Genomic DNA, 123,478 nt, shown 5'->3' with positions numbered 1-123,478 from the left:
GCGGCTTTTTAAAAGGTGAAAGTTTATTAAAAAGTAGGGGGGGGGGGAAAGCCAAAAAAAGCAGCTCACTGTTGTGTGAGTTATCAGCTGCAAACAGGCATCAAGGCACATGGCATTAACGTTGGCTTGCCCTAGCAGAACGGGTGGTGGAGCTGCAGAATGTGCAGTTTCTTCAGTGGGAATACATTCCAACCTTCAACAATTTGCCGTTTGAAAAACCTCAAGCCACACGTGAAAAAGACTGAAAGAGGTGCATTCTGAAGCCGCACACACCTTGGCACCGCAGCTTAGTGTACTGGGGACAAACGTCCATTTCCGCTACCAAAATGTCCTCCTAAGGCCAAAGCTCCACCACGTCTGGTGCAGCCTGGGGCAGACAATCAGCTCGTCCTCAGCAGGGACCAGACCCACCAAGCCAGGGGACTACGAGAAGCTCTTCAGCCACACATTTCACACCTGGCAGCTGGGCTCAGGCAGCACTTTTATTGAGATCACAGCTTTACCTGCAGGATCCCTCAAAAGAGCCTCCAGCTCACGGCTGGTCTTCATGCAGGAAAGCCACGGTTCCGGGCAAATACTGCAGGGGCCAAACTGTGCTCACAGGAAAGATAAACCTCCTTCGTCCTCACTGCTACAAACAGCAGAGGCTGATGTGCCCTAAACAGAGACTAAATCTAGTAAAAGGGTGATTAACCGTCTGTAATATTGCCATATAAAAAAGTGAATAAAGGTAACGGAACAGGAGTTTGCTGTGATTACAGTATTTCCCTCCGGGTGGCTCGGGATGGAAAATGACCAGCTCTGTTCCCACGTCCTGTTCCAGTCTGCGCGGCTGGAGACAACACGTAGTGCTGCAAACCACCCTCAAAGGTGGGACGGGGGGCGAGGGGGTCCGCTCTCCTGCTGGCACAACCCAGAGCTGGAAGGCAGTCACGCACTGTTGGCCGTTCTGGTATTTAGGGGGTGCAAGGGGCTTCTCTCATGGCTGCTTTCCGCAGACCTCCAAGGGTCCCTCGCAGCACCTCACACCATCTCTCTCTCTCTGTACCACTCCTCTGAAGATCAACCAAAACCTCCAGGGGACGGCACAGCGCTGGTGGCACGCCAGAAATAGAAATGGAAATTCAATGTGATAGGAAAGGACTCTCAAAAGTTCAAAATCCAAGATCCTCCAGGCTCCCACAGAGAACATGTATTTCCGATGTATTCTGCAGAAAAAAGTTTCAACACACTCACCTCAAAAACTGAAATGCTCATTTAAATATAGACTCTGGCTATAAATAACAATACATGTAACAGTTTTTCATTGACCTTCTAAGTCATTTTGGCCTCCTCTGTCTCCAGTTTTGTCAAGTTTCAAAATCAACATCGCGTGTCGGTACTGCTGCTAACTGTGGAAATATTTTTTTGTAAATCATCTCATTTGTTGGGTTTTTCTTAGAATCAAACTCTTCTTCTCAAAGTTAACTGAGACTTTCAGCTGAAAGGGAAAGCTAGGAGCCCTCCTACCCATAGAAGGAACACAGAGAAACTCCAGAGAAGTTCCTTTTATCTATTTGAATAGGACACTTAGAAGTATCCTATTCAAGATTTTTGAGTTCCAACTTGTATTTTTTAAGGTACTAGGTTTGGCAGTATCGCATAGGGCCAGGAAATTTGCTTGAGAAGTATATACTACAGACATTTAGTAAAACTGAAGTACTTATAAATCTGAAGACCTCTTCTTTTTAGCCAGTGGAGATTTTCTAGTCATAGCACACTTAAAGGTCAGTTACCTTAAATAAAAGGTTTAATAGTAATGAAAAGAACTAAATTCTAAGAAAAGATTATTGAGGCAGTTCCCCAAAAACTCTTTGGCGTTTGGAAAACAACATAATTCCTATTCCAGAATTCTAAAGTTTGGTTTAAATTCCCAAGAAAAGCTATTGCTCCAGTCAAAGTCACACAGAACTTAGATGAGTAATGCTAACGCCATGAATTATTTCCACTTTCAAATCCTTACTCAGTTTGACTGGCTGGATGATGGATGATTGCTTCTTCATTGTTGCTGTGCCAATGCGAACTCAAGAAAGCAAACAAAACTGCTGATGGATCAGAGTTTTTGCCAGTTACCTCACAAGCTGCAGATTTGCTACTGCACAAAAGAAATCACTGAAATGTAAGGGTAATCAGAAAAGTTTATTTTGAGAGAGAAAATCAGTACAATGTAAAATATTTCTAAATAGCTCAGTAATCATAAAGCACTGATGTCAGGGAAAATGGTTTCTCATTCCTCCTTTCACAAAAATCCACAGTAATTTGGACCTAAATATGGTGCAGGAACATGGCGTTTGCAGGAAGTTGGATGAAAAAAAGTTATCTTCTTTTAGATCATCCCTTTCAACACACACAAGACATAGATTAGCTTTGCAAGAACAGGACAAACCCAGCTCTCTGCTAGCTAGGAAAAGCGTTCAGCACTTCTGAAGGTCAGCCCTCCTTTTAGGTCTTCTCTCTGGCCTTCGCTGGTCAGAAAGCTCACTGTAAGTCCTCCAAGTATCTGGAAAGTCCTCACATCAACATTACTCGTCACATCCGAGAGTTTCCTTTGATAACACATAGGGCCTTCATGCTCTCTCTCCCCACTCAACCTGGTCCAGGCTGGATCTCAAATCATGTTATATTACTGAAAATAAAGCAGTATATTCTGCAAAGGTTCCTTATCAAGACTGAAAGTCTCATCTCACCAAATTTGTAAAATGTGCAAAATATATCAAAAGGTAGCAGCTGCCATCTCCAGTTCTGATTTCTCACCAGAGGCATGGCCAACAACCTTTGGAGACGTTTACACTGACGGATAGGGCAGGAGGGTGGGCTAGAGGGAGCTCCACATCCGTCATCTGCCTCCGGTTCTGTTTTGGGCTGCTCCAAACAGTTCTTTCCAAGACTCAGCCCAGGCCCAGCACTGGGAATTATTCATTTCAGTTTATATAAAGGGTGAGTGGATGAGATGGAACCAGGTTGTGTCTCTGTCACCCTCTGTCACCTCCACTCATCCAGCTGAGCACACGTGCCCCCAGCCCTCCCCGTGCCCCTTCCCCAGGGCACCCCACAGCTCCTTCAGGTCCACAGAAAGTCCCTAGAGCGGCCTGCACAGAGATCTCCCGTCACCTCAAAGGCTGTAGTGGCCTTTTCCTCCCCCGTTGTGCCAGAGATGGAGATTCCAGCTTGAAGAGCGAGCAAACACAATGTTGTTTTGCCACTAACAGCTCAGTGCCAATAACACACAGTCTTTCCCCAACTCACTGACGACCGACTATTAATTTCTCTGAAGGATACCTGGGACAACAAATGCTATATAAATACTTTCTTCAAATTTGAAGATGAGGAAACTGTCAAAGAGAATTAAGTGAAGACCATAAAGCTGACAGCTCCAGTTCCATCAGTGCAAATTTCTAGTATAAATGTATATAAAAACATGAAGGAAGCAAGAAGCAGCACATTTATACTGTGTTACTGCACTGAATTCCACTGAAGAAAGACATCAGAGGTGCCACAGACAGCAAGAGGAAGGTTTTATATTCTGGGTGCAACCCAGCAATTGCATAACCTGAATTCTAACCGCTCCACCATTAAGGAGAAGATGCCATTTTATTTAAAATTATAATCGCCAAATTCAGTGATGTCTGATGAGCTGTGTGATTGTGATTTGCAATATTGATTCCACCATATTCAAGTGAGAAAATAAATGGTGAAAGAAACAAGGCTTAAGATAAATACTTTATATTAGAAAGTATTTTTCGTAAGGGGTATTCGTAAGAGGATTTTTTCTGCTTTTTACTGATTAATATCTTTGATGTTTTACATGCAAATGTTGAAGACTGGAGACAAGCCAAGCAAAGGTAAAACACAAAGGAGCAGAATGCTTCTCAGAAAAATGCTTACCAACATCTTTATAGTCAATAGTTACTGCCAGGTTGAACTACAGGATTACTAACCAGAGATTTACTTACTAACCAATATTTGCCATGGAAGTTGTTATCCACAGTTCAAAACAGCCATCAGGAGAACTGGAAAATTTTTGTGGCTACTGCGATTCAGACACCACAAGTTGTCTTTTCAGTCTCGGGCTTCATCCAGGCTCACTGGATATTCAACAGCAGTAGGACTCAGAATACACTAAAGGATCAAACATAAGAAATACAGACATCACTGAGTATTATGAAGTAAATAAAGATTAACCAAGGAGTTTCACCTAAAGCTTATTGAAAATTTTGAACTACAACCTTTAATTTCAATGAATTCCATAATAGCACAAAGGTGATAAAATAAAGTATTAATGGCTATCAGGTGTAAAAAAATGTTACATCTACCTGAATGTAAAGAAGCTGAGGGGGTTTAGTATCTTTTTGGAGGAGGTTCTCCTGAATAAAAGACGAGATTATAACTATCAAGAAACTGAGGGCAGAGACAATTTTAACAGATGTGTGGACATCTCCGTGAGCAGATGCTTGTCCCTTTTACAAATATGCCTGAGAGCTGGCAATTTCTGGTGTTATAACCTGCAGGAATCCATTGTTTGGAAGTACCCAACTTACTGTACTTTCCTAATCCTTGTTTTCCCTCCTGACAGTCAGAGGCGGCACCGGGCGCGAGCCCTGCGGTGGCTTGAGAGCGGATGGTCCTCGGGCAGCTCAGAGCTGAGGTGGGGAAAGCCAGGTACATCTCTGCTGCCACACTCCCAGTCCACAAGAACCCACCTTCTGTCCCTTCCCTTCAGCGTTACAGCTGGCTCAGGCCACAGGCAATAAACACTCTCCTCCGTGTGCCTCCACAAACCTATTGCTTTTAAAAGCTAACATTCTGAAACAGAAGCGTCGTTCCCTGGTAATGCCCAATCTTAGCAAATGCACCTTAGAATCCACCCCCCCCCCCCCCCGAGCCCCCCCGGCCCTCGTTACTTAGCGGAAACATTTTTTCTAACTAGGATATAGAGGGCCTTCCACGCCTGGGGGAGCTAATTTTAGTCACTTAATGCGATATCAAGAGGATCATTCCATGTTCAAGGATAAAAAAATAGCTAAGAATAGAGCCAAATGGATTTTCAAAAAACTTTCATCCTGAAGTTAATGATAAATTTAAGAATAGCTAATGTTAAGAGCTCTTTATGAAGTGATTAATGAAGTCTGTCAAGTAGTAAGTCCCGACTTCTCTGGAACTTTTTGCAGGTACATGCATCTGCAATTTTATATATACTGGGGGAGAGAGAAAAAAACTAGGAAGAAGCTGTCTGCTGTAATTACAGATTCTACTCAATGACGAAAATCACAATTTGAATTAATGTGGAAGCAAATGGTTAAAAACTAAACAACAACAACAAAAAAACAAGAAAAAAAAAAGAGTGAAATGTGAACACTGTAAGAAAACTTTTAAAATTTCACACAGAAAAAAACCCCAAGACCTTTTTAAATGACATCCAAAGAAAGTGCTCCATTTCGACGTACCTGAGGGCTTTTGTTTAGCCCGATGTGGATTTTCTTTTTCCATTTTTCCTTCTGGCCATGGGAAAGGCCACTTGCCGCCTCCTCCTGCCCGTCAATTTTCCACACACACGTACTGGTCCTTCTGTCCTTCCCAGGCTTTAAACAGCCTTGCATGGAGACCATTGGTGCATCAGGAATGTAGATGTGTAATACTGGAGCTAATTACTCCGATACCTGTTCCTGACTGGAAGAGCATACAACAGGCACGTGAAAAATGGGACATCACTTACCAAGACAAAGAGTCGCTACAATTTGAACGCCTCGGCAATAGGTAGGGATTTGGAAGTTTCTAATAAAATCTTCAAGCTCATGTTCTCAAGATATCACACCTGAGCTAAATGCCTTCCACCCTTTGGGAAGCCACCAGAGCAGTTCGCATTAGTGCTATTAAGCCTAATTGATATGTTTCAAGCTTTTCAAGACCATTTGGCATCCACGGGTGAGACACATGAGAGTATCAGCCTCTATACACAGGAGTTGGTATCATGGCATCTCAGGCTCTTTCACAGTGAAACGCCTCTTTTCAGATGACGTTTATGTATAAGAACAAGTTAAATTGTCATCTTTTCTCTCTTTCAGGTCTCATACGATGGCATCCTGCGAGCAGAGAACTTCCTTGCCAAGACAGCAGTCCCCATCTGTCACTCACTCGTCATGTTTCTCAGTGGAGTTAAAAAGCCTGACAGTTTCCATGAATAACAATGACACATGCTCTTATATCTTGTGAAGAGGCACAAATTTTATTGCTGAAAAAGCGGGGAAAAAAGCCCACCAGTGTTTAAAGAGTTTTCCGAGCGCTGCTTATGTCTGGATGTGAGTGCAGATGGAACTGCCATTGTGCCTGAGGCCACCACCCCTTTTATATGTCATCCTGCAATTGCTGACTGAGGTCACTGCAGCAAAGGACCTGCCTTCACCGGGATCACAAATCTGGTTTGCAACCAACACCCCCTGCCTGCACCAGAAAGGTTCTTCTGTATTTTGCAATAGCCCTTGCTCAGCTGGGGTTCCAACAGCTCTTAATGCACAGCTGCTGACCACGTTAATGCACCTGCACTTAAAAAGCTTAAGAAGGTCGAAAATTATCTTAAAATCATAGGAGGGAAGTGTGTTTTGGAGGAGATACTCATGGGCAGCATGTAGAAAATGTGCTTTTATTGCTATGAGTGGTTTCAATGTAGGTTTAGCAAATGAAATTGCATTAATACAGTTACAGAGGCATACCTATAATACTTAATTTTCAAGAATGTGGCTCTCTATTTGGTAATGGGTTTATTTTGTCAGTGCAGAAGAAAACGGGAACAAATTCTCAAAAAGGGAAAGGGCCTCAGCCAAGCTTACCTGGTTTTTGTGATTAATAACACAGCACTAGCCCATCTTTGGTCAGCCTCCTGTCAGTCAAAACATTATTCCTCACACCAGCTCATTCACATTTCAGTCTGAAGAATTTCCTCTGGTCTCTCGAGGTCCTTCACAGGGAAAAAAAATTAACCCATACCCCCTACTAAATGTTATTATGAAAGAACAGGGAAGCCATCTGCAGACAGACCTGCATTGGGAAGCACTTCTCGTTATTGTGTGGGTTGCTTGGTGCTTTATTTTTCCCTCAGCTCCGTTCTTGAACTCCTGACTGTACTCAATCAAGTTGACAGAGAAATACACCTATGTCTTTACGGGGTATGCACTACTTCAGATTATAATTTAGATATGTGTTTCTTTTATTTTTTTAAATAAATCTATCTTCACTGTGTAAAGTTCGGTTCTTGTAGAGGCTGCTCAAGCATCGGCGTTGGGGAAAAATGCTGTTGAATATTATGTTAGTGATCTTGGCACGAAAGCAGGTATATGCTAATGACATTTTGGGAGTCATCAGCAATACAGGAGAAGATTAGAATGTTATACAGGAAGAGACAGATGACCTTGAGGGCTAGAATAATAAAAGCAAGACTGAGTTTGGTATGGTGTGGGACAAGATCGTATATAAAATGTCCAGGGGAAAAAAAAAAAAAAAAAAGTCATGAACGAAATTTTAGCTAGTAGACTACAATTCCATCAAATATTAGGAGAAAGCAACTTAATTTGTTTTAAAAGGATCTTGCTAACATTATGATTAGGAAAACACATTGTGGCTACATGCAGTAGCGGAGATTTTGCTTAATAGATCCAGGGGTCCCTTCCAGCACGAGGGGCTCAGCCGGCTCCTTTAATCTGTCTGACTAATGATGCTCCTCCCTCCTTTCTTAATGAACGTTACGAAGAAGCCCGGCATTCTCACAATTGCGTATGGCCCCTCAGCTCCCCTCTGTCTTGCCTCGTTTTCCAATTGTCTGCTTCTTCCAAGAATTAGTATTTCCAAAGCGGATCCTTTTGCAAATGCTCAGAGTTCCAGGTGCTGATGGCTTAGTCACTGACAAGTCAGCTGCTAGCGGCAGGGAAGAGAAGACGAAGCAGGCAAAGTTCAGAAAGAGAAATATTGTTTCTGCCCAACTGAAACCTCATTGAAACCAAGCTGGAATGGGGTCAGAGAGCCTTTTAATGGAAGCAATAAAGCTGCTCCTACCTACTGGGTCACCCACTATGTACTGAGTCACACCAGCCTACTATTTCTTCTCCAGCTGATTCACAGCAAAGGTCCAAAAATGGAAGACAAAATTGATCTTAAGATTTATCTTTTTTTGTTTGCTTATTTTGGAAGGGAGAAAGCTGTGTGCACAGTTTTGGTCCCTGTGACTGTGTAAGGACATTGACAATAAGCTGAAAAATGTCAAAGTTCCTCAATATGAACCACGATAAACTCAAACATATGAAAATGTTACTTTTAAGGGGAATCCATCCCATAAAGTTCCTGGCTTAACAAGGTCTCAAATGCTGTTTATTCCCAGCTAGAATGACAGGCATTTTGTATGGCCGAAGCTCCACAGAAGTTCAGCAGAATTTTACATTTCAGTAAGTTTCAGAATATTACACATCAGAGAACCTACTTGATAAAGAGGTGCCTGAAGTAAGGTGGAATTAGACTTTGCACACATTTATTAATATGGCATAGTCACACAATGCTTAAAATTCTGAAAAATGAAAATTCATAAAGTGACTCATGAATAAGATGCCAATATTTGGGAACAGAAGAATCTATTTAAAAACGCAGTGACCCTGGGCAGGCTTGGTTAGTCATCCTCCCTGATTAGTCCACGCACAGCAAGCTGTATCACACAGAAGGACTGGTGAAACTTTCCAATACACACAAAGCATGTCCTAAAACTAAATAACTGCTGTTTCAACTCCCTGTGTCTAAACCACAGTAAACCTAACAGTGTGACCTGTGCCAGGTCCTTATTTGAGGGAGTACTAGGAGATGAGTCTTAGGTGGCATGTCAGTATGCGTGATCATTTTGTTACACTTCAAACTGCATTTGGCTTGTTTTTTAAAGATTTAAAACAGCTTATTCACTGAGAATTTAAAATAATTTTTGTCACGTTTGTATTTCTAAATAAAGCATCAAAAATGAATTCACTTGCAAACTATAATTATTACTTTTGAGAGCTCAGCAATCTTTCTACTCGTCCTGTTTCTCGATAAAGCGCTTTGGCTTTCACAACATCTTATGACTGTCTGCAGTTCCCCACGAATGGGTGGGGTAGAGGCAGTGATGAGAAGACATTGAAGACTGAGGTGGTACGAGGAGTGCCACCGGTGCAGCTGCAGTTCCAGTGGGTAGCTCCACGGTGGAGCCAAAAGCATGAGCTTGTGCCGGCGGAGTCAGAGGGACTCAGGAACGCAACGGAGTGAGAGCATCCCGCTTCCTGCGGGAACAGCATCCCGCCTCCTGCGGGAACAGCATCCTGTTTCTGCGGGACCAGCATCCCGCTTCTGCGGGAACGCCTCCTCCCTACCGGACACTGACTTCTTCCCCTCCCTGCACCGGGAGAGGCGTCCCGGGAAGCCCAGGGCACTGGGTGAAACAGCGGGTTGTTTGTGTGGGGTGCCAGCCACCCCTCAGTGCTGCTGAACTGGGCTGTATCACAGGTACACCACAGCAAGGGAGGAGTCCCCATTTCAGAAAGGGAATCCCACAAACAAAGCCCTTCCACACAGGTTTCAGGCGACAATCAAGTGTCCTGGGGACAGTCGGCATCTTTGATTTTAGACAAATACTTGTATGTGCCAATGAAAAGTATCACGCAGTGTCGAGCCTCTTAACTGAGACGAAGTGCAGAAATCACTCCTTTGTTAAAATCCAAAATTAGCTTCATAAAGCAAAGGTGACTCTTCCCTAGTCACAAACATATTTTAAAATAGAAAGTACCCTACACATCAGTTTTTAATGAAGCCTTAATTTCATTCCCAAAACTGAAAGCCGTTTTGTGCTATAAAATTATTATTTTTTAAGCATTATAAATTTTAATGTGTAGATAGACATTAAAATAATGGGAGCACAAAATAAGCATGTAGAATAAGAGCAGTTCTACGTTATTTTGTACTAGCTGTGTACTGCTCTTTCATTTTATGAAACAAAAAGCATCAAAACCTGAAGTAAGGAGTGCAGCTCAGTGCTACTCCCCGTGCCCCCTCAGGCTGCATTACCCCTGGCAGGAGGAGGGCTTCCTAATGCACCTCCTCTTGTCACACTGAGGGTACCCAAAAGGGAAAAAACTACCAGTTTTCTACTCTGCTGGTGAATTTGTGGAAGCAGAGCTCAAATGCCAAGTTTTGACTCTGGCTGGAGCACTGAGTGTCACAGACAGTCCAGCCTCCATGACCAGCCCTAGGATGACCATCCCCAAAGGCACTTCAGAGCTACACGTTTGAGAGGGGGCTGCTTCTCTGGGGGGCTGTTAATCCTTACCAAGAGGATGGGGGGCTGCCAGTACAATTGTATGGGCTTGTGAACCTTCACTTTGAAACCTGAAAACCACGTCATCAGGAGAACTCACTTATGTCCCATTACAGTGGGTTTCTGGTCCCAAAGCAAGCTGAGAGCACTCTGAGAGGAGGTGCCCAGGTCTCCGTCCCCGGTTCCGGCTGGAGAAGATTCCTTGGATGTTGCCCAAGTTTTGATGTAAAGGATTAACGGTGTCCCCCCCTAGGTTTCTGCAGGGTCTCCACTGATAACTAAGGCACTAGGAATGACATTTCTTCCTCATTTAAGAGCAGTAACAGGATGTCACTGCTGCAAATTTCTGGAGATATAATTTTCAGGGATGTGCCCTTTAAAAATACTTATAAAGGCAAATGAGCTGCAAAAATGTGTTAAGTGTTCATTTGTATGTATGACAGTCATTCAGTATATTAGCAATTAGGGGGACCATCAGATTTTAGGTTGCATGTGCAACTGGCACATGCATCCTGTACTCATTTTGGACGGGGTACCTCCTATTCTGAGGTAGATACAGAATACTAACAGGGTGCATTTCCATACGTAGCTGCTGGCCTGTCACACTCAATCCACCTCCACTCCTTTAAACCATTCATTTAAACATGAGGGAAACTGGCTATTGAAATATATATTGCGAGTTAGGAGTGAATTTCCATTTGTCTCAGTGTTAGAGGTTAAGTAAGCTCTGAAGTAAGAATCAATCCTGAGAAGTACTGTTTGAACTAAAATATACTTTTCTAATTTGTAAGCTCTTCAGTTAAGAGATGGATCTACTTACACGGTGTTTCAGGGGCGGGAGAAGAGGAGCTGGAAGCGTTACTGCAGCTCAGGTGAGAGCCAAGCCGCTCGGTGCCGAGCACGAGACATTGTGCCAGTTGCCTGGAGCAAAAATAAAAATGCAACTGTAAATGGCACGGAATTGTAAAATTATAATCTGCCTCTAATGGCACGCTTTGCTGTCAGAGACCTACTTCAATAACAGAAGATTTTGGGCTATTAGCAGCGTTCTAGAGCTACTCCAGCAGCACAGTGTGAGTGCTGCAGAGATGCTACTACCCGCCGAGCTGGTGCCAAGTGGGAGATCTGGTTTGGCAAAGTAGGGTAGAACGTGCCCCTGAGGGAGCAGGGTGGGCAAGGAGAAGAGGCTGCATTTCCAACGCGGATGGCAACGAGCTCACGCTCCCCCCCGGGCCAGCTGGCCATCGGGGGGCTGCTGCGCCCGCCAGCGGGAGAGGGGGGTGCCCAGATGGCAGCTGCCACCCCCACTCCCACTCGGACAAGCCCTGCTGAGCTGGCAGGGGGTGTGGAACCGCTTGTACCTCCCATGCCAGAGGAACTGCTGGGACTCACGGGAAGAGCAAAGGAATCTCCTCAAACCTGGCAGAACAAGTCAGGCTACTGCAGTGCTAAAAAGTCATCGATAAGCTGCTTACCGAGATAAAGAAGGTCAACCCCCCCCAAACAAACAAACAGAAAAAAGATGGAGGGAATCACTCTGTACTAAAAAAATCTGTAACTAAAAGCACTGATCATGCAGAACCTTAATGTATGTGAATCACTCCAATAAAAACATTTAAAAAAAACATATTTAGGAAACAGTGGTAATCAAAAAAGATCATAGTAATATTTGAAAACAGTTATTTAAAAAAGACCAAAAACATTACCAGTCTTAAGCATTTTTCTAACATGCATAAAGAAAACCTAGATTTTGGGCAACACAGTTTGACTAAAGCATATAGGATACCAAACAGCAGAATAACAGCAATGCTAAATAAAGAAAATAACTTCCAAACTCAAATGACACTGCTTTCAACTGCAATTCTAATTGAATTTGGACACCATTATGGTGAATAGAGATGAATCAGTAACAGAACTGGACATTGTTTCGGAACCCCCAGACCAATAGCGACGATGCAGCTGCCCACCCATTTCTCCATGAGGGAAAAGAACAGTCTCCCAGCCCCTGAGAGTTGTGTTAGCCCATAAACCTCCAAAGGAGTCGTCTTCCTCAAAATGAAGGCCATCAGAAGCAAAACAGGTTGGAAAACAATGTTTAAAGAGAAAAATGTCAAAAGAAATTTGGAAATTCTGTAAATATAAGATGGCTGCTAGAGAGCAAGAAGCATCCATTGCCAAGAAGAGAATTCCATCCCGAAGTGCATCCTGGTTTGAGGCAATGTGAGGACAGTACTTAACAGTGTAAGAAAACAGCAAGAAGGAAATAGAGAATAAATCAATACAAACTTTAAACTTGCAGCATGCAGAAATCTGATAAAGGAAGTTTAAAGCATTGTAGAAAATGCATGGTAGAAAGAGCCTACAGAGTTAGAAGATTTAAGCGTTACCAGGTCAGACATGTTGGTGGGTAATTAATCTGCTTTTTTTTCCTCTGCCACACCAGCAGCAGCAGTGGTGACTCCAGCAGTGCCTAAGGACCTTCACAGGAGAAAACAGTTACAAAAACAAGATTAAGTAACAGGCACTGAAAGTCTAAAATCCCCCACACTCAAATGAGGAAATGCAGGCATTCCTCACAACGAGGGGGTTAACTGCTGCAAGGCCTTATTGACAGGACGGCTGGCCCACCTGAGGCTTTTCTGGAAGACATGCTTTATCCAGCAATATTTCTGGACTGAGCACGGGGCACCCTGGCAAAAGACCAGGGCTGGCAATGCCCGGGGTCAGGCTGAATGCTCCAGTGACACCTGTGCCCAGTGAAACTTTGAGTAATACCATTGCAAAAACCCCTTCTCGTGTTTCGCCCACCCAAGGAGACCAGTCCCTGGCTGGGTGCCCTGGTCTGCTCCATGCTGTTCATCACACCGTAACTTCCCTTAGAGAATACAGCGACTGAACAGCCTCCATCTCGGAGTGTTCCTTTTTGCCTCTCTGAAGCATCTACAGCATTTTAACTTTACTTCTTTTAACATTTCAATGAAGAGTGTCTCTTGGTTTTCTCAAACCTGAAGTAGCAGACGGAAACTCCAACTTTGTAGAAGGCATTTAAAATCCTTCCTCCGTAGTAACTGGGAAGGTTCTCCCCAGAAATTTTTAGTTCCTTGCAATTCTTTTTCTTTCTTCAGTTCTAATCACACTTTGGAAAAAGTTATCTCTATGAAAAATAAATTAATTGAAAGATGAGGCGTTCTTTTCCTCACGTACCTTTCTGCACTAAGTGCCTCAGCAGCCCTTCCAGTTTGATCAGCCGGAATGAAAAAAAAAAAGATTAAAAGATATTTTCATACAGTTTTATCTATGCTGTTGAATATAGAAAAAGGCAGGAAACCAAATAGTGTTTAAAAAAATCACAGTCTGTGTCTAAAACATGACATTTCTGTCTGGAAAAATACCATGTCGTGAGCTGATAACGTTGAAATTAAATTAAAAGATAATTCTTGGTAAAAAAAAGCCTAAGGCAGCAATGAAACACTTTGCTGATAATCTGGTGTGAAACTGGGACACCCAGTCCCAATTTAAGAAGGCCACACTGATGGGGGAATCTAATGGGTCAGCAGCATTAATGTATTTTGAACTTCAGAGCACACGCTGTGATGCTCTTTCCTGCACCAAGCTGTACTAAGAATTCATACACAATGAATCAAGGCAGGAAAGAAATTAAAGTGGAAATTACAACCGTAGTACAAGTAATAATAACTATTCCTTATTATACATTTTCTATTATAAATATAAGTGTTAAGACACATGTGTTGAGTACCCAGACCTGACCGGGACTCTTCGGAACTGTGACCACCCTGGGTACTCCCAGGAAAGCCCCCATCCCATCCCATGCCATCCCATCCCAGTGCCTCTTTCTACTACCAGAGCTGTAAAAAACTCTACAGTGTCAGGTTTACTGGCATTCCCTTTGTCAATGTGCCGGCCGCTCCGTACAGACGAGCTGCTTTCTTAAAAACACCCCCGCGGGCCTCGCAGCAGAATATGGACGGGTGATTGATCAGACGCAGCCGCTGATGGCAAAAAAATACTGATTTTCTGCAGATAACAACGCATCTAAACATTTAGGGTATATTACCAGTTTATGTATTACCTTAGGAAATAAGGTGCTACGGCTTTAGTGCTTCAGCAAAGAAATCTAGTCCCTGGCTGTTAAGGTATTTCTCTCAAAGCATTTTGTTTTCTGTCCTTTCCCAGAGTGCTCCACAGACAGGTAATGACATTTCTCTGTGAAGGAGACAGATAAACCAGATACAGTAAAATTTATCCATGTTTTACACACATGGAACTTTATATAGATAGCAATATTTTCTAAGGGCCATTCCTGTTCCCCCCATATATATGCAGTCCACTGCAAGTGTGAAGCAAAAATTTCTCTTAAATTACCTTAAACATGTTTATATTTTCTCTCAGTGGGAAAGCAAGCTAAACCAAACATTCCCAGCAACATCCTTATTCTTAACTTGTTCATTTACATATATCTGGCAAAACAATCCAAAGCATGACCGGGATAAATAGTTGGAATTTAAAAACTACAGACTTGACCTGAATTGCTGTGTAATTTGCTGTTAAAAAGTGTTGATTTGGGTAATATCTGGCATGGATGTGAACAGCTTAATGTATGATGATAACTCTATCTAATTTTCAGGATTGACAGGATTATTCTTATGAGTGAGGTTTAATTATAAATTAGTATAATAAAATTTATCTAGAACCTGGATGGATTCTTTCAGAGCACTGGGAAACACAGAAAAACAAAAAGAAGGTACCACACCAGTAAAATAGGAGTTATTCCAATCTGAAAGATTCAACCACTTTTACACTTTTTTCCTAAGTGCTAATCTAGCACTTAGAAAATATTTAGTATTCAGAAGTCACTTGCTCAATAAATTTTGAACAAGTTTGAGCTTTTTACTTACTTTACTTATAGGGCTACTTGTAGTGGTAGAATTTACATTTAGAACTTACAAATAGAATTTAATTCCATAACTGAATGTGCCAGCGCAGAGAGGTGCCTAAGGGAGCACCTGGAATGTAAAACCGGGAAAGAGCAGATAGGCTGCAGAGGCAAGCTTAGTCCATCTTACTGACAGAGGTCATTTCCATTAATATCATATCTTAATAACTGTGCCCTCGGACTGACACCGAGCCTTGTGCATTAGCTTTTCTCATGAACTCTAGGATTGAAAGTTGTTTATAAAAAGGATAAAAGCATGACACATGGTTATAAAAAGACATACTGCATGTATTAAGATTGATCTTTTACTTCAGTACAGATACTTCTGAAACATCCCTATTGCTTCAGGCTGAAGGTAAGGAATAAATACATCTTGCAGACAAAATTCACAGTAAAAATGTATTTTAGCATTTCTAGAGCAGCTCCCTCTGGTGGAAAATGATCATCAAGAAGAGTGTATGAAGTATTAGACACCATCAGTTCTTACTGCTCTGCTCTTGTACTCCAATGACTGGCGTAAATGGGATTATGCATGTCTGAAAATCCCTCTGCCCCTGACCCCGCAGCTATTCAGCCCTGGAGTGATGCCCACCAGCTCACAGCTTCATGCCCGTGACCACCTCCCACCTCTATGGCCCACACACTTTACAAATAACTAATGTCGTTTTGCTTGCACATAAACATGTCGTTTCCCCTTCAGATTGAGACTAACACAGGAAATGATCAAAGTCCAGATTTCTTACGAACTGAAGCATGGTATGTGCAAGCAGCATTTCCCAGGGGAGGAGGTGAAGGAGCCTCCACTGTCAGTCACTGAGTGATACCTGGCCAGGCCCTGGTGATTTACTGCCTTTGATTCTCTGCTCTCACCCTATGATCCTCACTGCGGATTCTACTGTTCCAACACTCTATAGTGCACAAAGCTCCTAAATGGTGAGAGCTACCTTCTGTTCCTTTTCCCTGCTTAGGAAAGGCAGAAATGGCTGAGGATAGGAAATATATTTCCCCTTTGTCCCTCACATAGCTCCTTCCCATGGGCAGGTCCTTCACAGGCTGAGGATTTTCCTGTTGTGAATTCCCAAGCTTGATAATTTTAATTTCTTTTTGTGCCCATTACTCTGCAAAAATAGTACAGACCGTGAGCTGTTTGACCTTTCCAGACCTCTAAATTATTTCTACAGCAGGAATGAAAAACCGTTCTGCTTAACTACGTTTACAAGTACAAGTTTCAGAAGAAAGCAAAGAAGAGAGTTCCAATTTACATGAGAAATCTGGATGTTACTGCAAGCAGATATAAACAGCGTTATAATAAAAGCTTTTTCGGCCTGTTGTTAACTGCTGCTGAGCAAATGTCAGATGCGTTCCCCTGTCTTCCAGGGCAGCACTTAAAAGAGCAGAAACCAAGTGGGAAAAGGTGGCTGAGACATATTGCTGACTCAGCAGTGCGAAACCCACACCCTTCACGAGGGGTGTTTTCCTTCACCAAACTGTGAGCGCCTGTGCTGGGGACGTGAGAAACTGTCACCAACAGGCTGAGCCGGGGGGAGCGGAGGAGCACGGGGACAGAAAAGGACACACAGGCTGCAGGAGGGGTGGCTGCGCTGTCACCGGTCACAGAGCTGACCCTTTCCTTTGCCACGCTCCCGTAATTCTGGTTTAACAGCCAAGCCATTACTCTCACTTGTTCAACTCCCTTTCCAGGGTATTTAAGGATGCATTAATCACCACGGGCTCAGAGATCCCGGTGGGACTCCAGCCTTGATCTCCCTCCACAGAAAACCCACTATTTATTTCTAGCTAGTAAACAGATATTTGAAAATTAAGAACATAGAAGTAGTTTAAGGGTTTCAGGCAGCTAAGCACCCTCTACGACAAGAGAATATCAGCGTATTTCTCCAGATCTTCACACAAGTATCAGTGAGTTACACCTCTCAGGGTTATTCATAGCGTGCATCTCTGCAGGCTGCACCTGATCTTTAGTTTGTTTCTTCTATAGTTCGATAAAAAACAATCCTAAACAGCCTCCAAGGAGGGAACTTGTGTTTTCCTTCCATGGTTGTTAGAAATTACATAATAATCACAATTCACTTTCGTTCTCTCTGCTGACTGTGAGGAACAGTTAAGGACAATCGAGTATTAGTCCAGAAAATACTGAATTGTTTGTCCTTAATGTCCAGAAAATACTTAGGTGTTTAACTTTGCACTAACAATCCCACTGACCTCATGTGGTTCCTGCTGCAGGACTAAACACCAGGTGGGCTCATCAGGCATGTGATTAAAGACACATATTTGGCTTTCACTCCCGCAACAGGAATCAAATGAAGTCATTATTAATGTGAATGAAGCATTACACTATGGTGGCACTGCTAAGGTGAGTTACACAAACTGTTCGTAAAATCAGGAGAGGAATAATTCTACAACTTAAGCTTTAACATAAAGGAGGCTATTGAAAAGAAAAGGAAATAAAACCACGGATGATGGTGAGCACCAAAAGCAGAGATTTTTATGTGAAAATTGACACATCTCTCTTATTTTGCTTACGGAAGAGTGACAGAAATCGTGGAGAAAACCAGTAAGATAGTGGAGAATGAATGATGGAGAATGCATAAGAGCACAGCATGCCAGCGCAAAGAGAAATGTTTCATTCTAGCTGGCACTATAGTTGGGAGTCCCAATTTCTTCTGTATTTTTATATTTGCAGAGAATGTTGCTATTTTGAGAATTATTGAGAATCTTTGTTCTGATCCTGCAAAATAGGTCAAGACATTTTGGATTCTCAAATCCTTCTGTATGACAAAACCGAGAATAGACGCATCTGCTCCAGTTTCCACCTGTTTAATTTCTTCTACTGCAGTTTACTCTTTTCAACAATGTTTTGTGAAACTTGTGATGGGAAAATAATGGCAAAATACACTTTGAGCATGCCCAGCTTGTTTGATCTGGACCCTTGGTGTTTGGGCAATTATTTCACTAGACTACGAGGCATACATGTGAGACATATTTCTCATTCCTTCTAATTGTGTGGTAACGATGCTAAGCACAAAAATCTTCCTACTGTTTTCCAAATACATTTCTCTTATCGGCTCTGAAGGCATGTTTGAGTAAGGCGATGGTGGCTTGGTTGTCCCCTGACATCTATAATAGTGCTTAAATGGCAACTTTTGAATCACAGACTGACGTAATCAAGTCTTGTCTGCAAACCATCTTTGCTCAATGCTTCCAATAGTGGGTATTTTCAACAAGACAACTTATAAACCAGGAAAAAAAAATTCTACTTTTGCTGTTATGTGAAATTAATGGAATGTGATTTAAAGCAGTTAATCATTTATTCTGCTTTGCAGCAAATCACTGAGGAGTGTTTGCTGCTTTTAATTTGCCAGGGGTTTGCTCTTCTACAAATCAAATTAGTAACCAAGCCTCTTGTTAGGCAGAATTCTGGGGAAAGTGGAGTTCATGGGCAGTTAGGCAGAGATGCCCTGAGCTTTTGTTTCTGCTGGGGTCTGCTGCTTGCTAACAAGATGCCATCACAGGACAAGAGCGCCTGAGGCTTCTGATGTGACACAAATGAGAGTTATTGGGGCTACAGAGCTCACTGAGCATCCAAACACTGTGCTTTATGAGCATATTTGAATCTCAGCCATGCAGTTTCATTCTTCTGACTGTTTGCTGTTATGCAGCTGTACTAAAATATCAGCAACACCGAAGCCTTTCTTTGATACGGCTCATAAAGCACCCATACTGGTCTTTCTATATTAAGAGGCTGTCAGCGTTTCTGAAGACAAAACTTGTTTTTATTTTATTCTCTGACAATGATCCTGTAAATTCTTTGTCATTGACTGTAAACACTCGAGTACTGCTCAGCGAGGGAGCTGACTCGTGCACAGAGGAGCTGTAAGACCTGACACCCACTTTACAAGAGACACTTCTCCGGAGGGACCTGCACTCTTGGGAGGGGTGGCATTAGGGTGTGCGCATCTCACCTAGTGACATTACCTTTAGTGCTGCATCAGGAGTGTTCTGAGGCAGGAGCACATCAACATGAAAGAAACCCCTCACAGCAACCACTCCACTTCTGCCGAGGTCTCACAGAAAGGTCATTACCTTTTTCCCCTCCAACACACCTTTGTGCCGCGCAGTAAATCAGAACGACGCCGTAGCATTTCCACTTCTTCCCTGTTCAGCCACGCCGTGCTGTTCCCCAGGCTTCAGCTGTTCCCTCTAGGCTTGTGGGCCAGAGAGGGAGACTATATTATCTGAACAGCCTCAGGAACAGCTTCTTCTTGCATAATTGCAGATCTGGGCTACAAGGATTAGATGCTGAAGACGTCTCTCCACCTGAGGCATTAGATTTTCCCAGGGTGAGTGGGTGCAGCTGCAGAGCTCAGCTGACTCCTGCAGAGCTGCACTCACTGGCAAAAACCTTTAACATCACACAGTCTGCTTCCTTTTCCTTCTGAAGTAATTTACAGCCCATGTGGTGTGGGGGCTTGAGGCAGGCTGGATGCCACGTGCCCACCCAGTGCTCTACCGTTCCCCTGCTCGGCAGGACAGGGGGAGAAAGCCGGATGGAAAAAACCTCGTGGGTCAAGATAAAGGTGGTTAAATTAAGTGAAAGCAAAGGCTGCTCATGGAAGCAAAAGAAAAGAAAAGGCTTACTCTTTCCTTCCCATCAGCAGGCAGTGTCCAGACACTTCCCAGAAAGCAGGGCTTATAGTCGTAAATTACCAATGCCCCCTCCCCTCCTCCTTTCTCTTCATTTTCATTGCTGAGCAGACGTCCCTTGGCGTGGAAGATCCCCTTGGTCAGCTGGGGTCACTGTCCTGGCTGTGTCCCACCCCCAGCCTGCAGGTGAGGGGGGATGCTGGGGACACAGCCCTGATGCTGTGAGCACTTCCATTTATCTCGAAACCTTGTCACATCAAATTACAAAATCCTCCTGAACCAAGTGCCAAAAGTCCAAATTACATCAGTTTCTTCTTTCTCCACATAAAAGCAATTTGCTATCCTGCAGTTTTAGGGGGTAAGGCGGGCTTTTGAAAGTTATTGTTTGGGCCTTGTATAACCTAGTTATCATTAAGTTTCACAATATTCTCCGTAGGCAGCTTTATTTCACTCTTGTAGAACTCCACAGTTCCTCTGTGGGCTATCTCCATATCCACTCCTTGGATAAAATTGTTTTGATCTTTAAACATCTCTTGGTATCAGCATCTTCAGCTTATGGAAGGCCTTTCTTCCTCTCCTGTTTAAAAGCTGCTTTCTTTCTATTCCTTATCTGTGTCTAGATTTCCCATGGCCTTTTTGAAATTAAGGTTCTCAAAGTAAATCTGGGGTCCATTTTAATAGTAAATACAGTTCACTGGATATGAGTAAATAAGATCAGAAGTTTGATTGATCTATTTTTAGGTCCAAAGAAAGGCTCAATTAAACTGATTAAAGGATATCTTGTTCCAACAGTGGTCAATAAAACCATAAATGAGAACATAATCCACAGTGGATAAATGTCAGATGGTATATAATGCAAAGTATAGATTTTTGATATCCAATAAGACTGCGACTCAAAGCAACTCATTGCAGAACCCACAAAAAGATTAAAAAAAATACTGATTTAGTTCTGAACAAGGACAGGATTTGGTTCATAATACTTCAATCAAACATTGAGCTATATTCTTATAGAAGACAAGAGATACAGTATTAACTATTCATAATACTGTTGCTTACCTTCAGTTGGCGGCAGTATATAAAAATGCAAAGCTTGTAAAAAAAGGAAATCAAAAAAGAGCGGCTGAAAGTCTAAAATACAGTATGTAAAACAGCTGAAAACACTGCACTAACCAACCAGAATAAAAATAACGTCACAAGAAAAGCCCATCTAAGAGGACTCCTCTGAAAAAATGGCCATCTTATTTGTAAGACGTACCATAATTTAATGAAACAGGCGTCTCGTACAGCAAAAATACATTAGAGATGTAGAAGTCAGGAGTAAATCAGACCAGGAGAAGCATTACCTTTTGTAACATAAATGTGTTAATGATGCAAGACAAAGAAAAGATTTGAGGAACGCAAATACCACAAAGCAATGACTAATTTTACAGTTACTGTAAGCACAGAATCTGGCAAACAGCTGTATGGCCTTGCAAGCCTCGGCCAAAGATCCATAATTTTGGGGTCAATAGATCCTGTAGGCACAAAAAGGGTGCTATGGGAGGTCGGACTAGATGACCTTTGGAGGTCCCTTCCGGCCTGGGCAATTCTATGATTCTATGATTCTATGAAAAAGCCATCACAGGAAATTTGAGCATCCCAATGCCTTGATGTTGGTAGCAGAGAACCCCAAGGAAAGCTGGTGCCACAGCTTGCCCTTATAGGAGATAAGTCTGAGGAATCGGTTCACTTAGACATGCTAATAGATCATTTTCAAAACCAGATCAATAAATTGAATATTAATAAATCACACAGATCATGTGATATTTGCTCAATAATTCAGTGTGAGGCTGCCAACACGTTAAGTATATTAGTTATCCTTTAAATCAGCTTCACTGCCAGGGGAAAGGCAGATCGCTGGTGGAATTTCAGCTTCCTAGAGAAATCTAGGTTATTCTGCAACAATGCACAAAGGAAATTGATAAATTCCGTAATACAGACTTGAAATAGTATTAAAAAAACCAACCCTAGAGATAGAAAAAAAAGGGTGACAAGGATAACCATTGAGTGGCTTCTATACCAGAACTTATGCGTATCTATATATTATCCAGCTTGAAAAAGGGATGGCTCATAGAGAATCTGATAGAGAGCTACAGGCTTATGAAGGTTCAGAATTAAATGGAACAAAAAAGCAAAAATCTATTCACTTTTTCCTACCAAAGCACCTAAACTAGCTGACACAGGCTTAAACTATCAAGCAACAGATTTAAAACAAGCAAGAGAAAATAGCAATTGTAAATGTACATAACTTTGCCATTGCATTTAGCTGTAGCCAAAACGGGTTAAGAAATAATTAAATAAGTAATAGAAGAAAACTCATGAAGAGCTACAGTATATGATGTGGGAGAAAATAATATAATAAAACATAAACTAATGTTCTTTTAAAAAACATGGAGGAAATACTAAAGGATCCTGCATCTAGTCTACCTCTATTTTCAATGTGCTTTCCCTACGCCCCTGTGACTGGCCACTGTCAGGGATGGGACACAGCAGTGATGGATCGCTGCTCTGATCCGTAGGATTACCCCAATCCCAAAATTCCTGCATCTTTAATGCTACAGCACTTCGGCAGAGGAGGATGCTAAGGCTATCAAATCATGTTCAGACAAACCAGGACAGTTAAATGTTCATATCATGTACTTGTAGCTAAATTTTGAAGTTGTGAAAGTTGTTGTTTGTCAATAATTGGAATAATTCAGTTAGCATTTTTAATAAATCTAGTTATGGTTATGATTTTTAAAAGGTGGGAGGGAGGGTTTTTCGGGAGGGAGGGTGTTGTGGTTTTTTAAACAAGACAACTAATATGCACGTCATTTAAATTTAGATATTTGCATTTTATCATATTACATTTTAAAATGTAGAGTACTGCAAACAAATTGGGCAGAATCTGAGGGAGAGATTATACAAAATTCAGACAAAGTACAGGGTTCATGATATAGTTACTCTATAATATCATTCAGATATGAATTTGCACATGATAATAATTATTGGTTTTGACATTTGCTAGTGCCATGCCTGACTGTTACTTACTTAGAAGGCTAGTTTTATGTAATTTTCATTCTCATCATGTATTTCTTCTGACATTCCTTTGCCTTCAGACAGTCTGGATGTTATATATTTCAGTATTATACAGCATTCAAACTGTCTTTAAAACACACTGCAATACTATATGAAAGGTCCCTTCCAACCCAGGCAACTCTACGATCCTACGATTCTAAAAAGCACAAAGGGAGACAATCAGGTACTAGATGTTTGCTATGAGATACACTCTTTACCTGCTTAAATCCTTGCTCAAGTAGGACTTGAGCATGGTGAGGTCAGAGGAAACTTATCAAAGGCCTGACTGTGCCACCAGAAATCACAGTGTTGTAATGAAAAGCATTGGTCTTGTGTCTTTCTTTAGAAATATTGCTCCTGACCTTCACATGTAAGAGCTTAAACTCTCCCTTCAGAAATACATTTTGCAGGAGAAACAAAAGAGGGACTGAAAAGAAATACTTTCTGTACTGTGCTGTTAGCACATCTGCTGTATAGGACATCTACAGTTAAAATTGCAACCAATGCCTCTAATACTTATCTTTGTCCTTTCCTTTGAACGGAAAAGAAAGATTTTTTTTTTACTTAGGTGAGGAAGCTGCAGAACGTTTTTTTTCTTTAAACTGATTAAGTTCTTCATAGCGGCAGACTCACATTCAGGAAGTTTTTAAGAACATACAATAGATTATAAAAATTCCTTTTGTGTGTGGCATTTTGTCTGAATGCCATGATACACCAGCGAAAAATCGGGTACCTTTCGAAAGCGTCACAATGCAAATGCATTACCTCTGCAGTGGAGCCTGCTGCCCTTTAAGAAAACAGATTTCTTGCTTTGATAGTATTTTGAGCCGTGTCCTGCTGCTGTTTCTTTCAGAGTGGTTTTTATCCTGCTTTCTGGGTGACCTCCCGCGGTGGTGTCCTGCCTGCCCGGTGACTCACGCACGCTGGGCTCCGCAGAGGTTCTGCAATGTTTGGCTGAAGGTCAGCCCTGCCTTCCAGGAGAGAGCAAACAGGTAACTGTATGCTGTGCTATGCTTGCAGAAACGTGGTATGAGGAAGAAGAAAAAAAAGAAAAAAGAAAAAAAAAAAAAAAAAAGAAGAAAGAAACGAACCAACCGCCTTCCCAGTTTGCTGGTGTTAATTTACAGCCCCGGGATGCCGTAACCTGTGCTGCTGGAGGCCTGCCAGCAGCAACAGCTGGATGCTCAGGACCACATATTTCACCTATTTTACACACCAGCAGAAAGCAAAGATGCAGGCAAGTCATATCTGAAGAAAAGGCTGGGTTTTTCCTGCTGCTGACACCGTATAATTAAATTAGGGGCAGTGGTTTGGTGTGAAGCCTTGATCCCACCGAGCAATGGCAAAATCCCCGTCGTTATTGCTTCATCCGGGGAAAGTCACACGGCGCTTTTTGGAATAAATCGTGGAGACCCAGAGCCCCAGAACGCAAAGCCTCTCGTGCCCTTCGGTTCTCTTCCTCCACATACCAAATGCCTGCACGTGGGTGAAAAACACTGCTTTAGGCAAATTATTTGGAGATCCAGAAAAAGCCACGGCAAGGCTTCAGTGCCAGGATTTACCTAGAGCAAACATTTATCCATGTGCACGCAACAGACTCGTCGTTTGCTTAGAAACATGCACTAGAAAGTTTTCTAGGAAAACTAAAAAAATTTGTCACAGCTCTGGTATAACCCCTGGATAGCTTCAAACCACTACAGTGTTTAGAAGAAAAGGAGGTGCTTTGCTTTCACATGTGGAGTTTTCCCTCCAAGATTCATTCCTAAATGAGCAACGTTTAACTTTGCACCAGAGAAATATTTGGCACATGATGCTTCACTGAGCCTCTGGTAACAGGAATCCAAGAACTGTAACTTCCCAAAAGCATTAAGACCTCTATTTTACAAACTGTAAAGAGATAGTGAGGCTTTGCATTATGACAGAAAGACTGAAGCTTGTTTTAGATAATTTCATAGATTCCTAAAATATGCTAGTTCTATATTTTGCCCACATACTGAGTAAGCAGTTTTCATACACAAGTATTGGCATTAATGATCCCAGAAAGTGGTACTAAAAATAATTATGAATAACATCTTTTCTAAATATTTTTTTTCTGCAAAACATGTAACAACCATAGAAAACGCATTGCCAAAGCTTGGCAACTGGTTTCTTGACCACAAGGGGAAGGCTCTCTCTAAATTCCCATTTTTAAAGTGATTCTGGAAGTCACTCATGTGGGTTACGTAACCCTTCATCGTGTGCGCCACTTGTGTTCTTTGTTTTGTGCAAATCATTCTTCCAGGCTTTACTACCTTCCTCTGATTTTCTTAGGCTCTATGAGCAGATACATTTTTATTTTATTCAAAGGACAAAGTGTTTTTAGTGTTTTCTCAGGTCCCTGTCTCTAGGACGTTAGTTGCTGGATAGGGTGATTGCACTTATTTAATTAGTTGTTTATGCCACAGCTTATGAGCCACTGTTACCATAGCACCTGAGACCTTGCTTTATCATCCTGCAATACATGAAGATCAACACAGCAATATGGTAGGGAAAAGTTCTTATTGTTGTTTTCTGCATGGAAACAGAGTAACCTGTTACAGCAGGAAAGGAAAAAGCAGTTTTCAAAGCTCCCTTCCTGTGATGAGTGTTCCAGTGGCTCATTTCCATTTCTCCATCAGGGTGCACAGACTGAGCTCCTGGTGGTGTGTCTAAGCAAGCAGCCATATAATTAGAAACATATTATGCATAAAAAATAGATTTTGATTCAGTTTAGATTAGTTTCTACCTTAATCTCAATTATATATGCAACAAATACATTTATTAACTTAATAAGTATTCTTTGGCTGTAATTTAAATGTTAACAAAAGACAACTTAATTGCTTTAAGAAATTTACTGTTACTCTATTTTCTGTCACTTATCAGGCGAATATTATGTATATCAATCACTGCTTTAGTGTTGAAAAAAATTGCAATTACAAGAATAACTCATATTTTAATAATGCTAAATGCTGTTTCACTATGTAAGAGTCCATTGTCAAGATGCATAATATTCAGATTTCCTTTCATTTAATAGCAGAGCCAATGAAGAGAAAAAAAAGAGATTTAACTTTAGTACCATCATATTTTCATTTCTGTTAAATATCACACTGAGTATGGTTCACATTTATCAATTTGAGTATGCAGCGGTTATGGCTTATGCTTTTGTGTATGTAATTTCTTTTATTAATTTTCCCACAAATCAAATTATATGAGAAGAAAAAGGGGAAATAAAGATAATAGTTTCATAAATATCTTAAGGGCACATCATAAATTGCATCAGGAATCATCGCTACATTGTCCTTTTTCTCTGTCTTTCAGCTGAAGGGAGAGGAATCAGAAATTCTCATATAACTTTACTTTTTCTCTCATAATAAATCATACCGTGGTTGAAATGGTTTCCAGCCTCCTTTCCGTCTGCTTCCTTGCTGTTTTACATAGGTACGAAAAAATAAGGGTGGGGTTTTTTTGTGAAAGCAGGTGCATGTATTTCAAAAGCACATGCAATCATGAGACCAAACTCCTGTCTTTAAGGAGCAGGTGTCCTCCCTTGGACAATTTAAATATTCATCTGGATTTTCAAATGCTTCTCTTTTTTTGTTTTCAGTTTCCCAAGCTGCCTCTGACCTGGTTGCCCTTTTCCTTTCAAATACCAGGAGCAGGTCATTTTGCAGAGGAGCCAGTGGCTCCTGCAGAAGGACGTGCAGTGTCCCCAGGCGAGAAGAGACCAGCCACCACAGGGTCCGGGTGGGCAGCTGGGGGAAAGCTGCACCGTGCGGTGCCAGTGTGTGGCTCTGGAGCTCAGGGACTGTGTGGTCAGGAGCAGATGACCTTTTCAGCCCAGAAGCTGCATAGCCAAATTTTAGTCTGACTGAGAGGTACATCACAGCCTTAGAGAGCACAAGAGGGGCAGTTGTGTGAGTCAGAGACTCATAGAACCATGAAATGGTTTGGGTTGGAAGGGACCTTAAAGACCATCGAGTTCCAACCCCCTGCCCTGGGCAGGGACACCTCCCACCAGACCAGGTTGCTCCAAGCCCCCTCCAACCTGGCCTTGAACCCCTCCAGGGATGGGGCAGCCACAGCTTCTCTGGGCAACCTGGGCCAGGCTCTCACCACCCTCACACCAAAGAAGTTCTTCCTAACATCCAGTCTAAATCTCCTCTCTTTCAGTTTGAAGCCAGGAAGAGGTGAACATCTTCACAGGGGTTTCCTCAGCTGTTCCCCTCTCCCCTCACTGCTGAGGGAAGCCAGCCTGCACAGTTCCTCCTAGTCTCTGGGGATCTGGATGAGCTTCGCACAGGCCAGCCCCACCTGGCAGTGGTGACCTGGCCCCAAGGAGACCTGTACGGTGACTTGCTCAAGTGCTGAACATCTGCATCTCCCCTAGCTGCATGCCTACATATCACCTCTGCACCCTGGGACCAAAGGCTGCACCAGCAGCTGTGCTTTGGGCATCTTCAGAGAGGGAATACCCAGTGAGACCTTATGCCAGAGTATAAAGAGGTTGAGAAGAATGAGCTTGCAGATGTCATGTTTTGTAGCACTTGAAGTGTAGGTAGCTGTGATCTAACACCAGAAAGGAGCGCTGCCCCGTGTCTTCCCACTTCAGACCCTGCTGGACAAGATAAATGCATTTCATCTTGACTGCTCCATCAATCAGCGTAAGAAGGCATTAAATCACAATGGAAAAGACATTGTACTCCAGTGATTGTCCTCCTGGGATATCCTAAAGCACCAAGAGCAGCCAAGAGTTTCATATAGTGCAGGACAGTAATTACCTCATGACAAGTGTGTTCCCTGGAGATCTCTTTACAGCTATTTTAAAGATATTACGGAGGGAAACATGTATATATGTTGTGGCGGAAGACGACAAAGATGGCACTTGGCAGTCACAAAAAGGAGCTTTAGCTGAGTGTGAGGCACACACTAATTGGAAGTGTTAAGAGCCAGCTGAACACCTCTTCAGCTGAAGCGCATGTACGAGTGTAACAGCCCGTTAACCACACTCTGAGGCAGTAGCACAGAAGTCGGAAAACAACACTCTTCTTTTTTCAGTTATTTAGCTCGATATAAAGCACTGCCTTTGTGGTTTTCCCTCGTAAAGGTACTTTAAAAAATGCAAGACCGTTCTTCAATCTTTTTAAAACCCACCGCATTTGACACAAACGCAGAGTATTGCTCAGGATGGATTGCTGAAGCCATGGTTTGAGTTCTGGGGAATGTCAGCGACTGACCCACACCGAAACCCCTTCACAGCTCCTCCAGTGAGACATTCAACCACCTGCCATACGCTCATTCCCGGCCTGCAGGACACCTTTCTGCACACAGTTCTGACACTTGACTATTTAAATATCATGGAAAATTACATATGGTTAGTGGCTTTCCTCTTCCCTTCACTCAAGGACAACTAAAGCATTTTTCTTTAGCCTAAAAATTTCCCTTAGACCCAATACACTGGATTTGTATTTCTATCATAACAAACCATGTCATAAGAATAATGTGTGTGCTTGAGTGTGTGTAGGAATTTTTTTTCCTGAACTGCCTATGCTTTCCTTCAAAGTGTCACCTTCATGAAGCATACAGAAAATTGAACTGCTGTATGCATAAATATTTGCTTATAAACTGTTTGCATAAAAAAAAATCTTTAAAAATTACCACAATAGTTGAAAAACCAGCAAATTAATTCAGTTATAAAACACAAGTGTTGATAGGTCAGTGCTAAACAGGCTTTAAAAGTAAATTCTGTAACTTGATTTTTAGAAAAACATTACTACAGAATACATCCACGTCTGCACATTTAAGACAGGATATTATCCTTATTTTTATCAAGAATCATGCGAAGACAAGGCGAGTCACAAATACTTGTGGATGCAATGTGCACTCCTTGTGTAATAGTCAGGGGGATGAAAAAACTACAGTGCTGCAATATTGATTACTCTTTTGCATAGCATGGAAATGAAAAAATGGTAATAAGATATTTACATTTTTTGTAATGTTCCCCTAGGGCATATGCTGATATTGAAACAGGACAGGGAAAAAAAAAAAAAGAACATGATTTTGGAGATATTATTTACAAATAGGTATTATGAAGTGCCAGTGTATTTGTATTGCCCTCTTTTTCTCTAACCAATCTCACTCAGATATAAGAATGGAAAGGCATTACTTCATTGTCAGTATTCTTGTCACATTCTTCAGTATAAAGGACTCAAATATATATTCACTTTTAAAGAGCTCAAGGACTCTTCAACAGAAATAGACGACCTCTCACAAAGGAAGAAGAGTCATCAGAAAGTCGTGCAGAAAAAGGTGAAATTCATCCTCAGAAAGGGGCCAGCACGTCGTCCATGTCCCACTTAGGTTTTCATTTGACACCCTCCTTGACTCTCATGGACTCCTGCGCCCAGTGTCTGCTCCCAGGATGAACCTCACACGGGATAATGGAGTGTACAACAGAGGCCAAAGAAAGCACTAGGAGCTGTAGAGTTTTCAGACATAGACAAAGGATATTCTGCCTAGACATCAGCAAATTTTGAAGAGCATCAGTAGATGCAGCTACAGGGTAAGGATCCAAATGAACCAGCAGTGTTTTTTTTAATTTCCAAAACTTAACTGAAGAGGAGGGACTTGCTGTGCCCTGTGCTCTTCTCTTAATACTTATTATTCCCTCTTTAGCATTCTCTTCCTCAGCTCTCCCCTACAACACACCAGGCATCGGACCCGACCTCCCCCCGACACATCCCCCGAGTCTCTGCAGAACAACACTCTGCTGACAAAAGGCTAAAGATCCCCTCCAGCCGACGACTCGGGAGCACCAGGGCTTCCACTGCTCTACGGTTTAACCTTTACTTAAAGACCAATCCATGAGAAGAAGCATTACATTTATTTTTTTCAAATCCCCTGGGTAGTTTCTGGAGACAAATTCTACCATTCTTGTGTAAGCAGAAAGCAAGAACCAGAAAATGTTACTTTTAAGAAACAGTATTTTCTAACGGAATTGAAGCTATTTAGCAAGCAGTGCCAAATGGGGTTTGTGTTAATGCAACTGGTATGTTCATAATCCACATATTTTAGTTTATATTAATTTTTCTTTAACTGAGTGGGATGAATCTTTTAACAGCCTCTTAGCTTTACCAGTGGTGGTGGTTCATTTTACCACTGTTTGTAATTATCTATTTACACTAACATAACAAATGTAGCTCCTCCAGCAGAAAGCTAAAGGTTGATGAGAAACAGAATGAAAAAGCATCTAAATGTTAGACTAGTCAGCAAGATTTTCAAGTATGTTAAAATTAATACAAGCTATCATTAGAGTACTTTACAGTTCAGTGCTTCATAAATAGGAAAAATCAAAGCAGCAACGCTTTTTGTACCCTTCAGCTTGATTTTTGTATTGTTGTATCTTCCCTTAACAAATCAGGATAGAGAAGGGCTCATAAAGCTTCCGGTATAGACCAGCAATATAATAATTCACCACTTAAAACTTGCATGCATCCAGAATGATTGAAAAATACATTCTAATTGCAGAAAAAACAACGACCGAGAACAAAGAATTACCTCTCTCAGTGCTCTAGGGTGAAGAAGGTGCCTCTCCAACACTTCACCTGCCTCATTCACTGACTCAGTTGTTTTGTCAGAGGAAAATGAAGTTCTCCCACCTCTGTCGGCTGAGTCCTACACATCCCGAAGAGCAGTAGGGTTCCTCCACTGATGGTCGTGGTTTTCTAAAATGAAATAAAATATCAAAGTACATCTTTATAATTTATGTACCCAAAAGCACGAAAAAGTGCTTCACACTGAGTACTGAGGCTGCTTCAGAAAATGACACAGTGGGAGATTCAGTACCAATTAATTCTGAATTTTGCAATGTTCATTCAAAACGAATGAGTGCATCACTCACCATTTCATTGTATCAGAACAGAAGATGTTCATTCCCACAAAGCTTTAAGTCACACAGAACCTTGACTACTTACAGTGACGTTTACCAGGTGTGTTAAACAATTAAAAGCCTTGGGAAGACAAAAGCAGGTGAAAGAGTTCTTCGGCAGAACATTGAGTATTTCAAACATTATTTAGAAAACATTTGAAATTCTGAATGATTAATTTATTCAGAGTCATAGGGCATGTCTTAGTAAAATTTGTATGCAGCAAGGCATACAGCTCTTACTCAGAGACCTATAGTACTAACACACCTATTATTGCACTAATAAATATTTAACTTGATTGACTCACAAAAATAGGTAAAGATACCATGGAAAATTGAAATTAAACATCTGTCTGCAATCTCAGCAGCAGCTGTAAACTGTGTCTTCTTATACAACCAAGTTATCAAGGGCTATCAAAAGTGCCTGGTCCAACTAACAACTGTCAATCAGGGAGAAAAGATTTGGCCCACATCAATCTGAAGGTGTTATTTTAGGCTCTTTCATGACACAAGGGTTTAACAGATTATGAAATATATATTAAAAACTAAAAGAATGCACTTGTAAAAATGGCCATATATTAAATTTTCATGTCATGTTTGTAATATTTAGTGTCCAGATGTTAGAACTTCTTTTTCTTAATGAAAGGTGCCACATTCCAGAACAAAGCAAGAAGGATGGTATTTTTGGTTCCTGAAGTGCTAGCAGTAGCTAGAAGAATGAATATCACCACCTTTTTTGTACAGAAAAAGAAACACTTAAGGAGAAAATGCATCAAGATCAGTCCAAAATGAGATTTTTGAGCTGCAGTCTGAGAGCTCCCATGCAAGTCAACAGGATTTCTCTGCTCAGGAGCTGCAACACCAGGCCATTAAATTTACTGTGTTAATGGACGATTTCAAAGCCACTGTTTCCAAAAAAGTGTAAATTAAAATAGTCTCTCTTTTCTCTCAGGTATGAAAGACATGTTAGAGGAACTGCAAGCATAAATCGAAAAGTCAGCTTATCTCTACCTGCATTTTACAGGGCTGCATTAGATCAAATAGTATCTTATATTTCTCTTTTTGTGGAGAAACATCAACAGGTATCATTGTCCAGAGCTTTTCCCATGACAATGAGCTTTTTCTCTTTCTTCTCTTTCTCTGCTTTTCTATTTCTGTAAGAGGCATTTTCCCACACGCTTCACGCACGCGTTTTCATCACTGCAAATATTCAGAGAGCATCTGGAAACAGGCTTAATCTTGGAAGAACAGAGGTGTCAAACAGGGCAACCCAAGCCCAGAGAAGTGCTCCCTGATGGAGGATGACCCACCCCAAAGCGGCTGGTGACTCGGAACTCGCACCCCCTTGTGCTCAGCAGAGTGGTAAGAAATGTTGTGTTGTTATGATGTAACCATTCATCAAGGAGGAAATGCACAAATTCATGAAATAGCCCCCAAATGGAATCTAAATTTAATTACAGATGATGAGAACCGTGAGAGATTCCGCAGTTCTGCCACCATATTCCTGTAAGGATTTATACTTCCCTGACCACAAGCGTGCCCGAGACTCAGGGGTACAACCTGCAAGACACAGTCCTGCCTCCGTGGCAGGTACAGCCAGGGAGTTTGTCTTGTTACTCAATTTGCACTTATTAGTATGGAATTCTTTCTTCTCCAACCTGTAGAACAAAGGCAAGTAGCAGATGGAAAGCTCCAAGGTGCAAAGGTTAACAGTGAAACAAAAAAATAATGAAGAATAAAGCGTGCTATTTTCATGGTAATGAAGTCCATTTGCTTTCAGCTTTAGAAGAAAGTTATTTTAGGCTCTCTAGTGATGCAAGAGTTTAACAGACAATGAAATCTGTATAAAAAAACTGAAAGCAAATATGTGTAATAATGGCCATAATATTTCTCTCCTCATGCTTTAATCCTGGCCAGGATTCTGGAAAGGATTCACACTTTAAATTTAATATCACAGTGGCTTATAAAACCCCTGAATTTTTCTTTGGTATAAGTAATTCTAAAAAAAACCTGCAATCACTCCCAAGTTTTCTGATTTTTGTATCCAAGTGGAACTGGACCCCTCTGTTTGACCCCAGATTGTCTCATCAGTGAGGTTGCTCTCTGTACCCAGCAGGGAAGGTCCTCCCTGCCACCCCAGTCCCACCCCCACCGGCAGTGCCCATCTCCCACACCAGCAGGACAGGGAGATACCTTGGCTAGATCCAGTCCTGTCCCTTTGGCCACTGTTGTCCACAGTCTCTGGAAAACTCTACTTTTTTTTCAGTAGGGCGCTGAAGCCGGTGTGAGAAAGTGCCCGGGTCACGGCTTGGAGGTGAGAGAAGCCAGAGTGTTTCCTCCAGCACAGGAATGGCCAACACCTGGTGGAGGTGAGGGCCCTGGTTGACAGGAGCTCCATGGAGTGCCACCACATCCAACGGCCAGGCGCCAGCTTTCTTTGCAAATCCTGTGAAGCTGTAAAAATGCTACAGGCAAAAATCCTCCCCCTGTGGTGCACCTCCAGCACCCTCTTCTCCACAGCTTCCAAACCCAGGCTCTACTGCCTTTTCTCATTAATTTTTGAGTAGCAGAGCAGGCACGGAGGATTCTGTTTGCCTGCCTGCCTGCCCAGTAAATGAAATTCACGGATAAAATGTCACAGAGCCCAGACCCCCGAACAAGGAGGTGTTGCAGCCTGTCTCCTCTCTTTCATTTGGGAAGATGAGGTTATCTGTGGGTAAAGACCTCATATCCCCAGCAGTGATCGGTTCCACAGAATTTTCGTCTCAGTGTTTCGCTGAACCTGAGCGCGCTGTAAGCTTAGGGCAAAATATCTGCCTCAACTTCATCCCACATCAATATGCTTTTAATGAATCTGACCCTCTAATTCTCAGCTCTCAAACCCACCAGCACTGGTGTAATGGACTGACACATTGTTTAGCATACATTTTTAAAATCTCATTTAATTTTATAGTAGATTTTTTTTTCTTTAAAACCTTACAATTTTATTGAGCAATTAAACCGTGTTCTCAGTCAGGGGGAAGAAATGCCCATAAAACAGCAATAAGCTAGGCAGTGATTTCTAGACAGGAGTTGCATTTTTATTTCCTCCATCATAATAGGAACAAGTATTTGTTTTGTAAAATAAGATGCAGCGCCTTCTAAAAAGCTGAAAATGACAATTGATTTTTTTCCTCCTTCCCCCCCCACCTTAAGTGAGATTAAGTTTAGAGTGCTTGGAATAACAAACTGCTGCTGCTGTACTGGCCCGATCAGATCAATCAGTCAAATGAAATGAGGAATAGTTGGAGGAATCTTTTCCTACAATCATTTTGCTGACTGATGGCTCCTTTCAAAGCGTCACACACTGAATTTGTTTCCACCTCTGCTTTAATGTGAACATTTTAAAGGTAACCTTGTTGCTGCCAACAAACTAGCGAAATCCTGCATCAGTTGTAAACAGCTCTGATTTGAAAGAAAGATGAGTGGAGACCTCTTTGCGATGGTGGAATGACTAGCAGTGTATTTTAAAGATGATGTTTAAAAGTGTAAAACATTATCTACAGTACCTAAGTGTGTCTTCAAGTACAGTAATCACAAAATTAGGCTTTAGCAAATGGGAATTTGAAACATATTGCTATTTGTAAGATGATATCAGTATTCTTTATTTCGCTCATCACCATTATTAAGTTGCTCTGGTAGATTCTAAGGTATATTTCTATCCACCATGAGTAAGGCAGGAAAAATGTACACTTAAAATAATTACATAAAACTGCCAGTTCCAACCGGGGTTAGAACTAGATGATCTTTAAGGTCCCTTCCAATCTAAACCATTCTATGATTCTATTAAAAAATCCCCACTGATATGTATTTAGTTTGAAGCAAATATTAAACCACAAAACCATACACAGCTAATCTATGGAGAAATTCTCCTTCCTTTTCCCACTACTAATTAAATGTCACTGGAAGAATAAAAGAATTCAGCAGTGTGTCTTCTAGAAAACACCTTGTTAAAATATCTCTGTATTATTAATACCCACCTACTTAGTCACTTTCAGTCAATGCAAATACCTAAAAAATAATTTGGATAGACACAATATAGCTCAATCTGCATATTAAATATTGAAACATTAAATTATGAAAATTACAGAGCCTATTAAGAAGGAAAAATCAGCTGCACAGCAGACAGAAGTATACGGCAAGTTGGTTTAAGACTCAATAACAACTAACAGGTTCATGGAAATGCTTAAAAACTGGCCCAGGCCTGGAGGCCAGCAGATGGGCTTCAGTATCCAGATAACAACACAGTAACAATACAGGCCACACTCCTTAATCTTTATGTAGATGTTAAGTAAATGAATTATTAATTTAATAATGCAAGTTTCTACAGGATTATAATCTTAGTCCTTTCTAAAGTAAAAATGCTACTGATCCCAGTCCCTGTCTGGCAAAGCAAAGGCACGTGAAGCTGCTGCACCACTTGAAAGACATCCTTAAACCGAAATACAATCACTCTCCTGAAGCGTGATGAGCAGAAGTGACAAGGAGGTGCTTTTAGTCGTTATTATCCTGTAGTTTACAACAGATTGAAAACTTTCTGACTGCCTAAACAGTTTCTGTCAGCGGATACCGATTTTATTATATCAAAACATATCAGCAAAATCTATCAACATCGCTGACACTTAGGGAAAAAAGTTCTCAAGAATTTTATTTGCAGTAAAATGATGTCCTTCATTTTGAATATTACATCCAATCATGAAATCAAAATATTTTACTATACTGTTCTCAAAAGGAGCATAATGTAGCTGCAACAATGCAATTGTTAGAAGTGTTGCAGTAACATTAAAACTAAGCACTTAAATATCAAAAACAGTTTGTTTCCAGGATATGCCAAAAATATTATGCAATAATACTTTTGGAAGGGTCTTTTTTAATAGCTTTCCTAAGAGATTTTGGCTGCATGTTCCAATTTAGGAAGAAAAATAATTATACTTATTTCTGATGAAGCAGTCGTTCTAAACGTTGACTGGAGTCAGGCCCCGGTTCATGCTCCATCTCCCCGAGCGTGCGCTGCGTGGGGAGTGGGGGAGGTCTAACGCTGAACTCTAATGGCTCTCAGATCAATAAAGCAGCGTGACATGCTGTACTCCCAGGTGAAAGGAAAATTGAGCTGGCAATTGACATCTCGGATCTGCCAGTTCCTTACATTCACAGAGACATTATTACTTAGTCCGGCTGAAAGCAATATTCTAATATAACCAAAGGTCAGGGTTGAGTAATAAATCTGAAGCTAGAGTCAGTTTATCATAATACTGCCATGTAAAAGTCACAATGTGTAAGTAAAGGTCAATTTTAGCAAGTCATATTCAAGTGTTTTTCCTTTGGGCTAAGGTAAAAAAAAATCCTTCTGTGTTATGTGATAAGTAAATACTGAAAGGTATAGCAATCACTAAATATCACATTACAAATTATCTAATTTTAATCCTGCTCTGTATCAGATTCTGAGAGACTGCAGCACCTTTCCAGCCTGGTCTTTCAATTTCTCAGCACAACATGGAATCATAGAACAGTTTGCATTGGAAAGGACCCTAAAGACCATGTAAAGGCAGGGACACCTCCCACCAGACCAGGTTGCTCCAAGCTCCCTCCAACCTGCCCTTGAACCCCTCCAGGGACGGGGCAGCCACAGCTTCTCTGGGCAACCTGGGCCAGGCTCTCACCACCCTCACACCAAACAAGTTCTTCCCACACCTCATCTCCATCTCCCCTCTTTCAGTGTCAAACCCTTCCCCCTCGTCCTATGGCTCCCCTCCCTGACCAAGAGTCCTCCCCAGCTTTCCTGGAGCCCCGTGAGGGACTGCAATAGTATCTCATCTTGCTGAGAACTCAGAACAATGTCCCGTAATGGGCAGCAGCACAACTGGATGCTGAGCATCCTGGTGCAATCAGGCCAGGACACGACACTGCGAATTCAGGAACTAGGCAAGATCCTTGCGTAAAGTACTAATGTAAACATGGCTGACTGTTAAAAAGAAAGAAAGAAACAAAAGCCTTGTAAAACACAGGTCATAGTCAATGTCCATTAAATTGGCCTGAAGTTTGCAGAGAGAAACTACAAGTGATCAGTGAGTCATGGAGGGAATACACCCTCCCCAGGTAGCAGCAACCATGCGGTGCAATTTTCTGGACTTCTTACTAATTATATTTATTATTAGAGGTCCACTGAGATTTCCAGCATCTGTAGACATTTATATCACAATTACCATTATAAAAGCCTATATGAAGGTTTTCCCAATATTATTACTATTTATCAGCTTTCCTCCTTCCCTCTTCCTATGCTCTACCAGCGTGTTCACTGCAGCGATGCTGGACATCAACAAGAATTCAATTTGTGAAGTCTACGTGCACTCTAATCTGTTATTTCAGGAGTAGAAGAGGCAAAATTTATTTCTTTATCATGGCACATTTCCTTACATAGAAGAAGTCTCCAGAACTCTGCTTTTCCATTTCCATTAACCTAACCATAGCAGTATTTTCTCTTATTCCTGGCCTAATCAGATATGATAACTGTTACACTATTTGTAATTATTTAACCAGAGTTGCCTACATTTTGTCCCCTTCTGCAGACCACCTGGATGAGAGGCAGGTCTTTGTGTGGAGTTAGGAATCGCTATAGCCCTCACACTACCAACCCCAATGCCGACCTTCACAAGGTAACAGACCAGGTTTGTGAATTCAGAGGTCTAAATGGAACTTTATGGGACTAAATTTAGTGCCCTGGGTCTCCAGTTCCAATGCCACTGGCAGGTAAAACATCATTTTTTTAACTTGATCATTTAGAACTCATTTTAGGTGTAACCACTCTGGCTTTATTTGTAGAAAAATCCCATAATTAACTATAAAGCCCAACACGGTTGCGTATCTTTCCCTTCACACTTAAAAAACCCATAGTGAATGGGTTAATGGCACAGCCTCACTGATAAGTAGGTTTTTCATTAAAGCCTTGTGAATAGGCATGATAAGAGAGCAAAACAAGACCCAGAAAGTTCCTTGACTGTATTTAGACAGTGCATAACATAAAGCCAAAAAAAAAAATTCTGCAAAGTGACCCTGAAAACACAAGCTAATTCTTAGCGTGCCTGTTTGACAAGTGCTGCCTGACTGTTCTGGCAGCCTTAGAGAGTGCTTACAAATGGAAAGGGAGGTGGGCTGGAGAGAAAGTTCATTAATTAGCATTGTTAATATCTCAATGCAAAGGACAGCATAGACTCACAAACAGCATCACTATGGCGCCTCCAGTGCAAAATGAGATTCACTGTGTACAAACCTCGCTAAGGAAACAAACAGATGACAGTACATGGAAATCAAGTCCATCTACTTTCTCTCATGAACGTTCACTTCACCTCTTAAGCCCTCAGTCTTCGCATTCCCCAAGACCCTCTTACATTAAATTTAGGATCTATGTGAAGGAGCAGGCCACACTGAGCGTTTTCCCTCACCCGTGCTCCAGACACCAATATTAATTGCTGATATTAATACCCTCTAATGCAAACCTTAAACCAAAGACTTAGTACCTTCCTTATACAATATCAACCCATCAGAAAAGCTATTAGAATAACAACTGTTGAACTTCTGCTCTCAACATGTAGAAGGTAAATTTTCACACTATTAAAACAAAGACCTATCAGTGTAATCACTTCAGAGCCTCTGTGTCGGGACCATAAATTTGGGACTGCAGTACTGCTCCCGCAGCTTATCTATGGTATTCTATAGAAACAGAACATTATATAGACACTGACAGTGTATATGCACTATGAATTTCTATATGCACATAACTAATAACGTGGTATGCACACGTATCACTGTCTACACAGTAGATATACTCTTACAGAGATAAATACCAGGAGTAAAAATGGTCTCATACCAACTTGAAAGCTAGCACTCTTTCTCTTAAAGACCTATTACATAGTGTCAGACTAGACAGTAATGAGAAATGAGATAATGATGGCAAGATGAAAATGAAAAATAGCGAAAGACAGCACTAAAAGTCATTTTGGTGTTTTATCGGCACAATTGCTGAAAGTGTGAATATTTTTTAAAAGCTTATACAGCGTGAAAAAAAAATAATCCCCAAAATGCCAAATGTGTGAACAGAAAGTAACTGAATATAATTGGGAAATTCTTCATAAAATATATGCCTTGTGGGCTTTCTTTCTAGAAAATGAGAACACTGTTGTAGATTTTGCAATTATGGCATTAAAATGCATTCAGAGATGACCTCCAGCACTCTAAACATTGTTATGTACGCACCGGTCGATACATTCATAATTAGAGAAGTGCAAAACGGCTCAAATGAAGAGTTCCTGATTAGTGATGGTAGTCTTCTACACAAGATCCAAAAAAAAAAAAAAGTGGTGCATGAACAAGAGATGAGCATTTCGTGGCATCATCATGGAGGACAGAGCTTTGGCTTCGCTGAAGCAGAAAGTGTCATCTGAAAAGGTGCTCAGTACCACAAAACTATTGAGATACTACACTTATTAAACACGTTTTACACCAGGACAAAGATATTCTGCAGAAAATTTACCAACGCTTACTACAACTGCAGAAAGGGTTCCGCTAACACTAGAAAGGACGACGTCAGAATCAGGATTTAGCCGGAGTTTTCCAACTGTCTCAAGTCCAAAACTGCAAGCATTAAAAACCACCCAAATTCCGTCTTATAATGCAGTTTAGTTACAAAGTCTTCTAAAAAAGTTTTTGATCTTAAATTTTCTTACATATGTTCTAGTTCTGAAAAAAATAATTCACCGCTCAATGTTGACGTTCAGCCTGCTTAAAAGCCACAAAACACACATTCTTCCAGTAAATCCCCCAAAGAGCTCCCTTCAATGTTCTTAAATTTTGCCTTGCACACTTTAAAGGATGGGACTCGCAACAAAAAGGATTGGTGGCAATCATTTGTTTTCAGAGTGGGTGTGATGCCATCGCTAAACCCTCTCACACAGAGCCTACACAGCAAAGCAACATTTAAAAAAATGGAGGAAACATAATTCTCCTTCACACATCACTAACCTCCCAGGAAGCACCTCCAAAACGTGTGGCCCTCTGGCAGGACACATTGGTGGGGAAAAGATGATTCTAACAACAGATATCGGAAATACAGTCAGCCTGGACAAAACTAAAATACTTATCAACCACATAATCCAAGTTTCTTTGAGAAAACCATTATAATTCTGATAGCGACCAATGTTTATGTGCATGTTTTTTAAAATAGAATCATAGAATTGAATAGAATCATAGAATATAATAGAATCATAGGATTGCCCAGGCCGGAAGGGACCTCCAAAGGTCCCTTCTAGTCCGACCCCCCCGCAGTCAGCAGGGACACCCCCAACTAGACCAGGTTGCCCAGGGCCTCATCGAGCCTCACCTTGAATATCTGCAGAGATGGGGCCTCAACCACCTCCCTGGGCAACTTGTTCCAGTGCTCCACCACCCTCACAGTAAAGAACTTTCCCCTAATCTCCAATCTAAATCTGCTCCCCTCCAGCTTGAAGCCATTGCCCCTCGTCCTGTCACTGCAGGCCTTTCTAAACAGGTTCTCCCCAGCCTTCCTGTAGGCCCCTTCAGGTACTGGAAGGCTGCTATTAGGTCTCCCCGGAGCCTCCTCTTCTCCAGGCTGAACAACCCCAGCTCCCTCAGCCTGTCCTCGTAGCAGAGGTGCTCCATCCCCCTGATCATCCTTGTGGCCCTCCTCTGGACCTGTTCCATCAGGTCCATGTCTTTCTTATACTGAGGGCTCCAGACCTGCACACAATACTCCAGGTGAGGTCTCACCAGAGCAGAGTAAAGTGGAAGAATTACCTCTCTGGACCTGCTGGCAACGCATCCTTTGATGCAGCCCAGGATGGGGTTGGCCTTCTGGGCTGCAAGTGCACACTGCCTGCTCGTGTCCAGCTTCTCATCCACCAGCACCCCCAAGTCCCTTTCCTCAGGGCTGCTTTCTAATACCTCACCCCCCAGTCTGTACTGATGGCGAGGGTTGTTCTGGCCCAGGTGAAGAACCTTGCACTTGTTCTTGTTGAACCTCATGAGGTTCACCTGGGCCCACCTCTCCAGCCTGTCCAGGTCCCTCTGAATGACATCCCATCCCTCTGGTGTGTCACCACACAGCTTGGTGTCGTCTGCAAACTTGCTGACGGTGCCTTTAATCCCCCTGTCTATATCATTGATAAAAATGTTAAACATTTTAAGTGTTAAATACCTCACTTTAGAACAGCTTCTCTCTGAAAACTCCAGTTCCAGTCTTTCAGGTGGTTGGTTTGTTTGTTTTTAAAGACACAGCATGCTCTAAACGGCTCTGATCCCTTTGCCAGGTCTCTCTTCAGAACAGGGAACCAGGGATCAGTTCTCTTCCACCCTTGGAGAGCCAGGGACAGGGCTGGGAACTGGCTTCCCATCATACAGCAAAAGTAAGCTGAAAAATAGGGAACTGCAAAGAGGGAAATAAACAGATGCTGGAAGGAAAATATATATCCTTATAATGCATTGTGTGGGTCTAGAAAAAAACAATAATTTTAGGGAAAATTTAGACCGTTCTCTCACAACCTATAGCAGGCTGCATAAGAAAGGACAAACTGTTATTATGTTATAAATGATATATTATATGCAATAATATATATTTGATTGTTTATATATTTATTATACTCACAGATCATTATTTTACTATACTTACTATGTGTTTGTGGGTTTTTTTTTTAAATTGAAGGCATTTCCTAAAAGCCTGCATTATCTTTTCTTTTTTTGATCTGCAGGTTCTTACATGTATAAATAGACATGATCAGCTTTCAAGTAACAAATGCCCTTGTAAATGTGAGAACGATGTGAGGAGCAAAAACAAGCTTTTAAAAAAATCTTTACCTTTTCCATTTTTCATAACCCAACGAATTAAGGGAGTAAATAAAACAAATTCGTAGGAGGATAGTAAGAGCCTCACAACATTAAGTATGTAAGATTCCAGTTATTTTTGATTATTTCTAAATAAAAAACAAACGCCATTTACAAATGCCATTTTAAAAAAAAAAAATTACCCTTTGCATATACTGTTCTATGGAACTATGAAATACTTTCCAGAAAATATTTTAAAATAACTTTAATTTTGAAGGTCAAGGTGGTTATAGAAGTATCTGGTGTACAAAAATTACCGTGTTTCATAATAAAAGAATATCACTATAGCGACAATTCAAGTTGTTATGGTAACTGGGTCTGTAAAAAGGGGAAATGAGCTTATAAAATGTTTAGGTATTTTTTTCTGCAGAATTTTTATATAAAGCCTTTCTATTAAAAATGCTTCAGGAATAATTCAGAGGATAAAGTGCAGAAGAAAAAGAACTACAAAGAATTAGATGTAGCGATCATTATTGTTCTCAACTACAAACACCTATTATGGCTACACTCTACACGTTAATCGCTATGTAACGTTTGGATCCTCCAAAAGACAAGGAAGAGCAAGCTCGGTGAGACACCCTCTTAGCCAGGTCCAAAGTTTAAAATTTTCCCCATTCAGGCAATAGTAATAGCGATGTCATTAGCAGAGCTATTCAGGGCCCATCAGAATCAGCGGCTGGGTTGAAGCAGGGGGAACGCAGACAGGAGAGGACCCCGATGTCCGGGACAAAGGGAGTCAACATCTGCCCAAGGTGGCCACGGAGAGCCCGGGCTGGGACCATACCTGTGGTGGTGGTGGTGGACACGGGCACGGGTGGGCTCTAGCGCTGAGGGAAGGGGAAGCCATGGGCTCTGGACCAGACCCCAACACACCTTCCCAGGTAGCCTTGTCCTTTATCATTGTCTCGGCAAAGAGAGTGCAGCTGGAAGAGAAGACATCAATGCTTTCGAGTGACTGAGCCCTTCCTGGTGCTCGCCAGATCCCTTGGGCTGCTGGACAAGGTGAAACGGGCCTTATTAGTGCCAAATAAATAGTGCTCCACCGGGAACAGCAGCTCTCGCCTTACTCTGCTGGCTCTCGGCAGCGGTTCCATTCAGCTTTCAAGCTTCCCGGGAGATAACGTCCATGCTGAGAGCCAATCTGCCAAACACCAGGTGAAAATAAAACATACTTATGAAACTGCAGCAATCAAACCTTCTGGAAGTGTCCTAAAAAACACCAGAAAAGGAAAGAGAAATAATAAATATCTAGAATAGAATTCCTCTGTTTTACATACTGGAGATACTCAACTGATGATCACCAATTTTGACCTCAGATCACACCTGATTCTGGCCAAAATTATGATGAAACCAATCTGGGGGACTTTCAGTGTGGGGGAAGTTAATCAAAAGAGGGAAGTGCAATAGAATATTTTGCTAAATATATGTAGTATGTTTTTCTCTCTGTTATTTTTTTTTTATCCTATTGATGTTGAAAAAAAATGAGTTTGCTAATTTCATTTCTAATTCAAACACCCTGGAGAAACAAAGAATCACTTTCAATTGTTGGACTACAGGTGAGATCCAGGATGTATTCATATAGGTAATTTATATAGGAGACAGTAGTTACTTCAGAAAACGGTGTTTTCGAAGACTGAGAGTCCAAAAACTGGGTCCAAAGTGTATTTGCAAATCTGTAGAAACCTATAAACTTGTATTCTGGCTCCTTATCCAAATTTAAGGCAATTATGGATTGAATGGACTTCTTACGAAAAACTCAGGACCTTGGCTCAATGAGGAAGCATCTCCATTTCAAAGTAAATAGAGAATACTATGAGATGACAGAGCTTATTAAATACTGTTCTGTAATTAGTACACTTCTCAAAGTATCACCTAGCAAAGTTCTATAAAATACGCCTGGAACCACACTAGGCACCCCCACTGGCAGGTCACCAGGAAACAGAAACAACTCTTTTAATTTGAGAAAAGTGTCAGAATAACAGACAGCAAACATTTCATGTCTGGACACACAAAGGGTGTGTTTGTAAACATGGAGATTCCAGCCTTGACGGGGCTACAGCAGATGCTGCCCCTGGGAAGTCACCTGAGACCCATCATTCCAAGTACTGGAGTCATTTAGAACTAAAGAAAAATAAACAGACAGCATACTGCAAGCTTTTTTACAAAACCAGTCACCTGTTTTGTATGAACAAATGACAACTAAAAAAAATAAATCTACCACAGTATGTCTTAGCCACGGCACGGACTCAGCAACAGGAGAGATGGAAATCTGAAGTGTTTAAACACTAAATTTCATTTAAATGTTACAATGCAAAATAATTATTCTGTGTATAAAACTCATTTTAGAGAAGAGTGGAAAGTGTCATATGATCTCAGCTACTGCTGGTATCACTGTTACATGGCAAAAATACTGCTATTTATAAAACCCGGAGGAAAAAAACCTTGAGTAATTAATACTAAAACTGATGGATATTACTTTTATGTTTATGATGCATTTGTAGGTAGGAATGTCTGCAGGTAGAGAAGCTTATCACTCTCTTTATAGCCTTCTGTAAACTATCGAAAATGCGTATCTGTTATCACTAAATTAGTTTTTTGAAAAATGAGTATTTGGAGACCCGTAAGAACATCATTAATGCATGGACAAATGAGTGCGTTCTGCATTTATTGATCTAATTTTCTGTGTTGGAATACCAGAATATCCCTGCAGGTAAACTTGTCCTGTACCTAGAATTTACTGGAACAACTTTGGGCATCAGACAGCTCTCAGCTGGCCCAGAACGGCGCAGTCAACGCCCCTTTGACCATGCTCTTGTCCAAAGTGGCCGTATCTGTTACTGCTTTATGGGGCTGAGGCTGCCGATGCTTTTAAGGCCATTTTTCATAACCCAAGACTCATTCACTTCTGTGGAAAAAATCTGGGTATCTGGTAAAGAGGCTTAAAATAGAACCGGTAAGTTATGAGAGTCTGATGCTGTGGAACGGCAGATATTGTGTGAGATACAGAAACCACGAGGACTGTGCCTAGGGAGAGCCGTGGCAATAGTTATTACAGCACTGCTTTTCTCTCATAAGCAGAATCATGACATTAACTGCGGGGGCCATTTCTGGACACATATTAATTCCCTTTTTTGGCTATTTATTGGCCAAGTTCAATAAAAATTCTACCAAAAAACATATACAGAATTAGATCCTAAAATAGCAATTCAAGTATTAACATTAATTTTCTATTAGTAACAGTGGTAAATTATACTTCTGTGAATTTTTATTCATTGCTTTCTGAAAATGTTCTTCACATTGTATATTTTAATCTCCCAACCACTAGGCCATTGTAATCTCTTCCGTAAATTGCAAATTCCACTGATTAAAATTCACTGTATTTGAACCAAGTCACAGTTATGGCATAGGTTTCCAGACACAATTATACTTATTTGTGAGTAAGGCAAAGTCCCTGTCCACATGTGTATCAAAAGCTTCCTACTTAAAGAAAAAGAGAAGTTGGCTCTAAGTAAGATGGTATTTAATTTTCTTCAGCCAATGAAATAATCTATGAACTAGTCTGCTGTGCACTTCAGATTATTTAGAATCTCTATTATTCCCTTCTTGGTCTATTTTTATGTATACACAGAGTATTTCGTCTCAAAAATGCAAATATATGCAGTGCTATTTTACTGTTCTGAAACCTCTGTTTATATATTCCGAGCTAGCTGGAACTTTTTCAAGAGCCTTCATTATCTTAGACATTTTGAGAATATTTTGAAAGCTCGAATAAATTGCCTAACCACCAAATGCCTAGGGCAGCTAGGCAGTGTCTGAAGACTTCGTGAATTGAGTGACTCTTAAATTAGACATTTGCAAGGTTATTTTTAATTAATCACCATAGAAAATGTAATTAGCATGCACTACTTATCATTCGAATAGCAGTTGGCAATTCTTTTATTTTGTAAATTCTTCTCAGAGCCCAGAGTTCAGGAGGAGAGGGGGAATCCCAGAGGCTGATGTCAGGAGCAATCGGGGGTGACTTAGCTGGCTGCTGCTTGGGAAATAACATGTCCCTTATTCCACGCTCTATTGGGCAGGATTTTTTAAACTTGGAAGCAGACTAGTGTCCGTGCCCATCACCCCTCCCATCGCTTCGGACCAGGAACGTGCTCGGTGAGGAAATGACGGCACAATTGCACAAAGCTCCTCCTCGCCAGCCGTGGTCACAGCCCAGCACCTCCCAGGGCGGCAGCTCTCCTCGCCAGAGCTGGGAAGGACGCCCACCACCACGGCGCCCGGAGCTGGTAAGGATGCCCAGAATCACAGAGACGCCCTTTCCAAGACCACACACCGCGCCGTACCCGTGCCTGCTCGGACAAGACCATCCCCATGGACGCAGGAGATGGAAGTTGGGGTTGCCCCATCCCTGGAGGCATCCAAGGCCACATGATTTCGAAAACCACCAAACTTGAGGATGAGTTAGTTACTACATTGCATTTGGGTGATTCTAGAAATAAGCTGAGAAGTCCTTCTGGGAGCTTTTTTCAAGCCAGCTCTCACTTCTCCTTAAGGAAAAGGCTGTGAGACTCTGAGAAGGGGGGGGGGAAAGAAAAAAAAGTCTGGTTCTGCTGTTCTTCACTGCACCCAAGGAAGAGAGAACTATTACTCTTCTGGGTTTATACCACTCCTACCGGAGCTTTAGCAGCCTGATTTAAAATAAGATTTCAGCATCTGAAGCACAACTTAGAGAGAATATAGCCATTTAAGTTAGAATTTATGGTTCTGAAAATCCCTCCTCATCTTTCTCAGCACACTTAAACCAATTGTCACTGTTCTCTTTATCTTAACAGTTTCTCAAGTGCCAAAAGTTTTTATTCAGTGTATTTCCACAAACACCTCAGTACTGACAGGGCTGAGCAGACAGACCATACAACCTCCCACCTAAACCTGGCATCATATAAGAAACTAGCATTTATTTTTTTTTAGTTTTCTGTGATTCTTACTGCTTGTGTTCCTAGAAGGCCTTCAGAATAAAGCCACACGTGAAGTCATGCTAGTGGCCTCTTAGTTCTTCTAAGCACTGCATGGGAAAGATTTATCTACTCCTTTCATGTAGGAACTCAGTTGTCAGAAAGACCATGTAAGAAGTGAACAAAAAGAGAACATGTACAACAATGAAAGAAGAAAAATCCCACAACTTACCTACAGAGGAAAGCATCTCATTCCAAGGCTATTTATATATTTTCATGAAACATTAACTGGTTAACATACGTAAAATACTTCAGATAGAATATCTCAATATAATCAGCTGCCATTGACATCACAGAAGTGCAATTACCAGGTTGTTTGGTGTGTGTCCCCTTCCCCTTTTCTCTATCCTTTTTAAAGGAGAACAGTCAACAGATCTCCACCCTGATCAGTCACTTAGAAGCAAGGCACTAGCAGTATTTTGTAGCAACACATAACCCTCCTTCTTGAACTAGTCTTAGTTCTTTTAAGACGCTTTATTACACTCACAACCATACAAATTAAAAATGAAACCCCTCCATAACAATATCCACCTAAATTAAACCCAATAAAGCACTAGTCTGTCTGGGAGAGCCTCCTGCTCCGGGTCACCTGGTGGAGGATGCTCCCCAGGAGACAGAGCAGGGGAGAACCTCTGCTGCCTCATCCCAGGCTGCTGCCAGGCATGGTGCTCCTGATCCCACACCTCTAGCAGGTCCTCCTTCCAGACTAATCTTTGCCTCTTCCCTTTTTCTGCCCAGTGGGGCACGATTTCCAATTCTTTTTTTAGCAAACACTCCTCAGCTTTTCCCAAGCTGGGCATTAGAGAGCACAGCATAGATATTACTCTAATGAAAATGTCATTTTTACTACCCCAGTAGCTGATAATAAAACTTGTTTCCCTATTGAGACCTTTTTAACATACTATTTGTTTTAAACTGCCTATATTCTTGTAAACAGCTTAGATTGCTGTAAATTGATCCCCCTGACATCCCTCTTTCTGGTGTGGATAGTCAGGATAAAGAGAAGGCCAGGTTAATTACAAAGAAGATGTGTTAATTAGGTAATTAACACATCACACTTTTCTGTAGCAGGGAGAAAGGAGGAGAAGGAGGACTGGGGAATTGAGTGAAGTTATAGTAGAAATTGGCTTAGGAAGCCCAGAGAGCTGGGCTTTGATGAGACACCACAGCTGCATCCAATGTGCTCTGTCAGAACCCAAATCTCCTGTAAACTGCACGAATTACCTCAGACATTCATCTTCCTCTAGTGAACGCCAGCAGTACAAACCACACTCACTTAGCTGGGAGTTTGCCAAAGTTTCCATAGACCTGGATGAGCGTGCCCCTCCTTGGCCTGTACAGCAGGAGACCTCACTGAGGTCTCCACAGAACAAGGAGCTACTCAAACTCCTCCCTGCCCACCTCTGAGAGTGGCCAGGGGGGTGGGAAAGGGGCTGCTGTCCTCAGAGAAACTCAGTGGATCACACCCAGAGAGACGGAGGCTATTGCTGCTATCAACCAGCTCTGCCTGATGCTCTTTTTGCACTTATTTCAGTTGAGTGAGGACACCTATCTCATAAATCATGAGTTTTGTCTCTGACTACAAAATCAGTTTGGACCCCATATGTCTGCCAGAAACGCCCCTTTCACCAGACAATCACTTGGACCCACACCTGACAATCACTCCATGAGCTTCTGCAGCTTCAAGCTCACGCTCCCCGAACCAACTGAGATACCAGGACAGACCCAACCAGCATAAAAAATGAGGTCTGCACGGAATGAAAGCTTTCAGGGCGCTTGTTGGAACCCGCACGTAAGTTTTATTTTCCTGTCTGTCTGTGCCAGGCAAAGGGAACAGCACCAATCTGCAGAGCTCTGCTGTATAATTCCAAATATTTATAATCTATGGCCCGACTGAATTTATTAATGCCATTTAACCTCTGGAATGCGTGGTGCTGCCTGTCACTCACGCTCACTGCTGCCAGGAGGTGCGCAATCACTGTCAGGCAGTGTGAGGAGGGTCTCGGCTGTCTCACAAGGCATCTTACCCTTCTGCTCAGAAATGCTGACCTCTGAAACAGGGAGGGGAAACAAAAGCTGCATATTAAAATCCCCTCTCTGAAATCATACTGTGAGCGGTTTGCCTTTTTGGTAATTCATCCACCCTTTCCTCCTTTCCTGCCCATGTGAGCGACTGGAGATCCAACACACTGCTTTTTTCTCTATGTTAGCAGTGATGTGGGTTATCATTTTCAAAGTGACAACTTTGTGTCGTACCCCTACAAAAAAATTTCCATCATAGATAGGCATTGTATCATTCTGACAAAGCAATAGTGATTGCAGGGATTTTTTTCCTTCTTCAGGCTTAATTTGAGTCCTTACATATCTGTAATTTCTCAGTTGCTCTAACATCAGCATCTATTACAGACATTGAAATTCCCACTTACTCATAAAAATTCCGGTGAGCATTGAAACACGTTTCCCTGCTGTTATCCTGTAAATTAGCAACGTTACATTCAACTCAATCTAATTCTACAGCTTTGTCTAATCATTGCTTTATTACCTTCAATCTTTTTTCCCTGTTAGGCTGTGATGGCAGAGCGAAAGGCTTATGCTTCTCTGGGAGCCGGGTAATCCTGTGCCCACTAAACTGCACTCTGAGTTTACTGCTCCGTTCCGAGCTTTGCTGATGAAACCAGTACTAAGGCAGGATGCGGGAGGTCTCAGCACAAGCCTGACCCTCTCAGAACGGTGTCTTACCTGTAAAACAAATTGCTGACATCTGAAAAAATGTTTCATTTCTATTTGCAGTGCATACTTCTCAGACTCAGGTAGCATATGCTTATAGTTGGGCTCTTTTGTTTGACTTAAATAAAAAATATTAAGTACATCTACTGCATCAAAAACCACTATCAGTTTCTTTGAGTTAAGTAGCGTACTCTTCACCTGTGCACATTTTTTGAAGATATGCTGTAGCTTATGTTTTTTCTTCCCTATTTCTTCAATTTTAGCTCTGGCAGATTTTTGCCCCCAGTTCTCTTCTTTCACTCAAGTTACTTCATTTAGTGTCTTCATACTGCTGTTCCTGTGTCACGCTCAGGAATCACTGTTTATCTTCTTTATTTCAGCAAAGTAGTTCCAATGCCTCTGCAAAACTTAACATGGATTTATACAGAGCCCTTTTTCAGATACCAAACCTTTGAAGCTAAAGCTATCAGAGATTCAATTTTCTATCCGACAACCCTAGGCAAGGCCATTGTTCTAGTCCTACAGACAATTAAAATGAAGTTATTCCTGTTCCTAGATTGATGGGGTGTAAATTTGTGGTTGTGATTTACAAAAGTATATGTATTTGCACCCTAACTTTCCTACACAAACATATTGAATGCTAAACTCAGGAAAAGGATTAATTTTCTCCCGTTTTGAACTGGATGAGTATTATCTTCATTTAGCTGTTTAAAATTTACCTCTAACTTTCTAGTTTTCTAGTCTAGTTTATTTCTAGTTTTCATGATCCTACTTTTCCCAGGATAAAAACTATGGCTCATCTTTGGGACTGTTTAGCAGCTCCAGCAAAAATTAAATCCACAGATTATTCACAGCCCCGTTCCTGTCTGAATGCCTACTTAGTGCAAAACCCCAGCAATCTACTACTTATGGGTTTGCTTTATGATTTTCAGATTTGACTATCTAACTACATTATATTGTTTGTTCGCCTTATTTTAAGTTGTTTTTTTTTCAAAGTTTTCAGTGTCTTCATTATTGATGATACAGACAATGTATGTTAAGCCTCCAAACTCTATCGAGTAACACTTAATTACACTAGATAAAAACCAATTGCTTCACACAAATTATGCCAAAAAATCCCAGCATTGTAATTGCATCATGAGCTATTAATATTGCAAATAGTAATTAAGCTACGTGCATGGTAATGCAGGAATCCAAATTATTATGACAGACAAATATTTCAATAGAAACCCAGAAAAAAGTGACAGAAGCAAGCTGACAGGAGGTGAGGAGAAGCAGCAGCAGAAAGGAGAAACTGCAGAGGACAGAAAAGAGGACATCTGAGGGCAGAAATAAGTGGAAGCAATCAAGGAATGGCATTTTGTAAAAGATCCCAGGTGAAACAAAAGTGGTCTGAGTTGTCATATCTGGCTGACAGTCTTTTCTCTGTATTGTACTTACTTTTTTTCGCTACATTTACTGATTAGTAGAGTCTCAAAATTCTTCCAAAGAATAAACGAGTTTTAAAATTGAGATGCAGTTTTAATTGTAGGCTTTATGAAGTAGATGGGAAGAGCCGAATCCACATCCAACCTCAGGAGACACAGATTAACTAGAGAAAATATGGGAAATAGTGTCGGAGATGGAGAACAGTTTGCAAGAACAGAAAGTCAGTGAAAGAAGGTAGGGAAAACTGGTACCAGGGCTGTTCAGTGCTTTTAACAATTAGCTTTCAAATTGCATTTCCAGTTTCTTTTAGAATAGTCTTTAAATATTTTTTTTTTATAACTGGCAGAAAGATAGACTACATTTAAAATAGCATTGAACCATTTTCTTTCTTACTTTTCCTAAAGCAGCATTGACATAATGAGATCCAACATGAATAAATTCTGCACTTCACAATGGTTAGCTGTTATTTTTTATATTTACACAGAGACTCAGATTCTTTTGTAAAATTTTTTGCAGGCACTGATTCCCCTCTGAAAACGAAGGATTCCACATTTCTTAAAATAAGGTCATTTGCGTGACTGAGTTCCAATTCAGGTGTTCAAGCACAAAAGCTGTAATCCCACTGTAATATATAAATGTATTCATCTGTACTTTTACATAAGGTAAACAAGGAATGGAAGAAAGAAAACAGTACCATTCTTTTGCAGGGAAAACCACTGAAGCACCATCTTAACGGTAGATTCATAGATCCCTCCCATTAACTTCCATCAAAAAAGTTAACAGTACACGAATCTTCAACTGCCTTCTCAGTTCTACCCAAGGATAGAATTTTGTCATAATAAAACTCAAGGGAATTACAGAAATGGTAATAAATCAAAGTGCCTAATATCTTGTCTATTAGGAAAGTGGTACATAAACTCCAATTAAGCACAAACATTCTAACGTACAAGCACTTACTTTTCACTCAAATATGTACGTTCTTCTAAGGTAGTTTTCATAGTTTTCCCCACTGTATTACTTATTTGTAACTAAAAAAAAAAAAAAAAAAAAAAAAAAAAAAAAAAAAAAAAGAAATATAAAAAAAAAAAAAAAAAAAAAAAAAAAGAAAAAAGAAAAAAAAGAAAAGGAATATTCAATAACTATGTTTGAAGGGTGATAAAGACAGAGCAAATAAAACTTCCAAATCGTTCAAATCCACCAGGGAGATGGTAGCTCAAAACCATCATTCACAGCAACATGAATTCTGTACATAAAATCACAGAAAAGCATCTGGAAAAAAATATTACAAATCGATATGTAAGTGATAATTATTCTCTTGATGAGACACTGTTTGGTATACAATACTACACTAATCCTGTCTTACCTAATACAAAAGCAAATGTTTGTGATGAACTCTGGTTATTTTTAGTACAATAAAAGGCAACTTTTGCTGTGGGTACTGAAAACCTTTCAGGCCCTCTGCTAGTGCTGCCTTTGGCTGTCACACACATCCCCAGTTTGGTGTGGGATGTAGTAATTTAGGAACTCTGATTTTTAGAGTTTCCATTTCTGTTTTTACTGCTCAAAGGGTTCCCAGTCTGAGATATCAAAACCAAAATATAAATAAATCAAGCCATCCCTTCTTCCCTTTAGAGAGCGTATATAACATGTTTATCTCTTGGGAAGAGTATGAAAGGATCTCTGAAGCTGGAGAAAAACCTCAGTGATTGGTTATTTCCCACAGGATTCCAACAGTTTTGCAAAACTGGAAGAACTGCTCCCCCAAGACTCTTTGCTATCCCAGTCAGTCATGTTTAATTCTCCAAATCTGTGCTAATTTTAATTCCTTCAATGAATACTGAAATGTATGTTTTCAGGGAGCGAGAAAAGCTATTTGGAAATATTAATGGCTAGGCAGCGAATTAAGAAAGAAATCATTAAAATACTCAGCTTTTCAGTATTAAAAGAGATGGATTTTTTAAAAACGTGCGCAAAATAGTTGTGATAATGTAAATATATTTGCATTTGGTATTATTATGCTAACATATCAGCAGTAATGTTCACTCTATTAACAGAAATTGTAATAACAGTGAAGGTCTTTTAGCCTCGCCTCTGTTCTGGAATTACCTGTTTTCTAACAGTAAACTGACTATCTGTATTAGAAAACTATCATAGCTCTATTTAGAGTTTGTAACAGATTTCAGTTCTTTGTGATTGTAGTCTTCTCCTCGAGGTGTGTGTTGTGTCTCTTTGCTACTGAGCACTACACAAAGCACTGGATTCACACATGAGATTTTTCAAAGACATCTCTAAGCCTTACCTTGGAAACCAAAGTCTTCCCAACAGGGTTTCTGATCCCAGCATGAAGGACCAGCCTTCCCAGGAAGACACGGGAAGAATTTTGACCTTGATGACATAGAACGTGAACCACGTGGGAGGGAAAGGTAGAGAAAAAGATGGAGTTTGGGCACCATCCAGACTATCTGCGCTGGAGCAGTGGTAGGTGTGGGCTGGCCTGGGTCTCCTGCTCCCCTGGGTCCCCTCTGGTGGTGGGTCACCCTTTGAGATGGCTTTCTCACAGCAAGGCAGGGGTGGAGAGGCTCGTGTGCCACCACCAGGAGCAGGGACATGGACCCGAGAGCCCGCAGGATGGGAAAAGTGTTCCTCCTGGGCGGAGAGAGGTCTTTCCTCTGTTCAAACCCCAAAATAGGATGCTTAAGTCAGGTTTCAGTGTTAGATGAGGAATTTAGAGAAATCACCTGCTTTGCCGGCAGCCTGGAGTGGAAATATGGAGCCGGGGCTTGAGGGTCTGGGGCTTGGGCCCTGAGTTGGCGCTGGCTATGTCCTAGGCTGGACCCGGAGACAGGTGGAGCAGGGCTGCCTTCAGCTGAGATCTTCACAGATGTGAAAGAGACAGAGACCCAGCCCTGCAGAAGCCTCACCGCCCAGTGGGTGAGGAACGGAGCTGGTGCCCTGGGGAGCGCTCCCAGGGGCTGCTTCTGCATTTCTGCCAGAAAAGCATCCCAAAGTCTCCTGCATCCTCACTTGAACTCCGTGCTGTCTCTGTCTGGAAGGATTTACTGACAGCTGCAGTTTCTGCCTTTTCCAATGATTCTGCAGTTTGTGTTGACATGAATCCTGTCAGCTTCCAAGAGACAAGTCTGGTAGGGAGTCAACTGCTTATTGCAAAGGCTTTGCCAGCAGAGATTTATTTTTCCCCGCTCCGTTCTGCTGATTGATTTATTCTAGCACAGGAACGATGATGTGGGGACTGCTTGTGAGGATCCAGCAGATCTGTTCTTGGGATGGGTGGGAGCTCTGTGGCTCCAGAGCTGAGCTGACAGGGGTCTTCACTTACGTGACCTGCTCTTCACTGTCACGTTTTACATTGCTGCTTGTAATAGCATGAGGATGCCTAAGGAAGCCAGTTTTGGTTTGGTTTGGGTTTTTTTTTAATCTAAATGACATCTTACTCCATTTCTTTTTTTTCTCTCTGCATTAGATACACTTCTGCTGAGTCACTGAACTGGTCTCAGCTTCCCCATAGAACCAGTGGGAGAGTTGCCCAATTTTCACACATGTATTTCACAGAAAAGTGATTTTTCAACAGCAGACCTCTGGTATAGTCTATAAAGTCGTGGACTCCTAAATAATGCATGGAGACCAACTGACAACCAGCCGATTTGTCCAGGTTAGTGTTCCCAGCTTCCTCAGGAGGAGTTTAAAAGACTACATTTTGAACAACACTACATGGGACTACATTTCCCATAATTTGATGCCATAAATAGCACAGAATGAATGCCGTGTTAAAAAGAACAAGTGATAGAGTGGAAGGCAGGATTTTACGCTCTTCTGTTATTTTAAAATCTGCTGAAAGAGTGATGAAAATGACTTCTCAGTAATAATTCAAGCATAATATAAACCCAAGAGACTTCACATCTTGATACAAAGACACAAATATGAACACCATTTTATCAATAAAGGGTTTACTGTATATTCTTACAGTGCTGCATTACAATAACCTCAGTGTCAGCACTGTTTGTTACACACTGGACACATGGACTGGCAATATGCTTATTGTAGGATCTCCTCCTTAATAAGTCTTTATCTCACTATTTCTTATATGAAAACAAAGAACCACTTGGCAGGACAGTCCTATAATCTCTGAAAATCACACAAAAATTAATGAAGGATATTTTTTAAAGTCTGGGGTTTATTGCATGATGCTAATTATGTACTTAGCTTACCCTGTGAATGAGGGAGGATTTGTGAAAAAAACCCCAAACCATCATTTAAGAGCAAAATGTAATTATTTGTGAAAAAATGCTCTCAATTCCAGAGAGAATTCGCTGTCTGATTTTTTTCAACCTATTTAATATAAGCACAGAGATGCTTCAGCCCCTCACAAAGCCTTCATCAAGTATATAATATAACAGAACTGCAGGGATGCACACGTTTCTGAATAAAATTCCATGATGGAAAGAATATTAAGACAGCTTTAATAGAAGTCCCATAGTTATCACAGTAAACTGACCAAATTCAGCACTTTGCTTTCACGACTCAGTAATGGTTACCCAAATTTAGTCCTCAGCTATCAAAGAATGTTAACTGCACAGAATTAATTTTATATAAATACCTCATCTATTTTATTCAAAAACCTTTCACCATCTTTAAAAAATTATATTTGTTTAAAATTCATCTTAAAATATGGACACAATCCTCATTTTCAAAGTAAACTTAATGACTTTGAAGCGTTGTTAACCTGTGACACGCACAGCAAGGGCCATAACTGGGCAAGAAGGCCCCACACTAATTATGTCATCATTGGACTCAGCTTAGTAAGAAATCACAGACAACGTATGCACTATATCTGCTTTTAGAAATCTCTCATGAATGATGTGCACAGACTCTCATTTCATACACGGTTATTATTTTAATTGCTCCTAACAGTTTCTGAATGACCCAAGCAGGCAGAAGGTAGTTGGAGGCTTTCTACTGATGTAATTTAACTGCAGACACATTAATGTAATTTGGCTTATGCCTTTATCTTAAGTTTATCATTTACCTGAGCTATTATTCTAGAAAAGCAGAACTTGATTTTGGCACAAGTTTTCACAACAAAACAAAGAAAGGGAAAGAGAAACTTTGTGTTTTTAGGATTAGGATTGTAGAAAGTAATAATAAGAATAAAACCAATACATTGCCAGCGCTGTGCTGTGCTGCACGTTAGAGACAACATCCATCTCAGCCAGGCAACATCGGGAAAGCATCAAGCCCAAACACCTTAAGACTGAGACACTTATTTTCAGTGCCACTAGATTGCTCGCACTGGATTTCTTTACATTCTGTGCTGTGCTTTTAGCACCATCTGAAAGCAAAGGAAAATATTTGTTTTCCACACAGGCTTCCCCCAGGAGTTTAAACATATTTCAGAATTAGAAACTACTTCTTGAATTTAGGAAAGTTCCTGAGGAATTCTTCCAAGCCTTGATTATGTGTTGGCCCTTGAAATAACAGAAATTCCTGACAAAATGTTCACGATTTATTAAACTGAAAGTCCCCTGAAACACGACCGTAGAAAAGCACTGGCACCAAAAGCAGTGGCAGGATCACACCACCACATTTGAAGGAGGGACTACTAGTGTTCTACACAGGGCAGACACTGTGAGTACACCAGAAATTGCAGATAACTGCTGGTGGTTCTCATCTAGGAAACATCTAAAAAACACCTTGCCATGGAAATTATCTGTTTGTTTTTCAAAAGGCCAGCATCTCATGCGTGGAATAAGTAAGGGTAATAAAAAATGAACAAATTTCACTGGTAGGGCGTGTGGTTTTATGTTACAATTTCCATCAAGTAATTTTTACCCTTCTGTATTTATGAGATTATGGTTTTAAAACAAACAACGTGGAGGCAGATTCTAGTCTTATTCATGTAGCATAGTATCATACACCACACTTTTTTTGCAGCAGTGCAATATCAATAGCAGAGTAAAGCACGAGCTGTTGTATTAGAATTTGACCCTTTATCTGCTGCTCAGTGGATTTCATGTAGAATTACTGAAAATCAATAAGCATGGACAACCTACAACCTTTTTCTTTTTTTTTTTTTAGAACCACTGTGAATGACAACGAGTAGATTTTATGAGCAAAAGAAAAAAAGAAGCCTACAGAGATAACTTGCCCTCTCCTGGCTACCTCACAGTGCTTACCATCAAGTGTTGGCTCTTTAATCTTAGTAAATGACAATTTTTGGAAGGTTTTTTTGCCTTAACATAATATTACCCAACCAAAAAAAAAAAAAAAGCATGAGACAATTCAGTCACAACTGGCTAATAAAAGGAAATGCTTGGAATAAATTTTCATACATACCCAAAACCTCCTGCGTACTCACCACGTCCTGGCCATACCAAATTTACCTGTGTTTTTCATGACTTGTATAATGTCAACAAAACCTATTCGTTTATTCTAATGGAACACTGAAAAATGGAGTTTGAAATTTTTTAAGTAGATATATATCGTTAGTACGAACTCTAAAGAAATTAAGGATTGTGGTGTGATCTGTGGAGAGTTGCAGACCCAATATTGTATTCCAGAATTCCTCCTCTATCTTAAAATGATCACAAACGGCTGTGGAGGGGCTGACGATAAAACATATTTGTGGTAACACTGCTCCTCGCATGATGGATTACTGAGGCTTAGGAATTGACAGAGACTCATGAATTTGCGGTGTAAAAAGGAACAGCCATATATTTTTACACACTGGTATTGAAGTTTTAAACCTAAATTACAAGATACTCTTAACTAAGTCATCAGCTCACATTCCATGAGTCCTCAGTGAGGAAAGGAGAGCAACCAACACCTCTTCACAAAGACCTCAGCTGAGCAAACCTCATGCAGCCTTTCCTTAGGGAGAACACAGCTGGGCAAGGATTCCATTGCCTTTCATCCAAGCTCTGTAAAAAATGTGCCAGAAATTTGGCTTTCAGCCCCCAAATATTTGGCTGCGTGTGCCAAACTTTTCACACCGCAGTACAATGAAACTCATCTGAATTAATCTCAGATTGTTATTACAGCAAATGACCCCATGCCAGGTCAGTGCAAGTAAGAAAAAGCTTGGCTGGTCTTAACCTAGAAAACCATAAAATATGTCAAACGGATGTCTCTCAAGTGTGTGATAAAAATGCATCTCCACTGCCTCCAGCAGTCTTGTATCTGACCTCCGAGCATTAGAGAAGAGAGACCATATTGAATGCTTTCATTTCTACATAAAATGCTGATCATGATAGTTCAGACATGCCAGATGGCAGTAGTGGTGATAAATGGTGTTGATGCCTCAGGAGAAACGAGATAGTAAAGTTATATTACGTTCAGTTGGGATTTTAAACATGTAATATAGCTAAAACTGTTATTCTCCTGCAAAATCATACGCCTCATATTTCAGTGCCAGGTCATATATGGGGGGAAAAATTCCTGCCATCATGTGCTACTACAAAAAGCAAACTTTCCATGTCACAACAAAACATCCCGACACACAGTATATACAACATTTTTTTATGTATGTATATGTATATACGAAACGATGAACCATTTGTATAGGAAAATCCAACAATGTTATTTTTTCTTTATTCCTTACGCAAGTATAGCAACAGATATCTGGAAACAGGGAAATAACACCACAACGCTAGATTTGAAAAAAAAACGTACCTCCCACCTGTAACAGGTCCCTTCTTCCTTTGTAAAATCAGTGCAGATTTCTGAGCCAAGGGCCACCCGAGGTGAGAGGAGAACAAGGCTGTCTTCAACTCTGAGCTGGCTGAGGCTTAACTGCAACTGAAGGATGTTTTAAGACATGTCAAGGATCTAGATGTAGTTTGTCCTGCCACCCCCCCGGCCCTCTCCTGGTGTTCCCAGGACCCAGATGGCTTCACCAGAGACATGTTTGCCCTGACCCCTCTTTACCAGCCTGTCTGCCACTGGTGGCCTTCCCTCCACCTTCCACTGCCTCGGGGAGCGACAGAGAAAGGAAGGGAAGTTGGAAACTGCGGAGTTGTTTGGAGAGTTATTTTTCAGTCGTCCACTTTAGTGTAGAAAAATGGGCAGAAAGTCCTTCTCCTGCAAATCGCCTTTTCCTTCTGGTCACATCTTTTCTTTCTTTGTGTCGAGCAGGAACTGCACTCAGCAAATCCATCCTGTTAATCACACCATACCTACTCGCTATGCACAGTGAAGGAGACAGACAGTAAGAGATGTCACAAGCTGTATTGCCTGTAAAACCTTGAGGAAAAGAGGTGCTACAGGAACACAGGTTTGTCATACTTTTTGTGTGTGTTACTCAAACTCTTTGTCCTTTAGCAACTTGGAATTTAATTTCCTTTGTCTAACTCCTCTTATTTAATTTTATTAATTAGAAGGCAGCCAAATTTAGAAGAAGAAATATTACAGAGGTATATAAGAAATAAGACAGTGGAAAAGTCTATCAGGCAAAGATTAATTTGTCCAATTTCAAAATGTATATTGCAATATTTTATAGCTGACAGGTGATCATGGGCAGATGGTCATTATAATTTATCACAGCAGGAAGCTGTTAAAATGACAATATGGGCAGGTATAAAATTATATGAAGGAGAAGTTATAGAAGATAATTTTGAAACTCTAGCAACTTGTCCTTTTAAAGTTTCAATCACCAAAAGAACATAATCCAAAATCTAATTATAATTTTAAAAGACAGAGTAGGGAAAAAAAAATAGCCTGTTGAGGGGGAAAAAAATTTATGCAGGCAAATTTCCATCATTACTTCCTCCTATTCATCAAAATTTATGCTTTGCTACACAGGAACTCTGTAAAAGTTTTTTTGCCTCATCTCTTTTGTTTTGAATTTATTGACCGATATTCCAAGAAGCAGAGAATGGGTATCCAACCCCAATTTATGCCTTTGAAAATCTGCCTCTCTCTCTCCACTTTCGCAACCCTATCATTTATAAACAGCAGCCGCATGTTATTTTTTAGTGGAAAAGGAATGTTCTCTGGCACTGATCAGCCTTGAGTGAAGTTTTATAGCAGTCTTATAAATTTCTCAGTAGCAGGGTTTATAATGAAATTGCTGAAAGCGCTCTGACTCTGCTCTGCTGGCTGGCATTTGGACACTGCTGATGGGATCCCTGCTATAAACTAACAAAAGCAGCTTGAAACGTTCCTTCCATCCTGCTGCCAGCACTGCTTGTTGCTTTTACAATTCCACCATCAAAAGTCCACAAGTTTGGCTATGATGGGCTTTTTCTTTAGGCTTTCCCGTGCTCCCTTTGGCCACTGGGACCTCTCCCACGAGCAGGACCTGATGATCAGCAGCTCCTGGAGGTTGGAGGGAGTTGCTCCGTAGGGTGCAGGGTCTGCCACGCTGACCAAAGGCACGCTGCAGGTGCTGCTGCAACAGAAGTGCCAACAGAGGGTTAAAGCGAGGCTTTACACTTCATGATATGCAGAGCCAGCAGGGGTATTCAGGTCCTTCTGAGATCTTCTAGAGTTTTTTTTTCTTCTGCCTTTCAAAAGGGAAAAGACCTGTCCCAAAGTGGGGGCGTTCACAGGAGCCCAGGGGAAAGGCTGTTTCTGGCAGGAGCACTTTAGTAGTGAAATACTGAAAGGAGGGGAAAAATAGAACCAGCATTCTAACCTTTCCTTCAGTTTATTGGCAGAATTTTAAAACGATCTTCGTGATCTGCAGCTTGGATGCTAAACCAACCCTTTAGGCAGGGGATGCTGGGTCTCAGCCAACCAGCGTGTAATAAGCAAAAACACTTTTTAAAAATTTGATTATACTTGAGCATTCCCACAAAATCCTGATAATGAGGACAGAGGCCGATCCAGTCCTCACTGAGATCGAAGTGAGACGACCTGTGCCGTGGCCCCTGGCCACGTTACAAAGCATCTCCTTAAGGTCAAGCCCATCTTTGTCTCTGTCTCTGGCTGGGAATAGGACCCGTCTCTCAGCCAAGCACAGCTCACTACTAAGAAACCTACAATTTAGTAGGTTTTTAGTAAGCACCCTATTGAGAAAATAAATGAAATCTCTATATTACTCGCACTTGACAGGGAAAAATTCTGGTTTCTGCTGAAGCCAATGGCAAATGTTTTTTAGTTTCAATGAAGCAAGATAAAATGAAGAGTGACTTGGCAAACCCTTGAGCAAGGATTAAGTAAATTTGGAGTCCTTTATCATCTTTGCACAATGAATGGATTTAGTCTTTTTTTCCCTCCATTTTCTGAAAATGCCACGTCTCGTGCACTAATAATGATACATAGTAATAGTATAAGTATTTTTAAAATTTTTAATTGCTAAGCAAGGCTGAAGTGCATCTCATCTTATTTTTTTTGGTTTGTTATTGTACAGAGGAAAGGAAGATTTAAAAAATCATTTTAACTGGTTAAACATTACTGTAATAAAAGCATGTCTTTAAAAAGCGAACATTTTGTCACTCATTGCATCATTTACATACTCACAAAGTCTAATTATAAATATACATTGAAAGACAAACTGCCATGTGAAAGAAGCAAGAGAAATTGATTTCATGTATTTTTAATATCTCTCAGCCACCACTGTTCTGGTTCCGCAAAATATACAAAGGAGAACATTTTGAACTTTATTTGTCCAATTATAACGTATTGCAAAAGCATAATTACTGTTCAGAAACATCCAATTTTGTCTGCAGGAAACTGAATGTGACTGATAACAATATAGACTCGTATCCTTGTAGGAGGTCTGGGCTTACTCATATGTTGTTCTGAGTAACAGGCTTTTTAACTGACTACCTGGGACTTCGGTCATGCTACGCAGGCATTGAAAATCATGGATTTCTAGCCCAGGGGCAGAAGATACCTGAATGCATATTCATGAACAGAAATAAAATTCCTGTTAAAATTCGGTTCTATTGTTTTATTAATACTATCTGCTTATAGAAGTACTTCTGAGAACAACATCAAACACTATTATCTGAGAAAGATGATTTTTATGTCATGATGATGTTTTTTATGTCCAGAATGTTCATGCATGACATTCACATCCATATGTATAAGTTTAATACATTTCCTCCTGTCATTTTCCTACATTATTGAACTGAACAAAATTCAATAAAACACAGACTCCACAGTTCACTTGTCAACATCAACTACAGTTTGCACAGGCTTTTTCAGCTAATGCACCCGAATATAGTCCTCCTTTGCATTTCTTGAGTCAACTTCCTGCCTATCAGTGTATCTGAATGGGTAAAAGAAGTCTAAACATGACAAACATGAAATTCCCAGGTGTTTGTAAACTCAGTGTCTCTTGCTCACAAGACCTAATGGCCTGAATTAAATCCTGCTGCATCTGTACCTTCCCATCTGCTCAGTGCAGAATTGTCTCTCCTTTCTACCTCCCCAAGCCTCATGAGAATGCATTTTCTGGCCTTACTGTCTTAAATAAGGCAGGAAAACGAGAGATGGTGGAGTGCAGAACTGAGGAGGGCAATGAGTCAAGCGAAGAGCAGAGACTCCCCCCCAGACCCCCACGGCTGGCACAGGGGGTCCCCAGGCTCAGCCATCGCGCTCGGGGCAGCGCTGCTGCAAGAAAGCCCCTGCGAGTCCCCAAATCAGGGCCAGGCCACCAGGAGTGAGACCTGGAAAGCGCATCAAGGACTCTGGCTAAATATCCATTTCAGACATCTAGGTTTGAGTCACCGAATAACTTTGGTATTTGATTAAAGAAGACATCAATAAAAAATGCCAAGAAGCTAATTCTGCATACCAAAAGGAGTTTTTCCATGTAGTCAAGCTAGAAAATGACATTATTTACCTACCATCATTTAGGAGTTCAAAGAAAACTAAAGACAACCCACCTGTATGGTGCCACACAATACTGTACGGTGATCAGGCTCCCCTCTGAAGAGAAGTATTTCCTGCAAAATTGGATGGAGATGTGGAGAAACAAGAAGGGAAAGTGCCTACTTACCCTGATTTCCTATAGCCTTATATCTCTTGAAGAACAAACCGCAAACTGCAAGCCACTATGAGCAACCAATAATAGTTTTTTAATGGCAATGTGTAAAAATATAATAGAGGGCAACATACACTTTAATTTGAAATGGAAAAAAACCACAATTTGTAGGGCTGGGATTTTTATTTTTTTTTTTGTTAGCTTAACTAGTTAGCCTGTTTTCTCCTGCTGCCTTTTGTGCGGAACAGATATGCCTGCGCTGATTGCTTGGGGGTTTAATGCTTCCAGCTTAGCAAGGAAAAATGTGATTGTGAGCCCCACTGCAGGTATTTAAATGCCCGATCGAAACATTCAACAATAGATGTAATTAAGAAGGCTCTAATTTTACTTATGCGATTCAACATAAAGAGAGGAGCTCCATTACTTAAGTGTTTACGTCATTCCTCGGAGAAATGACCTTAATTTATTGTAATTTCCAGTTGGAAGATTACCAAATTGGTTTTGAACCTAAGTAGCCCTGTGGGTGCACAGTCATTTGCTGCCAGGTTACATAAAGTACATTGATTACTTCTAATTATAAAAGACTTATTTTTCTTAATAAAGTTTACCCTTATTACTAAATAGATACTACAGTTTAACTTTTCTAACTGTTACAATCACCTTGCATGTGGGCAGTTATCTTTCACAAAATATTTAATCTTTAAAAGTATCTTTACAAAAGGAAACACAGGTTACACAGAGTGTATATATAAAGGCATCAATTTGTGTGTCACCTGAACTCAACTGAAAGATCACCAGAGGTTTGGGTGACTGAGCTGAATTTTACACAGCACAACTAGGTTTGTGCAACTATTCTTGAGAGAAATTTCGCAAAATGTTTGATTTGGGTTTATAACTTGGGACCATGATGAACACTGTTCAACTGACGCTCCAAACCACCAGCCACTGTTTCCCAGTTCAAATTTTCATTGACAATTTCCAGCTTCAGTAGAACCTCCTGGTTGCAGACAGCTATTTTTCAAGGGCAAGCTATCATACACAAGGAAAAAGCCAAAAAGAGTTGAAAATTACTGTGAATAAGCAACAGCAGTTCAAAATTAGAGCTTTACTTCAGACTGAAGATGGTGGATAGTTTCAGAAAATACCAAAATGAAAACAACAGCAAAATTGCTCAGTTCAAGGATATTTTAGGCCACAATCACTAACCATAAGTCTTGGGAATGCCTGATGATGCCACATTTGAGAGCTTTAACGTGTCAGTTAATGTCACATACAATGCTTCACAAATAAACTTAATCAACATGCAAAATGTATTTCTATTCTCTTTACCTTACCTTCTCATCCCATCTCTCTGGGAAAGCTTTGCAGGTGATGACCATTTTTTTCTGGAAGAAGACTGGGCTACAGTCATTTGAGACCTCATGAAAAGCTCTCAGTTTTTCAGCTGCATTTCCCTGTTAAAAATATTTCTACGTCACCAAATATCTTCACTTTCCACTTGGTTACACTGGACTCCAGATTTTCAGACAAGAACTGCTTGATCTGTCCTACAGCAACTGTCCAGCCAACACGTGTCGGAACACCTGATAGAACAAAAAAATCGGTCAGTTTATAGAGGAGAGAGCCCCAAACCACTGAAGCGTTCTGCACTGGAGAGAGGGGGAGGCTGGGTGCACGTGTGTGCGCGTGTGCTTATGGGGAAGAAGCCGTTTCCCACAGGAATTTTAATTGGATGCTTTTCCTCCTTTCCTTTCTGTTTCTTTATTAAAATATAGACTTCCTGATGTCTCATATATTCTTCATAACGAAGAGGGTCGGGCAGTTAGAAATCCAGAGGCAATGCCTGGAAAGGGATCTTTAACACTCAGGTAAGTCTCCTGCTCAAACGGAGCATTTCTCGTGCTTACTGTGGGGACACCATAAGCTGTGCAGAAAATCACTGCATCTCCTTGAGGGCCACGCGGGGTGCACTCCCACCGAGCCCAACGCGCTTCAGACACAGATTAAACTTCCAGCCTGAACGACTATTAAGTTTCTTGCCAATTCTCTATGTTTTTATATAAAATACCTACAGGAAATTCATATTTGTCACAAATAATCACATCCTTATCTATCACTGGAGCAAGCTGAAACCAATACAACCCCAGATTAAAGCCGTATGGGTTCTTTCCTTGTGTATACAAAAGGAAAGATTAAATGTTCCTGTAGGATTTGTTTCCTTCTTCCACTGATAATGGGATTTATTTTTTTTTTACCGTGTTACCAGAAGTGTCTGCAGTCAGTTATCTTCCTTTCTGAAAAAATCTGATGTCTGAACAACATTCTATACTTGATTAGTATTTTAGAAATATTACACTGTTTAATAAATTTTACTAAAAATGAATACAGTGACATAATTTGATTATCAGCTATTAATTTGGGGTATAAAATGTGTTGAATACTTCTATGAAAACTCCAGTGCTCCCTCTCCATCTGTAAACTTCATGACTTTTTTCACCATTTTCAGAATACCAAATATATATGAAGTGTTACCAATAATGGGGCTGAGAGTAAAATTCCGGGTGAGGTAGAGCTGTGCTCGCCTTGGTACCAGCAGTTTGGGTGCCTTAAGCACACTCTGAAGAGATGGGTGACAGCAGAGCCTGGAACAAAAGCAGACACAGGTCAGGAGGAGCCCAGAAGGAAACAAACCCCGTGGCACTCGTCACGGCAGCTGGTACCCAACCCCTGCTTGGTTTGCAAGTAGCACCAGGTAAACCTGCCTGACTGCACGCCGTCTGCTAAACAGCAGCCTCTAAGAGAGCAAAATGACTAATAATGACTATGTAAACTTTATGGAACAAATAATCTTTCATCAAACCAGGTGTTCACCACGGAGCATTTTTAGGTGTACCCACCCACCAAAATCCACTCTTCTGGGAAAGGTGATGCGAGAAATCTCTATGCCGGTGTACTGAGTCTCGCTGGGGATGTTTTAAACACGGGTTTAACCCCTGGACATGTACACAGCAGTCAGCACGGCGGTGGTGTTGTGGAACTGACAGCACACCCCTGCCAGTAAAACCTACAGGCATAACAGAGAACCGTTTGTATTTCAGTCGCTGGCAGTTCAAATGCTCCTGCCTTCATTTCACAGTATAAACCAGCAGGTGCAATTCTTGTCTGTGTTAATTCCCAGCTACAGGTGGGCAATTAAAAGATCACGTTGACCAGTACCGGTCCCGGAGCCTGAAGACGGTGCCGTGGCATTGCTGATGCTCACACCACGAGGGGTTTCCTGGGCTCCTGCCGGGGCTGGGGACAGCAGAGGGAAGGCGACGTGCAAGAGGAGCTCAGAAGGGTTGGCACATCAGGCACATCATATCCTCAGGCATCTCAGCACACAGGGCTCAGCGTGCAGGCAGCAGCATCCTTTATAGCTCCAATTCTAATGCAAGGCATCATGCGATAATCCAGTCTTACCTGCAAGCAAATGAAAAAATAAATACCTTTCACTCAGCACTACCTGAATACTTCAAATAAAAGAGTGTTTGAGACAACTAGATAGCAAGCAAGGGGAAAGGCAGCCTTTCTGAAGGTTTTCTTTCCACAGAGGGGAAAAAAAAGTGGAGAGAGAAACTTTTGTGTGCGTTGTGTACAGAGCTGAGAAAGAAGAGAAAGAAGCCAGAAGCTGTTTGGAAGACTTTACTCAGACACTCTGGGGAAAACTTCAAAAAATCCTGCAGCAAAAAAGGCTTACATTTTTACTGAAGCAAACCCACCCCAAAAAACCAGACAAAAAGTAAACTCCAACCTCCCCAGCACCCGGAGTTTAACAGGACAGCAGAAACACTGGAGGACTCCTGAAATATTGAAGGAAGTTTTTACCTAGAAGACAAGTGAAACAGGAGGCTCATTGAGAGTTTGAGAGGAAAAGGATATTCTAGAACTGGGCCCAGACAAGAAATAAATTCTCCCAAAGAAATGAACCCAGGGAAGAAACGCATGGGAATGAAGATCTGAGCTGTGGTACCTCCACCAGGATATTGTATGAGCCAAAGTTCTGCATTTAAGCCTGGCCGTGGGAAAGCTCCCACCCAGCAGCAGCCAGCGGCCCCCTCAGCCCTCCTGTGCTGCCCCAGCTGTGGGTGCACACACACACACCCTCCCAGTGCTGGTCCGAAGGCATCCTCCGACCTGCCCCCATCAGCCATCTACTTAGAGGCCATCTGTATTCATAACCCGAATCCTGCCAGAACCCACAGTCACAATCTCGCCTAAAATATTCCTTGCTCCTACGGAAAGGATTTGATGAATGTTTGCAAATGCTTCAAGCACTGTTTTATTGTAAGATTAACTGCCTCTTATTTGGATGCTTACTCTTTTTGGGAGTCATATCTGCTCACACTTAACAAAATTATTCCTGTCAAGTCCAAGAGCTCCATTTTCTGCTGGACTTGTTTGATCTCATCAGCACCTCCTAAGCAAGCTGCATTTCTTTGTGTTTTCATGCACTCCAAAAGCTCACTTTCAAAATGACTTCCTTATACATAGCTATTCATTAGGATTTCTGAATCACTTACAGTAATCGACATTTTAGGAATAAAAGTATTCTATCCTCTGTTCCTAAAGTATTCTATTCTCTATTCCTATTAGAGAGGAATATTCCTCTATTCCTAAGAGCATTTTATTGTTTATTATCATTAGAGAGGAATATTCATCTGTAACTAAGAGTATTCTATTCTCTATTCCTATTAGAGATGCATTTATTAGCACCATAGGCGGCAGTAAACAATTATAAAATTCACCATAATGTCACATCATAAAGGGTCCAGAACACTCTCTGTAAGTGGTGCTGTCTCAGGGATTTAAAAAAACTGGTGTCTCTGAAACCCACAAAAACACTCCTAATCAGCGGGTCTTGGCTTTGGCCTGAAGATAAATGCAAATGGAAATAACCCTTAATAAGAAAGAAAAGCACAAGAAAACAAAGGAAGAAAAGAGCTCTAATGGGTAAAACATAACATGGAAGAAAAAGTAGAGATTATTTCATTTCACAAGGTCCTTACCTGTTCCTGAAATAGGTAGCTGAATACAGAGTACACAGATGAGGGAAAAAAAAATATAATAAAAAATAATCCATCCTTCTTTGAAACAAGAAGAGCTCAGGAATTACTGTAGTAGATGTGTTTAGAGACCACTTCCCATCTCTCATCTACAGCGAGACCCGGCTCCACGCACTGATAGAACAGCCTTTGGTCCCTCCCGCTGGCAGAAGGGACGGGAGGGGAGGCCATGGCCCCCCCCACCCTGCCCGTGCCCCTCCAGCGCCCCGACACCTCTCAGAGACCCCATTTACTGCAGATCTGCCCCAAACGGCCCCATCCTTCCTGTGGGAGCTGGGCTTCAGCTGGAGCAGGGCTTTGCAAACGCTGCCAAGAAGCCTCCGGAGTAGAAATGTTGGCTAATAAAGGACTGTTACTGTTCTTGAACCACTGTTTGCATATTCATTTCATCATGGCAGGCCGCACGTCTTTACTATGGAGGAGACTTCAGGGCTGAATTATACTTAAAAGTTTGGGATTAACAGTAATTATGGCAGGAATAATTACCTTTTAACTAGAATCTCATGACAAACACAAAATTTGAATCTCTACGTCACCCATTTGAAAAGCTTCAGAGTACTTGGAATCAACATTTCAGTTCAGGACCTTCCCTATTTCAGCCACCAATCTGCAGATATAATAAAGACGACTACAACTGTAATTAAAATTAGATAAAAAAATCCTTCTGTTGTTCTGATAATTCTACTGGCCAAGCTCTATGGATGTTACTGAAAACTGAAAATGAGAACAATAGCAAAAACGTGGCCCTGTAGTAGTCTGGGAACCCTTCTCAAAGATGCTAGATGTGCAGAGATGATTGATCCAAGGTGTCCTTGAGCACCGAGTGCGGGAACAGGAGAAACAGGCACGTTGTGCCATCTGAACGCACCGCACACAGAGCAGCAGCACATCACAGCGTGGTGCCAAAGCAAACCCGGGTCTAGCAAGAAAGGCTACAACTCCATACCTTTGCAAAACTTGTGACGATTTTCTGACTTGGCTGTATTTTCCCCGTTGGCCCCGCAATGAGCCCTCGGACTGGCTGTTCTACTCTCTGTACTACTGACACACAACCTCTGGTGTAACTCTAAATTTCTTCTTCTTCATGTAAAGTTAGCATTTCCCACAAACTACACATCAGAAGTCTCCAAGGATGGACACTTAGAGCAGAACAGGTGAATATTTGTTGTAGTAATTTGTTGTCCTGCTGAATTTTGTTCATGTAACAAGTTAATTTCCATTTGGTGCAAGAGGCGTAAATTCCCCAAATCACCTGGAAGGGTTTCAATACCAAATCCAATCTGTTACAGGAGAACTAGAGTAGAGCAGAAATATTGCGAGGCCAGTGCCATCCAGAAGATATAGCTTTCTAGAAGGCAGTGTATCTAAAAACTGCTGAAGCACATGGTACTAAAAGGAATGAAAAGTGCGTGCAGTTTCCTGTATTTCAAACCCTATCATTTGATGAAATATTGTATAGGAATTTTTAATGTCCTGTAGTACTATTAGCAGGATTTTCTAATTATCAGTAGACCTTAAATCTATCTCTGGACAGGGTAAACATTCTTTTTCTATGAATAAGTTCACATTTAATTAGTTTATTGCATGTGTTCACTTTATTTTTCTTTATAATTAATCCTGCACTTATTTTTTTTCATATCAGCACATTTCAGTGTTAAGCTGCTATTTATAATGAGTCTGAATCACGTCTTGATTTGGTTCCTTCCATTTATATGCGCACTCCATATTAAAAAAAATAATATTATGGTCATTTCAATTTTTGTTCTAATTTCTGGCCCAACTCCAAAATAAGAATTTATAAAATACTAAGTGAATTACACATTTTGAACTTAAGTAAATGATACTAAGGAAATGCAATTATGTACACTCAGTGTCCATTTGCTCACATAAAGAATCCACGGCATCACTCACCACCACTGGGCAAGCCTCTTCCAGAGAAGACCCCTGCCCTTACCTGAAGCCAGGGGAGGTTTCAGGGTGCGCAGCTCGAGCAGTCGCTCAGGAGTGATGCTGAAGGTCAGCTCTGGAACTTCTCAGCAGAGTTGTGCAAGCACTTGGATTCCACAGGTAAATCCTCCGCAAAGCCAACAGAACAAGATCTAGCATCTTCCATTGACAAATTCTAGTCCGGAGCTCGGTCTGACAGTGGGTTACCAACGTCTCTGCGTACTTCTCTTTCTTCTTTTTTCCCTGTGTAAAAGACAGCACAACAATCATGTTAAAAGGGATGGGCAGAAATTCTGTGGCGTGCTCAGGCAGAGAAGAGAGGGAAGAGGCTCAAATATACTGAGCCAGATCTCAGAATGTGTGGCTCCTACATTTCTCACTATATTTGCAACAACATGCAAAAATACTTCCTGGGTGTTTTCCTGGCTCAGCTGAAGTCAATGCAAGTTGTGCCCTCAAAAGTGCTGGAATCAGGATCCGTATTCCAGATCTCACGCTCAGCACAAAACGAGCGCTTAAAATAACATCACCAGACTTCATACCCGAAGCTGATGACCTCGTGAACACCAGATGGTGGTGACCTGGTTTCTGCTCTGGCTTCTGCAGCTTCAGTATCAACCACATTGACCTTCAGTGTGTGAAGATCCTCCAGCTGCTTTTGTTTGTTCCCTATGTGACAAACCCCAAGGTTCTTAAACCTCCATCTAAAATCTGAGTTCAATAGCCTTTACTATTCAATAGCCTTTCAATAGTTCCTTAATTTTATCAGAAGTATAACTCTTTAATATTAGACATAAATTTATAGGGAGCTGCCATCTAAGAACTATCATCTATATTTATCTAAATTTATTTTCCTGCTCACACCAAATATGAGATAACCACCAGCTACTCTTAACACCACATTTACAAAACCTCTCTTGCACAGCGCCAGTGAAGCCCGTGGTTAAGTCAGCCTGTTGTACACCAATGATCAGTTCTTTTTGTCATTCAGAAACACTATTTCAATGCTGAAAGCAGATAATTTGAATTTATAAATGGTAAAATCTCTGAGGTTTGAATAGGCTGAGATCTGCTCTTCCCAGATGTCTTCTTTACTGGCTCAAAAAGAGAGTTTTTGTGATTCTGAATCATAAATCACAGCCTTGTTCAAAGTAGACCTGCTATTTTTGGGGAGTGCAATAACACTCTGACTGACACGCTAATAGACGGTTTTACATGTTGGCTCCATTGTCCGCTATTTAAGATACGGCAACTCACACTGAGATGTTTTTTTGTTCTCATCAGATTATAAATAAACGCAGAATAAATGTGAATGTTAAAAGGAAACCGCTTGTACCATTTAGGTTTGAAATACAGGAGTAAACATATGGAATTTACATTTCAGCAAACCTTCACTAGAATAATTTTTATCAGCATTGAAGGTATTCTGAAAAGCAGGAAGTCTGACAGTGAGTGCCTGACATTAATAGAATCAAACCTTATTTAATTAATCATTTTGCAATACATTTAGAAAAAAACCCACACTAACAAAAAATCAAAACAACTGAAAACTGTATGCTTAATCTCACTGTAATTTAGAGCTTGAATTCCTGTCCTGATGAGACAGAAAACTGGGACAGAGGAGTGGGCAGACACATTCAAAAGACGGGTAAAAGGAAATTCCTCTGCCTTGCCTGAGTAATCCTTGGCGGCTGCTACAGCCCAATGGACAGGCCATTATCCAGTTCTCCTCATGAGCAGAGGAGGAAGACCTTTGAAGCTCATTGAGATGCTTCATCCCTCTGGAGGCTGATGCACCAAAAAGACAACAGGGTAGGTCCACACTTGCTCTGACAGATGAAGGCAAAGGTGGCAGCAGCCTCCTGGTGAGTCCTGATGGTATCATGGAATCACAGAAAGGGTTGGGTTGGAAGGGACCTTAAAGCCCCCCCAGTGCCACCCCCTGCCCTGGGCAGGGACACCTCCCACCAGCCCAGGTTGCTCCAAGCCCCCTCCAACCTGGCCTTGAACCCCTCCAGGGATGGGGTTCTGGTCTCCCTTTCCTTGGCCAGCACCTCCCCAGCTGCAACCAAGACAAGTGGCATTTTCCTCCACTTAAGACCAAGCTGTACTTTGATATCTAAAGAAAATAAGGACAGAAAATCTTTAATAAACATGGAAGAAAACTGTGCCTTTGTATCGTGTGGTTGTCAGGCCACTCACTGACAACAGGAAATATGAACTGGTCAAGGACGCACACGTCAAAGGTTTATCTGAAAATGGTAGCTCTGGCCAATTTGCTATCAGATTTTCAGAAGAGATATCAATACTTCTGTAACTAATTATTAAAATCTCTTTCAGATTAGATGGGAGAGTTACTCTTACCTGATACAAAAGTCCTCAGGTTTATATGGTACAGGGACAAGGAGGGCAAGATATATGTATTATTTCTTTGTTAGTGTTCAAATTCCCTGCTGTATTTGCCAAAGGGTTTCACTGTCTCCAAAACTGACACTAATTTCACTAAATATTCTCCCAGTGCAAAGCTACACGATAAGCAAGTTATTTGCAATAACTCACCCATCCCTATTACAGCTGTCAGCTGCCGCTGAAATTATAGCAACACCAGGAAAAGACGTTGCCAGAAGTATCCGAATCTGGTATTTTAACTCCTAATACCTAAGATGCATCTCCAACACTTTTGAGCCGACCATGGCATAAATTTTTGATCGCTTAAGACAAATTTTGACTATTAGTCTTATTCCACTATAGATGATGGAGCGAGCAATTCAAATTCTCTGCGGAATTGTTCCAAGCTGTTTGGCTTTCAGCCAGGAATGACAGCAGCCCTTTGATTTGCACATCCCTTTACCCGCCTGCCATAAAAAGGCAGAGTTTTAGAAACCGTCAGAGCCATCTGTCTTCCCAGCCCCCCAGCAGCCGCAGCGGGACGGAGGGCACACCGGGCAGCGGCAGCAGCGGTGGCCAGGGCTGGGTGAAATAGACCCAGTTCATGTCACCCAACCGGGTGTAGTGCGACGGTGCTACACCTCGGCTGGAGTCTGAGTCAGCTCAGCGAGGTGGAAAACGAGCACCTCGGGGCTCAGGCTTTGGGAGAATAAATTTCATCACATTGACTTAAGGTTTCTGATGGCCTGGGCATCCCAGAGGGATGAGGTGCCTTAACAAACAAACTGGACACCTGGATCGAAGATCAGGTGATTCAAGACAAGCTTACTTACTGCTCCGATTCCCTTTCTGCCCCCTGTTCTTATTCCCTCAAAAAACCACAGCCAACAAAACCCCAAACAAAACCAAAACCCCAACCCTAAACTCCGAACCACAGGAAATCAGGAAAGAAAAGACAGAAGCTCTTTGGCTGGATAAGATCAAAGTTAAGCATCTCTGAGATTCGCTGCTGCAGTTACCAACTGTGAGACGATTCCCAGGGTTAGGAGTCATGACAGAGGGTGAGGAACATCTGGATCAGCTGCAACTAAAAGAGGAAAACATCAAATATTGACAGAAGAATGGTGGCCACAAGTTGGACACTTGTATAACTGAAGTTACCCCACAACACTTGTAGTCAATCAGCATTAAGGTGCAACACGGGTCTCATTTATTCCCCGTCTGAGCTCTGACTGACCTGTGCATTGCATACTATTAACCTTTGCAAACCCCCCAAACTTGTTACAGTGAACAAGAACTACCACAACGTTCCCAAAATGGAATTTTTCTATAATTGAAACATTTACTCTAATCCCGAGTGTGTGTGTGGTAATGATGAAGGTTGAGGCGTGCTCACCTAAACCTTCTTGCACGTGTGCTCTCTGACAGTGCCGGGAGTACACAGGCTGGCAAAACACCAGTAAGACTGACTGGTACAGGCCAACGTATCACTCTTGGGTTTTTATCTGCTATGCTGCACTCCAATTTTTGACTTTACTAAATGACGCTAATTTGTTTGGCTATGAATAAATCATCTGTAATGGCATTATTAGTATTTGTCTTAGGTTATATAACAAAAATAGCCAACATTTTTGTGGACAGACTGCTTAAAGTATGTGATAATGTCAAAAAACCCAACTGACTGTGGAACATACATTCTGTGCTCCGTCCTGGCCACACGGACTCCGGCACCCGCCAGCTCCTCGCTAGAGATGGCGAGGGAAATACCAACATGTCAGGGGTCATTCTGTAAATACGCTGTGAAACCACAGACCACAGATTAATGCAGAAAGATCCCTACACTGCAGGTTCTTTTTTGGGTATAACATTGTATTAATGCACCACTAAGTAATAATACAACAATTCCCTGGGTCTGTTCCCTTCCCATTTAAGTCCCGTCTCAAAGGGTAAAGGAAAACATATTTTTAACTCCTAGTCTGAATATTGTATTACATTTATTAATTCAAACCACAAGATTTCTTTCAAAAATAACCATTTCTAATTAAGCTCTGGAAGTGATTTCTGCAGAAGCTACATTTATCTGCTGTAATATTATGGATATTTATTTTATGGTTCTTGGGTTCCTCTAGGCTATTAATTTATATAAATGAGTTGCATTATTTTTCCAAGTGATCAGTGCTAACTGTTGTTCCTGTGTGACATAATGCTTTTGCAATGATATAATTTCAAAGTTTAATGTATTTTCAAAAAATAATTAATTATATGAAAAAATGCAATTGAATGCAAAATGAAAAGAGCAAAGAATAATCTATTTCCTCATCTTCATTTTTAAACATTTTGTTTGTTAAAAAAATAAAAATAAGATAGCCATAATATAATCTTGAACAGTATTTTTTCTTCCAAATGCAAGGTTTCTCACAAAAGCAAAAAGCAGAAAAACAGTCATTTGCTTGACTTGTTACTAGATCCTCAAGGACCTTTCTGACCCCAGCCCAATAAACTTGAAGCTTCTGTCCTTGTAGCCAGTAATTGAAAAGAAACAGAACTGCTCATCTTTGTATTTATTATACTAGTATGATCAAAGGGAGTCATTTGCTATTTAAGGTTTGTCATTGCTAAACTTGAAGGACAGTATAAACAGCATGGAATTTTTTTATATGAAGTGAAATTTGATCAAAATTCTGAAGCTTCCCATTCCCAAAGACTTCTGAATAGATTAATTTTGGCAGGATTTAGTGATTTTAAAATTATTTTTAGGAAGCGGAGCTAAAGATATCGGAATTACTTCAACAGTTCTGGTTGATGACTGCGAAGTTTGTTTTAGTGTGCAAAAATCACACTGAAAAATGATGACATCTAATGCAGCTTTTTCACCAAGAACTAGAAAAATGCCTACGGGCACGGCAATTCTCTTTAAAAGAGAAGAGAGGTGTGTAGAAGCCGCGTGTCATGATGTCACCTTGAGAGGTCCATACATACACCACTGTTTCCAGGCTGTGCAACAGTTGGTGGGGTTTTGAGTCTTTGTTGAGGAACCTGCCAGCAGCACCAGACAGAAAATGCGGCCAAACGGTGCTGGTGGCCCAGGCTGGAGCGTGCCGGCCGTCACCGCTCTGCCCTGCTTGCTGCTCTTCACTCTTTTAAACAGCCAGAAACATGGCAATTTCTTTCTACCACTCCAAGAAAAATCAAGGCGAGGTGACGGTTAAGACTTTAAAATAAATATGACAAACATCCATACACAGTGATGACTGCTTTCCTTAAATGAGCCTATATTTTTTAGAAATATGACAAACAAAAATTCTATTTGACACATACAATAATAATGTAAGATATAAAGATAAATTATCTTCCCTGCAGTATGCAATATATCTCAAAGTACAGGAAATTTCAATAAATTGCAACGTATCTGTACACATTCTTTTTTCCAGTATGTGATGAAATGCTATAGTTTTTTCAACTTGGTTCAATTTCCTCTAGGCTGCTACCAATAAATTGATTAAATAAACATCTATGCTGTAAATAAAATGGTGCTACTGTATTCACTGTATTGTATTCATTGTTTTGTGATGGAGAACAATTTGTTTCCCTTCCATTCCCCCACCCCCCCGCTGAGCAGAACGGTATTCGGGCTGTGGGCACAAGGTGAGTGGAACAGATTTCTGAGAGTTTTGAGTGTAATCTCAGATCTACAGACATACATCTGTTAGTCTTTACGCAGGTTTTGGATGGCTGAATTAATTGCATTAGCTAAACATGAACAACATCATTATTTAAACACGACCTCTCTTCCTGAACCCGTAAACAAAACCCAGCTTGTTTCAACGTTAAACTAAACAATAGCAGCAGGTTGTATTTGCCATGTAAGGCTGTCTTTAATGTTTATATCATCTATTATAATGAGGCTCTAATCCTGACCGGAGCCTCTAAGTGCTACTCAACAGAAAAAAAAAACCACCCCAGAATAATGACTATATTAATTTTCTTTTTAGTAATACATGGCCCCGGTAATTCCACCAGAACAGCTGGCACCATGATTTCACTTATCAGCAAAAACCGACTAAGCAGACTGTTATAATGAAATCTCATGATATTAAAACGTCATTACAGTTACGGCCGTTACTGCTATGGGTACGCTATAGAATAAAACATTTCACAAAACAAATGATGAGCTAAACAACCCTCCATACGATCACAGAACAAAGTACTTTCTGAGATGCCTGGATCAAGTAAGAGATACGTTACCCCGAGGCGAGGAGTCCTTCTGCCACAAAGGGCACCTCGGGCAACGCCACAGCTTTGGCCACCTCCCTTCCCTTCCCCGCACACTGAGGTCATGGACGACCTGCCTGTGCCAGACCAGGACAAGCTCTCCTCACACCTTTAGCCAGTGTGACTGACCCCAGAGGATGCTGTGATTCCACGGCTTCGCCGCGCCGCCGCTGTCCTGGGGAACGCCGTGCCCACCCTGTATCGCCCTAGTCTTTAGTGTGATTGAGAGCCCTTCCCACTTGTTTGCCATTTCATCCTAGAATACAAACATTACTTTGTGCACTATAATAAAAGGCCATTTCCCCCAGCCATTTCTGTATTTTATGCTCCTGCTGTTCCTTCTCTTCTATAATATATAAAATATAAGTGCTACTTTTCCCGTGCTGCTAAACATACTGATCAAATCGCAGGGAGTTCTAATGTCATTGCTCCCTATATATACTCATACTCAATTGTGACTTAATATAAAATTAAATATTTATAAATTATAAATAATTTATATAAGATATAAATACTCATATCTCTACCTGATTTCTCATTGTTGATGTTTTTTTTTTTAAAAATACCCTTTGTAGGCTTGTTGTTCCTCACACTTTTAGTGGGAATATTTCTGTATCCAGAGTTTTTTTCTCTCTGTGTTAAAAGATCTGGGAGGTGGCTCCTTCAGACAGCGAACAGATGGTCTCACGTCAGCCTACATTTTTTTCTCCTCTTCCTAACTGGTCATCAAAGGCCAATCAATGCCCAAAAGGAGCATTACTGTTAATACAATCTAAATATTTCAAGTGGAGTAAACAAGATAGCATCAGACACTAAATCAGTATTATTTTTCCCATAGTCAAATACCTCCATGGTTCCCCAAGGAGATCATATGACTCAGATGGCTGCCTGGAAATACTTGTGAGCTCCAGAATAATGACATTTACATATAAACACAGAGAAACAGATAATTAAAAGTGCTGAAAGGGGAAAAAAGAAGTTCTTGAGGAGCAATATGCTTTCTTCCAAGGATCCCAACAACCTTTAACAGTATAATGCCCTCAGTATCTACATTAAAGTCTCCTCATCCTTCACCCAGTCATGATGCAGACCGAAGCCATGAATTAACCATATGCCAGGGTAACTGAGGGGCAGGAAATTTTAGGGGGAGGGGGAGAACAAATAGGCAGGGTGCTATTTTCTAGAACTGTCATAGTATAATTTCCAGAAATCTTCTCTCAAGCACAGAGGAAGAGAAAGCATTTGTGAGTAAATTCGGGGCTTCGGATACATGGCAAAAGGAGTCTTAAAACTTTAAGAACAATTAGACTATTTTTTTTCCTTCTTTAATTTCTCTCTCTTTGGCTTAATCCAGCATTTCAGTAGGTTGCTGGATATACCAACTACTTCCTGCTGATACAAGAATGATGACCAGGGACCTAACAAGGGTGATGGCTGAGTATGTACGACTACAGATCCATCTACCAGACACAAAGTTGGTATCTTACTAGACCTTAACTTACAAGATAAGTTACAAGCTGGGGTTTTTTTTCTGTCTCTTAAAACCCCCAAATCCTTCTTCCTATGGAAATTTGCCCTCTGTAATGATGGAAACATTTTGTGTTCCTACAAATCTGGGTATTCCATTATATTTTATTTTACAATTACACTACAAAACTATACTGTGTATACTACATTTACAAATAATACATTTCATATGTCTATCACATCATTCTTGCTGAACCATGACTACAGGGAATGAAACAGGGATTTCCTTTACCTTAAGCCACAGAATTTTGGTTGTAAAAGCCAAGCACCAACTTTCTCTAAAGAACCTTGGATCTACAGGAGCCATGAAAGCTCCACAGCACCCGATGCCTCTTTTTAAGCACAATCTGCATTTTGGAATATAATGTGCCTGTACCCCTTTTCCAGCTAGGGAACAATTCTGACAAATACAGCAATCTTGTGTTGGTTAGGTAAGAGCACGTCATTAGCTTTACAATCCACTGCTGTTCACGGTATTAGTGTCTACCTTTATTATTTTGCAAAAAAAATGAATAGGGTGCCATTTCTTATTGAAATTGTTAAATCCCGGGTGAGCTGGAATTAGTAGAACATTTTTCTCTTGTTGAAGACAAAATAGAACCTAATTACTTTTTTCTTTTAACACCAGAGGACGCATAAACAGCAGACAAAATGTATGTAAGAAACAATCTGAAGAAAAAACAGTAAAAGCACCATTATGAACAAGAAATATTCATATAAAAATACTTTCCATGTTGTGAAATTTAACTCATGCACATAAACCAAAATGCTGTGCAGTTCTCCTAAATGATGCAGCTAGCCTCACTAAACAAGATCAGCTGGTATATAAAAATGGAGAGACAATACACATAAGCAAGGATTTTCAGCATTGGAAGTGCTAACTTGCATAACCCTTTTAACCTGCAGCATCAGCACCAACAGATTAATAATGATTCCTTTTAGTTGGCTTCTCGGGGCCTTATCTGAAATCCAATATGTATTTTCCACGCCCAGAATAGAATCAACCACTCCAGAAGTCAGAGGGAAGTCCCGCTCGGTTCTTCTGGGTCTTTTGAAGGACAGAGTCTATCATAGCAATTCAGTTCAGATGAGTGAATGGCATCTATTCCCTGGTCTCACCCCAGGCAGAGGCTGACTGCTAATGCTCTGTGAGCCTCCTTCCTGATCATTAATTTGACACAGCGCTCCTCTGAGTTCTATTCCAATTCCAAACTTTTACTAGGGAAGTTTGTGCTCAGTGAAGTGAGGATCACAGTTAATTTTAGATTATTTATATCATATCCATTGAGAAACACGTTAATAGCATTACTTTGGTTCAGTCGTGATTTTTTTTTTTTCCACCAGGAGATTCTGTTTCATTTTGAAGGGGTTTAATAAAAATCAGACTGACACATTTATACAAGCAACAGTGAATGTCACAGCATCCCTGATTAAACATTTAGGGTGGCATGTCAAATTCTTGGCAAAGTCCAGAATCGCTCCAATTTTCCAGAAGGGATTGGCATATACATAATGTCACCATTTATCACCAAGGTGCTGAGCTGCATTTTTAATGAAAAAGGAATCTCTTACTGCGGTCATTCCTCCCTGTGTATATTTACATAGTATTTAAATAAAGACTAAATTTTAAGGTGAACCGTAAATTGACCAATTGACAAAAGTGTAGGTTGTGGAATCCTACTTGGCATTAAATTTAATGACCTAATCCTATAAAATCAAGATCCCAGAAGCATAAAGATAGCTTACCATTTATAGATCCAGCAACTGATGATCAAAATGCCTTCCATACATTTTTCTTTGCAACTATAGCAGGCAAAACAGTGACCACCAGAGTAGAGGTAGTTTAATCTTTTCCATTCAACCCTTGATGTCACCAATAACCTACCAAAATTTTTCTTTCATGGGCTCATCATTTTAGATTAAAAAAAATCAAAATCAGCTTTTGAAAAATTAGAAAAGTAGAAACTTTCATAATATTTTTTTTTAAAATCTTCATACTTTATAATTGCACAGTCAGTGAAGTGATCTGACTATAAAAATAAGTAGTTGATAGAGAAATATCCATCACTAAAGCGAAATACCTCAACCGTCAGACAGTGTTCCTGGTTCAAACAAACATTCAGGAAACTCAGGCAGGTAAGGTGTAACTTTTTCACTTTTGTCATAATTCATTGTTTTTAGCAATTGAAGTAACACTTTGTATATAGTCTAAAGATTCGATAAAGCTCTTCCCCTGTGCTGATGGTGCAGAGCCAACAGTGCGGCGGTCCCTTCGTCCCTCCCACCTTCCTTTCGGAGGCATTCCTCATGAAAAGTGAGCAGGGAGCCCTTGCTTTATGTCTCCTGTGACGGTAATTCGACGTTCATGGGGGGAAAAAGGCGTAATAAAAAAAACCCAAACCAGCCCGCTGTAAATCCAACAAGTTCACAGGGGTCTGCATGGCACATACCAGTTACGGAGCATGAACTTGTGTGGTCCCTCGAGCTGCTGGGTGTCTCTCAGGAAACGTGTCCCAGGTGTCCCACGTCCCCTGCTGGTCTCCAAGGTAAGACGTCCCACCTGTGGCAGAGCCTCCACACGTGCTGAACTGCTGCTGTGATTCATGCATGCCACATCTTCATGGAGCATGGGCGACAACACAGAGTAGCTGGGACCCTGCTGAGAGTGGTGGAATAAAAAAGAACACAGGTTAATGCGAAGCAAACCCATACAAATATTTCAACTGGAAGTTTTGGTGTTTGTTCAACAATAGACTTGTATAATTGACTTTTCAAGGTTAAAACTAACAATATTCATGATTCCCCAAGAAAGGAAAATCTCAAATCTTGGCACACTCTAAAATCATATTTGAAAATTTGATTCTTAATAGATTAACTTCCTTTAAAGCTAACTGGAGACAGACCTTTTACTTCCTAAACAATATTATACCACCCCCTCAAGACATCTCCATTGTCACAACTAAAAGGACACCTATCAGCTATTTCACCCTGATTATAATTTCTCTCCCCACAATTTTATGCTATGGCATATATAGAATAATGAGGCTCTGTAGTGCAATATACCAGACAAAGAAATGATGGCTAATGCAGTTGTTTCACCACATAAATGCTTCCTGTAATTTATCCATCAAAAGTAGGAAACACTTTTAATTATATTGTTGTACAGCTGCACAGGAGTATTTTATCCATCAGAAATGACACGTACAATGATGGCCTTGTGAAGTTAAATACTATAACAAAGAAAACAATTCATAGCCGAAAGTTCATGAATTTTCATTTTCTCTTTTAAAAAGACTGCAGTAGAAAAAAACCCAAAATCTCTGCTGTGAAATCATTCATTTTTCAGCACTATTAATTCAGTTTACTCTGGCATGAATGCTGATGCTTCGCAGAGCACACTATATCTAAGGCTAGCCATTTCAAGGGTGAAGATGGGAGCAATTTCATTTATTAGATTTCTCCTGTTTCCTTTAATATCTCTTTTGGTAGGAAGGATCATTTAGGCTTTGTTTCAGATCAGGGCTTTTTACTCTTAGTCTTCATTACTGCTGAAAATCTAGAGACCCAACAGCATATTCATTTACTATGCTATAGAATAATTAGTGCCTGAAAGAGTAAAGCACAAGGGAAAAAAGAAAAAGCAACCCTCCCTACTAAAAAGGGACATTAGTCACTTCTCCCTGACATTTTTTTGGCAGCTGACGTTCTGTGTTTTGTAAATCATTGCATCTGAAAGAGCTCGAGCTCTAAGACTAATGCAGCAGGTCAGGGAAATGACCAGAGCAGGAGCAGAGAGGCTGGTGTCACCAGCTGGGTCAGCCCATGTCCCATCGCTCACTCCCGGTGCCCTCCCCGGCAGGGCTGCCCCCCCACACGGCCTCCCCCGCGCGCCTCGGGGAGCCTCGCTGCACGCACCTGAGCACTGCAAGTGTTGGAAACAAAAGGAGTAAGGCCTTTTCTCAAGGCAAGTGTTTTTAAAAAGACTTTGTAATAAGAGGATATGATATCACTATCATATATCAGGACAGACGGCCCTGAAGGGCAAAGATGCCCAGGAAGGCTGGTCATACTTCAAGGAGGAACTCTCAAAAGCACAGGATAAGGCCATCCCCAGGTCCCATAAAATGAACTGACAGGGAAGAAAGGCCAGTCTGGCTAAACAGAGAGCTTTGGCTGGACCTCAGGGAGAAAAGGAAGGTCTACAGGGAAAAGGGGGTCGGCTACTTACGAACAATATCAAGGTGTAGCAAAGGCATGCTGCGGAAAAATTAGAAGGGCAAAAGTCCAAGCAGAACTTAACTTGGCAACAACAGTTAAAGATAATAAGAAGAGCTTTTTTCCATACATCAATAAAAAAAGGAAGGCTAGGGAAAATGTGGGCCCACTAATGAATGAGGTGGGTGCCTTGGTGGTGGAAGACACAGAGAAGGCGGAGTTGCTGAATGCCTTCTTTGCTTCGGTCTTCACTGCCAAAGCTGCCTCTCGTGAATCCCAGACCCTGGAGACAAGGGAGAGGGTCTGAAGAGAGGAAGACTTCCTCTCTGTTGGGGAGGACTGGGTTAGAGACCACTTGGCCAAACTAGACATCCATAAGTCCATGGGCCCTGATGGGATGCACCCACGAGTGCTGAGGGAACTGGCGGATGTTATTGCTAAGCCACTCTCTATCATCTTTGAGATATCTTGCAGAACAGGAGAAGTGCCTGAGGACTGGAGGAAGGCAAATATCACACCAGTCCACAAAAAGGGCAAGAAGGAGGACCCAGGGAACTACAGGCCAATTAGTCTCACCTCTGTCCCAGGGAAAGTAGTGGAGCGGCTCGTGCTGGACGTCATCTCCAAACACATTGAAGATCAAGAAGTTATCGGTATTGGTCAACATGGGTTTACCAAGGGTAAATCATGCTTGACCAATCTGATAGCCTTCTATGATGTTGTACCTGGTTGGTTAGATGAACGGAGAGCAGCAGATGTCATCTACCTTGACTTCAGCAAGGCTTTTGACACTGCCTCCCATAACATCCTCATTAGAAAATTAAGGAAGCGTGGGCTGGATGAGGGGGCAGTGAGGTGGATTGAGTTCTGGCTGTGTGACAGAACTCAGAGGGTTCTAATTAATGAAGCGGGGTCAAGCTGGAGGCCTGTAACCAGTGGTGTCCCTCAGGGGTCAATACTCAGCCCAGTTCTGTTCAACATATTCATAAATGACCTGGAAGAGGGGACAGAGTGCATCCTCAGCAAGTTTGCTGACGATACCGAACTGGGAGGGGTCGCTGACACTCCAGAGGGCTGTGCCACCATCCAGTGAGACCTGGACATGCTGGAGAGCTGGGCAGAGAAGAAGCTAATGAGGTTCAATAAGGACAAACATAAGGTCCTGCACCTGGGGAGGAAGAACCCCAGGTACCAATATAGGTTAGGGATGGATCTTCTGGGAAGCACTACTGAGGAAAAGGATCTGGGAGTCTTGGTAGTTAGCACACTTTCCATGTGCCAGCAATGTGCCCTTGTTGCCAAGAGGGCTAATGGAATCCTGGGCTGCATAGGAAAGAGTGTGGCCAGCAGGTCAAGAGAGGTCATTCTCCCTCTCTACTCTGCACTGGTGAGGCCACAACTGGAATACTGTGTCCTGTTCTGGGCTCCCCAGTTCAAGAGGGACAGGGAACTACTGGAGAGAGTCCAACATAGGGCAACTAAGGTGATTAAGGGATTGGAGCACCTCCCTTACGAAGAAAGGCTGAGGGAGCTGGGGCTCTTTAGCCTGGACAAGCGAAGGCTGAGGGGAGACCTCATCTATGTTTACAAGTTCCTAAAGGGCGGGTTGAAGGATGTTGGAGCCGGACTCTTTTCAGTGGTTTCCAGCAATAGGATGAGGGGCAACGGGCTCAGGCTGGAACATGGGAAGTTCCATTCAAATATGAGAAAAACTTCTTTACGGTGAGGGTGAGGGAGCACTGGAACAGGCTGCCCAGGGAGGGTGTGGAGTCCCCTTCTCTGGAGATCTTCAAGACCCGCCTGGATGCAGTCCCGAGTGATGCACTCTGGGCGATCCTGCTTTAGAAGGGGAGTTGGACTAGAGGATCTCTAGAGGTCCCTTCCAACTCCGACAATTCCGTGATTCCGTGATCCACGTCACAGGAAGCCCGAAGAGCAGCAATGAAAACCAAACCAGTAACTTCAAGCGAGAGAAGACAAAGGGCAAGAGGCAGTTATTAGTTCAGAGACACGAGGCGAGGCCCTTTATTAAAAACATGACAAAGGGCTTGAACGTGATTCTGCAAGAGATATGAGGGCAAAACCACCAGAGCTGAACAGAAAGAGATAAGCGCGGGAGAAGACAACGTATCAAGTATCCAAATTTTAGATACAAAGGAAGAAGGGACAAAGTGTCCACAAGGATGTGAACAGAAAGGAGGAAAGGACAGATTTTGACGATAAATGGAAATAAGGCTTATTGAGCTGCAAAAGAGAAAAGAGAGGAGTCAAGAATGGCACCAAGTGGAGCAGCCACAGCAAAGGGAACAACAAAGCTCACGCATAAAAAACACTCGCCGTCGATCTAGTCCTACGGCACCCCTTCTGTCACCCTCAGCCCCACGGCAGAGCTGCAGCCCTGCTGCTTTCCAATGCCAAACGTCACCACTGATTCTGGAATTTGCACCAGCAGGTATCGGAAAATGTGCTGCTCACACTGCCTTTAGAGGTCTTTAGGGAACAGAAACATTTTCTGTAGCAGCAACTAAGGGCTGACAGATGCAATAAAACTTTCATGGGAAGATCTCCATCTCACCAGCACAAAACTAGTACTTTAATAAAGATATATTCATTTCTGCAAACTTACAGAATATTTATCTACAAACCTCAGGACCAAATACAAACATTTCTTGAGCAGTCTTACCATGTATCTCTTTCTGCGATGTATTGATTTTGTTTGGAATGCATTGCCTGGTCTTAGACCTAATACAGAATGAAAGGAAAATGCCATCCTAAAGGTCAAATATCCAAACTAAAAAGAAGAGTTTTAGAAATAGGAATTAGAACCAAATATATTAAAAAAACCCAAATGTTTTTGGCTGACAACTACATACTGTAAAGAAAACCTGGTCAAATTTAGAGTGAACTTCAGCAGCTATTAAAAAAGGATTTATTAAAATTACCAGAAAAAAAACCCAAATTTCTTTTGTACATGAAACTATAAACCCATTTACTTGTAAAACCAATAACATATTTTGGAGGTTGAGGAGTATTTCTGACAATGATTGGTTTTTCTGGGTACTTTTCATTGTATTCTTTTCCAATTTTTTGTTGAAATACAAGATTTCTGTTACTAAGATATAAAACCAGAGAGGTCCTAACATCCGACTAGTGGCATTCAGTTGGACCAGGGTGTCAGAAAAATGCTTCTCCTTTAACCAAGATGAAAGAATTAACCCTGCCTTTTCCAAACAGCTCCCATTTATATTTCCGTTAAAGCATCCAATTCTCTCACCAGACGCATGGCTACTTACGGTGACAGTAAGTTCAGTGCTAGATTCAGCACAAATCTGTTCCTGAACCCGAGCAGCCAAATGAGACTGAAGTGACATATATAAATACATCTATTTATCAGAGTATTAGCTACACAGTAATCTATTTCAACCCAAGTTCCCCCTTTTGAAGTAGTACATTAAAGGCTATTTCTTCACATTGTGTCTGAAATAAGATCCTCTCGTTCACAGATGTGGGAACTGAACTGGAACCCCTGGAAAATGCAGTCGCTATATGGCAAGGAACGGGGAATAGCCCCAGCCCGGTTTGCTTTCTTTACCATTTACTCACACTCTGTCAGACATTCAAGTGTGCAAACACAAACAGAATGAGTACGTTTGCTCAAGAGACCGGAATCTCCTGTGCACCGATACAATACGGGACAATTATGGCTTCATTAGTTTTAAAAGATGAGGAGACAATTATTTCTCATTTTAAATGAGCATAAAGTAGTAAAAGTGAAGCTCCGCAGCTGTTAGTTTTGTTTCTGTACCCATATTTCAGCTCCTTGATCTATATAATTTTGTATTTTCTAATTTTTGGTTGTCCAGGGCCCTTAACTCTACTTTGTATGTTTACTTTAAATAAGCATAGCAAGGTATTTCTAGAAAGGTCTAAGTTTCTGAGTTTTCAAAAAAAATCTGTTCTCATACGCAGAAAAGAAGGTATCATGTAAGTTCCTACTGTTTAATATTAGGCAAGTAAGAAAGAATGCCTTTGGGGGTGGGGAACCGCCTGGCATTTTCCTACAAATATTAAAAAAGACAGGATTATGAGCAATGCAGAGAGTGACAGCTTCAGGAGGCTTGCTAGTCTCCATGGGTATTTACTGTGCAAAAAGAAAGCAGTATTACATGGATAATGATATATGGTAGAATTTATAATGAATAATAAACTTGGAATTTTTTGACCATTTAATAAAAGATATAAATACTTATTAAAATTTAGACTGTGATTAAAAAGGAAAAAATACAGAAGCTTTATACTTCTTTGGAAAGTTCTAAGGGATTTATTTATCAAGATACGAAAAAAAAAATAGATTAGGAAAGAGTCTCCCAAAAGCATAACAGCATCAGAATATGATTTCTTAAAAGCTGGACTAATATAATCATCAAAGGACTCCATTCCTAGCAGCATCCTCTTCCTGGAAACTAAATCCATAAGCATACCTGATGGACATTTCCTTAAACAGCTTGTGTGCTCTCAGGCTGTCATATAAATGACACACTTCTCTACTTTTAAATAGAGCCAGTTTGATTCTGTGAGATAAAAGCCTCCCAGGTTTGTGTCAGTGTAGCGCCGCAGGCAGGGACGGTGACGCCGGGCGCTGTCCTGGTGTCTGGGGAGGTGTGAGCAGCTGCTACGTAGTGACCGCTCTTCTGCGACACAGAAATCAAACCAGGAACAGTTTGGTTCATTTGGGTGTGCACATATGTATGTGTGTGCGTGTGAATACAGTAAAACTTGTATTCAAACATATATATATATATGCACACATACATTTTTCACTCTAAGGAACAGCGGAGAAATTAAATGAATGATCAACGTTTCAAATAAATAGATAAAAGAGATGATCATTAGTGAGACGGGGCCTCCAACAACCCATCTGCTGAGCCGGGTGCACAGAAACCACTGGCCAATTGCCCTAACAACATAACAAAAACTGCATCAAAGAACTGAACTGATGGACAGGCTGCTTTGGAAGATAAAGGAACAATTACAAATGTAATTTCAGCAAAGCCCTTTCTAAATGTATCCCACAGAGAATGAAAAAACTCTGTTCTGATGAGAAATTTTGTAAAATTTATTTCATGGCTTCATTAAGGGCTTTGTTTAAAGCCCATTAACAACCAGGGACAGGTTTTCAGCTCACTTCGGGGGTCTCAGAGCACAGTGGCTTTTGCTGAAAGAGGACAGATACAAAAACCTCCTCTTTTAATTTCTGTCAGTAAATATTAGAACTGTGGAACTGTGAGTATCACCTTTGGTATTTCCTTTTTTTTTTTTTAAACGATAATTCTGACAAAATAGAATCATTAAGGCTGAAATTTTCCATGCAAGACTACTTTAATTGGTTTTGTCTTGGTTTTAGCATTAACAGTTCAGAGAAAACTTGCTGTTTCCTAATATTAAAAGAAATTCCTATTGATGATTGATTCTCACCAACTATTAATTGGAAAGCTACAGAAATTCTGTGCTTTCAAAGCAGGCAGCTAAGACATAGCAGGGAATGCTCTTCTAGGAAGCAAGAGCTCACCTATGGAAATCTGCCCAAATCATCTGCTTTTAGAAATACAATCCTCACGTGCTCAGAAAAGACAGCTTTTCTGTAGCTGCTACACTTCATTTGTACTAAGAATGCTTCAGACTGAGACAACCAGGTATTTTCCTGGCAGCATCTAAGGATCACGTAATGCCCAGATCTGCTAATTAACACCAACAACGGGAGCCTGTCTCCTCAGCCTCGGCTCTTCCTTCCTTCCCCAACCACAGCTTCTCTGGAACAAACCTGGGATTATGGCAACAACCCAGGACCATCTCATCTCAATTAAAGCAGCTGAATGAAACCCCACAGAACTAAACCACATTCTTTCCTTAGCTGCTGAATTCCCATCTGCTAATGAACAGGACATCTAAAATAAACTTTTCGTGGATGGCAGTTAAATATGGACTCATAATTAGTGATGACCAGATTTCTGACCTACGAACCCAACGCGCAGCCGCAGTGAACAGTCATACCTGCAAAGGGGTCCAGCAGGAGCTTCAAGGGACTGTCCCACCCGGCTATTTGTAATGCTGAGCAGTCGGGAGAGCGGGTCACCGGCAGCTCCCGTTGTCAACCAAGCTGAAGGGTGCTTTGACCTTCATCTCCACGTGTGACGGCGCATGACAGCACCTCACCTTCTCCTCCCGCGAGGCGACCTGGAAATAAGTATTTTTGAAAAAAATAAAGCAGGGATGTCTGGCACAGCAAAGCAAGGAAAGACAGTGTTGGAAATTCTGGAGTTGGAATAGGCTGATGCAATGCAAATGGAAGTAGAGAAAAGCAAAAAGAAATTCACAAATTCATCTCTTGAATCCAATCCCATTTTAAAGCCTTTGAATCTCTTCAGGAAAAGCAAATTAAACAAACAAACAAAAAAGAATAAAAATCCCTGAGCATTTCTAAAATGTGAAGGTGGGTTGAACTGATTTGTCCTTCCTGAAGTCCACAACTAATGTGCGACACATCAACGAACAAACAAAAAGACAGAAAAAAAGATATCCATCCAACTCTCTCTTCTAGGATGGGATTGGCTAGAGTGCAGAGAGAACCGATTTCTGTTCTTCTACCTGCCCTCCAGACCATAAGAGCTGGAGGATCTTTGACCTTGACTTAACTGCGGGTTATTCACCCATATTTTAACGCAGTATAAAGGACTGATGCAAATCTGGGAATTTTGTTAACTTTGTTACTTTTTTTTTAAACTAATATTGTTTATAGTTATGCTTGCTACAAATTAAATACACAGCAAATTCAGTATGTCACTTAAAATGACACATTCATTCCTGCAGTAATGAAAGCGGACATAATACATTTTTTCCACCGTAGTAATTCTGCTCCCCTTTTAAACTTAGGCTCAGGGAAAGTTCTGCACACATCTGTCTCTGCAAACATCTTTTCTTCTCTTCAAAAGAAAGGCAGGTTCTCTTCATTTGGTTCCTCTCTTGCTTTTACCTTCTCTCGCTGCTCTACTCCCAATTGCCATCGGGACACCCACTGCCCTTTTCCTCGGAGCTGGGAACTGCAGACTGCCCTTAAGACTCAACAGGACTGAGTTAACTGTGGGGTCACCCTCCACTCTTCAGCTGGCACCTTCCGGAGCCACAACAGCCCGAGCAGGGTCACTCCCCCTCACTGCTTGGAGCTTCAAGCTTCAAAAATCTTCAGACTCAACACGGAGTTTGGTTAAAACCAACAATTCTTGCCTATTCCTGTCAATAAATCTAAGTCATTAATCACTTTCTAAAGCTTCTGACAAAGCAGATTGATCTAAACTTAAATCAGCAAGGAAATCTGAGATTACTTGCGACAGACACAACACTGCATTCCACAGGAACGGTGGAGAAACTCTCCACTCAAGGCAGCGACCACATTCCTGCGATGAGAGCAAACCACAACTCTGCTCACGCTGCGAATGGGCTCCAAAAACAGACCTATGAAAGGAAAATACATAATTGGCAAAGCTGCAAGTCAGAATGAATCAGGTCATTAGTTCGGAAACCCCAAGGAGAGCTTAATTAGATATGAATTATCTACTAATTGTGAGTCTCTCTGATGCACATTTGTTTGGACACCTATTACTCAGGGTCCCTACCACTGTTCTAACCTTAGAGCCGAATTCAGAGCATCCCCTCCGAGCCCCGCGCTGGCTCCCAGCTACCGGCACGTTACACACAATTCTGAGCTGCTAACGGGAACAGCAACACAGCTGAGTTCTTCCTAAAATATTTCTGGCATATTTTTAGGGATTTTATTTCTTTTTTTCAAGTACATTTGGGTTGAAGAAGTTTGACCCTAGGTCTTTAGATGTCTTGCAGGCTCAGGTACCCACTCCTGGTTATTTTGGCTCACATCAATACCTTTTCACTCCCACACCAGCCAAAAACTTGGCTCTTTCTACGTGTGTGCTAAATATTCCTGGGCACAAGGAAGTTTCACCTTCCTTTCAACTTTTCACCAACTCTTCTCTGCCTGACATAAAATCTAACTTCAAATCTAGGATAAACTGTCACATTTCAACACAGTAGACACAAGTATAAAAATATAAAACAAGCACAGTGGCTTTTGTTTCCTGTTAGGCTCTGAATTTACCTCATCCAGGATCCTAATATGTCAGTAAAAGGAGGAACTCACGAACTGTCCCTCTAGAAAGAGTACTCAATACATGCAAGCTGTACATTTTGATAAAAAAATTACTTTGATTACTAAAAGTAGAAACCTACCCCTGTATTTTTGGCACATACCTAAAGAATTGCCTGATTGTCAGCACTCAAAATTTCCATGTAGGAAAAATAAGCTTGTGCTACTTGCCATCAAATACAGATCAGTGAACCAAACCAAGTGTTTGCAAACATTCACTGCAGTATTTTTTCCCTTATAGGTACCAAGAGATATCATTCTACTTTTTCTCAAAAGACATATTTATGAATAGATTAGAGAAGAACTTGTCAGAATAGCAGGCAGGCATAAAAGAACTTTCAGGGTCTCCAACAACAACCGATTTCTGTTTCTGATTTTAAACATATCTTAGACTGAAAATTTGGCCTATTTTTCGTCTGCCGGGCCGTTGCTGTGTTGTGGTTTGGGCCGGACTGGCCCTGAAGCCATCGTCTCAAACGCAGCGCTGGAACAGAAAGGTTCTTAGGGTGTGTGGCACCACGCACAGGCACACCAGGGACCCGCGGCAGACTGGTGACTTATATTCCACTGCACTGGAAATTAAAAGGAGAAAAAGTAAGGCTGAAAAGGGGGAAGAAAAAAAAAAAAAAAGGATAGCTTCCCTTAAACTTAGATGAGATGTTACCAAGAAATAATCAAGCTGGAACTTATTTGAACTTCTCTGTCTAAATCAATAGTGGAGTAGTCTGTCTTTGCAGTGATAAGAGGGTAAGGCTCAGCCTTTCTGTTGGGCTCAAGGCAGGAGTCGCAGGTTGAAGTGTAATCAAAAATTATCTTCTGGCTTTTTCTTTTTTTCCTTCCCTCCTAGAGATGAAGCTCCAATCGATGGTCTCAGAGCTTCAGATTATCTGTCAGACAGGGAAAAGCTGTCTCAAGCAGCAAGGACCTCTAATCAAATATTGACAGATGAGATGTTCCAGGCGATAAAAATAGATTTAAAATCCAAAGTGACATTTTTTGATTAGAATCATAGCCTAACTGTTAAAGTCATGATGTAAGATAAATGATACGGTCTAAGCCTTCCAATCAATTTATTACCTTTCCTAAATATAATGAATATGAGTTTCCTACTGAAGCCAAGGTCAAATCCACACAAATTAACCTAAATAGCTTCATATTTTTCTCTAGATTGATAAAAAGACATCTGTTCATGATAAAAACAACTTCTACTTGATTTGAAAAAGTTTCAAGTTTGAAAGATATAGAGAGAGAATAGGAAATACAGGTAGAAATGGTCATACTCTACAACATTTAACTAGTATTCCATTTTAACTGAACCCAGGGGAACCCTGAGGTATTTAACAGCTCACCTAAGGAGACTTCTCTATCTAGAAAACATCGATCAGCTTCAAAAGTCAGTTAAAACTTCACTTAAATTAATGCAGTAAATTACACTGTTCATAGGAGTATATGAGGTAGCAAGGATGAAACCACAACTTAAACCAGAAAAAAACTGCCACCAACTAACCACCAAAAAATTCAATAAGAATGAAAAGAATTCTACCTACTCAGAATTTAATAGCTTTAATATAAATCCAGTTGGAACTCATGGGCACAGAGCTCATAGCTCCAAGCAGAAGCCTACTAACAGATGCTTTTGGTGGAGGAAAAAAGGGAGAAGCATGCCTTCAAACACATCCCCCCCTTTATGACGTGGGATTGAACCAAACGGGTTTAAATTAATATAAAAATGTTACCCTTAACATGGAAATGGTGACCATGACACTGCTGTGCTATAAGAGCATTTAAGCCCGCCCATTGTTTGACTTCCTAAAAGCACAGGACACTTTGTAGCTTAAAAAAAAAAAAAAAGGCTAAAAAAAAGATGGAAGTCAGGGTAAGACAAATGAAGGTGGAAGCTCTGCTCTGGAGTCATGAGACAAAAGACTGTGTAGATCAGTGTCTCGAGGCCATACCTACCCGCCCAATACCAAGACTAAAATCCGACTATGATTCAATACAGCTACTATAAAACATTTTGGTTTTATAGGTTGAATGTATTATGGAACACATGGAAACTTAAAGTAGAATTTTACTTTAGATTGATGAACTATTTTCAAAGCACTGCAGTCACATAATCTAATTCACATGAGAAAATGCACCAGTAGACTAGCTTTTCTTTAAACTGTTAAAACGGTATGCAAAATAGACACCTACATATTCATGCAATGGTGTGCTAACTCAAGCTCAGTATCTGTCAAACTAGGATAAGATAGAATAAACTTCACCTCTTCAATTTCATTTAAAAAATATACATTTTGGAATAAACATGGTGCCAGCGATCAACAAATTTAACATCTGGAGCAATTATTAGATAGTTTAAAAATTGAATGTATATACCCATTGTACGTGTATAAAAATATTTAAAAACTGAGTTCCCAACTATATAAGCAATAATTTAAATGAAAGATTTTTTCATTTATTAAAGTACAATCAAAAGAATATAATGAAAATCATCAAAGCTAACATAATAATTGTAATAATAACCACAATAATAATCCTATTATGGACACTAGGGCAGTAACGGTATCTAACAGTCATCAGGAGAAATATATTCTCCTCTCCAGCCTCCTTACAACATTCAAATAAAACACTATGGAGACAAAGAAAGCTTTGTAACATCAGCACAGAAGACAATTCCCTATATTTTCAGTATCATTCGTCAAGAAGAAATTTTTTTCAGGTTATCAAAATAATTCTGGCAAGTCATCACTTGCAATTCAGTGCATATCCAAAATTTAGCTAAAGACATTGTCCTGTGACTTCTCCCTTGCAACACTCACGAAGATTTTACCTGCTTTGCCTGTTTATAGGCTTTGTTGTTACAAGACCCTCATACTCCTTATAAGCAAAAATTACCAACGAATTAAGTCTCACAGATCCATTTGAGGCAGAAAAGGACATCCAGTTTACAGATAGGGAATTTCATTAATTCCCTAAAGTCAAAATCAAGGTCATATGTAGCCAGCTGTAGAATTGCTACTGAATTACAGATTAATCTCAACCTACAGTAAAGCTCATGTTAAATTGAGAGAAGGCAAATTTTGCTTCAGTCTCCAGATTCCCAGTGCTGGGCACTAACTTCCAGGTACGATGTTTTTGAATTAACAAAATTGGCTTGAATTAAAAACACTCAATGGCCTGATCCTTTTTTTCCTCCCTTGAAGGGTTGGTTCCCAACACTGCTTAGTTTGAGAAATAAAACTATGGCTGTAAAGGAACGAAGATTAAAAATTAGTAACACAGGGGCTAAACCGAGCTACTCCGATTCCCATCCCAGCAATTCCACAGTGTGGTTGCTCTGACAACTGCAGCCATGGCGCAGGGATCTATCTCACTGCATTCCATCTCAGCCAGGCCCAGCCTGGGACCTTTCCACAGATAAACTAGTTTAGATGAAGAGCAAGCGAGGCAGCAGCCCGTCATGTGGATGCCTTTTCTACCCAGGTGTAACACCGCCCGTCATGTGGATGCCTTTTCTACCCAGGGTTCAAAGGACTGGTGTTACAGAAACAAATGTCTTAAACATTTTGGAGTCATAAATTATATATTTTCTAAATCTTTCTCATCCAGTGAAGAAACACACTAATTTTCACACTTTTATGCAGGCATTGCATCATAAAACTATGCAAAGATATCTTCTAATCTCTCCCTTGGTCTTTTTCCAGCCAGTCTGCAGCCAGGAAAGAAATAAAGACCAACCTATGGTGGAAAGGAGGAGGCCGAGGTTTTTTTTAAAAATGTACTTAAAAGATGCACTGAGAACATGCACTTGCTTTTTCCTGCACGAACATTTAGACAGCCATACAGGGACGATCTGCTTTCTAATTTATGTGTTCTGATAAAGATTCTCGCTTATCTCCTGCCCAGTGCCTTTTCTGGAGGTTTAGCACCATGACTACACTTAATGGAAGTGATGCAGATAATTTCCTTGTTCTTTCAAACTTCCTTTCTTTTTTGGACCAATTATCCCCAAAGCATTTGGTTAATCAGTAGATACCTACTCTGGCTCCCTCTACAAAGCAATGAACTGTCAAATAAACTGCGTAATTACTACTTCCTGATCTGAGGGCCATTATCTATAGTTCCAATTTTGACAGTTTTCCTTTCACACATAATATTCACAGCCTAAGGTACACCACTCATAAGATATCACATAAACAGGAATGGGCTTTATCTTCACCTGAAAGCATTCTTTTTTTTTTCCACATACATTCAAAGGCATTTCTATCGCTGACTGCAACTCCCTCAACTGTTTTAATGTTTTACTCACATTTAGCTTTGATTGAGATGCTAGCGGTCCCATTCTTCCAGCATTATTTTTAGCTTCCTTTTAGAAACAAACCAAACAAAACAACCCTTTCACACCTTCACGTCTTCCAATCAAAAAATTAATTAAGGTGTTATTTAAATTGACATAGATAAATAGCGCAAAAGATTGCAAGGACATTTACTTAATTAAAAATGAGGCTTATTTTATAAACCAGACTTCAATTCAGCTTAAGTGAATTCAAACCAATTAGAACTGGTGTATTTCCTGTATTTATATAAGGCTCTGGATGCATCTGGAAAGCTCCTCGCACTCTGAGTATGCCACATTACCTGATAAAGATATTGGCCATATTGCTTCGAGAAACTTTAAGCAGAACACTCCATTAGCCATTATGAAATGGTCTCATTGGGCAACACAAATACTTACTGTATCTTTGGTGTCAGTTCAGCAATTTCTGCTACACAGTGGTATTTTTTTTCACCTCCATAGACAACTCATTTGCAGGCAACAACAAACACCTGGATGGTGACACAGGCATAGTTTAAACTCTAACAATTAATACAGCTCTCGGGTTATTTTTTTTCCTTGTGTAAGCAAAGCCATACAATGGCACCACACTTCCATGAACAACTTAAATTCTTTTTCTTCATACTAGCTGCCAAATCGGTTGCTGCTCTTTCCTTTTTTTTTTCCCCTGCTTTTTTAAGAATAATGTTAAGATGAGAGAAATTAAACGTAGGTTCAACAAAGACAATAGCAACATGAAGCTGCTCCATAGTTTTTGGGCATTTGGAAATGTCATTCTCACAAACACAGCAAGTGTCAGAACACCAGGGTGCCCAGAGCCCCGACTGGCTTACAGTGATTTATTCTAAGCAATAATTCTGCATCCCTGGCAGCTGCTGGAGCAAGGCTTTGCTTGAGGCCTGTGCACGTACATACTGGAGTTAATGGAGCAGCAGCTCATGCTGCTCCGAACAGCTGGGGGTGCTTAACTTGGTTTTCTCCACAGAATTTTTGGATTTCATTTATTTCTGGCAATTATGGAATGCAATGAAAGAGAGAATGGCGAGTGTAGAGAAACAGAGCAATGTAAAGCAGGGAAACCTGGAGCTAGGTCAACAAAACATGCTCCTCTGATGATGTAGGTAATTTATTTTTATATTTTACACTGTTTTACCTGTTGGTGAGGACCGGGACGAGGGATGCAGAGGGTGTTGCCACAGCTGGAGAGGGGCTGAAGGCAGCTGGTGACACTGGAACCTCTGTGGTGCTTCATGCAGGCGGGTTCTGCAGCTGCCTAATTCCCTACGGAACCTCCCCTTCCTCATGAATATTCCTTTATTCCATGTACCTCCTCCAGAGGGGCTGGCAGCATCACAGGATCCTGTCTAGCACTCTCTGGGGTGTGACTCGCCCCGGCTCTGTATGGCAGCTGGAGCTCCGCAGTGACTGCGCGCTGCGGGGGCACCTTCCATCGCTCTCCCCAGCCCCTCAGGCTCTTCAAGGGAAGGCAGCAGCTGCATTTTGCCATTCACAGTCATTTATGCCTAAAGGCTCATGTTTCCTGTCAAAAGCTGGAACCAGTGATTGTATATGATTTTTGTTCTTTAGTTTAACTGTACATCACCGATATGTTTTCATAGCATTTTCCATCTCGTAATGACTTTATTGATCCACTCTTCAGTCTTTCATCTTTCCATGCACCTAAGTACGTTGTAACAAACTTCAGCTGATCATTTTGTACCTTAAATTGCACATAAATATATATTATAGAGCTATTCAATAATCACTCAATATCAACAGTCTAACTATACAAGGGCCCAAGACAGAGCCAGGCATCCTTAACTGTCACTGGAAATAACTACAGCTAAATAGGAACAGAACTAGGTTGCTATCATCTGCTTGGGCTGTCTCCCATTCCAGAAGCAAAATGAAAAGAAAAGAAAGAGACATGAAAAAACTAAGAAAACATGAAAGGAAATTAAGCATATGATCACAAGAGCAATCAGTAAAAAAATTTACTTTCTTTTTTCTTAATAATGGTATGAATTCATAAGCAGTGACTTTAACCTTTACATTAATTTTTTTAAAACATATTGTTTGACGATTAGGAACTTTATGCTCTTACAGTCTAGACATCCTCATCAAGACAAACTGTAAACTAAATATACTTACTTTCCTCTGATATACTGTCCTCTTTCTCTGATGGTTTTCCAAAGAATCAAAGATATTTGTGTTGAAATGAAAGCTTCTTCTACCGCACCCAGGCTTTCAGTTTCTATCCCATTCTACTGCTACTCAGCCCACAGTGCTGGATGTCTAATGTTGCTAATATCACTTCCATAGCAACACACTAAGATACCATAAACTTGGCATTATGGCTTTATTCCTCAATTAGGTGTAAGGAGGAGCTGATTTCAAAAGGCAGCTCTTGTTAGAACATACATATACATAATCATGGGAAGCGGGATACAGACAGTGGCTTTCAGAGGACTGTACGTCTGTCTTGCAAAACAAGTTGTCCCTCTCCCAGTCTGACCAAGAACAAAGAACTTGTTTTGTTAGTGATGTTTGGAACAGATTTCCCCAGCCGTCCTTAAAAACAGTGGCACAGAATCACAGGTATTCAGTTTCTAGGAAAGATAACACTACTTGCATTTTTCACCTGCTGGATTCAGTCCATTGCACATTGGATTCAACACAGTGTAAAATGAGGGGAAAAACTGAGTCCATCCTTTGAGCTGCAAATATTAGGAATGCACAAATGAATGAATGAATGGGAAGGAATTCAACTTCAAACAGTGGCAAGATAATTTTATCAATAAATCTTTTTACTTTTAAACACAAAATGTAATACATTAAGTAGAACATGTATCATTTTGGTCAGCATTCTGGCACATCTTATGATATATAATGACTAAGGGCAAATGTGCTTCACTTGTTACTTGCTGGCTGGAATCCTAAGTAAAATTGCAGAAGGAGGGTAACAGGAGGAACCACACACAGGCTGTACCACCACGAGCTTTGCAAATGGCTCAATGCCTCAGAAATAAAGGCGGTACTTCAAGACTAACTAAATCTACATTAGTTTTTCATTGGCAACAGTCACAATCACAGAGGAAAATACTTCCCCTCTGCTGGTCTCAACACAGGTTTCTCTGGGGTTCATCAGGAAAACAGAACATCCAGATCTCTTTGTTAGGAATTAGTTTGTGGGAAAGGAAGACCCATTGGCCTATTTCTAAGGCATTCAAGGACGTTCCTCTTCCAGCTCTATAATAAAAGGGAATGTTCTGCAAGGATGAATTCAAGGTCAAAAAAAAACCAGAAAAAAAGTATGAGCAGCTTTCAGCAGGGAACACTTCAGGATCTGTACTAGCACCTGCTTTGTTCAATATATTCACAACTTGTCTAGAAGGAGAAGAACAAAGTTTCACTATATAAGGTTATCCAGGATAGTGACGATAAGAGCAAACTGTGAACAATTGCAGGGGCAAAAACACCCAAAAAGACTGAGTAACTGTACCATAAAATGGCAGACAAATTAGGTGTAGCAAGACAGATATACAGTGATGCATATGGAAAAAAGAATCTGAATTTCACACACAAAACAATGGACTCTGCTTTCCCAGGAGTGGTGTCTTGGGGTTTTCACTACATCAGCTCAAAGCTCAGCAGCAGTGAAAAAAAATGAGCTTGAATGCAAGAAAGAATAAGGAAAAGAACAAAACAGAAAACATTGTCATGCTGTCATGGAAATGCTTGATGCACCGGTGCCCTGAATACTGTACGGATCACAACTCAGCATGTGTCTGGAAGAACTGGGAAAAGTCCAGAGAAAAGCAACTGCTATGACTTAAGACTTGGATTCTTCTGTTGATAGGAGAAAAGATGGGCATTTATATATTATAAAAAAAGGTAAGAGAGGTAAAAGGAAAACAATAGTTAACAGTCTTTTCCATGAAGTATGGAAGATCAAATTAAATGTTTAGGGATCAGGATGCTCACCTGTTTACTCACCCGTTTTCAATTCCGTATTGTTTCTTGCGGGGTTTAAGCACTCAAGCCCTTGCTGAACCAGCCGCAGAAGTATGAAGGTGACAGGCTCTGGGGCTGAACTCCATTCTCCACTGGGACACTGCCAGATGATGTTCTGAGGAAGTTCCTCTTCCCTTTGCTCAGGAATCGGATCAAGATCTAAACCTGATGCACACTGAGTACACCGATTTACCCAGCTGCTACAGATTCACATCACCCTAATTTAAGGCCAGTATGACATTCCTAAATATGACAACATTCCAGAATTAGATAGAAAAGGAATCTGCAAAGGCACTCAGCAAGGTGCTGAGCATCCAGAGCTGACACTGAATGCTCAAAGGCTTGTCACTGGTTACTGGTTCCAACAGGGACTCAGTGAAGTTGCACTCCTGGGCATTAATTCTGCAGAAGTGAAAAAATGCCAGTTATGTAACTTCGGTTTTAAAATTCACCCACCAGAACAAACGGCCTGTAAGGGACTGTGGTAATTCTGAGATAATACCGTGACAGCACTTACGCTATTTCCTTCATTGACCATGAGGTTAACCCTGTTTTAAAATACATGGTTTTTTTCTTAAAACCAAGAAAAAAGGAGGAAAATCATTGCATGTACTTCTTCAGTTCTTCCACTTCATACTCAGTACAGCTCTTTTCCTGCCTAAAACGTCAAATATTGCCTCAGCACGGCACTATTCCTTAAACATATTTTCAGCAACTTTGTTGACACAAGTGTTTTACTTTTGCAGATAGAAACATGGCTTTTCTATGTTGCCAAAAGGAGCTTTGAAACACAGACATATTTTCATGTGGCCCTCATATATGTACCTTCAAATGCACAAAAATAGGACTCTCTCTCCTGAATGCCACACAGTTCTATTAGCTGTTGTCACTTGCCCTCCCCTAGAAGTTAGCTGCTACAGGATAGCAGCAGGCCCAATGCCACACAAACTACCATTGCATATTACCATTAAAAACAGATTTCTTACCAAGAATAGTTTAACAGAAAGTAAGGTAGAAACCCATTTCTTTTTAACCTTCTTAAAATAATCTGTATTCTCAGTGCCATTTCTACTGTAAAATCATCACCTGGTCTTTTTCTTTTCCACTAATATTTGCTGTTTATTTGTTGATTCTGCAATAGCCAAGCTATAAAAGTCTGCTTCCTGTACTGACTTGCATTATTTCACCGGAAATGGTCATGACACTCCTTTGCTTAGCAGTTGAAAAGTCTACTTCAATAACTCATTTATGCTGGTATTTGTCACTGATTCCAAGCCAGTGCTTTAAAAGCTGGTGCATTTGCAGCTTTACTTCTCTTTCCTGAAGAGGTGATTTCCCCCCTCAAGGAACTCCATATCTATTTCTCCTTAGTAAGAAAATGAATGAGAAGACAGGTGAGTAGCAGAAATAAAACACCCTGCAGATGAAGAACACCCTGACAGAACAGCTTATTTAAAAACCAAAAGCAGATTTCAAAGCATTGGCTTTAAAAATAGACCCAAACAGGATGAATGAGCTAAATATTTCAACTCCTGCAATTTATATTTATTTTAAATATTTTGACATAGTTTTCAGTTCAGAATGATTTTTCTCTGTTTCTATGATAATGGAAATTGTAATGAAATACTTTATCTACCTTAGTGAGAAGTCTCATCTTGTCTGACTGGCATTTGATAAATAGCAGGAGCACAGACTGGGGAAAAATTGAAATAACTAATAGATAAACTTACTTATAGCTGGAACCTTGTATGAATCTTGGAATAAGAAGCTCTTATTGATATAGTTGTCAAAAGATCAGGTCATAGAAAAAGTTTCTCCAGTTTTCTTTTTCTCATAACAGTCATTTTTCAATATCTCATTAGAATTTTTTGGCATGTTAACATAGTCATCCCACACACCCACATTCTAAGCCCAAATTCCAATGATATTTTCTAAGTCAGGTACAGAGTCAACAGCTGAAGAGAAATTGCTCCTCTAGATGAGTCTAAACTTAAAATTTCTTCCTAATAGTGGGCTGTAAAAGACACCTCTTCCCATGCAGGATGAAAATCTCTTTCAGATACCCCTATTGCAGTCAATAAAGTACTTTTTAATATTGCTGATGTGGTAATCCTTAGTAAGAGAGTAATACGTTTAGAGGTAGCATATCTCACATTCCCATGCATGATACGCACGCCTTAAAATGCCTGCAGCTTAGTGTTCTTCAGTGGTTTGCATTTTTGTAATAAATACATTATTTCTACTAAGCATATTTTATGTGTGACTATTACAAAATATATGACAATAAAACAGTAGCTAAGACCATTTGGCGGTAAAAAAAATGTATCTGTTGATGAATGCAAAGACAGCACAGAATGAAGAAGACAAACATGAAGCAAAACCACTTCATGGCTACTCACCTTTTGCTTTTTCTTTGAACTGAGGCCCACGTCGCAATAGCGAGGTCGGCTCCGTGCTGGGTCTGCACGTGGGGAGAGGTGACACTGTGCTCAGGGGACAGCAGCTGGGGATGCTGCCATTCTCCAACCTGACCAGCCTGTCTCCCCAGAAATACCTGGAAACATGGAGGACTCGTTTTCTGAACAGATATGACCTAGCAAGTAAAATTCAGATTATTTGCCTTATTTTCTAACATATTTCAGACTATATACTGTATATCATATCAGAAACGGAATATTAAATACATTGATTTTTTTTTTTTTATCAGAGCAAGTACAAAGTAACTGTCCTATCTACTGTGCTATGTAGAATGTTAACATATTATAATCTGGACATGGTTTTGGCAGAGTTTTCAAACTAATTTTGCAGTGGTCTGTGCTACCTCAGCCGTCGTTACTGACCCACATGGAGCAGATGTGGCCCAGAGCAGAATAATTCTGGGAATTCTATGATCAGTCTGAAAAAATAATAGGGAAGTAATTGTAATCATAGAATCATAGAACAGTTTGGGTTGGAAGGGACCTTAAAGACCATCGAGTTCCAACCCCCTGCCCTGGGCAGGGACACCTCCCACCAGCCCAGGTTGCTCCAAGCCCCCTCCAACCTGGCCTTGAACCCCTCCAGGGATGGGGCAGCCACCACCATAGTAAAAATGGCTTTAATACAAAAAAACACATTCACTTCTCTTTTCAAGTAATTTTCTAAGTTTTTAATATAGCTACATAAATGAAAGAAAGAAATTTAAAATTCAGTGCTATATATAATATCTGGCACATGACTGGATATATATCTTTGACGTGATAATATTAATAACTTTGTTTCCAGCTTCATTCATTCATCTCCCTGATGAAAAATTCTGGGTGCTATTATTTACAAACTGTCAGGGAGATTCATGGATTAAACTAGATTTGTGGAAGTTGCCTGTCTCTTGCCTGTTTAGCATAAAAACTCTGCTCTCATGAGAAAACCTTGCGGCTACTTTACAATTAGTCATAGCTGGTTCTTCCTCACAGAAAAGACACTGTATGTTCTTTGCACTACGTTCATAATTTTATTAAATGTCACTAGTTGGAACAGTGAAGACATACTTAGCTCTGAAATATTTACCAGTGGGGTTTTTTTTTTGTTTGTTTGTTTTTTAATAGCTGGAATGTTCTTACCTGTAGGATTTGAAGTCCATGACTTATAGGGACATTTGAGAGTTTATAGGTAGAAAAGAGTTACCATTGTCCACATGAAGCAGTGATGCCTTTGTGGAACAAGTCATCCCTGTCAAGCAGAGAGGGAGCAGGGGGTGGCAGCTCAGCATAATGCAGAACATAAAAAGGAGGGACTCAGGACACTGCAAAGCACAAACTGTGAATGTGCCTGGCTACGATTTACTTCAGTAAATACCATACAGTACTATGGTTAGAAATGGGAATATTTACCATCAGATATCCCTAAGTGAAGCTAAAAAGCTATATAACCAATGCTTCCTACCAAGAGTTTCAGCAGTATATGCACGACTGTGCAGCCGGTGCCCAGCAAAAATAGAAAGATTTTGACTGTGAAAAAGGGAATATATTTTGCTACCAGAAGAATGTGCCCCCCCACAGAAAACCAAAATGAACTGGTGAAAATAAATGCATAAATTAACTCTATAATATCAATTATAAAGTTATTTAGTTTGGTATAATTTAACAAAAATGGCTAACAGAATTATTTGTGTTACTATTAATTGGAATGTAAGTAAAATGTCTTTATTATACAACTTCTTAAACAAATATTTAAAGTTGAAGTGTTCCTTTCTGACCCAACATTTTAGCCAAAAATAGCATGTGTTCTAGAGAATACGAAGGTACAATATATGAATGTGTTCAGTTTTTGAAAACAACTCCGTGCTTTTCAGGCAGTGACTGGGAAGAACAAAGTGCAAAGCTCAGAGATGTAGAAACACAACCAATTTTTTCATTTTCAACTGATTACAGATGAGCTTGAAATCTTCCTGATCAATGATATGGAATCCTGATTAAGAATTATTATTCTGCACAGAATAACTCTAAATTTGTTTTCCCTGAACTACAGCGGATACTGACGTTTTTTGGTTACTGGATCTGGTTCCAACATAAATAAATTTCTATATCCACATAGAAAATACAGCTTCTGAAAAGTACATTAAAATGGAAGTTTGAAATGTATACCAAGTCCTGTGTATCTGCCTGCCCACTCCGGGTTAGTGCTAGGACAAGGGAAGGTCTTTGAGGCTATCACAGCGTGAGTCATGCCCTGTTTTATCACCCGTGGACAATTGCAGGAGAACTTTTGTGAGATTAAATGTCTACATATTTCTCATTCTTTTCCTATTCAAGTATCTTCTTGATATAGATCATAATACCTATTTCCCTACCTATTTCTCTGTCAAATATGTCCTTCCTCTAGAACTAGAGAAGGCTTGGCTCGGATTTATTCTTGAAAGACATGTCATCGATGTTGCTTGCATGGTCCCGATTTAATAAGTGGGGTCACATCAAGTACACTATATCCCCCAGGCAGCAAAAATTTAACAGCTCCATAAATGTGTCAAGATGACAAAAACCTCATAAAGTTGATATAAATTTAATATGAATGACCACTGTTCTAGATTTTCCTGCAGGTACCACTAAAATTACCTTTTTTTTTTCCCTCTTTCTTTTATTAACAGCTTCCTGAGTAACCACACAGAAGCACACTTAAATTATAGTACACTGCATTCCAATTTATTTTAGAAAGCTTTTTAAATAAATTGATATCCATATCGTGTAAAACATGCTGCTGGCAGCCGCCTTTGTTTTGTTCAGTAACTGAGGTACAAATTTAAAATTATCAGAGTAATTTTTGCACAGGATGAGGATAAAAATGTACGATTATTTAGTTATTGAAAACAAACAATAAAAAATTATGTCTTTCACAGCTTCAATATTGCCTATTCAATGCCTCCCTCTCTCCAAAGGAAAAAAACCCCTTAAATCAGTAAATGAAAGGACTACTACAGAAGAACGCTCATAATATTAAGTTAGAATTGAATTCCAAAGCCCTTGGTGTTCTCAGGAAATGCCTAAGTGACAAAGACACAGAGCTGGTTACTTTTTACATTTCTACTGAAGTTCCTGTCATGAATTTTATGGATTACTGCTAAAAGGGAAATTGGATGGCTGGAAAACACTATAGAATATGAGGTGTCCAAACAACAGTCCAAGAAGATCCTTGTTAAAACCAAGCGATAATGCAGTATGCAGCACTTTCCTCAGTTCCACGCCCACTCACAGACTAAACAAATAATACGATAAAAAGGTACTCACATTTACTTTTTGCCTGCGACTCTCTTCTTTTTCTTAGATTAAACCCTACGTAGTGAAGAATTGAGGTCGGAGTAAAGAATTTTACTATTTTTGTTCTCCCAGCATTTTATTTCTAGAATCAAGACAAAGCACGTTATCATTCCCAGCATAAACTATATTCTTCATGAAACTTTAACCTAATGAACAAGAAATTATAAAAACTTTTTTGTCACTTATCAGTCTTAGGTGACTGACTGCTTTCATTTCATATCTGAAAACACACAACTGTACAACGGTGCATTTTTATCCAAAATGTCAGAGCATGTCAAATTTCCACCCTCCTCCAAACATGGCTCCATACGCTTGATGAAAACCTGACTGCATGAATCATGGACCTAGATTCCTTTAGATGTCAGAAGAACCAGGATTTTACCTGACTTCCTTTTTAGTGCAATTTTAATTTTTCTTTTGATGCTGTTTAATTAGCATTTAAGATTTTTTAAGCTTCTTTTGCTTCTCCTATCAATTGGATTGACACAATCCACAAAACCTCTAATGCTGCCAGTTTGATGAATCAATGGAAACAATCTTGTTACATGAATTACCTATATACTTATTTCATACCAAAACGGTTTAAATAGAAATTATTTCTTAAAATTGCCTGAGATTACAGATGCTCTTGATTTTCATTAATATACCTACTAGCACAGTTTTCTGAATATTGTTATTGCTACATGAACCGTTTTAGGCTGCCAGAGAAAACTAAAATAAGTTTCAATTTATACAATAGCACATTTGCTGTTCAGAGTAAGAACACTATCAAGTTTCTCACAGAAAAATAATGGATGCTTCTCAGAGGATTATCTGAGTCTTGACAAAGCTGTTAACAGGAAAGGAATTCGAGTACAGCATATTGCTCTGAATTAATAGCACCCACCTGAACCGTAAAGGAAGTGGAAGGTAAGTTCCTGCTGCCCCGTTTCCCACTGGCTCCTGAACATTCACATTTCTGAGAGCTGCTGGTCTTTCCCAAATCACTGTCTCCCACTGCAGGTGGAAACTCCTCGGCTGCCAGCGGCTCCTTAGCTGGGTTTTACTGCAGGGATGGGAAAAGCCAATCCATGTTTATTTGTCCTTGCAAAGGGTTACAATTAGAGAGTTACCGCAGACCTTCCCAACGGCAGCAAATTCTTCAGATTTTTATAGAAAAGGTGAATGCCTGCGACCCCGCAAATACACCTTTATGCATATACAAAACCTTACGTGTATGTGATTTAAATTAGTCTCAGTAACTGAAGTGACTGAGGTTATCAACTTCAATTAATATACAAAATTGACTAAATCTGGACTCTGTTAGCCTAATTATAGTAATATTTTGCTAAGGTTTGTAATTACAGGAAAAGTGCACAAAGCCATGGTTTACCCTCTACAAAACTTTATCTAGACTCTAACCAATTCATTAAGGTCCTCCATTAGCTCCGAAAGGCATTCAACTTCTCAGGAAATAGTGTTTCCACATAACTCAGTACTGACATGGGGGATCAGCCCCAATAAGTTCTGAGAACTAAATCATGTACCTAGTCATTAAGGACATCTTATTTAAATCATTGCAGAAAAATGCTCAACACTGAACTAAATCCTAAGTAATTATTTTATGCTAGTCATCTAAACAAAAATAGTATGAAAAAAATGCAGCAGAGAGCAGCATTTTACTTTTTAAAAGAAGATTCAGAATTCTACCCATCCCAGAAAGCAGGTCATCTAAACCCATCTCTAACAACATTTAAAATAATTTTCAATACTGTTCCTTTGCAGCTTTGTCATTTGCCTGCTTGTTTTTAAACCTTCAGCCTCCCTATTCCTTTCCAGAGTGTTTTCTTATTATGAAATATGTGAGCAATCCCTCTTCAATTACAGTAATACATTTAAAAGAATTGGTGAAATAAACTGTTCCCAGTTTTAGCATCTAAAGAGCTAACCAAAGGTAGGGGCATTACAACACGAGCGACAATTTGAAGAGATGCTTCCCAGTAAGAAGCAGCACAGCATTACACTGAATATTTGCATCTCTTAAGCTGACCACTTTAGATACTGCATAAACTCAATATTTGAATGTTAAATTACCCTGCAGTAGCAATAAAATATCAAGAACTGCACATGCAGTAGTATTGGGCACAATCCAAAAGAGTTTAAAATGTAAGATTCCATTTTAAAGAATGGGAAACAGATTTTCCTGGCATATTCAAGTATGTGCTTAGGATTTTTGGAATCTACTAATACTCATTTCTTGTTAGCTAGATACTGCAGGTGGTTAATCACCCTCTCTAACAACCTGCACCCCTCTGCATTTCAGTTGGCAAAACAAACAATGCAAAACCCTGCTGGGCTGGTCAGGCAGGTTCCCTGAGCTCCTGAAAGAACCTCCTACCCCAGACCTCTGGAATACACCTGTCCTCAGCAGCTGGAAGTGCCTCCCAAGGACTTTACAAAAAATGCCAGCGGGATCTAACCTACTGAGGTGTTCTTCATTTCCCTGAACACCACACTGTCGAGGGACGGACAACACGAGGAATACTCTAAAAGGGACAAAGTCAAGCTGGTATACAAAACCTGATGCTGATAAAAGCATTGATCTAACAAATAAACACATTTATACGAAGTGTGTGAGCTCACCAGCTCTCCCGAGAGCAGCAGCCCGTGACAGTTGAAGGAAACCTGTCCCGGTCTGGTTCCACCAACCTACGGCAAAGGCTGTGGAGCTCCAGTAACGATGCCGTTCTGCCAGCCAGGCTTTCCCCAGGTATAGAAGAGCTATTCTCAGACGACAAGTTAAAGATAATGGAGTGAGACCACAAGAGGTACTTTCAGTAGACTTTCCTTATTCCCCACTCTAAACTTAAATGCAAAAATTTATGGAATTTGGCCCATGTGGCCAGTACTCTTATTGTCGTATTATTATCAGAGGTGCATGAAATTTCAAACCATCAGTAATAAAATCAAGAATGAAAATAAGTAACTTAATTTTCATTTTCCATAAATAATTTTTAGTACACTGACTGGAATGTTTAATCACTGTATCGCAGCAAGTGAAATGAAAGCAGGCAAACAATTTGAAATAAGAACAACAAGAAACAAGCAATGCGAGATACAGGCTGGGAGACAATGACTAAAGAAGACAACTGAACTACTTATAATACTTGATTTGCAATTCTCCATAGCAGTCTATCAAGCTATTTCATCAGGAAATTTTAATTCATTCATGAAAAGACATGACAAAAATAGAGACCTGTTTTGCAAGTAAAAACCCACATACAAGTCTGGCTGGATTTTCTTATTTTTTAAGATGTTAAAAAAGGAGAATGGCAGCTGAAGAGCTTTATGCATTTTACATGAGCTGAGAATATGAAAATTGAAAAACAATTACTCGCATAAATTGATTGACTAACAAGGATAAAGAAGTGACCCAACATTGTTGAGATTTGAATAGTAACTACAATAAACACATACGCAGTTTCTAACAAATGAATTGATGAAATATGTTAAATTGGTTTGTAGGATCGAGTCCTCGAGCTGGATTTCTCCCAGCTTCATTCACGTATCTAAATTTATTTTTCAGGGTCTGAATCCAAATCTCCTTTTCTGAGCTGGACATCTCCATATCTTGTAACAAATTCACAATTTTTCTTCAGGTTCTCTTTTTCCAAAGCATTGTTAGAATTTTGCAAGTTAATTTCTGGTAGTGAATCAGATTCCAATCACATTCAATTAGACAGCCCAAGACTCACCTACTCTGCTCAGACTCCCAGGTGGTCCCCAGTGCTTGGCCTGGCCCGAGGTACAGCCCATGCTGGGTGCAGACCAGAGGGGCCAGGAGAGACGGAAGAAGGAGAAGGATACCACCTGAGCGAGAGGCATTGCAGCCGTGATGGAAGGAGACAGGACACACAACTGCAGGAACCAGAACTCTTTAGCTTCTGCGCTCAGGGAGCAGCATTGCAGCCATTGGAGTTCCTAAGCTGGTGTCCTGAAGGTGTCAATAAGCTAGGGCAGGAGGAGGATTTTTAAAAAAGAAATGCAAAGCAAAGCCAGGCACTGTGCAAATGTATAGAGAAGTGAATATCCATTTCATTTAAAAGGTACTCACCAGAAATGTTAGGTCCTAAACAACTCACTCTGCCTGGATTCCCGATGTGTAAATTCAGTTTGCCCAAGCCTCCAAAAAAGAGTAGGTAGAAGGCAAAACAACTAATTCTAACCATCTTCCTTGCCATGATTAAAACCACCTTAGCGTTCACCAGGGCAGAGAACAACTTCTTTTTTAATGTGGATGCAGAATTTTGATACTCAATAAAAATCAGCTGGCTGAATTTCCAAACACAGTAACAGCAGTAATTACAGCAGACCAGAGTGATAGTGGATGATAACGCTAACAACTTTCACATGCAGACATGGTGCAAAAAGGGGAAAAAAAAAAGTAGTGAGATCAGTGGATTTCCATAACAATTTGCAGAATTGACGTAATGTAAGAACTACCAATGATTTTGTTCATATTTTAAGTTGTAAAATCAGTGTTTCCCAGTACAAAGTATAATAGAAAGCTTTTTGTCTGTCTTCAGTCTATTTTCCTTTTTCCTTGAATATACTACAACAAAGTAAGGTTCTGTTATTGAGAGAATCTCAGCTGTATCTCCTCCATCTACAAATACATCGGTTAATCCCCTGTAATCAATGCCATCGATTACACCAACTTTAAATTGATGCGAACTGAGTAAAATGAATGCCATGCCTTCGACTAAGGAAAAAGTGCAGACACAGTGAGTTTCAAATATAGTTTAGACTGTATTTGCAAAACTAAAACTTATGCAGTATTAACAATTATATTTAAAAAAAGCCATTTTAACATCACAAAAATTGCTTATCTGTGTTTATTATTATGAGAGTGCTCAGATGAGTGGGACACATGCTGCAGCGCACAGCTGATGCAAAGCTTGCTCTTTTAGTAAGCATTTTCCTTCTTTTGGTCAGTAACTAAATAAATACGTAACCCAAAGAGACCAACTAACGTCTGCTCTGTAGTTTTTGGCTTTCTGCACAGTCTAACACACCACAGAGGCCCAAAACACCATGAGACTCCAAACAGGAACTATTTTAGGCCAGTATTTAATTGACTAGAACTCAGAAACTAATTACTAGATTTGCATGAGACTTCACAGAAAAAAATCAAGCTTTAATGAAAGACTGTTTACTTGAAAAATAGGGGAAGGCATTTTTTCACCTGAAACAAAGAAAACTAGTTTCTATGTAAGACAAAGTGGAAACATCTATATCTATGCAGAGGTCAGTTCTATTCAGCAATAGTAATTAGTGTAATTGAGCCAAACTATACAGGCAAATATACACTCAATAATGGCAAATAATTAATTATACATAATTTATGGAACAAGGAACATGGTGCTCTGCGTACACACACTCTGTGACCCACAGGACTGCTCCATTTTCCATCTTAGTTTCCAGGATCAAGCCAAGTTCTAACTTCAGCTTAATAACCTCACTCTAAAAAAAACCCACTAGCTTTGAATTCCACCTTTGAATCCCACTTGAAGTCCCTCCTGGAACTCATACACATGGACGTATGATGTGTATTTGCCTATTTGAGATCAGCAAGGACACCTTCCACAGGAATATCTAGATTTTACCTCCATGTATGAAAGGTAGTATGTTTCTTTGAATTTGTTTCCTCTTTCACTTGACAGAATCTCAGTTTTCCTCAACCTTCTTTGACACAACCATCTGCCTACTGGCAGTTCTCATGTGCAAACTCTTCACAAAGCACCAAGAGTGCAAAAAAGCTGCTCAAAACTCACCCGACCACCGTTGGTAAATGTTCATTGCAGCTGCTTCTGAACTGGTAGCGTCCCCAGAGACGATCGACGGGTGCACCTGTTAGACGTGGGGAGTGTAACAATGACCAGCTCCGTGTCTGGGTTATTCTAAAAGCCTGCCAAGGAAGCAGTCATTTATTACAAAATGCAGAACCTCTTTCAAGCACTAAGAAAAAGGTTGCAAAGAACTTTAAGGCCAAGAGGAATTTAAAGCAAAGAAATAATGAAATAATTTGTGGAGGAGGAAAGAAGCCTTTGGAAATGAACATTTCTTGTACTGCTGAATTAATGATAAGAGCAGCAGCAACTGCATGTGTGGGTATTCTCTGCTGGAAGATTAAGATGGAAATTAAATGTGTGGCTGATGATAACTACTGACTATTCATTAAAAGCCTTAATAAACTGCAGGTTTTTTTCATTTGTCAGTGACCCATGTTTGAATGTTTTTATTTTTATTAAGTATAGTTGTGATGATGACAGTCCTGTAAGAATAAAAAAAGCAAGCAGCAAAACCTTTAATGTGATTTAAAGATTACTAGTATTAAATTTAATTTGAAATCTATAGCTAGGGAAATGAATTTAAATGATAGCAGAGTACAGTTAGGACTTTCAGATATGATAAACTCAAATATTCTTTCAACTAACCTTGCAAATGAAAGAGAACTGCTATCACTTAGTATTTGAAATGAATTAACAGAGAACACTTTTACTGGTGAAAAATAATTCCGACTTTTCATTACAAGTTTTTACCATTTCCATTTTATTTCAGTATATTATTACATTTACATTACTACAATTACATGGAAGTATAAGGGAAAATGCAGAAAGGAGGCAAGATGAAATATTACAAAACACTGATTCTTTTCAAAATCAAGATCTGATACTATTATTTTATTAGAGTTGTTACAAATAAAAAAATTACTGAACAGATCAGCTGTTTTCAAGTAGCATCAGGAAAATAATAATTCAAAAGACATCAGGACCGCCCTCAAATCCAGAAGATGACTGCTTGGTGAAGCAAGTGAAGAGATCAAACATGTTGTAGGGAAAAAAAAAAAAAAAAAGAATTACACTTGTTGCTCTTTCTGAGCAGCAAGACTTCCCTCTGCTCCTCTCCTGCCTACAGAACCACTTCCCCATTTCTCCCACCACCCTCTCACTGAAGGTAAAACAGGAACAAGCAGCTATCCTGGGAGAGAGCATCCACGTCAGCAGAGCCAGTGCTCCAGAGCTGAACCGATGCCATAGTTCTAAAAGCATTTACTGGAGGCCTGCCTCCGAGCCCACCAGAGACATTCCAACACCTGGAACAACCCACTCACGCAAAGGACAAAAAAGGGGGAAAAATACACTAAAGGATAATGTGGCAATCCCCCTGCTGTTACTACAAGGAGTAACAGCTCACTATTTCCAATATTCAGCACAATCTCCCTGTATTCGTGCTCTGTGTGTGGACATCACCGCACCCTCGGCTCTAACAATCTGCTGTTTATCAGCAATTGTCACTTGAGCTGTTTAGGATTTTGGGGTTTTGTTTTATTAGAAAACATTAGAAAGTCCTCTTTAAAAGGCAACTCTCTGTGAACAAGGTCGCTTATGCAATAACTTGGCTAAGCCAGGATGAAATGGTAATCATGTGTGTAAAGTGAGAATATTTAGCTAATTTGTTAGCAAGGGAAATCGCTCCTATTCTCAGCTGTGAGATCAAGGCAAACTTCTGCTTAAATTAAAATAAGCCGTGCTTTGATAATGTAAGCAGGATGAGGTAAATCAGCTAAACATACTTATTTTAGGTGCCTCAACCTAAGGGTTTCGCAAGCACCCTCCAAAATGGGAAGCATATATAGCTCATCAAAACCTTTAGGATTACTCAGACTTGCAAGCACATTTTGTTAAACCACTCCACAAAAAAAAAAAAAAAAAAAAAAAAAAAAAAAAAAAATCAATTAAATGTTTTCCTTACCTGGGTGAGAGTATCTGTTTGCAGCAGGTATTGTATTATAAGACCCAAAGCAGCTGACAGCACTCAGCTCAATTTTCTAATTCATTTCCTCAAGCATCCTGAAAACAGTCATTCTCAGTATAAGAATTTACTAACATTATTCCATAACCAGATTCTAATTTCAAGGTGGCGCCAGCGGCAGAGGGATAGTGGACATGGAATGCTGACAGCCCCAGGTGATCCCTGGACCCACCTGCCCAAGGCATTTGTCCTTCTGCCCAGACCACAGATGTCTGCAACAGGTACCTGCTGAAATTCAAGGTCACCTCCATCACTGCACTCTCGTATTCCCCCTGCGTAAAAATTAGATGCTCTGTTCCATCTTCATGTCCTAACTATTGCCTATGAATGTTATACCAATTTATACCAAAAATTCCATTGATTCCCAGGGGAGAAGTGTGGACATGAACATTCTTATCAACGAGATTATTTGATTTTCAATCTATGAAATACTGAAAGAAATCTCAAGCAGATTGGTTGTGCCTCGGGTATGTATTCTGGTCATGGAGGTCAATGGGTTTTTTATGCCTTGCATTTGATTACTGCAATATGTCTTAGAATATACAGCAAAAGGGGAAAAAAACCAAACAAAAAAACGAAGTCTGAAGTTGCCCAAACATCCAGCAACATATCGCATAGATCTAAATACCACTTCTGGGCGTTGAGGATTTACTTTGCATTTCAAGAGGCTGAAGTGATCTAAGGTTACGTGTTTGCTATGGGCAGTGGTGCAACTGGAATTTTTGTAGACCTCCCCGAGCTGGTCCAAAAGGAGCCGGCTCCCGCCCTGCTGCCGTGGTTGCCATAGCAGCCCAGGGTGGGCATTGATGATCGATGAGGGGACGAGATTCTGCAGCCACAGGCAGCCTCAGGCACACAAACGGTGAGAAAGCCAAGCATTTTGAAGCTGGGGTTGGCTGTCACAGATTTCACTGCAACGTTATCATTCCTAACAAGTTCAGGATCACTCCTAACTGAATTCCTGTCTGGATTCAGCTCTCCTTGCCGTGATGTGGCATACTGACTGATTTTATAAAGTATTTTGAATGCCAGAAGATTATTATTTCACCCTGCTTTTTCATACAAAATTCTTTTAGTCCCCACTCTGCCGTTTGTCTTCTTTCCTGGGCTGATTGTCACCATAAAGAAAGACCTAGACAGAGTTTGTAATCTAAACATACTCCTCCAGGTAAAAAGCTTTATTGATTTAAGTACAAGTAAAAGTAGTAGGACTGAGCTACATTCATTCTAATTATAGATAAATAGCTGAGTCTGGCAGTAGTAGACCAAGGGAGCAGAACTATTTAATTTTTATTAGTTATTTATTTTGATTTCCCAGTTTCCAAGAGTCAATACTCTTGGGATAACTTGCTTTGCTTTGCCTAGAAACTCTAAGAACTTTATCAGTAACCAATATTGAATTACAACAGTATCCAACCATGCACCCCTTTGTAGAAATGGGGTATTTATTTTTTTGGTTCCAGTCCATGTAAGGAAACTCCAATACAACCTTGTTGAATGAAGAGAGATAAAATAAAATATGCAAAAGCAGTTTGGTTTTTTTTTCCCCCCAATATTCTTACTAATACGAAATCAGGAGTACATAAGTGAGATTTAAAGTATTTGCTGAGGATATCAGAAAATACCTAATGCTGCCATTCGAACTTCCAAAGGCTAGTCTGGGAGAAAACACCAGAGCTGATCTTCAGTAAGCAGAGAGAGAGAGAGGAATTTCTGATACAGTACTTAAAAGGTGTTGCTTCTCCCCTTAATCCTGAAATTACTGCTGTTGCATAGTCAACTTGGAACAATAAAACTTTATAAACCTTTTAAGCATAGGGCAGGAATAATCAATGTTAAGGAGTAAGAAAACTACATCAACCACATCTCAGATACATCTCTGAGACTCAAACAGGTCTAGCACGACGTTTGGAAACCTGAAATTATCTGAAAGATTCACAGATTCTTAGAGAATAAATTTGCATGTTGTAGGACTCCCCAAGGAAGCTTAGAACTTGCTCCCACGTTTTTCTCTGCAGATCTATTTCCTCTGAATTTTAACTTGAAATACAGTCATCTCCCCCTGAAAAGAAACAGTGCTTTGATTTCCCGTCTAGCAACAGAGCTCTTCACACAAAGGCACTACCCTTCACACGACAAGTGAAAAAACTAGGAGAATTGCATAGACAAAAATTGATGTGGAGGAGCGAGAGAGAGAAAAAAAAGAGATTGTCCTTGTATTTCAAGAGTTTCCTCCTCTATTGTAGACAAAAGGATGGAGTATGGCAAAATTCAACATGCCTTACAAGGCAAAAAGCTTTTCCCTGTGCCCTCTGGTGTCTAGCTGTGCTGGAGGTTAAAGGAGTGATGCAAACCCATCACAAACACAAAAGAAGCAACAGAGATGGAGAACCCGGAGAAGTCTGGCACTTTGAAAATATTAAAAGCCTCTATGATACACTTATTAGCTCAAAAAGTAAACTGATTTCTTTTTCTTTTTATAAAATTTGGTTTTAAAGTTTTAAGTTTCAATGAGCTTCATTGCTACGATATGGAAAACCTTACTTGCTTTATCACTCTCTCATTTCCTGCTTTCCCAAGGGTTGGGTATCTTCTCTCACACGTAGCAATAATAATTCATTTCTATCAGGTATTCTATCACACATTCATTTATTCCTAAGGCTTTATCATGATATTAATAATCTGGCTTCTTTTGCTCTGGATTACAAGAGTTCCCTGATAAGTTTTTATTATGTTTTCATTCACATGTCTTTGGATTAGATGAACAATTTTTTAATAAATTCTAGTTTGAGTCAGGTAACAGCATTTCGCCACATGATTTTTATTTATGGCTATTATTAATAATGCAGCAATAATTTATGTGATAATAGTTATAATTAATGTCAATAACCATAACAGTGATTATTGAACCAGGCAAAAGAGCTCATGGAAAACACACCCTATATGAGGTGTGTGGGTGGATATCTCCTTGTGACTCTCTTCTGAACACTTCTGTTTCTTAAAGAAAGCTTTTACACAATGAATACCTTCCACAAATCAACAATGCTGAACCACTTAGAAATAGGAAAGAAAGATGACCACCATCATTTTTGCCAGATATGTTTCTGGCTTGAGGTCTTTTAGTTTTAACTGTGTGTTCCTCCCCTCCCATGAAGAGGAAAAGCCAGGCTTTTAAGCAGCAGGGAATGCATTCCTTTAGCTGTATATAGCACAATCCCTCTTCTTTCTGTCAGACTGCAGCACCAAATCTCCTTCCCTTGACAAATGCCTTCCTTTAGGGGCAAAGGAAAGACTAGAACATATATATGGATATTTTTTTTCTATATGGCATCAACTTTTTTCTGTGAATACTTTCTTATGATTTATTTTGAATACAGGTAAGACATGAGAGTTTGTTTGAGACATTCAGAGCTTTTTTGAAATAATACATAGCAGACAGTAAGTTTTGCTACAACCTATAGAGTGGCTGTGGTACCGCAGTAAACTCCAGCAATACACAGCTGCAATAGTCTGGGGTGCTCTGCCCTGTACATCAGTGTAATTTTGTTTTGGTGAGAACAAAACAGAGAAGTCAGGCTGAACAAAGATGCTCAGCTTCCCAACAGCTTTCCAAGGGTGCTGACACTGCCCGTGTCTTTCTGTAAATCATGCTCACTATTTACAGGATAACTGTATACTTTATCTGTATAAATAAATAAAACACAGTTAATTATTTCACATTATATTCATTTAAAAACAGAAACATCAGTAAAGCTGGAAGGGAGAGAGAGTTCCAATACAGTACGAGCGCAAGACGCCTGGCCTGTCTGACAAGCATCAGCTTCTGGGTCTACAGCGACCAGCAAGCTGGGCCAGCCTCAACACAGCTTGGGCAAGATCTCAGCACCCAGGAGACAAACGGAGCTCCTAGAAGATGTGCAGATGGATGCCTCAGGTGAGGCTGGTCGCAATGGTTATGACCTAGGCTTCAAGGTTGTGAGAGTCTTGAGGCAGCACCACACCCAGCTGTGGCAACAGCAATGCCCAGAGCATCAAGAGGCTTAATTTGTGTTTGCATATGTTAATTTGTATAATAGCAGTGAGTCTGAGATGGACTTTAAGGTGAAAGAAAGTGTCTTCATTCCAAGGTTACAAGGATGGTAGCAATATGAAAAAGACAAGCCCCAGAAGAGACTGGTGAAGAGCCCTTCTTTGACAAGAATTTTATTTTTATGGAAGCAGACACCTAAGATTTTCTATACAGAGAGTCCTAGTAATTTTTCCAGCTCTAACACAGCTCCTCCAGTGAAGTGATTAGCTCAGTAATATCAGCTTTGCACGTAGCATCTCACTGGGCCAATGCCCGTGACATCAAATGTCTGTGAGATTTAAGCTACCCTAGTGAAGGATTCTGTCTTCCATGTCAGCCTGAGGACTCGTGCACTATGAAAAGATGTATGTGCAGCTGCCCATGTGGTGCTTAGGTGACCAGAAGTAATGTTTCTCACATCTTGTCATTTTATATAGACATTTTTATTTATATGTGTTTAGACAAACTCATGCACCCGCCAGAAACAGAACTTCTCATTTGAAGCCCAAGAAACTGATGCAATAAACACAATTCTTGGTGTCTATTACAACTGGTTACCTTCCTTTCCTGAGCCTGAGCAGTAGCTATGTTTTGCCATCTGTCAGTCATATTCATTTATGATTCATTTCCAGACTTTTTTTTTTTAAATGACTGCCGAAAGTGTCACTGAAGGTTTTGGTTGTTTTAGGGTTGGTTTTTTTTTCTGTTTGTCTAATAAGCACTTGGAAAGTGGAGCTCCAGAAAAACTCAAGGCCAACCAAACACAGTAAGGCAGTTTTCAGCAGGTTCCATCTGGACTGAGGTTGATCCGAGTTGCAGCTGCCATCAAAACCAGGTATTCTGTCAACTAATCATGCTGCCCCGGGCTCAGAAGTAACTAACTGCTAAAAGCTTTCTATCAAGAGGGGGATATTTTCCACATGCAGTTTTACGTGCTTTCCTGACAAAAATAAGTGACAATCCCCACGTGGGTGAAACTACCATATCAAACAGGATTTGCAGTGATGACAATCCCTCAACAGCAGAGATTTGGAAGCCCACTTTGGAGTCCCTCACACATGTCAGAGTGCAGGCAGGAACCCCAGGCAGTGAATATTAAGGCTGCCTTCAAATGAGTTCAGATGATGTTGAGCAGTATCCATCTGAGTGAAAGATTCTGCTCAGCTCTCTCCCAATTAACAACACACACAGTGTTCTGCTCTGCTGGTTCCCAGGTCCCAGCTACCTGGCTTTCCTGGCACAACTCTGGCAACACCGCTGGCTGATTAAGGAAATAGATGTTGATATTAAACATTTGGGACAAACATTAGGATCCTCCGAGAGCTGCACTGGAGGGCAAATGGAGGCTAGCACTCTGGCCTAATTAGACTCAGGCATAAACGCAGGAAAAGGAGAAGTTCCTTGCTTCATCTGAACTTTTTAAGAGTTTCTCTTCGAACAGACACCTCAAACACAACATATAAAGGCTTAATTTTTATGAGGGTCAGACTGGGGAGAGAAGAAAACAAGGCAACAGGAGACTTTGCTGCCTGACAAACGGGCTTGCATGGGCAGAATGGGAACAGGCTGACTGCTGTGCAGAGCTCAGGCTGCCAGGCCGGCCGGCCAGACGCACCCGCAGCGCCCAGCCAAGCAGCAGGGGAACAGGAATTGTCACCTCCTACCCAAAGGGCCCAGCTCGGCCAGACTATTAAGTGTATTTCAATCGTAATCTGCGTTAACGATCCACCCACTCACCACCAGGTTGACCCCTGAGAGGCAGGTGAGCTGACTGAACACTGCACCTGGCAAGCAGAGCTGGTTCTGTCACCTTGAGTTTCCAGCACAGGACATCTCCCAGTGCACTCCTACGTGGGACTAATTCCAGCAGAAAATGGATAAACGGTGAGAGAATAATAACACCCTAAATATTCAAGAAACCTTTAAATTATCTAGCAACACAAAGCTCTAACTTATCCTTAGAGCACCATATTATTATTTAAACACTTCAAAAGTAGTCAACTACATGTAAATGTCTAAATTTTCACATTCACATTTTCACATTCTTGTTTATATATTTCTGGGTTTAAATGTTGATCTCCTGGGAGTATACCGGAGGAGGAATTTCTCCCTGAGCTCCTAGAAGTCACAGATTATAGTGCCAGTGAGATATTATGCAAGTTTTATCACTATCTTGGAGAAGCAAATTCTTAACTCTTTGGGCAAACAAAACAATGTCAGGTCCCCCTGTACACCTGCCTGGGAGAGACCAGAACACTGGAAATGACACCCCTGCACATACAGACTTATGCTAAAGGTGATAAATGGAGCTCCCAAATCATGCATGGAGGTGGCCTTGCCCTCCACCAAACTCCTCAGCTCCCACTCCTCTGCCCAGCTCACTCTGCTTTTTCTCCATGTGCCTGGTCTCCGCTCCCTTCTTCCTCCTCCTACTTTTATCCCTTTCGGACACTTTTTTGACCCAACTTTTATCCCTTTCCCCTGATCTGAGTAGATCCCACATGAGTCACAAGGCATTTCCTCACAGAAACCATTTCCCTGCCAGGTTTGAAATTCTCACTGCAAAACCCCAGGCACTAGGTTTATACTGCACAGAATAATAGGAAATTAAAAAAAAAAAATACATTGCATGTAAAATCTGAAATAACAGAGTGTCAGAATTTTTGTCCTTACTATTGCTACACATAATATCTGCAATCCGGCCTTGCTTTCATTCCTGGAGGAGCCATGTGGGATTAAATGTTTATAGATGAATTAAACTGTAGGGCAGGTACCTGAAATGCAAGACATCAACCCAAATGTTTCGCATTTGGCAAAGTTACAAGAGACAAAATACCCCCGGTCTTATTACAGGAAATTAATGCTAAGGGTGAATTGCAGAGCCCATCCTTCCAGTAACATGGAGGTGGCTTCTATTCCCTGTAATCATTCCTAATTTACTTTAAAGGTTTGAGAAATATTTATGCGTGAGTTTCTGTCATGTTGGCTGCTACTCCTCAGTAAGTGTCAGAAGATCACGCAGAGGTTATATCTGTAACTATGATTTCACCTGTCATAATGTGAAGCTACTAGCCAGATGAGGGCCCTCATCCTCAGCTGTGCATACATAATTAACCTTAAACAAATTATAATAATTAATGAATAAATGGCTATAAAATTATTCTGTTATAATTGTATTAAACTATATTATCTGACTGATATTCAAAGCATAAGATGGCAAGAGGTCTACTAAATAATGAGGAATTGGATGCCCACCCACAAAGTGTCATTACTACTTGACTGTAAACTGATTTCATGTATGACATAAGTAAAAACATTTTAAAAGCGTTATTTTTTTCTGTAGGTAAAAGTAACATATCTGATACTGCAGATAATTATGTCACTATGTCACTAATTATTTGTAACCATCATGTAAGAAACCAATCTAAGCTGTGATTTAACAAAGGAGAGATCATTTCAAGAGTGTGATCCCTTCCCCCTCCCCACCTCCCACTATATCCCTGTGGACATGGAGTAAGGTGAAGAGATGATGAAGGAACAGCAAGAAAACAGTTGTAAAACAGAGATTGGAAGTATAAAGGAACACAATACAGAACGGGAGATCATAGAATCATACAATCATTTAGGCTTAAGATCATCAAGTCCAACCATCAGCCCAACGCTGCCAAGCACACCAATAACCCATGTCCCTCAGCACCATGTTTGCCCGGCTTTTAAATACTTCAAGGGATGGCGACTCCACCACCGCCCTGAGCAGCCTCTTCCAAGACTAGGCTTGACAACCCTTTCCATGAAGAAATTTTTCCTAATATCCATCCTAAACCTCCCCTGGATGGAAAGCCAAAGAAATTATACATTAGGAGATAAATAAATGAATTACTTTGAAGTTGAGAATTAATGTTACAAAGTTGGTATGCTAGAGAAAGTTAGTGGCAAAGGGACGCAGAGGAATGATGAAAGAGAACTCCCACAGGCAGTGTGTACTCTGGAGAATTGCCGAGTGATGAGAGGCAGAGAGGTAAAACAGACACCAAAAAGCAAGCACATAATCCCCCTCGCAGTGTATGTTTATACTAAATGAAAACTGTATTTCAAAGCATGCTGGCAATTGCCTTAGAAATGTATGCATTACATATCCTCACAACATCTCTGTATGTGCCTATAAATGTACTGGATTGATACCTGTACTGCAACTACAGGGTTATACGTCCTCTCTATAGGTAATTATCATAGTAACTCTTCCTGCACATATCTGAAATCTCCAACTACACTTATGCTTAGCATTCTTATTAACACAGCCAGGAAGAGGTGAGGGTATTTCACAGAATGAGTTATCCATACTGTATTTTATACTGTACGAAAAACTAGTGGTCTGAATTCTGAGTAGGAAGAGTAGCCTTATGAAGGCTAAATAGATAGGATTTTCCTTTAAAAATATCCACCAAAGGGGAAATACCTATAATAAACCAAGGAGCAGAAGAAATAAAAAGGTTCTAAAAATTAGAAAGGGTTATTAATCTATTCAGAGTCTCCTTCTTGTGACAGATAGTTCAAATTGAAAACCGCACCCTGCAAAAGGACCGACGCAAACCAAGAAATGTGGTGACACATGGCCCAGGAAACCAAACCGATCCAGCCTTGGCGAGACCCACCAACTCTGCAGTGGAATAATGACTGCTTTAAGTCTGTAGGTAAAAGTAACATATCTGATACTGCAGATAATTATGTCACTATGTCACTAATTATTTGTAACCATCATGTAAGAAACCAATCTAAGCTGTGATTTAACAAAGGAGAGATCATTTCAAGAGTGTGATCCCTTCCCCCTCCCCACCTCCCACTATATCCCTGTGGACATGGAGTAAGGTGAAGAGATGATGAAGGAACAGCAAGAAAACAGTTGTAAAACAGAGATTGGAAGTATAAAGGAACACAATACAGAACGGGAGATCATAGAATCATACAATCATTTAGGCTTAAGATCATCAAGTCCAACCATCAGCCCAACGCTGCCAAGCACACCAATAACCCATGTCCCTCAGCACCATGTTTGCCCGGCTTTTAAATACTTCAAGGGATGGCGACTCCACCACCGCCCTGAGCAGCCTCTTCCAAGACTAGGCTTGACAACCCTTTCCATGAAGAAATTTTTCCTAATATCCATCCTAAACCTCCCCTGGATGGAAAGCCAAAGAAATTATACATTAGGAGATAAATAAATGAATTACTTTGAAGTTGAGAATTAATGTTACAAAGTTGGTATGCTAGAGAAAGTTAGTGGCAAAGGGACGCAGAGGAATGATGAAAGAGAACTCCCACAGGCAGTGTGTACTCTGGAGAATTGCCGAGTGATGAGAGGCAGAGAGGTAAAACAGACACCAAAAAGCAAGCACATAATCCCCCTCGCAGTGTATGTTTATACTAAATGAAAACTGTATTTCAAAGCATGCTGGCAATTGCCTTAGAAATGTATGCATTACATATCCTCACAACATCTCTGTATGTGCCTATAAATGTACTGGATTGATACCTGTACTGCAACTACAGGGTTATACGTCCTCTCTATAGGTAATTATCATAGTAACTCTTCCTGCACATATCTGAAATCTCCAACTACACTTATGCTTAGCATTCTTATTAACACAGCCAGGAAGAGGTGAGGGTATTTCACAGAATGAGTTATCCATACTGTATTTTATACTGTACGAAAAACTAGTGGTCTGAATTCTGAGTAGGAAGAGTAGCCTTATGAAGGCTAAATAGATAGGATTTTCCTTTAAAAATATCCACCAAAGGGGAAATACCTATAATAAACCAAGGAGCAGAAGAAATAAAAAGGTTCTAAAAATTAGAAAGGGTTATTAATCTATTCAGAGTCTCCTTCTTGTGACAGATAGTTCAAATTGAAAACCGCACCCTGCAAAAGGACCGACGCAAACCAAGAAATGTGGTGACACATGGCCCAGGAAACCAAACCGATCCAGCCTTGGCGAGACCCACCAACTCTGCAGTGGAATAATGACTGCTTTAAGCAAAATGGTATAGTGGTACACCAAAGGGTGCAATTCAGAATTCCATCTTCAAGGGGAAAGACACTTGTTTCTGGTTGAAAAACACCTCACTGCTAGAATACTTTTTAAAAGACAGTTAAAACCTTCATCAATCCCTTGTTGCTATCAGTTAATTCCACACAGCAGAATTACATAAATGGATTACAGTATGTTGACTTGCATGGATTAACGCTACTTCATGAGAAGCCGGGTATTTTGAATCATAAAGGTTCACAAAGTAATTACTTGTTTCCTGCTACTACAGATTTCCAAGTAATTGATTTTGCCCGTTAATATTTCAGTACCATTCTTCTTTCCGACACCATCTTGCAAACCAACACTATTTTTACTCTCTGTCAGGGCCCGAAGCTTGCTCCTGGAGCTGAGCTGCCCATGTCCCAGAACGGCGCTCCAAGCTGGGTCTCATCCCCATTCCCACCACCCTGGAGGAAGAGCTGCTCCAGAAAGAGCCAAAACAGCCTTGCAGGGTGGGGGATGACCTGCCCCCACTTCATTGGGGAGCTGCTGTAGGTCACCCGCTCTGTCCTTGTGTCCGTGCCCACCCTGTGCCTGGCCATGTACCTTCCTGGTCCAGAGCTTGGTCCTGGACCTGCCCTGGCACTACAGCCACCGTGGGCAGCCACCA

The 123,478-nt window shown here is 40.6% G+C and overlaps 1 long non-coding RNA gene across 3 annotated transcripts; it reads right to left on the bottom strand.

The window, feature by feature from the left end:
* Positions 1 to 2,180: 2,180 nt before the first annotated feature.
* LOC106891703 lies at positions 2,181 to 97,411 on the bottom strand. 3 transcript variants are annotated; one of them, XR_001412764.1, is made up of 24 exons: positions 97,208 to 97,411; positions 88,554 to 88,736; positions 80,738 to 80,946; positions 70,108 to 70,343; positions 66,265 to 66,510; positions 65,581 to 65,690; positions 64,383 to 64,631; positions 62,951 to 63,010; positions 58,795 to 60,504; positions 53,401 to 54,947; positions 52,059 to 52,129; positions 51,114 to 51,264; positions 49,489 to 49,685; positions 42,719 to 43,143; positions 41,252 to 41,479; positions 30,639 to 30,805; positions 14,445 to 14,578; positions 13,559 to 13,585; positions 12,742 to 12,832; positions 11,175 to 11,275; positions 6,864 to 6,991; positions 5,484 to 5,706; positions 3,997 to 4,158; positions 2,181 to 3,318 (listed from the first exon to the last, which is right to left on the bottom strand). It is a non-coding gene; the product is annotated as an uncharacterized LOC106891703 (long non-coding RNA). The 3 variants fall into 3 exon arrangements; XR_001412765.1 differs by lacking the exons at positions 41,252 to 41,479; positions 42,719 to 43,143 and having other exon boundaries at positions 2,181 to 4,158; XR_001412766.1 differs by lacking the exons at positions 41,252 to 41,479; positions 42,719 to 43,143; positions 49,489 to 49,685 and having other exon boundaries at positions 2,181 to 4,158.
* Between the last annotated feature and the right edge of the window lie 26,067 nt (positions 97,412 to 123,478).

Source organism: Calidris pugnax, unplaced genomic scaffold (assembly GCF_001431845.1).
Source record: "Calidris pugnax isolate Ruff unplaced genomic scaffold, ASM143184v1 scaffold172, whole genome shotgun sequence".
In the NCBI taxonomy this organism is placed as follows: domain Eukaryota; kingdom Metazoa; phylum Chordata; class Aves; order Charadriiformes; family Scolopacidae; genus Calidris; species Calidris pugnax.
The sequence above is the reverse complement of the archived record's forward strand: the minus strand, read 5'-3'. Positions and strand labels throughout refer to the sequence as shown.